This window comes from Sarcophilus harrisii, chromosome 2, assembly GCF_902635505.1.
Source record: "Sarcophilus harrisii chromosome 2, mSarHar1.11, whole genome shotgun sequence".
NCBI lineage: Eukaryota > Metazoa > Chordata > Mammalia > Dasyuromorphia > Dasyuridae > Sarcophilus > Sarcophilus harrisii.
In genome coordinates, this window is record NC_045427.1 from 107,638,608 (window position 1) to 107,782,786 (window position 144,179).

The 144,179-nt window shown below is 35.5% G+C and overlaps 1 protein-coding gene across 3 annotated transcripts; it reads right to left on the reverse strand.

Annotated features, from left to right (window-relative positions):
- Window positions 1-9,130: 9,130 nt before the first annotated feature.
- Window positions 9,131-75,751, reverse strand: PELI1 (pellino E3 ubiquitin protein ligase 1). 3 transcript variants are annotated; one of them, XM_031950560.1, is made up of 7 exons: window positions 75,375-75,751; window positions 24,301-24,441; window positions 21,457-21,586; window positions 16,354-16,455; window positions 12,497-12,694; window positions 12,219-12,407; window positions 9,131-11,588 (listed from the first exon to the last, which is right to left on the reverse strand). In XM_031950560.1, exons 2-7 carry the CDS (start codon window positions 24,369-24,371, stop codon window positions 11,022-11,024), a joined length of 1,257 nt encoding a protein of 418 aa, XP_031806420.1. In that variant the 5' UTR covers window positions 24,372-24,441; window positions 75,375-75,751; the 3' UTR covers window positions 9,131-11,021. The 3 variants fall into 3 exon arrangements, with proteins under 3 accessions (XP_031806420.1, XP_031806421.1, XP_031806422.1); XM_031950561.1 differs by lacking the exon at window positions 75,375-75,751 and adding an exon at window positions 74,483-75,368; XM_031950562.1 differs by lacking the exon at window positions 75,375-75,751 and adding an exon at window positions 72,849-74,475.
- Between the last annotated feature and the right edge of the window lie 68,428 nt (window positions 75,752-144,179).

Here is a 144,179-nt window from a genome sequence, read left to right on the forward strand (position 1 = left end):
CTTGTGCAGCGAGTAGAAATATGTATACATATATTGGATTTAACATATACTTTAACATGTTTAACATGTATTGAACTACCTATCATCTAGGGAAGGGGGTGGGAGGAAGGAGGGGAAGAGTTGGAACAGAAGGTTTTGCAACATGCATATGTTTTGTAAATAAAAAGCTTTAATTTAAAAACAACAAAAAAAGAAAATTTTTTTTCTTATTTAATGCAATAAAATTTATTTTTTTCTTCTATAATAGTTTTTTTTTTTTTATTTAATAGCCTTTTATTTACAGGATATATGCATGGGTAACTTTACAGCATTAACAATTGCCAAACCTCTTGTTCCAATCAAAAAAAGAAAATTGAATATGATTATATATATCTTAAGTTGAGTTAAGTATACCTGGCTAATCGGGATACAAACCTTATACCAGGAATCTTTTATTTTTTAAAATTTTAAATTATTTGAGAATATTTTTAATTTTATTTTTAATTATTTGAAGATATTTCAATTTATGATAGATACACAGGTATGAATCAAATAGAGTCAGAGCTCAGGTTCAAAACTTGTTTTGGATGCATATCAAGTCATTTAGCCTGTCAGAGCTCTAGGCAAGGTAAATTAAATAGAGATAAATAACCTCTCTGCATTAATGGAGGGAGCTGTTGTTTGTCCTTTGTCCTTGTTTTTGCCTAGGACCAAAGCCACATCCTGGAGTAATATCCTGACTTGCTGTGAATTGGATTTTAAGTGAGGCAGAGCTACACAAAGTCTTCATCTTCATTCTCTCCTCCAAGGCCCTCAAAGTCTAGTGACAAATTTCTACATAGGGAGTTTCCTGTAGCAAAGAAATCACAACTCTGGAACCATTTAATGAGAAAACAAAACTGTCACTCTTTGCAGATTATATGATGGCAAATTTAGAGAATCCTAGAGAATTAACTAAAAAACTACTAGAAACAATGAACATTTTAGTAAAGTTGTAGGATATAAAATAAACCCATATAAATCATCAGCATTTCTATATGTTACCAACAAAGCCCAGAAGCAAGAGATAGAAAGAGAAATCCCATTTAAAATAATTGTAGATAATATAAAATATTTGGGATTCTACCTGCCAAAACAAAGTCAGGAATTATATGAACATAATTTCAAAACACTTTTCACACAAATTAAGTTAGATCTAAACAACTGGAAGAATATCATTGCTCATGGGTAAGCTGTGCTAATCAGCATAATCAAAATGACAATTCTATCTAATTAATTTACTTATTCAGTGACATACCAATCAAACTGCCAAGAAATCATGTTAGATGATCTCAATCACTGTTGTGAACTCTTGATAACTATTGTCTGCAGGACAATCTACTGCCAAAGATTCATACTATTTCTATTTTAGCCAACAATTCCTAGCCATGAATGGGGAAATAATTATTTCTTTCTTTTTCCAATTCGTAGAGTTTGAATATGTATTTAATTCTAGCCTCAGAGTCAGAAGATTAGGGGTTCAAACCCTTTTTCAGATACTAGGTATGTCACCTTCTTTAAGTTACTTAACCTTTCTGTATCAGTCAACTCTAACAGCCATTAAATTATTAACTAATCACTCCCCACATGTTTTCCTGCTATTACCTATCCTTTTATAAAGTATCTCTGATCTCTGGGTTTTCATGACACCATTCATTGGTTCTCTTCCTACTTTTTTATTTCTATTGAACCCAAAACTCTTTTCTGCATTGAGGGAATGGTGAACTCTGATAAATATACTGATTTACCAAAAACTGAAATGATTCCAAAATACAGAAATTCTCAAATGGAATTAGAATACAGCAATACAACTTTGTACTATAGTACTCATCACAAAAGGTTAATAAATTTATTCAAGTGATAAATACACTGCAGTAGCCTGGGAATTCACAGAATTTAAATCCCATTGAAAACCTGTAGGCTATAATCAAGGGTATATTTGAAAAAAAAAAAAAAAAAAAAAACCTAATGTTCTGTCAGAAGTATATTTAACATTCCATGTAATAAAACTATGGTTTCACAATGAAAATTAAAGAATATGTGTAAAAAAAAATCTTGCGAACATAGCGCCAAGTCATATAAAACAGCAAAAGGAAGATATTAAAGGTGTTAAAAATTTTTTTTAAGGTTTGAAACTGTGTAAGGTTTATTGTATGCCGGTAAATTTAATTATGTGATTTTATCCCAAGTAATTCACATTTCTTTATAAGTCTCTTCCTTCTGTGTCACCAACTCTTCAGGCAATTATTGTTTAACCTGTGGCCTATAGTCAGTCTTCTGCAAAGACTTGATTGACAAGTCCTTTTTAATCAACTACTCAATTAACAAGTATTTATTGAGCATCTGTGCTAAGTGCTGGAGGTACAAGTGCAAAGAATTAAAAAAAAAAAAACCCTACTCTCAAAGAGTTTATATTCATCCGCATTACATATATATATATGATCCCCCTGAGGCATTTGGGGTTAAGTGACTTTCCCAGGGTCACAGCTTGTAAGTGTTAAGTGCCTAAGGTCAGACTTGAACTCGGGTCCTTCTGACTTCAGGGCTGGTGCTCTACCCACTGCACCACCTAGCTGCCCCTGTATTATATTTTTAAAGAATAAATTAATTTCAGCTGAACTTTGCATGGTGGAATGTGAGATACCCCTTTACTATTTTACAGGTGAGGAAACAGAAGCAAATGTCCAGGATCACACAGCTATTAAGTGACTGAGACCAGATTTGAACTCAGGCCTTCTTGACTGTAGGCTCAGGATTCCCTACTGTTCCACCAGGAGCTGGCACCTAGTAAGTCCTTAATAAGAACTTATTTCATCTCTTTTAATATTATGGGGGTTGCCTGCTTCTCTACTTGACCAATGTTTACTATTCTACAAGTAGGAATTCTATGGACAAAAATGAAAGAATTCCTGTTCTCAAGGAGCTTACATTCTATTGGGGGAGTAGGAGTAGGAATTATATAAAATATAAAATAATGTTAATATAATTAATTATATATAATGCATGATTACATATAATTAATATATTACTAATAATAAAATAAATAAAAATAAAATACATTTACAAGACTAACTGTGGAAAGAAAATTATGCCTGAGTGTTGGGGTCAAGAGCTGTAGTAAAAGGACTTGTGACATAAATGGGGAGTCAAAGCACCAATAGCAATAAGTACAATAAACCATGCAACAATGACTAACATACAATTGACATTGATAATAATAATAATAGTTAGCATTAAAGTTTGTAGAATACTTTGCAAATATCTAATTTCATCTTCATAACAAACATTTGTCAGGTGATTGTTATAATTATTCCCATTTTACAAATGAGGAAACTGAGACAAAGATTAAGTAATTCATCCAAGTTACAGTTAGCAAGTGTCTGAGATGAGTTCCTGACTTTCAGACTTCAGGAACTTTCTTCATAGTTACCACCAGGAATATATTAAAAATTAAATTTTAGAAAGACAAATATGGCATTTGTTATACTCTTTATAAAAAGGTGCCAGTATATGACTCTCTCTTTTCTGATCTGTTTAATAGTGAATTAAAATCTCAATAATCCCAAGAAAAAAACAAACCTTAAAAACAGAAAAGATTTCCAAATCAAAGTGGAGAGCCTGAGACTTAATGATAACACCTTTTAAGTTTTCCAGAGGAAAACTTTTGATCCAGCATTTGATCCAGAAAAGTCACTGCCCCCCCCCCCACTTTATTTCCATACTAAAGACCCCCAGAAGTTTTCCTTTTAGTCAATAATTTAAATGAATCTTTTCCTTCCATGGCTCGGGATGATATCCTGGACACAACTCTGTAATTCATTTGTGGGTCTTTGTTTTAGCAGACTGTGTGTTTCCCTAAATCAAAACCTGCTGCTAAATTATTTCTTTCTACTTATAGTACTATACTACAGTACAAAAGAGAAAAAAACGTAGATTATAAATTTATTGTTGTTAAAAGACTGAAAAACAACCTTAGTTCCCAAAAGATTGCTGATTATGAGAGGTCAGGTCATTCAAGGAGTTAAAATATAAAAGCACTTAACACATGCAAACCAGTGCTTAGCACATTGCCTAGCATATAGTTTTTGTTCAGTTATTTTTTAGTCGGGCCCAACTGTTTCTGACCCCATTTGGGGTTTTCTTGGTAAAGATTCTAGAACGGTTTGCCATTTCCTTCTCCAGCTCATTTTACATATAAGGAAACTGAGGGAAACAGAATTAAGTGGAGTCACACAGCTAGTAAATATCTGAAACCAGATCTGAATTGAGGAAGATGAACTTTCCTGACTGCAGACCCAGTACCTAGCTGCCCATCCAACATATAGTAAGTAGGTTCTTAATAAATGTTTACTGATTGAGATTACTCATAGCAAACATTGAATTAAGGACAAAAAGGACAAGAGACTTATCTTACCTTTTTTAAAATTTAGCTTAGTGTCTGGCTTATTTACAGTGAATTACTGCCGGTAGTTACCTTCCCTTTAGGCAAAGAAATATCCAGATCCTGATACCTAAAAACTAGACTGTGGTTAAAAGTTGAGCTCCAGCCCAGATAGGGGAATTCCTTGTACTTATGAAATCCCACCCAAACATCATTTCAATGGCTATTTTGTATTAAAGGAGGAATTGAAACACTTTTGCAAATAAACATAAGCCTATTTTAAGTTCTAACAGTACTGAAACCATAAATGAACCAAAAAATAAATAAATTTGTGATGGTCAGGTCTTAAATTTTACATGGCTGATAACATGTAGCCACACTCTAAAGAATAAGGAAGGCTTTTCACTGTTCTTTCTCTTCTGCCAAGTTTACCTGGATTCTCCAGAATTCTGGCTCAGTCCTTCATTTCACTAACTTGTCAGGTAATCATGAAGCTATGGGTTCTATCCTACTCCTGCTGTGGAATCAGGCAGCCAAGGCAAAGTGATTTTGAATTAAATTAATTTAAAAAACTGATTTTAAACATAGTAATTCATTGGAATTCATAAACATACTTTTTAGATCCATGGATACTCTCCACAAATGATGGTAACTTAACCTATTCCTTTGGGTCCTGGACCATGTCCTTCTGTAACTCTTCCAAAGAGAATCCACCCAATGCCTTGGGAACCTTCCTTTTTTGTCTTTCAGTATTTTTTGGAGAATAGTACAAACAACACTAGATATTCCCAATGGGCAGTTTTAGGTGATGTACTAGATAGAATGCCTGGCCTAGAGTCAGGACTGCCTGACTTCAAATTCTGCTTCTGATACTTATTAGCCATGTGACACTGGGCCGGTTGCCTCAGTTTCCTTATCTGTAAGGTGAGCTGAAGGAAATGGCAAAACACTTCATTATCTTTGCCAGAAATACTCCAAATAGGGTCATGAAGAATTGGACATAACTGAAACTGAGCAAAAACAATAACAAAAGATCTTTCCATCTCTAATTCTTTACTTTTGCTATATAATCCACCCACCTCCTTTCTCATCATACATGTTCTTGGAAACATTTTTTTAATGTTGCTTCTTGCATGCAAGTCAAAATTTGTTCACAAAATGCTTTTGCCTTCGAACCCTGTTGTAGTTTACCTATTATCCCCTAGGTCAATTGTAATTTTGATAATTATGAGTTTGTGGTATTTGGCGATTCCCAGTCATATAACACTGGATTGGGGTTGAAATGCTGTTGAGGTAATCTCCTAAATGCAAGCCAGACTTCTCTCCCCTTCTTTTTTTAATTTTAGGCCCAACTTTTTGCCCATTAGTAATACCTGTTTATATCCATATATTGACAAACTGATTCAATTATGCCAACTACATGTCATAATCAGAGCACTATGAATTCTTTATGTAGCACCAGGTTGTTCCTACGTTGCTTTGTGAATGCTTGTGGGTCTCCTTGAAGAGGCCCTTTATTGCTCCATGCAACAGTATAAAACAATTGTCATACCAAATCCTGAAGAACCTCAGGTAAAACACCTTTTGGAAAGACACTATCTTTCATGATGGGTCTATCAGTATTAACCTTTTTTTGTTTGAACTATCCAGGCCTTTGGATATTTTCCCTTTTTTTGTATTTTATGTTCATCAAAACTTCTCTCCACCTTCTCTTACAAGTAAACAAGTGGCTTGCACTGGGTACATAAATATCTCAACAAACATCAAATTAACCTGTAGTCAATTTTGCAAGTTATCAACACCTTAAAAGATCTGATAGTGGAAGAGTTTCAAATCATGACTTTAAAAGAGACTAAGGGATCTGTGAATATGATAAATCATACTGTCATCAGTTACTAGAGACTGAATTTGCTAATGTTTCTGTCAGTATGAGATTTCTGATATTACTCAATATAACTTCATGTTGCTAGAAAGCACTTTCTTACTCTGCTTTACCAGTTGTAGAAAGACCATATATACTGAAGGACAAGAATGATTGAATAGTCCCACTCTTAATTTTTGCCTTAACTTGCTTCATAACCTTGAAATCAAATGAGGGCAAAAAATTAATTTCCCTTATTGGGCAAGTCAGAAGAATCAGATCCCTCACAAAAAAGATCTAACCTAAAAATATTAACAAGTTTCCTCCTTGAGGCTGCTGATGAAATCTTTAAATATAAACATTAGAGAACATATCCTTCATTCAGACGAGTTAGGCCCTGGTGGAAAAAAGAGACGATTTTCAAAATTCTCTCAAACTAAAAGGCAGAAATTTTTCTTTCCTCAAGGCAATTGGAATTGAGTGACTTGCCCAGAATCGGTAGTGTTCAGTATCTGAGGCTGAATTTGAACTCAGGCCCTCCAGAGTCCACTGCACCATCTAGCTGCCTCCAAAGGCAGAATTTAATTCCTTAGGTCATTGTAAGGAACAGCATACATGTGTATGTGTGTTTTTTTTTAAATTACAGGTTTCCAAATGTCACAGAACAATGTAATGATTGGCCTAAGTAGTTTTATAATGGGATTTTGTGAGATTTTGGTTAAATTTAGATATAATTCATCAATAACTTTTCCTGAGGCAACCTTATGCTAATGTGACACTATTTGAAACATCTGAATCTCAAAGTTTTAAGTTATGCAATGAACACAATTCATCTACTCTATAAATTTTACCGTGTAGGCAAAATGTACTCAATTTTATTCTGTAAAATCCCTTGAGAGGGTAGACATGTTGGGAAGTTCCCCAATTCTTTTAGGCCACTTTGATGCCATTTAAGCAGTACTACAATTACTAAAAGCTTTTGTTCAGGTACATGTTACAACCCGCGAGTCCCTTCTGATTCACATTTCCTAAAAGGACCAATTCCACACCAGGAGAATGTCCATCTCAGAACCAGGGGAAATCTGTTTCAATAATTTAAGTTAGCATGGTGACAGGACTTGGATTGAGAACACAAGTTGGAATCTCAGTTTTGCCACTTTCTACTTACCTGTCTGATCTTGGGCAAGCAATTTATAGCCACTCTGAGACTTTGATTTCTTCACTTGTAAGATGGGGGTGCAGGACAGTTGGGTGAGTGCAGGGCTTTAGAAGCAAGAAGCTTCTTCACGAGTTTAAATATGGCCTCATGTGTGACCCTAAGCAAGTCACTATTTGCCTATAAAATGAGTTGGAGAAGAAACTGATCAACCACTCCAGCATCTTTGCTAAGAAAATCTCAAATGGGATCATGAAGGGGCAGACCAGATGGAAACTGGACAATAAAAAATGGGGGTCAAACTAGATGACCTCTAAAGTTCCTTTTGTCAGTTTCCATTCTTTTTAACTTCTCCACAGCCTTTGGCAACATAGTTCACTCTTTTCCTTGATATTTCCTCTCAAGATTTTCAGTATACTAGTCTCCTGGTTTTCCTACTTCTCTGCCCTTCCTTCTGTCTCTTCCTTCAGATCACACCTTCTGCTGGTGTCCATTAAGGTTCTGCCCTGGCTCCTCTTTTCTTGGTGATCTTCATCAGCTCATAATGGATTTAATTACAATCTTTAGGCTAATGATGTTCACATCTACCTCTCCTACCCCAATCTTGCATCTTCAAGCGCTTTTCAGACATATGGAATTGAATGTCCAATAGACATCTTAAATTCAGTATGTTCAAAACAACTCATTGTCCTTCCCTCTCAGGTGTCCCTTCCTTCTCCTTTCTCCATGGCAACAGAGGGCACTAGCATCCTTGGTCCCTCAGACTTGCATCCTAGGCCTTTCACTCTCCATATCTAAGCTACTGCCAAGGCCTGTCTACTTCATCTCTTGAAATTGCCTCTTTCTCTCCTCTGACACTGTTGCCACTCTAGGGCAGGCTCTGACTACCTCACACACTTGGATTATGGCAGCAGTTTGCTGGTGGATCTGCCTGTCAAATATCTCCCCACTGCAATCCATCTTCCAAGGTGATTTTTTTAAGAGGACATGTCCAATCACGTTACAACTCCCCCCAACCCTTCCTCCCCTTTCCCTTCCTAATACTTCCAGGACCAAATGCAAAAGGTATATAGTTTGTCCAAGCCCTTCACAACTTGGCCCCTCCTACTTTTCCAGTTTTTTACACTTCTCTCCCTGGCATGTACTCTTCCATCTGATTGCTCCATCTCATTTCTGGGTATTTTCTCTGGCTATCGTCTATGGCAGCGATGCTTTCCTTTTCTGCTCCAACTATTGACATCCCTGGCTTCCTTTGAATCCTAACTAGACACCTTTTACAGGAAGCCCTTCTCAATATAGTGTCTTTCCTCTTTAAATTTATTTCCTATTTATTTAATCTATAGCTTATTATATATATGTACATATATATATATATATATATTTTTTTTTTTTTTGCATGTTGTCTTCCCTATTAGATTGTAACCTCCTATAAGACAGGGATTTGTCTTTTGCATCTTTTTGTATTCCCAGATCTTAGTTTAGTGCCCAGTACTTAGTAGATGCTTAATATTTATTGACTGATTGATTCTAAGTAAAAGGAAGGACTGATACATTAAACATAAACCTTCCACATACTAGAAATGAATCCTTCCAGCTTGTGAAATAGTTTGTCTCCTCCAATATCCCTACCATTAATTTCCCATTCCTGTTTTCTTTTTTTTCCCCATATACAAAACCAAAAAACTTAAATCAAAAAAAGAAAGCTTCACATGTCTATTTTGAAAAGTGTTTACTTACAGTTTGAATAAATTAAATTGCAAAAAAAAAAAAAAAAATAGCTACAGTATAGCCCAAACAGAAATGATTAAAACAAATACAATATAAGGGTTGATTTCTGTGCTGCATCGGTAATAATGCATGAATCTAGAAAATTTCAAAAACAATTATATTTCTATGAAAAGGGTGTAACAGCAGTTACTTATACTTATAATACAGGTTTCCTGACATGCATTTCCTGAGTGAATCCAAACAACTGTTTTTTTTAGGAAAAAAAAACAAAAAACAAGGAAAATCTGACAGCTGAAGTAAAACAGTTCATGGCTTCTAAGCAAAAGAATCTTTTTTGTTCTTTTTACTGAGAAAATCAAAGCTATGCTACAAAGTACAGGAATTTGCTATTGTCAATTTTTATTATATACCTTTTTTTTTTTCTTAAACCAAGGGAAAAACATCATAAATGGAAAAACCTCAGCCTAATCCCAGGGTATACTGATGTACAAATATGTCACAAAACCTTTTTTTCATGTAGCACATCTATCTATAACTTTCATGTGTATCAGTGCATGAAAAAAGGAGGGAATTTTTCATGCTTCTGAAAGCAAAGTTTTAAAGGCCACTTTGTTCATGAGCAAGTACAATTTCTTTCATTTCTGCCATCACTGTTGTTTACTATCACCTGCTCAAGTATGTGTTTGCTGAAATGACCAGTGCTTTGTAGGAATACTGGGACTTGAATAAGATTTCAATTCAAAGTTCCAATGTAAACCAACTATTTTGAGGACCTAAGCCCATAGGTTACGGGTTGGTCTTCTGGGTTCAAAGACACAAGTTTGTGCCGTTCAGCCCACTTTATCTATGTCTATATCTATATCTCCAAAATCTGCAGATTAGGTCAAATGTAAAACACCCAATTTAAGCATTTTTTTTCCCTAAAAGTCAAGTCCGTGATAATTTATGCAGTTTCTAATTATGAAAGATTTTTCCAGTGAACAGATGAACCACAGTTTGTGTCTTAAAAAAAAAAAAAAATAATAATAATAAATAAATAAACCTGCCGAATGTAGCTAATACTAAAAACAGATTAGTTATCATGGGAGAAAAATATATAATCTAGATTAAATTGCATATTCAGAGGAGCATATAAAATGTTTCTTAGTGATAAGTTCTTATTATAGTACTACACACTAGAGAAACATTTTAAGAAAATCCTTCCTGATTATCCTTAATGTGGTTAAAAACAAACAAATCTTATACAATGTAATTTGCATGAATTTTGTTTTACAAAGCATTCTACTAAATCTACCAAATTTAATATTATTTTTGGTTAAAAAAAAGAAAAGATTTGTTTCATAATGTTTTTCCTAACCTTGCAAATCCCTGCCCTCTGCTAGTGACTCAAAGCATCCACGCAAGGGATGTTACACTACTGTGCTACTCTAGCAAATACACTCTCAGATATTTTCTATAACAAAGATAAATAGAAAAAGAAAGTTAATGTACATGTTGCTGTATTTTACAATGTTTGCATCCAAACTGTAAACTAACATAGTTTGAACCAACGGTACCTCAGTAATACAAAACATCTCTTAGACACCGAGGATGAGTGATTCAAAAAACACAGAAATGAAGGCATTGAATTAATTCTTTCTTCAAAATATATAATCAGACACAGAATACGGAAGTCTGGAATGGCACCAGATTCCTTTGTTTGACTCTTCCAGATTTTGCTCAGGAATTTTTTGTTACAAATACAAAAAAATTTATTTTTTCCCAAAAAAGTCTTCATCTTAATGTAAATGATCAAAGCAGAGAAATTTGTAGACAACTGGTGGAAAAAACCTGCATCACTTAGCTTATAAATTTCGTGCCACCCTAGTGCACGTTCATTAGTCTAGAGGTCCTTGGAATATGAGTCTGATGTAGCCTTGCTCGCCGGCCAGCTGATGTGCACAAAAGGGGCAGGCCGCATGGAAAGTGTGAGTGCCATGAGGAAGCGGGATCTGGGACCAGTAGGCAGTTGTTTTCTCTGAACACACGTGCCCACAAGGGCTGAAAGCATGAGTCGGAGGGCCTGCGTCCACATAAAATCCAGCTTCACAGCCAAGCCAGAGTGGGACATAAGGGCCAACAGATCTACACATGGGGCATTCCCGGTCCTTCCCATCTCTCTCTTCTTTGTTACCCCAGTTGTGATACCCATGAACATGGCCACAGTTCAGATACACCCAAGGCTGCTTTTCATCGACAACATCTTTCCTTTTCATACTAGGAAAAGCAAGTGTGTTGAACCCCACAGGGCACTGGGGCCGTGCAGCGTTGATCTCCTGCCTCAGAGCTTCCAGATGCTTGACTGTGGGAGTGTGGGAAAGGCCTTCTGCCGTCCGCCACAACAAGGTGGCGCCACAGAGATCGATCAAGGAGCCATCCTGTAACTGGTTCGTTTCAATTTCCACCTGGGTGGGGAAGGAAAAGAAGAAGCAGGGTTAATTTGGCTTTATATATGACTGTTTCAGTTTTGGATGTGCTTAGAAAGAATACTAATTACTCCCTGACTGCTCTTTAGGAGCTCATTAAAATCTTGGGGCAGCGTCATAACAAAAAAGATGCTTAGAAATAAAGATGCTGTGACTTGAGATAATAACAAATGCTTTTTTTTTTTTTTTTTTTTTTAACTGCAAGGTAATGGTAGATAATTGAAATGTTAACAATACTTTTAACCAGATAAAAAACTATAGGCAAACGATATGAAAATCTCAGAATAAATGTAGCTAGGGAACATAGAACAAAACAGCATCTAGATCCTTTGTAGCTTTCAGTTTAGAAAATTTTAGATTTCAGAATGACTAAATAGGACAAATGTGAAAGAAATCAACGAATGTAAAATGGTGAGTTATCATCTAGTACCATATTTAGTATTTTTATATTTGACATAATTTATATATAAATCTCATGCAATCTTGTGTTAGCAGGTATGAAACAGTTCTGTTTGCAAGCATAAGAATCCATTTATTTCAAAGTACTATTGATTGCTGGTGGTTTCTTGACTATAAAAAACTGAATTAAAAAGTTCTTTCTGAACTTACCATTTTCCCCCTTTGCTGAGCTGATCTGGTTTCACGTAGGCTGAATACATTTCCACATACTGAGATTTCTCTCCATACCCCTGGTTTAGAGTCTTCAGTAAAACCATTGCGTGGATGCATAACAAGAACTCCATTTGTGGTCAAACCATCCATTTGTCCATCTGCAGTCTTCCACTTGGCAGCCTTTTCCTAGAAGAAGAGCAACAATGAAAAAAACATCCATTTATCTGTAATTATAAATTATAAGTTGATATAAATATAAAATAACATTTTTTTACCCCAAGAAAGATGTTCTTTGATGAGTCAAATCCTGCAGCATATATCCTGGCTGTGAAGGGGGGATTCCGTTCACATATGATTCTACATGCAAATCTTGAGATAGTACTTTGCACTGACTGTGTATCAGAATTGCTTTGACTTCCAGGAACTGTATCAGTTACCACAAAATCAATGGGGCTTTCAGTAGATCGTCCAATCTGGGGAAGAAATAAAAGATTATAAAATCAAAGAAAACTCATTTAACATAACAGAGAACAAAAGAATCAGAGCAGTAAACCTCTCAAGTTTCTAAGGCTCAGAGTTACCACTCTCAGATATAGGATCATTATGTCCTTAGAAACCAACAACTTTGGAAAAATATTTCTGATACAATAATTGATTAGGAGCATGACTTTAAGTATAGATTTGTGACTTTGAATTACTATATGAATTATCGGGAATACTTCTAGAATACTAAAGATTAGAACTTTTAAACATCAAAGTTTATTTTAAATGTTGAACATAAATTTAATATGCATTCTAAACAATCTCCTACCTTCTTAAAACATACTGACTACAACTGAACATTTATTATCATTGCTGAATGTAGCCATTATGAACAGCAGTATCTGTACTATTGTGTCCTCAGTCTACTGAGACGTCTTTAGGAATGAGTCCTTACAATCCATGGTCGTCAAAAACCATGCTTTTTGCACTAGTGTATTTTCTGTTTCTAATATATGCTATGGGTAGAGAAATCAAAGAGCTTGTAAGAACTATGTAGAAATTTAATTTGGAAGGGAGCCTACAGAAGATTCCTACATCATGGCAATGTAATTTACAACTTAATTTCAATTTAAGGGCTATCCCATTAAATGGCAGCTTGAAACATTTTTCCAATTGAGTTAATATCCACATATTTGTGTTAGACTAGTTCATTAGTTCATACCAGATAGTGTTTTTAAAGTTGCAAAGTGTAGATATTAGACAAAAAAAAGATTTTCCAACTAAATCAAGGATTTGGAAAAGGTATTTTTTGCCTCATTTAACCTCATTAATAGTTTTTGTTTTTTTTTTTAAAGCACAAATATACTTTAAACAAAATTGTGCCCTTTGGGTGGTGGTTATCTTCATGAAAGGTATACAGGTTTTCATTGTATCTTTTTGGAATATGAAGAACTTCAATTTTCTGGTTTATAGGTATTGTTACATAGGATATCTCTCTTTATTATTTCTATCTAGTGTACTTGAAGAAACAGTACAAGGCTTTTACAAAGTACACGGGATGGTTCCCAAGTTTAATAGTTCCTTTGTGCCAAAAATCTGTTATGTTCCTTCCAGGCAGTGAAGTTAGTGACAAGGATACAAAGGGAGAAATGAATAATTTCTCCTCATGGAGTTTATATTTGATCAGTGATTGTATATATACAAAGAAGATATTTTTTACTTACACACACAAAATAAATACAAAGTGATTTTTTTATATGGGGGTGGATGGGAAGGCTGAGAAAAGACTTCATGCAGAAGTAAGCACTTGAGCCGAGTTTTGAATTCTAGAAGGTTAAAGTGGGGAGGGAGTACACTTTAGGTACAAAGGACAGAAAGCCTATGTAAAGTTCAGAGATGAACATATGAGGGATACAAAAAAACTAGTATGGCTAGACCACAAAGTACAGAAAAAAGAAGCAATTATTTAAAGCTGGATAGAGAGAATGGGGCTAATGTGGGAAGGGCTTTAAAAGTCAAACAGGGAAGGAAATCTGTATTTCAGCACCGAGGTAATAGGAAGCCAATGGAAATTACTGAAAGGAAGACAGGAATAAAAAGAAAGGGACAGATATGTTGCAGAGATAGAAATGTTAAGGTTTGACAAATCACTGCATATGTGAGATGAGAGAGAATAAAATGCCAAAGATAACTTCAAGGTTGCAAACCTAAGAACAGTGCTAGTATCTTTGGGGGAAGGGGAAAAAGTGGAGAGAGGTGTGGATTAAACAGAATTAAGTTTCATTTTAGCTATAATGAGTTTGAGATAGCAATGGGAAATCCAGTTTGAAATGTTCAATTGTTAGTGATGGGCAACTGGAACTGGATATAGATTTGGAAGTCATTTGCACAGAGATAACAGAGTTTGCAGGAATGCCGAGAGAAGATAAGATGATCCAAGACTGAGTTTTAGGAAACACCTAGAGCTGGAGGGCGAACAGTATCAATGATGCTCTAATAAGGAAACCCAGAAGGATCAGAAAGTTAAGAGGAGAACCAAGATAGTAATTTCACAAAAACCTAGAGATTAAGAAGGATGGAGACCAAGAAAAAGTCACTGGATCTGGCAACTTTGGAGAAAGCAGATCCAGTTAAGAATGACGAGGTTTGGAAACTATCTTGAGAAGGGCTGAGAAAAGAATGGGAGAAGAGAAGTCCAGATAAGTGTAAACAGTTTTTTTCTTGAAGTTTACATGTAAAAAGTATTAAAGATACAGGAGAAAACTCAGAGAGAATGGTAGGACTAGTAAAGGATAATAGGGAAAAGCTTGGTATTTTGTAATCAGAAAAAAAATATCCTAGTAAATAAGGAGAAACTGAAAAGGAGGGAGGAAGGGGGAGGGAAAGGGGAAGGGAGAGAAAGAGAGCGAGTGCGAGAGAGAGAGAGAGAGAGAGAGAGAGAGAGAGAGAGAGAATGAATGAGTAAGTGAGACAGGCACAGTGGGAGAAAAAAGGCAGAAAAAGGGAGGCTGGCAGCAAAGAGAATGATTGTGGTGGCAATTTTCTATAGAAGATATGAGAGGATGGGATAAGGGGTGACTATAGAGGCATTCATCTTGGCAAGAAAAGCCACCCCTTATCACAGACTGGAATTGAAAATATCAAAAAAGAAAATGTGTTTGTAAAACACCATCAAATTCTAAAAGTGTATGTTACAGGGAATACTAGTTTTAAACTATACCTGGAATATGTTCCTGCTGACTGTGACAGGAAATAATAGAAGATACATGGCCTAATTGATTGAAAATAATATATATACTTCTTTTGCCAACTATGGCAATTACAATTGGAAGCTATATTTAACGGATTAGAAAAGTTACTGGGCCAAAAAGACGGCCAACTCCCAGAAATATTAAGAGAAATTCAATTCTTCAAGGCACAGACTAATACATCAGAGACATTTATACTCTGAAAAAAATAGATTGTAATTAAAAAAAAAATAACTACTTTGATGTAGAAATGTCTGGTTTTTCTACCAGCAAAGTCACAACAAAGTGTTTATGTTAGGAAAATCTTTCTTGACCTCTGAAAAACTGAATTTAAAAATTATACTGAATGGCATTTTAACTGGTTGCCAGTGAAAAACTCCAACGTTAAAAGTCAGCACAATTGTACTGATGACAGTGCAACATCACTGTAGGATCTAATAAGATCATTAATCCAAATCTTCATTGAGGCTGCTTATTTTTTGATGAAAACAAGAAGGCACATTAAAAAGGTACAACAGATTCAATCATTTATCTGCACATTTTAAGAAAGGGCCCAAGAGGCACCTAGGTGGCACAGTGCAGAGAGCACCAGCACTGAATTCAGGAGGACCTGAGTTCAAATCTAGTCTCAGACACTTAACACTTCCTAACTGTGTGAGCCTGGGCAAGTCACTCAATCCCAATTGCCTCAGGAAAAAAAAAAAAAAAAGCCTGTAATTCATTAGAGTGCATTCTGAAAAACTTCAAAAATAATTTTTGGTATATAATAAAGGTTTATTTTTTATTTCAAGAATTGTTTCATTGTTTAAGGGGGGAAAAAAGACATTCCAAATCAAAGTTAAGGATGAAGATCTGATGAAATTTATTTTCTTAAGGAAAAAAAAATGCAGTCTTAGAAATACCTGGAACATATCAGTGTTGCTGTCATGAGTATATTCAACCACCACCGTCTGAGCTCGAGACAAAGTATATGATATGCTATGTTGGTCCTTATTGCTTATTGCCTAGAAAAGAAAAAATAAGACAGACATAATTGTTGTATAAAATAAATTTGGTTTAGTTTTTGTTTTTCTTCTGAAGTTTAGTTCTAATAGGGGCTAATAATAGGATTATATCAATTGTGTGACTTAATTCAATTCCCTTGGTTTGATGAGGAAAAACATAAAAAAATTATCTGGACTAATCTGTGGGATAAGATTAACTCTTTAAATACAAAACCAGCACCACAAATACCACAGCATCCTGTAGACACACACAAACACACAATACCCTAGCATCTTTCTACATATCCCTTAGGTCCTTATAATCACATAATATGGATTTTGAACATCAAATGAGATAGCATATATTGCATTGCTAACATCTAAGCTAAGTCACTGCAATAGCAGATTTTAAAAAGAATGGATCAAAGCAGTAAATGTTTGATTTCTAATTCTAAGATTTAAAAACATACCACAAATTTCTGGTGTATAATATCATACAATATTATAAATTAAGTAATTTAAACCAAAAGACTACATAGAGATTGAAAAAAAATTTTTTTAATTGTTTTTAAAAGGAAGATACTCAAAAGTCATTGAACATGTATGGACTAAATAAAAATATTTTTGAAACTAAAGAATAAAGTTAAATAAAGGACAAATAAAGAAATTAAAATGAAAGAATAAAGTTGTAGAAAAGCAGATTTAACAGGTTCTTTTAAACATGCTTTTAGCCTCACAGATGTTGCTATGAGAGACACACTTAGTGATGCCAAATGTTAGCCATATGCTAGCTAGACATAAAAAGGTACATAGAATGATTAAGCATCACAAAAGGAAATGAACATGATGCTGATGTGACCACAATCCTAACTTTTCCACAGCAAAGAAGCTCATGAACAAATGTTTTCTGATTAAAGCTTCAATATTACACATTTATACTTGGTCTCAATGTGATGGCTCATCTGTAAAGGATAAAACATTAAGAGAACAAAATTTTATAATGTCATATATAAATTTTATAATGTTATATACAAATTTTAAAGTCAAAGCTTGATGACAAAATAACTTATTAACACAAAGAAAAATTCGCATTATTTTTCAGCTAAATCTACTTTTAGGGATAGTGATGAAAATTTGGTCAAATTAGATTTCAGTCAGGTTTTATTGAGCTGAAAGCTAAGTTTTTAAATGCCAGTCCCAAATCCCTACTGTCTGAGTAATAAGCCCTTTTCTTTGTTCGGCAAGCATTTGTACTATAAAAAGCTTTCATGTGCTAGAAATAGGGGAAGAGGGACAAAAATGTGAATGCAGATTAAATAAAAAATACAGAGTAAATACAACACAATGAGGAGTTGGGGGCGAGGGAGAACCTTATCATCTAGGGGGAGAAGGATAATTCTTATGTAGGGATAGACATTTCCAGAGTCTTGAAGAAGTCTAGGGATTTCAAAAAGCATAAGTGAAAAAGAAGAGCATTTCAGGTATGAGGAACCATATGGGTGTCAGTGGCATGAAAAAAAAAGGTCTCTTGAACAAAGACCGGCAGAAGCTAGTTTAGATATGCATGGGGGGAATTATGACTATACAATAAGCCTGGAAAACCAGAGTGGAGTTCAATTATGAAGGGCTTTTAATGCCAAATAGAGGAGACTGTGTATTCTAGGCAACAGAGAGCCAATAAAGTTTCCTGAACAGAAGAATAACACAGTCTTATGCTTTAGGAATATTAATATGGCAGCTGTGTAGAAAATGGACTGGAGATCTCAATTAGGAGGTTATAATTGTCCACATAAGGGTATTGGTTATGTAAGTGGAGAGAAAAGGACAAATATAATAAATATGATGGAGGTGGAATCAATAAGTTGTGACAACTGATTGGTTGTCTGGGATAAAGGGAAGAGAAGTTACAGATTGAAACTGCAAAATTCGGTGATTAAAAGGGTAGTAGTGATCTCAATAGACACAGGAAGGTTAAAAAGAAAGGATAGTTTAAGAAAGATTTAGGGAAGGATACATCTATTTTAGACAACTGTGTTTGAGAAACTGTTGGCCCTTCCAATTGGAAATGTTCAACTGACCAAAGAGAAGAGATTAGGGACAATTTCAAAAGGTTTGGTGACATAGAGAAGAGGGAAAGAGAAAGCACCTGGTAGACGGTCTCTATTTTCTCTTTCTTTTTTTTTGCTGAGGCAATTAGGATTAAGTGACTTGCCCAGGGTCACACAGCTAGAAGTGTTAAGTGTCTAAAGCCATATTTGAACTCAGGTTCTTCTGACTTCAGGGCCAGTGCTCTATCCACTGTGCCACCTAGCTACCCCTCTATTTTTTCAATAAAGTATGAGAAAAGGTCCTGCAACAAGAAGGAAAGGGGTGATGTGAGAGTTGAAAAGAGAAGAAGGTTTGGAATAGAGGCTATGGTTGAATTTGCTAAACAGTAAATTTTGTAGTTGTTTTTCGGTTGTGTCTGATTTTTCATTACTCCATCTGGAGTGTTCTTGGCAAAGATACTGGAGTGATTTGTCATTTCCTTTTCTAGCTCATTTTACAAATGCCTCATTCCTAACTAAGCCAAACAGGGGTGAAGTGACTTGCCCAGGGTCACACCGCTCATAATTTTCTGAGCCTGGTTTTGATTTCAGGCCTGGCATTCCTTCCAGCACCTAGCTGCCCAAATAGTGAATTAAGGAAAAGTAAATTGATTAACTTATAGGAATAAGTAGGTAACAGACATCTGTATAAAGGCCAATGAGCAGAGACATATGATTTTCTCAATGAAAAAAAAAAAAAAGATTCATGATTCAGCAAAATGTGAATAAGTGAAAAGGTGATAATTTAGGGTTGGTATTTTACAAAAAACAAAAAACAAAAGCATGTTTGGTAACAGGACAAGAAGAAAACAAATTTAAGCATAAAGGGCAGTGGATATCTAAACTGCTTAATTATAAGATCAAGACTGGGAAATAAAAAAATGAAAGCAGAGTAAGAGTGGAAGTGTGGAAGAGTGGAAAAACTTTTGAGTAAAGAAGGGCCTGAAATTCATGGAGATGAATAGCTATAAAAGAGTAAAATAAAGGGATAAATGGAAGGATACTTTATGGTTAGACAAAGGAATTTCACAATTATTCCTCATCGAAAATGAGTAGCTCAATCGTAAGGCTACTTTAGCTAAAGTGGAACATAGTAAGTCATGGAAGCTGGGGAAGTTCCTTAACTGAGAATATGTTTGAGAGGACAAAAGCCAAGTCTAAAGAAAGATATTCTCAAGCATGTATATAAACACACTTGTGAATTTATCTTCCTCAAAAATCTAGAAGCAGTCCAAATTTACTCACTAAACTTTCTCACTAATATAGTGATTCTATCATATACTTTGATCATTCTTTCCCTACTGGCCAGGATAAGACTGATGACAGCTAAAAAGTGTTTGTGTTTTAGGACTGCTAGTTTAAATCTCTGGTTTTTATGACTATATGATGATCAATTCTGATGGACATGGCTCTCTTTAACAATGAGATGATTCAAACCAGTTCCACTTGTTCAGTGATGAAGAAAGCCATCTACACCCAGAGAGAGAGGACCGTGGGAGCTGAGTGTGGACAACAACATTTTATTCTCACTCTCTCTGTTGTTATTTGCTTGCATTTTGTTTTCTTTCTTAGTTTTTTTTTTTTCTTCCTTCTTGATCTGATTTTTCTTGTGCAGCAAGATAATTATTCCATGAAGAGGAATTAGAATGGGATAATCAACTCAAATATATATTGGATTTAATATGTATTTTAACATATTTAACAGGTGTTGGACTAGTTAGGGGGGTTGAGGGAAGAAGGGGAAATTTGGAACAAAAGGTTTTGCAAGAGTCAATGTTGAAAAAATTACCCATGCATGTTTTGTAAATACAAAGCTTTCCCCCCCAAAGTTAAAATATTTATTTCTTAAAGAGTAAAGATTGTACAACAATTGTAGCCCAAGAGCTGGGGTACTTTCTAGAGTAATGGGTTAATTACCAAAATAAGAAAAGTTAGAGTTGCCTATCCTTTAATCAAAATGTATTTTTTCAGAGTCATTGTATTATTGATGGTAAGAAGGTCATAGGAGAAGAGAAAACCTAAACAACTCTTTCTTAATTTTTCCTTCCCCTAAAAAGCCTTGTAGGAGGCTTCTAGTTTTTAAAAAAATTTGCTATCAGTGCTAAAAATCCAATATGCCTACCTAAATACAGTGAGAAATGAAAGGCAAGAGACTACTACTATGACAGAATGTATACAGTGTCAGAAACTGTCACTGATTGGGATGTTTTGTTTTATTTTCAAGGAAGGGCTCAATCTGGGGGCTGAATATTTTTTTTAAAAACCAATGTAATAACTACAGTTTGATTTTTGGTATGAAGTAGATGGATTTATGTTAATAATGAACTTAGTGTTCATTGTTGCTTGTTGAACACAGAAATCTTATCTAAGCTCTTCCTTTATACTGGTTCACACCAATAATCCTTTAACTTTTCCTATATTAAGATACAAGTAACTAAGCTCTGAGAAAAGAAGTATGAAGTAGAAATGTGAAAATATTAAAGAGAAATACACTCAACTCATACTTCAAAGGATCTGTGATTTAGTCTGTCAGACAATAACATTTCCATGCCTTAGCAGTCTAGACTTCCTGAGTTGCTAAATGGACATATATGTGCGCGCGCGCGCACACACACATAACACATACACACACACACACACACACACACACACACACCCCTCTTCCTTACTTTCTCCACTCCCCTATCTGTCTGCTTTCAAACTTAGACTGGTCTTCTGATATAGCATCTGCAAAAAAGACCACAGGCTAGGTCTTTCAAGTCTTACCAGACCCTCCTGCTATCATATAGTCTTTGAGAGCCCTGGAGTATTTCCTGATAGTGAACCTAAAGTTCCCTGTGCCATGAAGAGGAATTAGAATGGGATAATCAACTCAAATATACTTCATTTCCCCACCCAGAGTTCACTTTTCCCTTTCATACAGAAATCTAATTACCTTTGCAGCTTGAGGGGTGCAGGCAATATGCACAGTGCTGGGCTTCACCCCATTTGCCTTAGGTCTTTTAAACAAAGCAAACCTACTTTTTCTCCTTCCTCTATCACCATTTGGGAGTGACCCATTATACCTGATGGAGAAAAAAAAAGTTAAGTAACCACTTGTGATTATAACCTTACTATTTTTTTTCCCTAGCAAAGTAAATTCTCAATTACCTCCCAAGTTGTTATCTACAGTCAGAATCTTCTCCCATCTATAGATGATTCCCATACCAGATGCTGACACGAGGGAAGTGAGGGAGGTGAGAGAGAAGGGGGGGAAGAATCTGTTAACTAGGCTTGTCTTATTTCACATTTACAGAGAAATGACTTTTGGATTATCTATTGTTCTTAATTAATGGCACCTCTCCCCCTTTACCATCAAAGATAATCAAGGGTTGATTAATGGCAGAGCAGCTATCTACTTATGACTCACTTTTAAAAATATGGTGACTGTTTGCATGTGCTAATACAACCTTTAAAAGTACAGTACGTATTGTTCAAAATAGACTCTGCTTTAGTTGTGGAGCAAAAGCTTTAAATAGCTGAACTTTTAAAATAAGGAATTTTTAGATGTGTTAGGTGAAGAAAATTAACTCTCCAATGCATACACAGAGTGTGCTGGAAGAAATATGTAAAACAGACTACCTATTTAACTAAGATGCATGCCAACTAGAAGAACTCTCTATGGACATTTTTTTTTTCCTATTGATACATATCCTGTCTCCAGAATCAGTGGTTTTTAGAGATCAGGCTAATATTAACAAAGTACCAAACAAGCAAGACCTTCAAAATGATTTCCTTCCTCCCCTGTTTTGACCTATGTTCCATCCTGAGCTGCATTGGCCCAATACTTGGCCACTCCTCTCATCTGTTTCTAAAAGCTTAATATGGGCTTGTAGCGGAGGCCAAAGACTACAAAACCAGAAATGTTGTTATCTTAAGCTAAAGAACTGACTGTTGCTCCTTGAATACTTGTCTAATTCAAGTATAAAGAGGAAAAGATGACTGTTTAGCATGGAAAATGTATTTTTGAATTTCAGAGATTGTAATGATAATTCAAAAAATGTAAATAATACATCACATATATGTAAGAATTATTCCAGAAAATCTCTGCATCTTTCACACTGGGGAATTTAATCCATTAATACACAATCAGTTGTGGCTGGCACCAGTGTGGTGCCATTAATCCCAATGCAATTCCTCTATCCCCTTACTAACCTCTCTTTAGTTCTGATTCATTCCTCCCCCTTAAGAATCTGTGTTTTGTCTGTCCTAAAATTGTACATCTGAAGCTCAAAGTATTTTCCCAAACAGCAACGGCATAAAATTAACAAGCCTTTCCAGTTTTATTTTGTTACTTTTAGATTGTAGGGGGAAGCATCACTTTCATTTTAAAGAAAGGAGCATCATATACAGAAGTGACTGCTGTGGTGGGAGAACAAGAGAAATAAGAAGGAAAAGATAACAAAATGTTAGTTGGAAATGAATGTGATATGGAAAAACATATGGGTTGAATTTCAAACTTTTTCAAATGGCTCTCAACTCTTCTGCTAAGGGAGTTAAGATTTCACACAGTTTCTCAGAAATGAGCTATGTCATCCCATCACTAATAAGATTTAAAGTTGAAACAGTATACTAATTATTATAATAAATTCAAATGACAGTCTAAAAGCTATGTTTGTGATAATGCTCAGAATAGTTTTAGATGTTAAAAGAAGCCTAAAAAACATCTTATCTAATTCCTGCTTTTACAGAAAACTAAAACTTACAGCAGGGATTCTTATTTTAACCTCTCAGACAGTCTGTCTGGTAGAGCCTCCGTACCCCTTCTTAGAATGGTTTTAAATGCATAAAATAAAACATACAATTGTCAAGGAAAGTAATTATATTGAAATACAATTGTCAAAATATTTTTAAAACTTCATGAACCCCAGGTTCAGAATCCTTGACCTATAGGAAAAATGACCTACTCAAAGTAATACAAGTGACAGAAGTAGGATTAAAATACATCTTTTGACTTCCAGCATTAGGTCATCTTTCCACCATACTACATTGCTTTCTCAATTACTAATACTCTCTGTGGCATTGTACATTTTTATACACGGAACACCTGTACCATACTGACTGTTACTGTAGATATTTGGAATCTCTGAAGTGATTTTCCTGTGGAGGTTGACATTAGGTAGAAGGACTGACCTGGTATAGTTTATTTGGTCAACTAATTACAAAAAGAAATAAATAAGTGAATTCCCTCCAGTTCCTAAATCCAAGGAGTATGTCAATGAGATATATAGATGAAATGCCACTGACATATTTTGCAGACTTAACAAAAAGAAAGAAAAATGGGTTTTAAGTATAAAAAGCTACTTTTTATTCATAACAGAGTTATGAAGCTAATTCCAACTTGAACACAGGCGGTAACCCCTTTAAGGGACAACAAAGCAGTAAGAACCTTGCTTTTGTGAAAGATATTTACAATATGGGAAAGAGTATGGATCTTTTGCAAAATTCAGTGTGGTAAATCTTTTATCTTGTGATGGGTAAAAGAAGGTATGTCAAGGAAAAGCTTCTAATGAATTGTTATGTGGCCTTGGTTAAGTGTCTTAAGTTTCCCCATTTGTCAAATATGCCATATTTATTGACAATATGAAGTTAGTGTCTATATGGATTTTGAAAACCTTAGAATAGAATGATAACAGTGTTTTCATTTTTATAGAGGTCTGACCCAATAAGACTGTTTCTAGCTTTAGCGATTCTACAGTTTCAGTTTTTGCTGGATACTCTTGTGTTTATGAAGCCTTACCCTAAGACAATGAGTTCACCATATTTAACTGGTGACTTAGATGGATGATTTTCTTGATCAGGAGAAAACATGAGCTTAGTTTTTTTGTCTCAAATCCTTGTGTACTGATCAGGAGCCTGGGGACACCTTTTGCATTATTTCCTAAAAGAAAAAAGAATACATTTTTCATTAATGGTATAAAAAAATGAATTTCACATGAAATGAGCAGTTTCATGTAAGTCTCCCCAGGCCTTTCTGAAATCATCCTGCTGATCATTTCTTATAGAAAAATAATATTTCACAACATTCATATACCATAACTTATTCAGCCATTCTCCAACTGATGGGCATCCACTCAGTTTCCAGTTCCTTGCCATGACAAAAAGGACTGCTACAAACATTTTTGCACATATCCCAACTTTTCTCACAATTTCCCCCCCTTCTCTCCACTAACAACTTTCATCACCTCTCATGTGGACTACTGCAATAGCCTCTAGTCCTTTCCTATTCCAATACATTCTCCACACAGAAATAAGTGATTTTCCTAAATTGAAAAGACTGATTAGGTCATTCCCTTCCATCCCTCTCACTGTGCTACCTCCCCCTCCTAGGCTCTCTCCTTCCCCCATTCCTACACTTCTCTGTATGTCATTTAAAGTTCCATATTGCCTTTTTAGTCTTGTTACACATTAATCTTTTCCATGATCCCTACAGGCCAGTGACACTAGTTCTGCTATTCTTCACAACTAAAATCCATTTCTATCCCCATGTCTTAGTACTTCTCCAGTACCTGCAATGTTCTTTCATCCTTATCACTAGCTCCTAGACTCTTGATCTCCTTCAAGATTCAGCTTGAGAGATACTTTATGTATAAAGCCTTTCCTAGTTAGGTTGTTTTTTATATCTTTATGTGTATATATTGTCTTCCCAGTAAAATGTAAATTCTTGGGAAGGGAACGTTTTATTTTTGTCTCTATTTTTAGCACCTAGTTTCAATGACTGGCACATAGTAGACACTTAACTATGTCCTTGCTAATTGACATCTAGATCGAGCCCTTTGATCTAATGAAAAAATGATGTAAATGATATAACCAAAAATAATCTGATTGCTCAGGATTCCTTTTGCGTCACTGATTGCCACATAACTGACAAAAATGTTTCAATGTTTTAAACAGTAAAACATAAAATAAGGGAGAAAAGAAAAATAAATGAATGATTACCAATTCATATAATCCCACTAAAATATATATGCTCAGATTGTCCATTTCAACTGGGACTGAACTAAGACCTGAAGTTCTATACATCTATCCTTTCTCTAGTCTCTACTGTCACTTCAATTTCATATCTTAACTCTTTTTTTTTTAAAGTTTTTTATTTTCAAAACATATGCATGTTAATTTTCAACATTTACCCTTGCAAAATCTTGTGTTCCAGAATTTTTTCCTTCCCTTCTCTCCTCCCCCTCCCCTACACAGCAAGTAATCCAATAAATGTTAAACACTTGCAGTTTTTCTACACCTATTTCTAGAATTATCAGATCAAAATAAATAAATCAGATCAAAAAGAAAAAGGAAACAAAATGCAAGCAAACAACTAAAAGAGTGAAATTACTATGTAACACAATGCAAGCAAACAACATCACAAACAGTGATCCATACTCAGTTCCCTAGTCCTCTCTCTTTGGGTACAGATGGCTCTCTCCATCACAAAACCATTGCCTGAGGAATGCATGAGGAAAATGCTTCATAAAATGTAGCATTGTTTTTAATCTACCAAGGAGTAAGATGGGATTTCATAAGAGAACATTAGAAAAATTACCTACTTATCTGAAGAATGAAAAATTTAATTTTAATAGTACAGAAAACCTTAGCAATTTATCATGTTACATCAGAAAATTGTAAAAGCAGAAACATTTCACGTTTTTCTTGGACCTGACATATACGCAGATTACCAATTTAGAGAGTTATTTTAGATACATACATATATCAGTGGTTAACATCGTCAAGAAATACTATTTGCTAATGCAATCAAAAACTATACTGGCTAGATTGAGGTTTTCCTTTAAGGAAAATAATTGGATAACCAAAGAAAATATATAAAGAAGTTCTTTGGTGAGATGCTGAAACAAATTTAAATACTTCACCAAAGTATTTCCTTTCTCCAAGAAGTTTTGTTGGATATCAAGGCCTCAAAAAGAATACTATCTCTCTTCAAACAATATATTAGACAAAAGATTCACTTTGTTCACACTGGTTAAGTGGTAACAAGAAATTTTAACATGTTGTAACAGGACTGGTGTTCACCCCCTCCCCATTAACTACACAAACAAAAAGACAGGAGGGGGAGGAGGGATGTGTGAGTAAGACTCAGACAGTGCCTCCTTTGCTACCAGCTTCTTGGTCACATGGGAGCTGGGCCCTTATGACATGGTAGATTTCTGAAGATCACAGAAGTCACCCAAACCTGTTCTTATGAACAGATGTATTTCCACATGGAAACAAGGTGGGTTTTTATCTATAAAAGCTATGTCAGGGCAAGGTAAACACTAATTGCTCAATGAGTTATGAAATCTCATTTTTATCCCAAAATTGAACCTGAACAGGGTAACCACTGGATTTGGGCCTAATCCCAACATGAATCTTAAACTACACTGTAGCAAAATTATTATTCAAATCACAGGTGAACTGTACTGATCAATTTCTCAATTTAGAATAGTAATTGATGCTATGAATTTAAGCCTCTAGCTTCAAAGCTATTACAATAGAATTCTTTAATCTTTTTTTTAGTTAACTTTAAGTATGGAGTATATTCCTGAGCTTTGGGTCAGATGCCCAATTTTTAAAAATTTCTATGTTAGATTCCAAAAAATAATGACTTTTTAAAAAACTTATCATTGATACTTGGTGGATTTTCAGATTGTAGGAATGCTGTATACCTTCTATGCAAGTATAATCCTTATGCAACTATAGAGTCTTGTTGAGATGGTTTTCATATTTTACCAAGTCATTTTTATAGATTTTTAGAAATTACTTCACTTAAAAAAATACAATTCACAAGCATTTATTAAGTGCTAATTACATGCTAGGTAACTGTGCTAAATGTAGGGAATACAAAGAAAAGCAAAAAACAGTTCTTGTGCTCAAGGAACTTGAATTTCAATGGGGGAAGCAACACTTCTAGTTAATATCTCAAAACAGCATTAACTGTATGAACATTAAATTAACTGAAAAAGGATAAATGTAATGTATTTAAAGTTTAAAAATGGACTTCCCATCAGTTGGAGAATGGCTGAATAAATTGTGGTATATGAAAATTATGGAATATTACTGTTCAGTAAGAAATGACCAACAGGATGATTTCAGAAAGGGCTGGAGAGACTTACACGAACTGATGCTGAGTGAAATGAGCAGGACCAGGAGATCATTATATACTTCAACAACAATACTAGATGATGACCAGTTCTGATGGATCAGGCCATCCTCAGCAACGAGATCAACCAAATCATTTCTAATGGAGCAGTAATGAACTGAACTAGCTATACCCAGAAAAAGAACTCTGGGAGATGACTAAAAACCATTACATTGAATTCCCAATCCCTATATTTATGCACACCTGCATTTTTGATTTCCTTCACAAGCTAATTGTACAATAATTCAGAGTCTGATTCTCTTTGTACAGCAAAATAATGTTTTGGTCATGTATACTTATTGTGTATCTAAGTTATATTTTAATATATTTAACATCTACTGGTCATCCTGCCATTTAGGGGGGGGGGTGGGGGGGTAAGAGGTGAAAAATTGGAACAAGAGGTTTGGCAATTGTTAATGCTGTAAAGTTACCCATGTATATATCCTGTAAATAAAAGGCTATTAAATAAAAAAAAAAAAAAAAAAAAATGGACTTCCCAAGTAACTGATGAAGAGGAATGTCTGAGGAGCTGTTTATCTGAAAAAGATAAAGGGATTTGGGTGCATTAAAATCTCAAGTTAATAAACAAACCAAAAATGCTATTATGTTCTTAGATTATATTAAAAGAGGCATGGTGGATAAGGACTAAGAAGGTGCTAGCTATACCACAATATTCCCAAGTCAAGCCACATCAGAAACATTGATAGTATATTGTTCAATTGTAGTTACCATATTTTAGGAAGGATATTAGTAATAAACTGGAAAGGATAATAAGGCAAAAAAGACTCAGGATGCCATAAGAGTACTGGCTAAATGAACTACAGTATATTTATTCTGAAGTAAAAACTAATGGGGGTAGGGTGAAGGAGGAATGGTGCATGATAGTGGTTTTCCATTTTTGTTTTTTCAATTAAAACACATTATTTTCTCTCTCCCCTCCATACTCCCCCTTCCCAGGGGGAAAACCCAGAATAAAACAAAACAAAACAAAACAAAAAGAAAAATACAATAAATATGTATGGTTCAGCAAAACAAATCCCTACATTAGTCATGTCTAAATATATGTCTTATCATTTCCATTAGGAAGTAGATAATATGTTTCATTATCAGTGCCAAGAATTGTGATGAGTTATTGCATTATCAGTATTCTCAAGTTTTTGAAGACTGTCTTTTTTAAAAAAAAATTTATTAAAGCTTTTTATTTATAAAACATAGGCATGGATAATTTTTCAACACTGACTCTTGTAAAACCTTGTGTTTCTGATTTTCCCCTCTGTCCCCCCACCCCCTACCCATGTGGCAGGTAATTCGATACATGTTAAATATGTTAAAATATATATTAAATCAATATACGTATAACATATTTATAGTTATCTTGCTGCACAAGAAAAATCGGATCAAAAAGGGGAAAAAACTGAGAAAAAACAAAATGCAAGCAAACAACATCACAGAGAAAATACTATGTTGTGATCCACACTCAGTTCCCACAGTCCTCTCTCTGGGTTTAGATGCTCTCTTTATCACAAGGTTATTGAAACTGGTATGAATCATCTCACTGTTGGAAAGAGCCATGTCCATTTCCTGATTCTGCTCATTTCATGTAGCATCAATTCATTTAAGTCTCACCAGGCCTCTCTAAAATCATCCTGTTGATTGTTTCTTATGGAACAATAATATTCCATAACATTCACATACCATAATTTATTCAGCCATTCTCCAATTGATGGGTATCCATTCAAGTTTCCATTTTCTTGCCACTACAAAAAGGGCTGCCAAACATTTTTGCACAAGTGAGTCCCTTTCCCTCTTTTAATATCTCTTTGGGATCTAAACCTAGTAGAAACACTGCTGGATCAAAGGGTATGCACAATTTGATAACTTTTTGAGCATAGTTCCAAATTGCTCTCCAGAATGGATGAATCTATTCACAATTCCACCAACAAAGTATTGTGAACCAGTTTTTCCACATCCCCAACATTTGTCATTATCTTTTCCTGTCATCTTAGGCTGTTTCTGCTCACTTCACTTTGCATCAGTTCTTACAAGTCTTCTATTGTCCCTTTATCATTACAATATTAAATTACATTTGTCTATTATAATTTGGTCCAATTATTTCCCAACTGAAATATATCCTGTAGTTAAAAAATGAGCCGCTATTGATATTTTTATACATAGCAGTCCTTTCAATCTTTCTTTTTGGACATGATGGTGAATTTCAAGTATTCTAAAGGTTGTCTTATAGGAGGAATGATTAAACAATCTTCTTAGAATTAAGAACAATGTGCAGAAGTTGCAAAGATAAAATTGTAGGTATAATGGAAAAGAGAAAATAAAACAAAATAAAGTTCCATTAATCCCAGCTATTTACAAGTTGAATTCCTAAGCTACCTTAAAAATTAGTAGTCTCATATTTCACTGGAGTTTTGAAAAGAGATCCGTACGACCACTTGATTATGTGAAAGAGATTCTTATACAATTATGGATTGAGGCTAGAGAATCTCAGAGATAACTTCCAATTTAGATTCTGTGAATTGATAATGGTACTAAGGACAGGAATGCGATGGTAATAATGGTTTGGAAGGTAATTTGGGAAAGAAGGAAACTTTGGACAATTCTTAGCTAGAGAAGCTACTGCATTTTTCCTTCCTCTTCATTAGAATGCCTGAATAAGACAAGACTATAGTCTTAGAGCCAGGAACTTTGACAGTGATGGTAGTTGAGAAAGTCATGTGATAAAAAAGGCTTGATTTCCCATCCCAGGCAGGACATAACTGCCAATCCCAATGAAGGATTAATGTTGGAGAAATGATGTCACAATACTTTTCCATTTATTCGCTCAATAAGCATCTATTAAATATTTATGATGTGCTAGGCGCACTGTGCTAGAGATGTTCAGACAAAAATGGAAGTCTCTACCCTAAGCCATTCTCCAATTGAAAAATGGTCAAAGGATATGAACAGACAATTCTCAGATGAAGAAATTGAAACTATTTCTAGTCATATGAAAAGATGCTCCAAGTCATTATTAATCAGAGAAAAGCAAATTAAGACAACTCTAAGATACCACTACACACCTATCAGATTGGCTAAGATGAAAGGAAAAAGTAATGATGATTGTTGGAGGGGATGCGGGAAAACTGGGACATTGATGCATTGTTGGTGGAGTTGTGAACAAATCCAACCATTCTGGAGAGTAGTTTGGAACTATGCTCAAAAAGTTATCAAATTGTGCATACCCTTTGATCCAGCAGTGTTACTACTGGGCTTATATCCAAAAGAGATCTCAAAGATGGGAAAGGGACCTGTATGTGCACGAATGTTTGTGGCAGCCCTCTTTGTAGTGGTTAGAAACTGGAAACTGAATGGATGCCCATCAGTTGGAGAATGGCTGAATAAATTGTGGTATATGAATATTATGGAATATTATTGTTCTGTAAGAAATGACCAACAGGAGGATTTCAGAAAGGCCTGGAGAGACTTACACGAACTGATGCTGAGTGAAACCAGCAGGACCAGGAGATCATTATATACTTCAACAACAATACTATATGATGACCAGTTCTGATGGACCTGGCCATCCTCAGCAAGGAGATCAACCAAATCATTTCCAATGGAGCAGTAATGAACTGAACCAGCTACGCCCAGAGAAAGAACTCTGGGTGATGACTAAAAACCATTACATTGAACTCCCAATCCCTATATTTATGCCCACCTGCATTTTTTATTTCCTTCACAAGCTAATTGTACAATATTTCGGAGTCTGATTCTTTTTGTACAGCAAAATCACGGTTTAGTCATGTATATTTATTGTGTATCTAATTTATATTTTAATATATTTAATATCTACTGGTCATCCTGCCATCTGGGGGAGGGGGTGGGGGGGTAAGAGGTGAAAAATTGGAACAAGAGGTTTGGCAATTGTTAATGCTGTAAAGTTACCCATGCATATAACCTGTAAATAAAAGGCTATTAAATTAAAAAAAAAAAAAAAAAAAAAAAAAAAAGGAAGTCTCTACCCTAAAGAAGTTTACCTTTTTTCTCCTTATCCTGGCCAGGCCCTTAGCTGTTCACTGACATTATTTCATTTTCATTACTTCTGACTTCCAAATAGATGGAAATCACTTACGTTAATAAGTATTTATGAAATGTTTACTAAGTACAAACTCCAAGTTATTTACTAGCTGTGTGATCCTGAGCAAATAATAACCTGTGTTATGGGCCAGAACTCTGTACTTAAACAAGGATTCTTACAAAGTGCTAACTCAGTGGAATTGATAATACAATGGTTATCTAGTTTAGCATAGGGTGATGAATAGTTCTCTAGTTCAGTATATGTACTTAGAACTTATAGTTCCACAAGACTGACACCTACTCTACAGATTCACACCCATGATAATGTAATTAGAATAGAGCATATAAGCTGGGACAAACTCAGCCAGGGTCAGAGCCAGAAAAGACAAGGTGACAGAGACAGATTCATTTCATTGTCCACCTTTGTGGTGGCTGGAGGCTAAAGCACAAGCTGGAGGACTCAGAGCCAGATTCATTCATCCCATCTCACAGCACCATGGTGGATGGCTCTCCTCCTTAGCCTCTCCACTGAAACCAAGACTCCAGAAGGCCTCTAAAAAAGCTAGCCCAGGCCCCAGGCAAGGAAACTAGAGTGTGAAGGAGATAATAAAGGATTTGGACTTTAACACTTGGCTATTCTTGTGGTGATTACTTGGCTGAAAGGAAGGCTGCTCTAAGACCTCCAGAAAACCAAGGAGAACACTATAAAACTGTTTGCCAGTTTCCTCAACTTTAAAATGGGAATAGTACAAGCGCCTACCTTTCAGGGTCAAATGAGAGAATGACTGTAAAATGTTTAGCACAGTACCTAGCATCTAGTGTGCAATATGTAAATGCATATTCTCTTCCCCATCTTCCACACTGTGCTAGGTGCTAGAGATACATATAGAAAAATTATGACAATTTAAAGAGCTCTTATTCAAAAAGGGAGAGAACAATACATATAGAAAAATTTAGCTCCAAGATTAAATGGAAAGAACCCATAGTGATGTTACAATGGCAATATGATAAATATATTTTCTTTAAAAACAAAAAATCCCCAAACCTCATTATTTCTGATGCTGAACCATTCGAAGGCTATAAGAACTTTGGTGGCAACAACTTAATTTTTCTCATCTTCAGTATCAATGGCTCCTGAGGAATCAGGGATCATAGCACCTGCAGAGGAAGGCACTTGGCCACAACTCCACAAGAATTGTTTTCCTGGACTGTGGTGACAGAGGCCAGGTAAAAGGAGGATCAGTGATTGAGGAAGTAGAGAAGAGGAATTGTTGCTATTCCCAATGTTCGAGAGCAGTTAATGGCAATTGGTCAGTGGTTCATTTTAGTTTCAATAGGGATATTGTATATTCCTTTTCTACAAAGATTGCTTCCCTCCATTTTGGCTACAAGGGTGAAGATGGAGGCAGAACTGATAGTCTGTGGGGTGAAGGGGTAAATGGGGATGTAGATGGACTGCCATTCCTAGGTTTGGGGGCTTTAAATACTGAGCTATCCCCATGATATTAAAGGAGGTGGTTGTCAAGGTGGGTACTTGTTTCCCTCAGGGAGCCTTGCCACATTCAATTTAGGGGCTTTGCCTGCCTCATCAGTGGCAATTGGCAAACTGGTATTGGTGGTGCTGGAAATGAAGAACAGTTTCTCCATAAAGGTTGCTCCTCTCCCTAACATGGTGCTAATGCGAGGAACAGTGCTATTCCTAGGGGTTGTAGGCTCCTTGTCCACCAGAGGCAAAGGTGGTAGCAAGGATAGGAAGCCCCTTCTCCACAAAGGTCACTCAATGATGGCTATAGAATCATCTAGTTCAATAGCTCCTCACTTTATATGGAGGAAACTGAATGCCAGAAGAGTTTTTGTTTATAAAGATCTTTCCTTTAAACTTGAAACTAAACCTCTCTATTTGTGTAGTCCCTCCCCTTTTGAATATGAGCTTTTTAAAGGTTGGTTGTCTTATATTTATCTCCAGCACTTAGCACAATTAGGAAGGGGTGGGGTAGGGAAGGTAACAATAATTTCCTGGTTTGTTATTCAGCAGTTATTCATTCACGTCTGAATCTTTTTGATCTCATTTGGGGTTTCCTTGGCAAAGATACCAGAGTGGTTTGTTCGTTCTGTAGATCATTTTACAGTAAAAGGAAACTGAGACAAACAGATTTAGTAACTTGGCCAGTGTCACACAGCCAGTTCATGTCTGAGGTCAGATTTGAACTCAGGAAGAGGAGTCTTCTTCACACTAGGCCTAGCACTCTATCTACGGTGCCACCTACCTGCCACACCAATAATACTTAAAGTTTTAAGTTTTTTGTACTATGCTTGACATATTACAATCACTCTATCAAAGAATCAATAATTCTAACTAATTTCAAAGCTAAATTCAGTTGTTTTCTTTTAAGATTTTTACTTTTTCATTAGTAACAGCTGGAATTATAGATTAAGAATTTAGAACTACAATGGATCTTAGAGGTCATCTTTTTTAATCTTCTCATTTTACAAATGAGGGACTGAGTCCCAAAGAGATTAAATGACAATCCCACACAAGTACTAAGTGGCAGAGCTGAGATTCAAAACCAGATCTTATGACTTCAAATACTACTTCATTTTCGAATGTACCACTCCCAAAATGAGTCTAGTTTATCATTGAGTTTATATATAACAGAAATTACTGACTGAGAAACAGTGAGTGGGATGTTTCACTATTATGTGAATGACATCTGTTTTCCTGCAATTTTATTAAAAGTAACGCCACTCAGCCCTCTTTGTAGTGGCTAGAAACTGGAAAATGAGTGAATGCCCATCAGTTGGAGAATGGCTGAATAAATTGTGGTATATGAATATTATGGAATATTATTGTTCTGTAAGAAATGACCAACAGGAGGATTTCAGAAAGGCCTGGAGAGACTTACACGAACTGATGCTGAGTGAAACCAGCAGGACCAGGAGATCATTATATACTTCAACAACAATACTATATGATGACCAGTTCTGATGGACCTGGCCATCCTCAGCAAGGAGATCAACCAAATCATTTCCAATGGAGCAGTAATGAACTGAATCAGCTACGCCCAGAGAAAGAACTCTGGGTGATGACTAAAAACCATTACATTGAACTCCCAATCCCTGTATTTATGCCCACCTGTATTTTTTATTTCCTTCACAAGCTAATTGTACAATATTTCAGAGTCTGATTCTTTTTGTACAGCAAAATAACAGTATACTTATTGTGTATCTAATTTATATTTTAATATATTTAACATCTACTGGTCATCCTGCCATCTGGGGGAGGGGGTGGGGGATGAGAGGTGAAATATTGGAACAAGAGGTTTGGCAATTGTTAATGCTGTAAAGTTACCCATGCATATAACCTGTAAATAAAAGGCTATTAAATTAAAAAAAAAAAAGTAACGCCACTGCTTTCTATAATTGAAAGAATCCTACCTTAAAACCAGATCACCCCTTAAACTGGGCATTTTTCAAATTGCAAGGAATATTTCAAAGACCAGATATAAAGATATATAACTAAATAAAATCTGAATTTTTTCAGATAAGTGTTATACCCTTGATTTGGGGAGATATAAGATGGAGGTAAATATAGACTTAACTGAGTTCTAGATATAAATATACATAACTAGGCCTTGAAGGAAAACTTCAGAGTTTCCAATAGTTGAAAGAAAAAAAAATCAGATAAAAAAAAATCTAGTAACAGAGAAGAAATATTTTAAAACATAGAGTTAACACCATGCTACATTATTAATAGAATAAAATTCAATTTATGAGCATTTTTATTTTAAAAAAAATTTAGGGGGGCAGCTAGGTGGCGCAGTGGATAGAGCACCAATCCTGAAGTCAGGAGGGCCCGAGTTCAAATTTGACCTCAGATACTTGACACTTCCTAGCTATGTGCCTCTGGGCAAGTCCCTTAATACCAATTGCCTCAGCAAGCCAAAAAAAAAAAAAAGAAAGAAAGAAAGAAAAGAAAAGAAATCAGGATGGTGGGAAAGTAGAAAAAACAGTTGTCTCTTCCCGGATAAAATTAAATGATTTATTCTTTAATCCTTTGATATTATATAATATCAGGGACACTATTATCTTAAAAAAAAATGATAGGAGTTAGTGTTCTTTCCTCTAAATACACAAAAAGGACTTGTTTTGAGAGGAATCTCATTCAACAGATTATTATGTATCTTCTGTAAACTATTCCTGTTTCAGTTCCTAAAGAAAAAAAAAACTAAAGTTCTACATCATCTTGAATGAGATAAAGGGAAAATAAAGAGAAAAAAATGTGAGTATTGCCATTTTTCAAGCAGAAAGAACTCTAAAAAAGAATATTAATCAGAAGACCTATAATTAACTCAGCTCTCCTCCACACCCTACTCCCATCATAAGAAAAATAATTTAGGCAAGAAAGACATACATCTTACCAACTCCATATACATATTTTGCTTTCCTCATTTAAAAAAAAAAGTGCTTTAGTTTTTTTCCTTATTTGTCAAAAGATTTGCAATTCTGTTTTGATTGTGAATTCTAATATGTTGTCCTGGCAGAGATGCACAAAAGAACAGACCCTAAGCCAATATTTATGGCTAAAGATCTAGATTTGGAATAAATGGTCAATGACTCACTAAAATCTGCCAATGCTTCTAATACACCATCATTAGACAGCTACAAAAGAATAAGCTTCAGAGAGTAACACAATCCTTTCACACAATGATTCATAAAATGAAAATGGCCAATACCAAGTCCTAAATTGTATGAAAGAAACAATTTAGACTGGGGGGGGGAAATAGCTTTCAGTAATTTGCAATCAATTTATTAAGCATTACACTTTTTTGTCATAAATCACTTTTTGTTCTCCTTCAGGATACTAAGAGAATTGATATGAACAATATATGAAAATATAAAACTCTTGAAAGATATAATTTATTTCTCTCCCTAAATGAAAGGGACAATTTATATATGTCTATTTGACATATTAAAAACTCCGACATATTTTATACAAATTATGAAATGAACATTCCTTACATGGTTCCTGCATTTTCATCTGACATCAGAGACCTACCAAGGCAGCAGCAAGGTAATACTTAAAGATAAGCCATAGAACACCTACCTTTATTAGCTCTCTATCAACACATGCTAGACAAAAACAACCTAGTCTTATTAAAGTAGTTCAGGTAGGCTAAAGTAGTGCCTAACTACATTTGAGATTCAAGTCTGACTCTGTCTGCTCAGTGTTCTTTTACTTAAGCAATTCATAATGTGTGGGGGTGGGACTGTGTAATACAAACTAAGCAAACACTATATTATCCTACATTCTCTGGCCTGAAATCAGAAACCACGTCTGGCTTATTATTACTTTGTCCCCAAGGAGGTATATGGCCAAAACCTGAAGAGATGGAAGTGAAAAGAGAAAGAACTGTTTTTAACAAAAGCCTTATAGTTATTATAATAGAATATAATGTCTCAAAAGAGAACATTCTATTACTCAAAAGCATGACTGAGCTGTAACTGTACAAACTATTAGTTCTGTCACTTGGTGATGGTAACATAATTTCTTCCAAAATAATAAAATTCAGCAACTCACAATTCAATCTGATAAGAAAGATACCACATTTAAGGGATGAATATACCTTTCAATCTTTAAAAAGAAAACTATTAACCATATTATTAATATAACATTAGTAAGTCCTGGCTCTGGAGTTAAGAGGAAAAGATTCAAATATCAGCTATTATTTATTACCTGGGTGACAGAACAAATAAAAGATATTGCCAAGATTTCAAGCATGAGTGATTGAAGAGTGAAACTATAAGCAGAAAATGGGAAGATTGACTAAAGGATCTGTTTGGTAAAAAGGGTGATAAAAAGCTGACAAGATGAGTTTGAGGGCAAAGGGAAGTCTAGGTGAAGATATATACTCTAAGGATGAAAATGTGGATCTGCCACTTAGGAGACAAGTCAAGAATCGGAGAAATAAATTTTGAAGTCATCAAAGAAGTTATTTGAAGCCATGAGAGGGGAACAGATAGGAATGGGGAAAAACTAAAATCTTGGTAGGTGCCAGGAGTCAGGAAAGACAAAACAGTAAAAGTAGGAGAACCATGACTGAATGTGGTATTATAGAAAGCAATGTGGGAGATATTATCAAGATGGATGGGATATTACTGACAAGACTAGGGGATAAGGACAAGCAAAAAGTCTAGTAATTATGTCACTAGTGACTTTTGAGAGAGTATGGAAATTGTTTTGATCATCATATCAGTATGGCTAAAAAGAGAGTTGTCTAACATTCTTTTTAATACTGTGCACATGTGACTACTTAAGCTTTGGTCTGTTTTGAATATAGAGCCTGATTTCTTATATTTAACTCTGCCTAATGTTTTGGCTCAAAATGACCATATATGACTGAAGAATAATCACTGATTAGACTGCTTCAAACTATTAAATGATGGGAAACAGCAGTATCATTTTACTTAAAACATATTTTAAGTAAACTAAGCTTTATTGATTCTATGGGTAATAGATCCACTTTAGATTGCTTTGCAGCATGGTGCTAAAGTACACTACTTTTATCCAATTTGTGTAAACATCTAGCCCAAAGGAATGTGCTTCAGGCCCTGTAAAAATATTTTAAAAAATGATGCACAATTATGTTCTAGGACTTTATTATTAGTGAACCTGTGTCCTCATTTGACATCAATTATGGCTAATAGGTAAACTGCTCAAGAAACCATATGAGAGGTCTAAGACTCACAGAAAAAAAAAAAAAAAAAAAAGAATACAGCTGCTACTGACTTTTTGAACCAGTCTCCTCAATAGCCTATTACACTGGTTTTCTGAATCTGGCTTCCAATGGTTAGTGTACCAGCATTTTAGTGAAAAGTATGCACAAATTCTCTAGCCTCAGATACTTTTCAACAACTAAATAACACACTCAACACAAAGTTAGTACAAAGTAAAAATTCTATTACATATTTTAGAATTATATTTATGCTGAACTCCTTAGATGTTTTATTTTTCTTAATGAAATATAATTGGAAAATCTGAGTTAAGAAAGCTTCGTACAAACGATTAGTATTCTGTCTTTGGAGTAAAAGCTCAGATCAACATTTATAGAGAAAAATATCAGGCTGTAATTCCATTCTTTTCTTTTCCGATAAAGGTCCTGATTATTTATTTAAAAAAAAACAAAAAAAAAAAAAAAACAAATCCTTACCTTACTCACCATACTATGACTATGGCAAAATATGCTAAGCCCAGAAGTATCCTCTATAACAAATGATCTGAATCTTTGTTCTCTACTCTTTTGTATATTGTCTTGTCTAAGAGTTTTGTGATTGACAAAAGAAAACAACAAATAACCCCTTAGTTTTCTTTCTTCCATCATGTACATATAGTATGCCATCTGAGTAACTAAGGGACAATTTTTAATACTTAGGATAAGTGCTTGCATATTAGAGGAATGGGAAAAAATGTTTGTTGAATTAGTCATCATACACAGACTAACTGGTTGAAGAAATGCAAATGAAAGGAAAAGTACTATATAAATATGGAGAGAGAAAAAAGAAAAGGAAGAAGAAAAATAAAGGGTTAAGGCTATTGCGAAATATTCATATTAAGGGACAGGGAAATATACAAAGACAGAAGTAAAGGTTTGCATTAGGAAGAAAATCAGGCTAGTGTGGTGGTATTTGTTGAACCAAGAGTAGGAAGGGTGCTAATAAGTGTTCAATACTACAAAAGTCAAGACAGATAGAGACTAAAAATAAGGATAATGAATATAGCAAGTGATCAGAAAATAAGTGGTACCCTCGGGACCCAGTTTCAGTAAATGGCATGTGTAGAAGTAGAAGCAAAATTACAAGAGGTTGACAGGAAAGGAGTTAATTAAGAAGTGAAAACATAGATATAAACAACTTTTCCCAAGAAGTTTAGCAGGGAAGGCAAGAAAAGAGCTAGAATGGTAGCTAAATGGATAATGAATAAGCAAAGCCTTTTTTTTTTTTTTTTTTAAAGAAAGAACTAAAAAAGTTTGCAGAAAATAATGGTAAGAACCCACTGAAGGGGGAAGAGATTTAAGATATAGAAGAGAAAAACTGATGAATGGTAGGAGGAAGGTACGGGAAGAGGGAGAGAATGGCATAAAGGAAGCAGATAAAGAAATTAGCTTAAATTAAAAAAAAAGAATACCTGTTTCTGTGACCAAAGACAAAGAAAGAGAAAGTGGCTGATACTACCACAAAGTTTTCAGAAATGAAACTAAGGATTCCACATAAGATGGTCTTAATCTTCTCAGAGAACTGAGAGGTGAAGTCCTCAGCTAAGAGTTTGTGGTACTGAAGTTGAGTTTCAACTGAAGTTGAAGTTGAGAATGAGAAATGCGAAGAAAATGTTCATAACACTAGGTGTGGGGAAATCAACTAGAAAATTGATGAAGGTAGATTAGAAAGACTATGCAGAAGTCCAGGGTCTATCTATATATACACAGAGTATCAAACAGATTATTTTTCTACAGCAAATACGTAATACAAGATAAGATACAAATACTTAAACAATTACTCAACTCCTCTGGCAAAGTAGGTAAAAAAATTTGTTTCGATGGTTACCTAAAAATTCCATATCATACTCTTGATGTTTCTTAAGCTACTTAATAGGGTGTCATACTATAATTAAGTGGAACATACCACTTTATTATATGAGAGCTTTTTTTTTTTGTTAATTTGTCTGCTACTACTAACAGCTACAAATTCCTTGTGATACGGGAGCCACCTACCAGTGGCTGCTGGAGGTCTAACTCAAACCTGTAGAATGGATCTCTTCAAGTGAGAGGATGAAGATGATTGATGATTGATGATGATAATGATACAAGAAGACTGACAGGCAGTTGCGTTCTCTGACCTCTCTTCTTACCCTTGCCTCCAATTTATTTCATTCCCAATCACAAGGAACATCTGCGTTAATAAAGGCTGCTTTTTACCTACATTGGAAAATGCATTTTTTAAAAAACGCCATCAATTTATTAGAGGGTGATGTAATCAATGCTATGGAGCAGTTAGGTGGCTCAGTGGATAGTGATGAATGAAACTCCACAAGAGTTTCTTTTTGCATGAAACTGTGTTCCCAGAATTTCGAACTGTGCTTGCTGGCATGTAGAATGTGCTTAATAAAAGATTATTCATTTTTGTTCACATTTCATCAGCAACCCTGTTTGACCTCCAGTGAACATAGGGCCCCACTCAGAATAAGTTGATCACCTGAAATGTCATGATTATTATCACCTCAGTGTGAAGCATTAAACTTCTCCCAAAGCTTTCCTTTATAGAGAATAGGGTCTGAACTTTCCAGTCACTCTCTATTTTTCACCTGCAATTCTGTCTGGTCTGAACAAGATGCCTATGTGTTATGGGCCAGAACTTGAAACCAGGTACTAAGTCAGTGGAATTGATAGAGACAATAATTATCTAATTTAGCCTGGTGCTTAATGGTTTTCTAGTTTAGTACATGTACTTAGTACTTACTACAGTTCTACAAGATTCACACCTTTGATAAGAGACCATATAAGCGCAGACAAATTCAGTCAGAATCAGAATGAGGGAAGACCAGAGAACTGGTGGCAAGCTCTCCTCCTTTGCTTCTCCACTGAAACCAAGATCTGGAAGGCCTCCAGAAAACTAGCTGAACCCCAAGTGAAGGAGATATGACTTTGAAGGAGATAATAAAGGATTTGGACTTTAACCTCTGGCTACTTATATGGTGATTACTGACCTGAAACAAAGGCTGTTCCCAGAGAACCCCAAGAAAACCCCAACAAGAGAATATTACATTTTAGAGAGAATATTACACCTGTGTCTAGGGGAACTCCTGGTGTTTGCTGGGGTTCCAACTTTTCCCATTAGATTGAAATTTCCTTGAGAGCAAGGACAGTCTTCCTTTTTCTTATTTGTATCCTCAGCAATTAGCAGTGTCTGGCACACAGTAGATGCTTAATAAATATTTACTGAATGAATGGTTGATATATGAAGTTCTTACTAAAGATTAGAGAAGTTGGGTTCTATGAAAAATATGTAATTGGCTGGCCAAAGTATAGCGAATGATGTAGAACCCAAGGACTGTCACAGAATTAGAAAGACACCATCACTGCACTGGACTGTTGAATACTGGGCAAAAATCAAAGCCTTTAAGTGCAGAAGTGCTGAAGATCAAAAGAAAATAATTCAAAAGAGACTGGGGAAGTAAACTCTTAACTGGCATTTCATTTGGGTTTTTGGACCATAACTTAAAATAAAGGAATGATGAGTTCTTGGTAGAGAAGTAACACACCTTAAAGTGGGTAAGAATGCATTTGTCTAGAGTTTTATAAATTTTTAAAGGGAAAAGAAAGGAGAAAGTAAACTGGCTAAATATATCTATCAAGTTACATTTCATCAGAAACAGCTACAATAAGGAAAAAAGCAACAGAAATGGGCAGAAATTTTTAAGAAAATCTACAAAAGAAACTGGAAATAAAAATCTGGTTTCCTGGGTATCTACTTGTAAATCGACAACCTAGTGAAGTAGAGATCCTAACAAAGAGGCAAATTTGACTCAAGTAGTATTACAGAGATTTGGCAAAATGGGACCTATTCTATGGGCTGGGATCTGGTTCTGGAAGAGTAACTTTTATTCAAATGCTATCAATCATATAATCTAAATATAAAAAGTCACACCATAAATTAGAAAAGTAAAGGAGATACTATTCACTTGTCCAAATTTTATTTCTAATCGAGGGTTATTTATTTTAATTCATCTTCTGTTGACATTTTTCTTTATCTTTAATCTTATTTAATATTTTCTCAGTTACATTTAAAATAATTTTTAATATACTTTTTAAAACTTGAGTTCCAGATTCTCTCCAAATGTCCAAACAAATGATAAAATAGATAAACCATTGGTTAGCTTGATTAAAAAAAAAAAAAAGCCAAATTAGTAGCATCAAAAAGGAAAAGCACCATCAATGAAGATTTATTTGCCCAATTCTGTGCCAGTAAAACTAGCTTCTGCTTCAGTCTCTAATCTTTTTTGTGTTTTTCTGTTTCAAGTATGTTTCTTGTTAATACAACGATGGATTCTGCTTTCTAATCCATTCTACAATCTGTTTTTTTTTTTACATGTGAGTTCATCCCATTCACCAGCATTACTACTAACTATGCATTTTCCTATAGCCTATTTTCTTCTTCTTCTTCTTCTGTCTCTTCTTCTTCTTCTTCTTTCTCTTCTTCTTCTGTCTCTTCTTCTTCTTCTTCTTCTTCTGTCTCTTCTTCTTCTTCTTTCTCTTCTTCTTCTTCTTCTGTCTCTTCTTCTTCTGTCTCTTCTTCTTCTTCTGTCTCCTCTTCTTCTTCTTCTTTTATTTATTTAATAGCCTTTTATTTACAGGTTATATGCATGGGTAACTTTACAGCATTAACAAATTGCCAAACCTCTTGTTCCAATTTTTCACCTCTTACCCCCCACCCCCTCCCCCAGATGGCAGGATGACCAGTAGATGTTAAATATATTAAAATATAAATTAGATACACAATAAGTATACATGACCAAACCGTTATTTTGCTGTACAAAAAGAATCAGATTCTGAAATATTGTACAATTAGCTTGTGAAGGAAATCAAAAATTCAGGTGTGCATAAATATAGGGATTGGGAGTTCAATGTAATGGTTTTTAGTCATCACCCAGAGTTCTTTCTCTGGGTATAGCTGGTTCAGTTCATTACTGCTCCATTGGAAATGATTTGGTTGATCTCCTTGCTGAGGACGGCCAGGTCCATCAGAACTGGTCATCATATAGTATTGTTGTTGAAGTATATAATGATCTCCTGGTCCTGCTGGTTTCACTCAGCATCAGTTTGTGTAAGTCTCTCCAGGCCTTTCTGAAATCATCCTGTTGGTCATTTCTTACAGAACAATAATATTCCATAATATTCATATACCACAATTTATTCAGCCATTCTCCAACTGATGGAGATCCATTCAGTTTCCAGTTTCTAGCCACTACAAAAAGGGCTGCCACAAACATTCATGCACATACAGGTCCCTTTCCCTTCTTTATGATCTCTTTGGGGTATAAGCCCAGTAGTAACACTGCTGGATCAAAGGGTATGCACAGTTTGATAACTTTTTGAGCACAGTTCCAAACTACTCTCCTGAATGGTTGTATTTGTTCACAACTCCACCAACAATGCATCAATGTCCCAGTTTTCCCGCATCCCCTCCAACTTCTTCTGTCTTTTCATCCTTTCTCTACTCTTTCACTTCTGATCCTGTTACCCCCAATTTCTTTTATCCCTTTTCTCTTTGTAGTTCCTTGTTGCCTAAGAGATTGTTACCAGTAATTGTTTTTTTCCCCTCTTTGAGCCAATTTAGATATGAGAAGTCCAAGCACTGCCTCATCCACCCACGATTTTCCCATCCACTGTAAAAGTCCTTCTTTGCACAACTTAAAAAAAATATATGTATATATCTATGTATACACACACATATATATGTATAAAATTTTACCCCGATTACATGTCAAGACAATTTTTAGCACTTATTGTTACAAATTTTTTTAGTTCAAAATTTCTCCCTCTTCTCCTAAAAAGCAGGCAATTTAAAACATAGTTCCATATTAGTTATTAAAAAAACAGATCAAAAGGAATAAATTGCACACCTCTTTTACAATTTGTCCCTATTTTTCCTCTCCTCCCCCTTTCTCATAAGGCATCCCTCTTTTTCATCTTTCGCATTTTTTATATCATCCCATTTGACTCCCATGTCTATCTTTGTAGCATCTTTCTGACTTAATGATAAATTTCTTAAAAGATACATGTATCATATTCCCATATAGAAAGGGAAACAGTTCTGTCAATAAAAAATTATAATAAAAAAAAAGGAGAAATAGTTTAACTATATTAAGTCCTTTATTTCTTTTTCATGTTTTATCTTTTTAGGCTTTTCAGTCCTGTGTTTCAAAGTCAGGTTTTCTATTTAGCTCTGTTCTTTCTATTAGGAATGCTTAAAAGTCTTCTATTTCATTAATATCCATTTTTTTAATCTGAAGAATTATATTCAGTTTTGCTAGATAGATAATTTTTGTAACCCCTGTTCTTTTGCCTTCTGGAATATATTCCAAGATCTCTGCTCCTTTAATATGGTAGTTGCTACATCTTATGTAATCATATGGTTCCAATATTGTTTTATTCCTTATTGAAACATTTTCTTTTTGATCTAGGAGCTCTGGAATTTGATCAACATTCCTAGGAGTTTTCATTTTGAATTTTTTTTTTCAGATGATGATTGGTGGATTTTTTCAATGTTTATTTTACTCTCTGGTTTTAGGGTATCAGTGCAGTTTTCCTTGATAATTTCTTGAAATGTGATGTCCCAGCTCTTTCTTTGATTGTGGCTTTCAAATAATCCATAATTTATAAATTATCTTTTCTGAGAAGAATTCTATGCTAGAGCTCCGGCACCGAATCTCTTATGTTGAGCCCAGAATGGAGTCAATGTAGAACAGGAACTCTGTGGTAGGTGAGAGGGAGGCCACCAGGAATAGGGAGACTGAAGGTTAATGAGGGCAGCACTGTTGCAGTTTTGTGTTAAGTTTTCTCTGCAAGTCCAGATGACTGCATATGTTAAAAAAAGGAGACAACTACCTACATAAATTATCATTATTGCTATATGTTAGCAAGAAGAGATAGAAAGAGAAATCCTATTTAAAATAATCATAGATAAAATATTTGGCTGTCAACCTGGCAAGACAAACCCAGGGAACTATACGAATATAATTACAAAGCATTTTTCTTTCGTTCGTTTATTTATTTTTAAGGCCTTTATATTTTCAAATATATGCAGTTAATTTACAACATTCACCTTTGCAAAATCTTATGTTCCAAATTTCTCCCTTCTTTCTATTCCCTCCCCTAGACAGCAAGTAATTAATATAAATTATTATTTTAATATAAATTAAACAAGTACAATTCTTTTATACATATTTCCACACATCGTGCTGCACAAGAAAAATCAGATAAAAAAAGGGAAAAAAATTAAGGGGAAAGAAAAAAAAGTAAGCAAACAACCAAAAAATATTATACTGTGATCCACACTCAGTCCCCACAGTCCTCTCTCTGGGTGTAAATGGATCTCTATCACAAGATCATTAAAAATGGCCTGAATCACCTTGCTGTTGAAAAGAGTCTCGTCCATCTGAATTATCATATAATCCTGTTGCTGTGCACAATGGTCTCTTAGTTTTATTCACTTCATGTAAGCCTCTCCAAAATCATCTTTCTGAACTTTCTTATAAAACAACGTTCCATAACATTCATACACCATAACTTATTCAGCCATTCTCCAACTGATGGGCATCTATTCCATTTCTAGTTTCTTATCACTACAAAAAGAGCTTCTACAAAAACTTTTTTGCTCATGTGGGGTCCTTTTCGCTTTTTTTATGATCTCTCTGGGATACCCAGGAGAGACACTGCTGGATGTATGCAGTTTAATAGTCCTTTGGGCATAGGTCCAAATTGCTCTCCAGAATAGTTGACTCTGTTCACAATTTCACCAACAATGTATTAGTGTCCCAGTTTTCCCACACCCCCTCCAACATTCATCATTTTTTCCTGTCCAATGGTTACTCATAATTGTCTTAATTTACATTTCTTTGATCAACTGTGATTTAGAGCATTTTTTCAAGTGGTTTCATTTCAAAATTGTCTGTTCATATCTCTTTGCCATTTATAAATTGAAGAATGGCTTGTGTTCTTATAAATTTGAGTCAATTCTCTTTATTTAAACTGTGTGATGATCAACTATGATAAATTTAGGATAGAAAATGCCATCTGCAACCAGAGAGATTTTAGACATGGAGAAACAAAGTGTTTTAGTTTTGATATGTATAACACACTTGCTGTGAAGTACCCTCTGGAGTATGAATCTCTTAGTTTTGATATGACGGTTGAAAGCTTAGTTTTCATTGGATATTCCCAATTTTGTCTATGATTCTGCACCAAAGGACTGGTCTTTGACATATGATATAGGAACTTGCTGAAAGTTGATGCCTAAGAAAACGTAACATGTGCACATGGATTTAACCAATTCGTAAGGGGACTTGGAACTTAGGAACAGTATCCAAATAAATTTATTCAGTGAAATAACAGTAATTTTATATTAACCTTCCAAAGACATATCTGTTGGTCTAGCTAGATTTTTTTTAAGCTAATTGTGCTAGATATTCTAGCTGTGAGATAGGATTTAAAGATAGAAATCTCTTTATGTCCTTCTGAAGCAAGTTTCAGAAATGTGATTGAAGCCTTTGTCTACATTCATTACAAGGATTCCTCAAGGAAAAGATGGTTGAAAATATATAAAATGTGATCAAAGATGGAAAGCAATTTTTGCTTCCAAACCAAATGAAAGAAGCAGGAAAAGTGTTTCTCACTACCAACTGTAATATACTGATAAAATTATGATTTACCTATTTGATTTACTGCATGGTGCTAAGCCAGGAAGTTCACACTGACCATGGCAGACCTATTTTGATTTAATTCTTGTGAATGCCCAAAAACCAATATTCTTTGGGGGAGGCACATTTCTGAGGTGGGTGAACACTAAAACTAGAAAGCTAAAGAATGGAAATAAATGCTGATTCAGAAAGTTTATCTGATATGATTTGTGATCTTTTGGAGCTATGGGCATGAATATTTTTTATATTGGTATTAAACCATTACATTGAATTCCCAATCCCTATATTTATGCACACCTGCATTTTTGATTTCCTTCACAAACTAATTGTACAATATTTCAGAGTCTGATTCGTTTTGTACAGCAAAATAACGTTTTAGTCATGTATACTTATTGTGTATCTAATTTATATTTTAATATATTTAACATCTACTGGTCATCCTGCCATCTAGGGGAGGGGGTGGGGGGGGTAAGAGGTGAAAAATTGGAACAAGAGGTTTGGCAATTGTTAATGCTGTAAAGTTACCCATGCATATATCCTGTAAATAAAAGGCTATTAAATTAAAAAAAAAAAAAAAAAAAAAAAAAAAAAAAAAAAAAAAGAGATGTCCCTATGTCTCCACCAAACTCTTATGCAAATTAGGTTAGATTTCCTTAAAAGGTACGGAAACCACCCTTAACACTTGATTGGTTCTGAGGACCAAGGGCTAAGACTATTGACATCACTTCCTGGTCTCCAAAGTACAAAATAATAGCTAGCAGTTACTTAGATAAGGAAGCTCAGCTGAATCAACTTGAGATAGTCTCAATGCATATTCTTGTTCAACATCCTTCTTCTGTGACTAAGTAAACCTCCAGTGGTTAACAGATAAATAACCTGAGTGCCTTATTTTGTTCCAATACTAAAGATAAAACTACTGTGGAGCTGACCTCTATGAGGCTCAGTTTAGAACAACACTTCTCTGAATTTTACTATCTCCATTTGCTTCCAGGGCCTTTATCCATCCATCCATCCATCCATCCATTCATCATCTATTAAACAACAGCTATGTGCTAGGAACTTTGCCAAGTTCCTCCTATAAAACAAGTGTCTCCGACAAAAGAAGGCAAAAGACAGTCTCTGTCCTCAAGAAATTTACAATTAATGGGGGAGACAACATGCAAACAAATATCTACAAAGCAAGCTACATAGAAGATAAATAGGTAACAAGAAGAAAAGCACTGGAATTAAAAGGGACTGGAGATGGCTTACTACAGAAAGTGGGGTTTTAGTTAAAAGAAGCCAAAAAAGTCATCAGTCTAAGTAGATGAGAGTCAATGTTTCAGGCATGAGGGACAGCCACAGAAAATGTCTGGAGCCAAAAGAAAAATAGCCAGGGCCAATGCCACTAGATCAAAAAGTATATGTTGTGAGGGATAAGGTAGAAGGGGGCTAGGTTCTGAAGGACTTTGAATATCAAATTGACTTTGATCCTGGCTATAAGAAGCCACTGTAATTTGACACGATCAGGGACATAATCAAGCCTGAGCTTTAGGAAAATCACTTTAGAGACTGAATGGAAAATGGATTAAAGTGGGAAAAGACCTGAGGCAGGTATACCTATCAGCAGTCTAATGCAAAAAGTACAACATGAAGTAACAAGGGTCTTGACTAGAGTGATGGGAGTGTCAGAGGAGAGAAAAGGTCATAATTGAGATGCTCTAAATATAAAATCAACAGATCTTGGTCATAGCTTACATAAGGAGAGATGAAAGATACTGGGTAGGGCAGAATAACTCCTAGATTGCAAGCTAGAGAGATTGGGAGGATGGTGGTGCCTTTTAATAGTGGAAGGTAGTTAGAAAGAAAAGCTTCAAAAGGAAAGATAATGACTTCTGTTTTGGACATACTCAGTTTAAGATGTCTATAGTAATCATCCTTTCTCTAATAGTTTATACACATACATATTGTAAAACACATTACAAAAGTGCTATACACACACGAGTTATCTCCTTTCCTGACTCTCTCCCATTGTCTATAAATCTTCCCCAATCCCAAGACAGATCTTTTTGTTCCAGCCAATGCACCATCTCTTTTCTTTCTTTGCCAAACTTTCTGAAAAATAATCTGAAGATACTTGATGAAAAGTAAACTATGTATTACTTTATTCTTTTTTTAATCTCTTATAATGGTAACTGGTGAAGACCTGAATTCAAATTCCACCTCAGATATTTTGTGATCTTAGGCAAATCACAAACTTCTGTTTGCCTCAGTTTCCTCAGCTGTATCACAGCATTTACCAACCAGGGTTGTTGAGAGACTCAAAAGAAAGTTTTGAAATTTAGTAGAGAAAGTTAATAAATGCTTGTTTCCTTGACTCATTCTTCATCACTGTACTCAAACTCCTCTTACTCTTAAGTTTTCAAAGATCTGATCATCAAATCGTCATCATCCTGTACTGAAGGGTGGTCCCTAATGGCTCTCTTCCATCTTCAGAATACTTTTTCCTTTCTAGACTTTTCCCTTTGTTTCTCCCCAGACTTTTCTAAAAGCTCCTTTTCAGTCATGGGACCTTAAAAGTTAATGATTTTCCAAGGCTGTTCTCAGCTGGGCTTTCACACCAAGCTTCATTTATACAAGGAACTGTTAATCTGGGATTCATGAACTCAATTAAAAAAAAAAAATTTAAACTATTTTAACATAACTGGTTCCTTTTGTAATTTTATGAAATTTACTTTATGCATTTAAAAACATTTTGGAGAAAGGTTCTAAAGGCTTCACCAGACTATCCAAAATTAAACTTTTTCTCTTCATTCCCCACCTGTTCTTTCTTCTGACCTTACTATTTCTGCTAATAGTCTCATGTTTGAAACATGTTACTTCTGGATCTTCTCTCTTCACTTCTCACATCTGATCACTGGGTAAGTTCATATATTAGCAATCTCTTTTAGATCCATCTCATATGATCTATTCCCACTGACACCAACCTGTTTCAGGTATTTACTGTTTCCTAATTGAACTACTGTAAAAAAAATTCTTAACCAGTCCTCTAACACACACAAACTTTCACCATTTCAGTGCTTCCTCCTTTTTTTACTGTTAGATTAGCTTTCCTTTTTCAAAGATTTGATCTTGTCACTCCTTTGCTAAAGTTTCTAATTATTCTGTGGTCCATCAAATAAACTTGAATTCTCTTAGCCTGCTATTCAAGCCCTAAACATTATTCTTGGACTTTCTGTTATCTTTGCAATGCTTTTCCCATCTCTATGCCTTTGCTCACATATTGATGTATTACAGTAGTTTATATCACTTCTCCTATTGGACTAAAGATCAATGTGAATAAGAACTCTTATAAAGTACTTTATATAGTCATTTATTAAACGAATAACTATATTTGAATTTGCTTAAGCATATTTAATATTTATATATTTCCTAGTTACCTCCTCAGTCACTGAATTCATTTATCATAAGAAAATTGAAGCAAAGAATCTTTAATATATAATTGAACTACAAATATTCTAATTAACAAGTTGCTCTTTTTATCAAGTCTGTTGACAAGAATATAGTCAAAGACTTTACAATTAATAAGGATGTTCACATTAATGGGTTTGTACAAAAAAATCCTGTTTTGAGGGACACAGTGAAACTCTTACAAGATAGATTTACTTTGTTTTGAAATCACTCAAGTTCTAGAATTCACTATTGTTCTTTGCCATGCTCTCTCTTGTCTTTATCTATTTGTGGGTAAGTAGGAAAAAGCAATTCATTTAGTACAAAATGTTAAGCAGAGGGAAAGTTTTAGAAAGCAAAACTTGTGGTGTTCACTTATATTTGTTCTGTAGAAACAATTTTCACTAAAGGAACATAAACTGAAGTGTTTTCATCTATTCCTCATATTCAGTGAATACATGCACACCTGGGTTGGGTTAACAAAGTGTATAGTACGAACTGATGCTGAGTGAAACGAGCAGGACCAGGAGATCATTATATACTTCAACATCAATACTATATGATGACCAGTTCTGATGGACCTGGCCATCCTCAGCAAGGAGATCAACCAAATCATTTCCAATGGAGCAGTAATGAACTGAACCAGCTACGCCCAGAGAAAGAACTCTGGGAGATGACTAAAAACCATTACATTGAATTCCCAATCCCTATATTTATGCCCACCTGCATTTTTGATTTCCTTCACAAGCTAATTGTACAATATTCAGAGTCTGATTCTTTTTGTACAGCAAAATAACGGTTTGGTCATGTATACTTATTGTGTATCTAATTTATATTTTAATATATTTAACATCTACTGGTCATCCTGCCATCTGGGGGAGGGGGTGAGGGGGTAAGAGGTGAAAAATTGGAACAAGAGGTTTGGCAATTGATAATGCTGTAAAGTTACCCATGCATATAACCTGTAAATAAAAGGCTATTAAATAAAAAAACAAAACAAAAAAACCCAAAGCGTGTAGTAGGGTACTAGTATGTGGTTATAGTTATTTGTTTGGTTAAGTGTAAGCAGTTGTTCCGATCTGTATCTATGCTTGTGCAAGGAGAATATGTTCAGGTTACTCATATTAGCATTATATCTTCTAAATAGTTATAGAATTGTCCAATATAGGGTTAGGGATTTTGATTAATTGTTGGTATTAAATATTAGGTAAGTTTGAGCTTTAACGCTTTCTTAATTGATGGCTGCTCTTAGGCCTACGTTTTGTGTGTATTTCATTATCCTCTAGGGAAGTTTCTCTACATATCAAAAGAGTTGTCCCTCTTTTGAGTAGCATTTAAATTTAAATAGTGTTTGTTAGTACTTGAATTAAATTTAAAGTTGAACTTAAATTCGTTTTTTGGACAACCAGCTGTCATTAAGTTCGATAGGCTTTTCACTCCTATTGTAAAATCATCTCATTGTTTTGCTACACAGATGAGTTCGTTCTGACAACTGTTCTACAATAGCTCACTTAATTTGGGGAAGACGGGCTTTAATTCGTTTTGTCCGATTTGACTGGCTAAATCATTATGCAAAAGGTAGAAGGTGCAATCTTTGCTTTTTGTCCCTTACAGGAAGGAATCTTTCAACGTTCCCTCACAGTACTTGCTCTATTGTGCCTAGGGGTTTGTCTGTTCTATCACCTATACTAGGGCTTAATAAATGTTTTGTAGGTGTTATAAATAGTTTAATCGGGTATTTCTAGGACTAGATCTAGCTCAAAATGGTCAGGATTAGCTGAAATCTTTTAGGTGTAAGCTAAATGCTTTAACTAAGCTACATTTTGATTGTCCAAGTGTACTGGAAAAGTGCACTTGGACAATCAAAATGTAGCTTAATTAAAGCATTTCGCTTTAATAAAGTATTATTCTCAGAATACAATAAATTCAGCATTATAACTTATTAATAGCTCTTTTGCCATAAGAACCATAAACAAAAATTTTATCTAATCCATTTTTCTCAGCACATTCAGCATGCTATGGTTATGATGAAAGGTATCACTTCCTTAATATTTAGACCTTTTGTAAAAATTATCCAAGGAGACACATTTGAAAGTACATTATATCAGGAGCTTGTTTTCAGCTGATCATCTGGCATGATTAAGTCATTTTTTCTGTCCATTTCCAGCTAAAATTAAAATTTTTAAAGTAGTTTTGATTTATATTGATGTTTAATTTACAAAGTTGTCAATATGAGTGATTCTAATCACACACACACACATTTTTCCAAGGCTAGTTTTGTAATACTGTATTTTGGGGCAGTCGACACACAATTTGACATGTGGTATAATATGTATTATAATGGAGTTTTATTATGAAATCCATGCCATAAAAAAGTAATTAATGAAAGGTCCAAAGTACAGCAATCTAATTTAACAAGTTCTACTAATTTGGTGAAAATTTATATGATGTAAGCACTTGTCTTAAGTCAGATTCAAATCTCAGCTAACATGTGTGAAACAGTGCAATTCACACTCCAGTTTTCTTTAAAACTGAGATTATTTCTGTACTACCTACTTCATAAAATTATTTTGAGAAGAGGACTTTGTAAATTTTAAAGTGCTATATTGTAGCTAGGTGGCCCAATGGATAGAGCACTGGGACTGGACTCAGGAAGATTTGAGTTCAAATCTGAATTCAGATACATACTGTTGTGTGTTCTTAGGCAAATCACTTAACCTTAGCCTCAGTTTCCTCATCTGTAAAATGAGTTACAGAAGATAATGGCAACTTACCCCAATATTTTTGCCAAGAAAATCCCAGATGGGGACACAAATGAATAAACAACAAGGAATAGCAAATTAATTTTACTGAAGATCAAAATCTCTTTATAGCTATTATTACTACCTAATTCTGATGAATTTATGCTTATACTTCATCAATGTGAACAGGGTCAAGAATCTTCTTCAAGCAACAAATCAAATTGCTTTATTTTCATAATTTGTTAATATAATGTGTAATTTAATTCTCATATGCAGTGAAAACCAGTGCTACACTATGCCACAAACCAACAAATCTTTTTCCTTAATAGGATATTTCTGTATGAAGGGTCTGTGGTAAATAACTACATGCTAACATATCTTACTGCTAAAGGCTTAAAACATCAAGGACTGTCACTTTGTTATATGGTCCTTTCCTATTAAAATAAACATCAAATAAACAATCATAAAATAGGAAATAGCAGAAATGTAATTAAACATGTAGTATGACGCGTTAAGAAGTTAAGAAAAGAAACATTTGTTCCATGTTAGAGGACAATTTAAACTACCATGGCTTTTTCTGGAAGAAATAAAAAGCTGAAATGACATGAGGTGACAATTTTATCAAGGATAACTTTATCCATCTCTTTGGTTCCAAGCTTCTGATTCTTAAATATTGACCAAAAGGAAACCATTATGCCAAGATAAGTTCTTTTTTAAAGAGTTGAGGCAATTTTGGGGGGATGTGGTGGGAAGGAAGGTTTGATATAACTATCTGGACAACTAGCATTTTTCATCCACTCAATTTTTCCCATGAAAACTGTTTAATGGATTGCTTTTAAGTAAACATTTAAGATATCCCTGAGGCTGTTCATTGGTGAATTCTGGCTTGGAATCACCATACCCTAAGGAATCCTAACTACCCATTTCACCATTAGCTTCCTTTTCTGCCTGCAACACTTCCACACCAGCTGCCATGTCCCCCTCCAGGCATCCCTCTCTTTAACTACCCGTTATGTTTTGTTCTCCACTGTGTGAGAATGTAAACTAAAAGGGACTGTCTTGTTCCCTTATTTTTGTATCCCCATCACTTAGTATTCAGTGCTTGGCACATAGAAAGTGATTAATAAATGCTTTTATCTATCTCATTTAGATCTGCTATGGAGAGCTTTAGGTTCTGCAAGTTTTAGAGGCTGGTTTCGAGTCCTGCCTTTGATGTTTATCTGTAATCTTGAATAAGTTACTTAGCCTCCTACATCTCAGTTTTCTCATCTATAAAATAAGGCACAAAAGCTGACTCTGAGGTCCCATATGCTTTTAGGTCTACGATGACATATTTTCACTAAATAAGACAGTGTACTGTTTTGAGTCTTGAGGTACTACATTATTTCTGAATGGGAGGTTCCGAGGGACTTTACTTTCAACAGGGCTAACCTATTCCATTTGGATCTTGAGGAAAACATCTTTCATGATAATGCCAAATGGCTTTGTTAACAAACTCTCCAACTAACACAGTTATGAATCTGATCCAATGGACAGTGTTTGCAGTAAATAATACAACACTGTGCAAATGAGATCAAATTTGAATCCACTGGAGTTAAAATAACATGAGTGCAAACTTTCATCTTCACTATCAATTGATCTAAGTTCATGAAACAGAGTTGTGCTGCTACCTAGACTGCATCTGAATTTGAAACATGGAAATTCAAAGTTAAACAATTTTCTTTTGGAAGTTTAAAGTATCATGATGTCTATTACATTTCTCAATGTCATTCATTTGTTGTAATACAACATATAATTCAACTTTTAAAAATAGAAATAAGTAAAATGGTTATAGATCATATTTATAATTTTTAACAATGAAATTTTAAATTGTCTTAATTTCTTACTGTTTCTAATTTTCTAAATAAAATGACATCCCTTTAAAACTTATTTGAAGAGAAAATCTACTATAATTACTGAAACTAGTATAAGCAGAAACAATTCAAACTATTGAAATATTGGAAGTACAGGGACACAAACAGAAAGCCAAATCCACAAAACATAATCTACTATGCTTATCACTGGAATTTCTAAGTACTGTGGCTGATGGAGAAAAAATGGTAGTTATGTTGCCTTTAATATAGGATCAGAGATTTAAATAAGGAAGGGTCCTTAGAGATCACCCAGTTTAATATTTTCATTAAAAAAAATAATTCCATAAATAAAATTTCTCAATAGCATAGGAAGACAATTTTAGCATATATTTTAACAAAATTTTGAATTACAAATTTTTCTCCCTTTTGAAAAAAATTTGACGTTTATACATGTACTATCTTATAAAACATAGTTCTACATTAATCAAAGTTGTGAAAAAAATAGCTCAAAAAGGAAAAAAATCCCACAAAAAGGAATCAAGTAAAAAAATGACATGCAGTGACAAATGACAATTTTATCAAGGATAACTTTATCCATCTCTTTGGTTCCAAGCTTTTGATTCTTAAATATTAACCAATTAATCAATTCTTTATCTGAATGTAGATAACATTTTCCTTGCTAAGTCCTTTCTACTTGTCTTGGATCATTGTTTTGCTGAGAAGAGCCAAGTTATGCTTTTATAGTTAATTATTACACAATGTTGCTGATACTGTACTATATTTTCCTGGTTCTACTCATTTCACTTTGTAGCAGTTTATACAAGTCTTTCCAGGTTTTCTGAAGTCTGCCTATTCATTATTCTTCAGTGTTCCAATTACAATCATATGCCACAACTTGTTCAGCCATTCCCCAACTGATGGGCATCCCTTCAGTCTTCTATTTTGCCACCATGAAAAGGATGCCACAAATATTTTTGTGCACATAAATCCTTCTACCTCTTTGGGATAAGGACTAAGTAATGGTATTGCTGGATCAAAGGGTATGCAGATTTGCTCTTTGGGCAGTTCCATATTGCTTTTCAGAATTGATCAGATCAGCTCACAATTCCACCAACAGTACATTAGTGTCCTAATTTCCCCATATCTTCTCCTACATTTATCTTTGTGTGTGTGTGTATGTGTGATATTAGCCAATCTGATAGATGTAAACTGATACTTCAGAATTGTTTTGACTTGTATTTCTCTAATCAAAAGAAACACTTCATATGCCTACAGATAGCTTTGATTTCTTCATATAAAAAAGCTTATTAATATTTGATCATTTATCAATTGGGGAAATGGATTGTATTCTTATAAAGTTGATTCAATACTCTATATATATTTGAGAAATGAGATCTTTATCAGTTGCTTGCTGTAAAAATTGTTTCCCATTTGGAACACAAGATTTTACAAGAGTGAATGTTGAAAAGTTGTTTCTCAGCTTGCTGCTTTCCTTCTAATATAGCTTGCATTGATTTTGTTTGTGCAAAAACTTTTTAATAGAATCAAAATGATCAAATTTACACTTCATATAGCTTTCTCATTGGTTTTGTTTGTGCAAAAACTTTAATAGAATCAAAATATCAATTTTACACTTGATATAGTGTAAAATTATCTTACTTAGTCACAATTTTTCACTATTGGCAAGTTCAATTTCTTTTTCTAAGGTAGAGTTAAGCATTTAATTTTCCTTTCTGTTAATCTATTTATGTGAATTTGTTTATATAAATATTAATTGATTTTGCTCAGGCTGTTAACTTGTCATAATTGGGCAAAACATTTCTTAATGATTACTTAAATTTCTCATTAATTGGTAGTGATTTCATCCTTCCCATGTTTCATACTGGATATTTGGTTTTCTTTTGTTAATCAAATTAACCAATGGTCTATCTATCTTAGCCTGTTTAAGTTCTCTATCTTTCCTCCCCTCCCCCCCCCAATAAAACCAGCTCCTAGATTTATTTATTAACTCAATAGTTTTTTGGTTGGTTTTTATTTTTAGTCTTATTAAATCTCACTTCTGATTTTCAGGATTTCCAATTTGGTGCTACAGTGGAATTTTTAATTTGTTCTTTAGTTTTTTTAAGTTAGTATTGTATTAAGTAAGCATTGAGCATACTCAATGCATTGCATCTGTTCTTTTTCCATTTTACTGATGTAAAAATTTTGAAAAATAAAATTTCCCTTAAGTACTGCTTTTGGCTGCAATCCATAAATTTTGGTATGTTGTCTCACTGTTGTCATTCTCTTTAAAGAAATGGTTTCTAACTTGTTCTTTGACTTACTTTTTAGGATTAGATTATTTAGCTTCCAATTAATTTTTAATCTCTTTCTACTGTCCTTTGTTGAATGTAACTTTTATTGCATGATTCAAAAAGAATACATTTAATATTTCTGCCTTTCTAATTTGATTTTGAGGTTTTAAAGTTTTTAATACATAGTTACTTTTTGTGTAGGTGTCATATGCTGGGAAAAAGGTATATCCCTTTCTGTTCTCATTCAGTTTTCTTCAAAGGAATATTTAAAATTTTAATACTTTATTTACCTTTTTAGTTCTCCTGTTTATTTTTTGATTGGATTTATCAAGTTCTGAGAAGGAACAGTTGAGGTCCCTCATTAGTATAGTATTGCTGTCCATTTCTCCAGCTTCTTACCTTTACTGCTTCAAGTATGTTTCTTGTAAACAATATATTGTAGGATTCTGTTTTTTGATTCACTCTGAAATTCACTTCTTTTATGGGAAAGTTACTACCTGTTTCTCTCTGTTCTATACTTCCTCTGATTGTCCTCTTTCTCCTTTCACCCTCTCTTCCCCAGGGTTTTGCTTCTGTCTACCATCTCCTCTGGTCTGCTCCCCTTTCTATAGTCCCTTCCTCTTCCCCTTTAATTAATCTCTTATTTCCATCAGATAAGACATTTTTATATTCAAGTGACAGTGTATATTATTTCTTCTTTGAGCCAATATTAACGAGTCTACTCAATAAGTTTTTCATGCCTCTTTATGTGAAATCACACCTTTCTACTTATTCCTCCCTTCCTTCTTCACCTAGTATAATCTTCTTTCTCATTCCTTAATATGTCTGTCATTCCTTCAAATGCACCTTAAACCCATACCCTCTATGTATATTTCTTCTAGCTATACTATTAGTGATACAATTTTTAAGAATTACATGTATCTGAATTGATGCTAAGTGAAATGAGCAGAACCAAGAGATCATTATACATCAACAACGATACTGTATGAGGATGTATTCTGATGGAAGTGGATTTCTTTGACAAACAGACCTAACTCAGTTTCAATTGATCAATGATGGACAAGAAGCAGCTACACCCAAAGAAAGAACACTGGGAAATGAATGTAAACTGTTTGCATTTTTGTTTTTCTTCCTGGGTTATTTCTATCTTCTGAATCCAATTCTCCCTGTGCAACAAGAGAACTGTTCGGTTCTGCACACATATATTGTATCCAGGATATACTATGACATATTTAACATGTATAGGACTGCTTGCCATCTAGGGGAGAGGGTGGTGGGAGAGAGGGGAAAAATCAGAAGAGAAGTGAGTGCAAGGGATAAATTTGTTTAAAAAAATTACCCTGGCATGGGTTCTGTCAATAAAAAGTTATTATAAAAAAAAAAAAAAAAGAATTACATGTATCATCTTCCCATGTGCAGATGTATAAGCAGTTTAGCTCTACTGAATCTCTTTTCCCTTCTGAATCTGATAATGCTTTTCTTGAGTCTTAAGTTGTAGGTCAAATTTTCTGTTTAGTTCTGGTCTTCCCTTATGAAAGTTTGAAATCCTTTATTTTGTTGAATGACTATTCCCCCTTGTATTATGCTTAATTATGCTGGATAAATGACTCTTTATCGTAGTCCTAGCTCCTTTGCCTTACAGAATATCATGTTCCTATAACTTCTGATCCTTTGCTGTTCAGTTTTAATAATTTCTTTCTTGCCACTTGTAATATTGTTTTTCTTCAACATCAGTTCATACTTCGGAAATTTGGATATACTGTTTCTTGAAGTTTTTATTTTGGGATCACTTTCCTGCATTTATTAGTGGATTTTTTCAATGCTTATTTTGTCCTCTATTCCAGGACAACAGAGTTTTTCTTGATAATTTCTGAAAAGATGCTGTCCAGGTTCTCCTTTTGATTATGGTTTTCAGGTAATTCAATGATTCTGATATTGTCTTTCTTTAATCTAATTTCTAGGTCAGTTGTTTTTACCCATTAAAGTATTTCACATTTTCTTTCACTTTTTCATTCTTTTCAATGTTTAATTGACTCTTGATATCTCATATAGTCATCAGCTTCCACTTGTTCAATTCTAACTTTTTAGGTGTATGTTATTCCTCAATTAGCTTCTGTACTTTTTTCCTTCTGGTCAACTATACTCTTTAAGGAGTTGTTTCTTCAGTAGATTTTTATATTTCCTTTTCCCTTTGGCTAATTCTATTTTTTTAAAAGCAGTTTTCCAAACTCTTGACTCTTTTCTTCATAATTCTCTTGTATTACTCATTTCCTTTCCCAATTTTTCTTCTGATTCTTATATGATCTTTAAGCTTTTTGGGCACTTCCATGAGTTCTTTGGGCTTGAGACAACTTCCCATTTTAATTTGATGTTTTGACATTATTGTCCTCTTCTGAGTTTGTATCTTTGTCTTCCCTGTCACCACAATTAACTTTCTTTGGTCAGATTCCTTTTTCCTTGTGTTTTGCTTGTTGTTTTTTTGGGGGGGAGGGGGGAGAAAGGGCTTTCCCCTTTCTTTGAAATTTGAGCTTTGGTTCTAGGGCGGAAGGAGTATCATCTCAGGCTTCATGTGTTTGGAGCTGCAGGCCCTGGCTGTTTACCTGGTGCTTTATTAATGTTGTTCTGAGGCCCACGGAAGAACCCTCCAGTCCAGTGCTGTGTGAGGGGAAAGAAAGTGGCTGGTGCTGCTGTAGACTGCAGGGGTCTGACAGCTTACCTGGTGCTGAGTTGGGAACCTAGTGCTGGTATCTGGCATGTGGTAAGGCTAGTGGGATGTGTCTGTGTTTCGCCAGGGCTACACTGAAACACAGGGGCAGAAGTCTGGAGCTGTTTGCTTAGATACCTGTAGAGTTGATATCCCTGTTTCCCCAGGGCATCCCTGAAGCATTTCATAGTCTAGTGATTTTCCTAGAGCTGTGGTGAAGGATACATGGGAGGACTGGTGTTGGCATTTGCCTGCTCTATCACACTGGAACTCGGGCTCTCCTGAGGGTTTACTGAAGTGGGGCTTGCTGGGATGCTTCTTGTCCTGGACTGCAATCCCCTTTTACACAAAGGAGGTAGACCTTACCAATCTTCCAAATTTCTCAGGGTTTTGTTTTTTTTGCTGGTTCTGTTGTTCTAGGACTTATTTGGGGGCACTATTTTATGGTTGTCTGGAGTGAATATGGGAGAATTATGGCAATTTACTGCTTATTATGCTATCTTGGCTCCCAGAAATCTCAACCCTTTCATTTCATTTTATAGATGAGGGGACTGAGGCCCAAAAAAGCTAAGTAGTTGGCCCAAAGACATGAGTGGCAGAGCTGGGATTTGAATTCAAGTCTGATGACCCCAAAGCCAGGGCTCTTTTTACTGTAATATATTTTTGCTTTAGCTGGAGCTGGCATGAAACATGGTTAATATTAAAAAAAAAAAATGATTAAATGAGAAAAACTTCAGCTAAAGATAGCATTAAAAAAATTTGTTTATAGAATCATTCAGTGTTCAAGATATTCTGTACTGATATATCAATTCTGTGGGTTGACTCGTCAGAATACTGCATATTATATATTAGACATTATCCACTTGATTTTTCCTGTGAAGAATAGTCCAGATTTTTGAGTAACTAACCTTAATTAGAAGGCTCTGCACTGTTCTAGAAGTTAATGCAATGTAACACAGTATCATCAACAAAGTGGATGACTATGTATAGGGAATGGCACTGGCACTCCCAATTTAAACCTGACACTGGATCCTCCATGAGAAGCAAACATACACCTTTGGCAATATAACTGTTACAAAATTGAATCTATTGAATCAAATGCCTATTTTGAATAACAAAACAGTTAAGTACTGTAGAGTCTTGCTTTAAAGTAATTATATAACTGAAAATATCCAGAATATCATCTGCAAAAGTATTCTTTCCCTTAATGCTTAATAGACACATGGATTATTCAACAATATTCTGTAGAAGTGGGCTGGTAGGCATTTAGAACAATAGTTGTTGATATTCTCAATAGTCATTCCCCAAATCCACCCAATAAGATACCAAGTCTTTGATATCCCCTTCTAACATATTTCATGAGATTTGCTTTGTCAATACCCTCAAAATTTGGCTGGCTCTCTACATGCTTGGCCTAGACTAACTGCTCTTTGCTTAAGTTTTCCTCAGTGCTATTTCTATTTCCTCATGAAGCATATTAGTAACTCTACAGTGGGCTGTCCAACTTGCATTCCCTTCCTGGCTGAGTTTCTAATTTTCTAGACTTTGACACTCTTTCTTGAGCCCAGAATCTCTATCCCCTATAAATTGCACTCTACTTCTAATTCTCTTTTGTACATTGTCTTTCCCCCATGAAACTGTAAACTCCTAAAGTAGAGTACAGGGATTTTCTTTTTTTTTGGTCCGTTTGTATCCCTCAGAGGTTGGCTCATTGCCCAGCACATACAAGTCCTCAATAAATGCTTGTTGTCTTCCCACCCATAAAGTAAGAGCTCACATGGAATAGTTCTAGGTATCACAGATGGAGAAATAAAAATTATGAGATATTTTTTCCATTTTTAAAATCTGTTCATTGTCCTTTGAGTATTATCCTTCAATGCCTTCCAAAAGATCTAACTTAGTTGTGTCTCTCACCTATGTAAAAGACTGTATGACTCAGTCATGAATCTCTAAAAACCTGACGCTGAAAGGGTCAATGGAAAAAGCATACCTATATACAATGAATACTTTTCTTCAATAGAAGCTTTTGATTTCTTGTCTTACTCATGAACCATGCTTTCCAACTATTTTTTCACTTTCCTTCTCCTTGCCTACCTTGCAGAGAAGTCACCCAATGTTAAAGTAACTGCTGATGTAATTTGGAAGATTTTATTAAGTTTTTTCCATACTTCTTTATCCTATGTGACAGATTGTTAGTACATTAGCTGCAATTACGTTTAAAGTAGTATTTTTGCAAATGCTTGTCACAAACACTGCATATAAGATGCCCAAATGTACCATGAAAGAATGTTTCTTGCTGACTTTTGACAAACGAAAGTCACTTCTCCCAGTTTAATTCATTTACTTCTCCGTGAAGAACCTGAAAAACATCCTTCCATTCACTAGCAATTTCTTTTTGTCTTGTTTGCATTTACATTTCTTGACATAATGTCAAGAAAGATGATTCTGTTCTTATGATTATGTCTACCCATTAATTGATTTCACATTTAGAATACCAGCAGCTAAATTAATGTTTACAAACAGCTTGGTATGAGATTTATTTGTTCTTTTTCTACATCTCCAACATCATAAATACAAATGTGAAATGGGAATGCCTAGGATCTAACATCATTTTGTATTTTTTCTTTGCTTCAGAGATTATCACAGTTAAAGAATTTATCACTAAGTGCCCCTCGGTTTATTGGGGATAAACTTTTATGTATTTGGCCAGGCATCTTGATCCTAGACGTTGTCTGTCCCTGGCTGAGGTGCTATGGAAACAGAAACTATGATAACTTACACTCCATTGACATTCAGTTCCCATCACTCTGCTAGTTGTGTTTCCTTGAACAAGTCATGTAACCTCTCTGAGACTCAACTTCCTCATCTCTAATATGAAAGGTCTCTTCCAATTCTAAATCTACAGTCTTATGATATAGGCCTTGAGAAACCAGGACCAAATATATCCACATAGGATGAATTGGAAGTTGGACTGTGTGAACTTCATACTAAATGCTTTTCCTTTCATCCCACACAACAGAAATGAGCTTATATAATTATCAATAAAAATTTACCCTCTACTAAGATCTTGAAGTAGTTTCTGTTCTCTAAGAAAAAAAGCTTTTGGCTCATCTTTGTGTAACTTTACCTAGAATACAAAGACAGATCTAAATACTACTCATACTTTCAAACTAAGTGACTGTGGATAAATGGTTACACCTTTGAGTCCTGGTATCATCATTTTTACAATGGGTTGCTTGGGATAGTACTGATAATAATTGTTCAATGGGGTTGTTGAGAACATCAAATAAGATAAGGTGAGAATCAAATAAGATATGTAAAATACTATATAGATGCCACTTGGGAGTCCACATCTGAAAATTTCACAATTATCTAAATTGTAATTCAAATAGAAGAAGCCTGAATGGATAACACATCTCATTTTCATATATTACTTTTTAAAAAAAAACAACATTATAGAAAAAAAAATAATCCTTTTTTCACAGAAACAACCTTAAGATAGGCAAAATGAATTGCTCTTGAATGTTTAATCAGTGACACTCCAACAGTTTTAGCTAAAATTTAAGTACTATAGCATCTAATAATTATTTCAAATAATCTTAGTTCTTTTTTGTCAAATGTTTCATTTATTATTGGAGAATGAGACTCCTCAATTTATAACTGGATAATATGGAGCTTTGTACTATGTTCTCTACCCTTGGAAAAAATATTTTTAAGTTCTGCCTTGTTTTATTGGACATAATTTAAAAATTGCACAATCATGAACTGTGGTTAGGATAGTCATATTTCTCTGTGCCTTAGTGTCTTCATCTAAAAAGTGGAGTGCAATATGTATGACTAGATTATCTGAAAGGTCTATGATGGGGAATCAAGAAATACTCAACTATCAAGTAATATTTTAAATACATATTTGAGATTATTATGTGCAAAGCACTATGCTTGCCTTTGTAAGAAGTCAAAATAACGAAGGTAATAATGATAAGTGTTACTAATATACTTTGCAGCTTAATTACAATGTTTTCTGTTTAGTATATATCTTAGAATATGTTATGTGAGAAAATACTACAGATATCATTCTGCTACTATGCTTCCAAGAACTTTTCCTTCCCCTATCTAAAGAAGTCATCCTTGCTATAGAAGGCATATTATACCAAGGATCTAGTGTACTTCATTATTTAATTTGTCAAAAAACCCAAAACAAACAAACAAAAAACCCACCACCTCACAACCTCCTCAAATAAAACCACCTCCCATAAAGACTTCGCAATCATGAAACTCACCATTTTTGCTGCATTTTACAATTTTATCTAGATTAACATGACTGCTTACTATTCTATCAACTCTAAAATAAGATACTGCAGTTAATTGCCATCAAAAAGAATTTTTCATAATTAAAACTATATAACCATGCTACTATATAGTTTAATAAACAAGAAACAGGACCATATGAACTGTGGTGTTATGGACTTTATAACTTTTTCTACTTTGTCCATGTCCACTGTTTGGTAACACTAATCTGAGATACATCCTCTTTGGTCATTAACTTTCCCTCTTTATAAAGGAAACGAAGCCTAGACAAAAAACAAAAACAAACCAAAAAAAACTTATCCTGAGTTCGCTGTGGATACTGATTAACTACAGACCAAATGTAGTTGCTAGTATGGGAAACAAAATAGTACCTGGGGACTTTTAGTAACAGATTTATTTAACCCTTTATTTTGTGTTTCACTAACCTGAGATTTCATTTGGGGCTTTAAAGGGCTTATACTAAAATTTAAAAGGATTAAAGTGGGAGGGGAAGAGAGAAGGGGGCGCAATAATTATTAGACACTATTTCTCATATATATGATTTGCAACATATTTCCTTTACAGCAACTGGACAAATTATTAAGTGAATGAAAAAGTTTATGAAGAGTAAAGCACTGTATTAAATGTTAGGGATACTCTGCTCTCAAGAAATACATTTTATAATAAAGAAGGCAATATATATAAGCAATTTCAGCTTCAAGTCATATGGAAAGGTTCCCTGATAAGGTACAGCCTCAAAACAGATGGTGATGCCTCTTCTTTAAATTCATTTCCACTAATAAAATTTGACGTTTCTAATGCTGAATCATTTCATATGCCAAGGACTTTAGTGGTAAAGACTTTATTTTCCAAGCCTTCAGTAGTCATGACTCCTGAAGAGAGTGCAATATCTACAGAAGTTTCTGCCAGGTTGCATTTCCACAGGACCTAACGGTTAAAAGAGGGGAGGAGCCAGCAGAGGGCTGATCAGCACCAGTGTGAGTGGAGGAAGAGGACCCCCCCCCCCTTTTCTCAAGTGTTGTTCCTCAGTGATGGTTCTAGAGCCTGAGGAGAGGTGGTAGTTGGCATGGCCATGATGGTATGATCTGTTTGGTATATGCTGCCCATCATCTCTCCTCTTTCTCCCTCTCCTTCTCTCTCTTTATCTCTTCTCCCCCTTTCTCTCCCTCCCCCTCTCACTCTCTCTCAGGCTTTGCTGTTTTAGCTAGCCCGACTGCTCTATAGGTAACATTTGGTTACTTATCTCCACTGTACAAATAAGGAAACAGGCTAGAAAATTTCAAAGATTCCACTAAAATTACACAACCCAAAGGACACAGATATGAATCTCAGTCTTTTTTTCACCTACAAGATCTGAACAATACCTTTCTATAATCAAATATTTATTCTGTGGATCATCACACTCTGTTTCTAATATCACAGATTCATTATTTTGCATCGCCAAAGCCTATTCCAATAAGCAAGTTTGTATTCTGTTTTCACTTAATAAAAAAAGCTATTATACCCTTTCACATAAGAATTTTATTTCATTTTTTTGGTAATGGCATAGAAAGAACATCAGAATGAGATATCATCTCATCTAAGTTCAAATCCATCCTGCTAGATACCTACTTTGCACCTATCCAGGACAAATCATTAAACTTCTAAGAGCTTCTAAGAGTTTTGTCATTTGTTAAAACAGGATGGGAGATATAGTAATAACTACCTCAAATTGAAATAATAACTGCTTTTGAAGTATCTACTTACTTCAAAAAGTTATGACGAGGATCAAATGAAATGCATTTAAAGCACTCTAAAAACCTTATAATGTTAACTTATTGATATTGATGCTTTGCTGGGGGGAAAAATTGTCCCCAAATAAGTGCATATTTATCTAGGATTAGACCTAGGATTATTTATCATTATATTTTCAGCTACCTTGTTCCCATCAACAAAGTGTCAAACCACTGGTGTAGATTTGCAATTATGAATTGAGGATTCACATGAACGTCTTCTATTTATCTGTGATATTGTCACATGTAATATAAATCTTAGTTATCCCAACATGTTATTCCAAGATAACAACAGATTAATTCCAAGGCTACTATGTGGCATAGTAAATAGATAATAGAACTTGGAGTCAAGAAGACCTGAATTCAAATTCTATCTCAGGTACTGGGGCAAATCATTTAATCTCTGCTTCAGTTTTCCTCAACTGTAAAATGGAGATAATAACATGTATCAGACTGCTACAAGGATCAAATGACCTAATATCTAAAAAGCATTTAACAGTGCCTGGCATAGAGAAGGTACATAATAAATGCTTGTTTCTTTTCTTGAATGGGACTTTCAAAACCGTAGGCTCAATAATAAGAGAAATTGAGTATGCCAAAGGAGAGGAAGAACTTTCTACAGGTAATTGTATCTGATGAACTTATTCAATGAAGAACTATAATATAAATTTCACTTAAAGATAGAAATTATGAAAAATGAGCTAATAGAAAACGCAGTATTTACAAGCCTTATGGTAAAAACATACCTGTAAGAATTTTCAGATACTAGTGAGTCCATAACCTCTAATTTTTATCACTATGATCAATCATCTATGATTCAGCTTATTTTCTGCAAATTTCACTTCAATTTGAGTTCTTCCATTTGACAATCCTTTACAAGTTCTGCCAAGATATGGAGGCTGACTCAGGGCTACTAGATGTTAAGAAGGAGGTGATTTCAGTTTAAGAAGTGGGTGGGAAATCAGAGGGGGCTAACTGAATCACTACCAGCCTACTCACTTCAGAACATAGCAAATTCTTTTTGTGCAAATAATTCTCTAGTGACAAATTCTTGGTAAATGCTTTAAAAATCAGCATTAAAAAAACTGAAATAGATACAATTCAGATATACTATTTCTAAAAACAGATAAAACTAAATAAGTATTTTCATTAAACCTGTAATTTCACACAATGCTGAAAAAAATCAGTTATAAACTAAGATTTTTGAGATCAATAAGGTCAGATTGGTTGTTAATCAATTGGATAAGTTGACTTCAAAATTCATCAAAGCTGCTTCTAGTCAGATGATAAAGGAGAAAAGTATGCTTGGGAATATATGCATCCTCTTTCTAACTCAGAGCTAAGGTATTACATTACAAACACCACAAATGCAACAGGTTTTTCTCCTCCAAAGCTCTGGTGAGCTAGTTCTGTTAACACAGAGGCCAGTCTTCTTTTGATAATAAATTAACAGGATCAGTAGGAAGGAAGAAGTCGAAGAAAAATCGATATTGTTAGCAGTAGTCTAAAATTAAAGTCTGCTTTTGGTGTTTCCAGTACATGCAGTACATTTAATCTGGCATAAACCCAGTGGAACACAAAGTACTTAGGAATATTGTCTGCCAAAAGCCAGAAATCTAGCACTTGGTTTTGAAGAACAAACAAAGCACCTCCAATTGTTTCTTTTCATCCAATGTAGTGTTAATGAACATAATCAAGGTGATCTTTTTGAGACACAATTAAATTTTAATCAATTGGCATATAAGAGGCACTAGACTGAGCACCCACTGCCTGGCAAAGAATCAATGCTAATCATTTCATAATTCATTCCCATAGTAGGCAAGGTTAGGAACATCTGTTAAACTACACTACAATATTTTTATCCTTTCACCCTTAAACATCAAACAGATAGATACTTAACAATTCAAACACATGTAGCTTAATCCATGGTCAGATTACCATTTAAAATGATAGTAACTGTCTATCATTGTGTTAGGAAAGGTGACAAACAGAGCAAAAAAAAAAAAAAAAAAAAATGACAGCCCGTTCTGAAATTCAGCTAGGTAGCTAATTCAAATGTACTTCTGTCTTAAGATAGTTTATTTAGGAATAAGTTCCACTGAGAAGATTAAAGCACCATCAGCTACTAGCTAGCTAGCTATCTAAAATAAAAAATGGATTATTTATCCCAGTGCAGTTACCTAGTTGATGACAGGCAAAATTCTTACAAAAATCTCTGATCAAAAAAGAGCAAAAAAAAAAAAAAAAAAAAAAAATAGCCAGCATTGAATTTAATGGACAGATTATAGAGAATCACCCAGAATATGACTTTAAATCCAGAGAGCTCTAATAATTAAGCTAGACATCTAATCAGCTAAAAACTGAGGGTGACCAAATTAATTTTATGATGATTAACATACTCAAAAAGTATATAGTATCTTTATTATTATTTTTGCAAAGCACCTCCTTTCCCCGCACATGAAATAAATATAGTATTTGGTCACACAACTTCAGAAAATCCAAATTATTAACAAGAAGCTCTGTCAGGAAGCCCGCTATTTTATGGGACACTTGAATCTTTTCAAAAAAGGAGTTACCATATAGAATGGTTACCATCACTTGCATGAAGGACTTTAAATACTGCTGGTGAACAAGAAATACCTTAATTTTTTTTTTTTTTTTAAGTAGATGAATAAAGCATACAAGTTATCTGGCTTGTTTAGATTTTCATAAGTAACAGGAAAGCCAAAAACTGAACAAAAGTCTTGTGTTCCATGCTAATTGGACTAGTACTCAAAGGATATTGAGTAATTCAGTCTATAGCTCATAAATTAAATAATTAGCTAACATTTACATAGTGCTTAAGGTTTGCAAAGCTTTTTCCGTATATTATCTTGTTCAATCCTCACAACAATCCTTTAAGATAAATACCATTAAACTTCATTTTACAAATGAGGAAACTGAGGGAGATTAACCGACTTGCCCAGGGCTCCACAACCAGTAGGTGAGATTGAGGCAACATGTAAATTATCCAGGGGTCCTCAAACTTTTTAAATAGGGGGCCAGTTCACTGTCCCTCAGACTGTTGGAGGGCCGGACTATAGTAAAAACAAAAACTTTGTTTTGTGGGCCTTTAAATAAAGAAACTTCATAGTCCTGGTGAGGGGATAATCGTCCTGAGCTGCTGCATCTGGCCCGAGGGCTTTAGTTTGAGGACCCCTGCATTAGATCCAACAATTCTAAGCAAAATCTTACTACTAGTGAAAAAGATTAAGGTAGAAGTTATATTAAATGCTGATCTAAATTGAAAAAGGTTTTTCTAATTTCTCATAATCAGGTTTTTTATCCCATTCTGTTTAAGTTTTATTAGAAAACCTACTTTATCTTTACTTGTTATCAACAAACAAAATAAAATAAAATTATTACAGGGTGATCAGTTAGGTAACCCACTTCTCCAAAGTCAACTGAACTGGTTCTCCAACAACAAACATAATCTACCATCATTATTAGCTGGGTACCTAAAAGGTTTTTAGGAGGTAGAATCTACAAACACTTCCATTCCCCATTTTTGTCCTTTAAAATCCAGGGTCATTTCCCTACCAAACTGAAGTAGTGCTGTTGTGGGATTTTTACAAAGTATTTTAAATCTCATTAACTTCTGTTAAAATTAGGTACGTTATTTGATAAATTACTTTTTTATTTATATACATATATTATATAAAGGATTATATAAAGTTTTCTTGAATAATAGCAAAATAACATGGTACAACTGATTTAAGTTCAATTTTTTAGGGCAGAAAGATAATTTTTAAAAACATATTAGAAAGGGCAGCTAGGTGGCGTAGTAGGTAGAGCACCAGCCCTTAAGTCAGGAGGATGTGTGTTCAAATATGACCTCAGACAATAACTTCCTAGTTGTGTATGTGACCCTGGGCAAGTCACTTACCTAACCCCAAATGCCTCAGCAAAAAACCAAAACAAAACAAAAAAACAACATATTGGAAGTTGAGTAGTAAAAGTTGGAAAATCTGAGCAAGAGTTTCTTTGCAAACTTAAAAAGTTGCAAAGCATATATATGCTGGCATATTGCCTACAAACTTCTGGAATAGGTCCAATTGAGCTAATATTAATAAACTTTTTTGGGGGGGGGAGGGAATCAAGAAATAACTATTTTCTCAAATTAACTAAACACATTTGGAAATGAGATATAGGTATAGTATAAGGACCTAAAACCAACCTTCCTCTTTATCACAATGTTATCTAAGTCATAGAACCTTAAGTTTTCCCATCTGTAAAATGGAAATATCCACTTCAACAAAGAATTTTGGAATGAATAATACTGTAAAATATTTACTTAAGAAGACAAGTGTAATATAATTGTGAGAAGCCCTTTTTTTCCCCCCAGGTCTAAAGTCATACTTTAGTTTTGCATACTTGTATTCTGCTAATAATGTAATTTTAAAGAGCTGTATCATTGTCATATCCAAAAGAATGTTGTCATCTTTTTAATACTGTCTCCCCTTGAAATAGTTTGGGAATTTCTCTTCTGGAAAAGCCTTTTAAGTTTGTGTAAGTCTTTATTCTTTTTGAAACTAAGGGTTTTTGATGAAATGAGTGATTTTGCTACTGTTACCAACTTTAGTTAAAAACATTAAGGAGCAATGTGACCTTATTCCACCGTCCTCCCCTCCCCTCCCCTCCCCCCCTGTAGTTTCCAAGGTGACCCTGAAAGTAAATTTAAAAAAAGAATCCCTAAACATTTTTAGGAACAGAAATATTTTTGGGAGCAGCTTATAGTCTCTTGAGGCCAATGTTCATTTGTACATTTTGTTTGTTCTAAAAATATATATATATATACATACACACACACACACACACACACACATATATATGTGAATATATATATATGTATATAAATAGAGAGAGTGAGTGTATTCCTTCTGTTAACAAAAACTTGGCTTCTTTAATCATTGAAATTTAACTGTGATCTAACCAAAGCATTGCATTACACTAACGATATGTACTGTCAGTAATAGCTAAGCATTTAATAGCCTACATAAGCAAGTAAACAACAAAAAGTTGTAATGGAAAATGAAAAACTGGCAGTTTTAGAATGAATAACTTCTCTTAGGAGATGGATTACAAAACAAAAATTGGCTACAAATTCATTGAAAAAGGAAGTCATTTATCTTTCATTGAGGCTGCATGGATTGAATTTTAGATTTTTTTTAAATCACATTTCAAATGTTTAGCTTATCTAGCTGATGCTGATGAATGCGGTTTCTCCCAATTACAGTAATCAACATAGTTTTCCTTCTAAAAATGATTTATTGTGAAGTAGGATTATTAAAGCAATTAATACTAGGTAGACATGGCTTTTATTAATCTTGTCCCAGTACTGATGACAGCAGGCAATTATGGCATTTGGAAAAATAATCAGATTCTTCCAATTCTTAGAGTTTAAAATTCATTTCTATTCATGTTTCCTTTATTATTAAGTCTTCTTAGCTTATTTCTGTGGATAAATATCAGGTAACTATGTTAAATGAAAAGCTTCAGTCAAATGTTCAAAAGTTAAGAGATTACTTGTTATTAATAATCAATAATTTCATTGTAGAGAAACCTTGTAAATACTCAAAAAACTAACAATTGACATTTATATGGTGCTTGAAAATTTTCAAAGTACTTCACATGCATTATCTCAGTTGAACCTCAAAAACCTGTGAGGGAGGGAGGGAGTTAGATAGGTATAAAGATATCATTATTCTGTTTTTACAGATAAACAAATAGTTTAGAGATTTAAAACCGGGTTTAAAATGAATAATTTAATTATTACTGAAAATTTAAAAACCATGATTTTCTATTACAATCAATATTGTTTTCCCTTTTTTCCTTTTGTCAGGTTGGCCTCATTTTTTTTTTTTGTGCTATTGCTTTCCTCAATAAAAAAAAAAAAAAATTTAACTGGGAATAATTTCTCAAAAGACACACTCAACAGAATCCTATTATTTTCTTTCATATTTCAAAATGATTTCTTGAAAATTTTATAATAAAAGAAAATAATTCTTAATGATAGCTCACATTTAGAACTTCTTTAAAGTTTACAAGTTGGCTTTCCTCCCAACAAACTTTCTGAGGTGTTCCCATCTTACAGGTAATAAAATGATTTTTGATGAAATTAAATGACATCTAGTTTCACATAGTTTATTAAAAAAAAAAAAAAGTCAGGCAAGACCTGAATTCAAATCTTCTGATTCTAAGCCTTGAATTTAGAACTTTCTTTCTTAAAACACACTCACACTCTCTCTCTCTCTCTCTCTCTCTTTGCCTGTGTAAACAGGCTAAGAACCTAAACTTCAGCTTTTATATTTTACCAGCTACCAGAACTTAATGTCTGTTTTAAAACAATGATTGTTTATAAAATACAACTGCTCATCACAAACTATCCCACAATCACAATCTAAAATAATCTTTAAAATGACAGTATACATCTAAGCACACACATTTCTGACAAGCTGAACGGAAGCTGACAGATACTCACAAAACAACGTTGGTAGAATTAGTGTCTGACCCAATTCTTCCACATGTATTTTTGTCTCATTCCTTTAGATCCTTTTGTCAGTGTAGATATGAATTCAAGGGTTAAAGGATAGAAGCTGGGGAATGTGCAAATATAGGCTCCCCAGTCAAAGCTGCCTCCTGACTTTGGATTCCAGTGACTGAGTAAAGGGAACATTCAAGTAGCTTCTTTAAAGTACAAAGGGTCCATGATAAATCTCATTTGCTAATCTGCCACAGAGCTAAGTAAATGCCAACCAACAGTATGACCACTTAACTGATGATGTTTAAGAAGGGGAGGGACCCAAAATAAATGTCTCTATTGGCACAATCCATTTCTATTTCATTTTTCAAGTCAAAATAAATGTTAGCATCAAGCCAAAATGTCATTTTACCTAATTCCATTGCTCTAAAGTATATGAGTGGGTAAATTTTTAAGAAGGCACATTATACTTACTTCAGCACAAGATTTCACAAATGCTACTTTCTTCCCACACCCAAAGTCCTGTTTTGTTTGTTTTTAATCCAAGATCTAACTAGAGCAGGGAAAGGGATGCAGTTATTTTGATAATCCTCTCTTTGTGTCTAAAAGTAAAAGTGAGTCTTTGGGAGCTATACAATCAGCCAAATGTAAAGTTGGGGCAACAGGCTGGAAAGAAATTTACATCAGCATCCTACAATTGGAAGCATCTATGCAAATATCAAATTAAATTCTTCCTTAATTTACTATAAGGGACTTCTTCACACCTGTTATTGTGATAGTGATAATTATTCACTGAAACAGAAAACAAGCCACAGAGAGAATGCATTAAATTTAAAGACATTTCTGGTAACTTTCAACTTACTCAACTACCAAAATAAAAATGAACTCATGAACAGGCTATTAAAAACTGTCATAAGCATTCACAGACCAGCTTAAGACACCGGACAAGATCAAGCTGTGCAGATGAATACAAACTATAAACACACACACGAAAAACTGTATTTGTACAAAGGAACATAACGTTCCAGAGAGATAGACATCTAGTCATCTTAAGAAAACAATTTCTTTTATCTGAAACAAATAAAAGCATTACAAACTAGAACAGTAAGGCAGTGAAAAGTTCGAAATTTTTAGAAGTTTACCCAATGCTTCTTGGCGACTTTTTGAAACAAATGTTCAACTGCTCTGAAACTAAATGACAACACTTTGCAGAGGAGGAAAAAGTCAACAGAGTTTGAACAAAACCAAGTAGCTGACCTTTTAAGTATTCAAAAAGGAGCAGTGTCTTGCCTTGAAAATTGGTCTTTTATAATATTTGTAAACATATTGTTGAATGGCTAAAAAGTAGAGTTAAGTTTGAGGAAGTATAAAATTCGCTTAAAGATCCAACTCAAGTTTTCTACAGAAATCTTAAAACAAAACAAAACAAAAACTAAGGCTACCCACCAAAATTCAGAAGTATATGATTCACAACACTTCTCTAAGTCTTAGCCAAGAAGGACTATTAGTGGAGGAAATCCTCTCAAGTGTTAAAGAGCCAAGTCTCCAGGAGCGCTGGTACAGTTTTAACTACCCAACAATTAACAAAGACTAATCGACTCCAGTTGACCTACAAGTAAAGTCGGTCTATTTACCTTTGTCCCAGGGACCTCCAGAGAACCGAACGATTCCCCATTAAGTGTTCTGAGATTTCTCCAGACACCGCACAAGTTTCTCGGAACTCATCAACCACAGGGCTTCTCCAGAGCCTCAGTGTACCCACCTACAAAACGGGTCTATAGACTTGCCCCGCAGGGGTGCTAGGAGGCTTAATTAATTAGTATTTGTAAAGTGTTCAGAGACGGGGAGATGAAAGGAAGCCCGAGAGACACGCCGAGATAATGGCAATGATCATAACAATAATAAAAAAAAATTACTAAGTTGGGAGTTGGCGTTATGTAAGGAAAAGGGAGGGAGGAAAAAAAGAACTTCTCCAATAAAGAACAATCGGCGTCGTTCCTCCTCCCGCTCCCCTGAAGCTGCTCTCCCTTTTGTTTCCCCCGCGCTCCCCACTCGGGCCGGCTTCTCGGGCAGGAAAACACAAGGCCCAGAGCCAGGAGAGCTAAGGTGAGGGGGCGGGGAGGGGGAAGGGGGGAGACAGAAGCCCGGAGTTGGCGGATGCTCGCCCCCCCCTCCCCCCCCCCGCCTTCCCGCTGGGGTCTGCGCGGGGTCGTGGAGGAGGGAGAGAAGGGTCCGGGGCCAGGCAGCTCCAGGACAAAGGCACTTCCTCTTTCTTCCTCAGGCTCAGGATGGAGAAGGAAACTGTGCTTTATCCGGGGCTCCTTCGGCCTCGGGGGGTGTAGATGGGGGAGCGGATAAACCCAGGAAAACGCAGCCAGAGTCGGGGGGAAGTTGGAGTCCTCTCTCTCCCACCTTCTCCTTCAAATAAAGCCTTTGCCTACCTCCTCCCCAAATACACCGCGTCCGTCCGTCCGTCCGTCAGTCGTCCGTTCGCGCGCGCAGCCTCCCGACAGTCGCGATACTCACCGGGCAATCTCCGTCGGTGACTGGGATCCCTCACAGCCCTGCCACAGGCGCCGAGAGAGAGAGGAGCTCGGAGGAGGGAGAGGGAGCGCGAGACTAGACGGAAGCCCCCGAGTCCTTCAAGCGGCCGCCGCGGGCTTCTCGGGAGCCCGACGAGCGCCGACCGACGAGAAGTTAGCCCCGGAACCGGAGAGACGGAGACCGGCGGCTGAGAGAGAAACGCGAGGCAGAGAAAGAGAAACGGGGAGGCTCTGGAGCCCCCTGGCGTGGGGGCGATCCCAGCGGGGGAAGAGAACGCACACACCGCCAACCCGAGCAGCGCAGCGGCGGCGGCGCCCCCCCACGGTCCCCCCTCCGCCTCACCCCGCCTCTGGGTCAGTGACACACAGCGAAGGAGAGGGGAGGAGACACGCGGGGGAGGGAGGGAGGAGAATAGGAAGGGGGGAAGGGTTAAGGACCGGGGAGGAGGAGGAGGAGGTGGTAGAGAAGGAAGAGGAGGAGGAGAAGGAAAAGGAGGAGGAGGAGGAGAGAAGGAGCCGCGCCGCAGCCCAGAGGCCTCTTGGGAATTGTAGTTCTCAAGCGCAAAGTAGGGAGGAATCTAGGGAGAGCTTCACCTCACACAACCCGTGCCGCTCTATGCTACTGCGCATGCTTACCCGGGCTAGGGCCGTCCCCTCCCGTTTCCATGGCCACAGACTCACTAACTGAAAAGGGCTGCTCTGGAGTGTGGCTGACAGAGACAAGGCCGCCTTCGTTTTTATTTTTTTTTAGGAGGAGGGACGGTATGGACTCCATCCGTCTTTTACAACACCTCAGCTCCCCCGCCTTTCACAAGATCCCCAACCCCCGAACGATTTCTGGAAGCCACGTTGGTAGAGAACCCTCAAGGGGCTCTAGCCCACGGACTGTGCGGTCCCACGCCATGAGTCTCTCTCCCCTCGCTTTCGCACCCCCCCACTCGGGATTTCTCTGGTCCAGACCGAGAACCAGTAGCGGGCGTGAAACTTTGCCGAGCTCAGCGGGCAGCCAGGAGCCCCCGCCCCGCGTCTGTGTTCCTTCCCCCTCCTTTTGCACCCCACTGTCACAGGCACCCTGCGAGGAAACGTGAGAGCTCGCTGGGCGTCGGCTTCGCGCCGGCGCTTAATGAACGAATTCGGGTCTGACATTCTTAAGAATCTGATATGTCTTTGTACCCAATATGACGGTTTCCAAGTTCATCTGCCCCCTTGCAACTTTGAACTCCTGAGGAGAGAGACTTTGTTTTACTCGCTGTCTCCAGGTTTTTGCGCAGTGCCGGGCTCCTAGTGAGTACCCAATAATTACTTGTTGATTGAAACGTTGGGGCTGAATAAATGGCAAACCCGAAAGCTGGTTCCTGGACATCCCCTAACTAACTTTGATTTTGGCAGTAAATTAAGGGTGCGCCAAATCTTTTATATATATATCATAATATATTATATTAATATATATTATATATTACATATATTATATTTATATATTATATATTACATATATTAACATATTATATATTACATATATTAATATATTATATATTACATATATTATATTTATATATATTATATATTACATATATTATATTTATATATACTATATATTACATATATTAATATATTATATATTACATATATTATATTTATATATTACATATATTATATTTATATATTATATATTACATATATTATATTTATATATATTATATATTACATATATTATATTTATATATATTATATATTACATATATTATATATATTATATTTATATATGTTATATATATTAATATATATTTGATGCGGCTAAATAGATATATTTAAATATATATTTATATATATAAATATATATTTATATATATACAATTATATATTCATAATATATATATTTATATATTTTTTTAATTATATATATATATATTTAGCCGCATCAAATCTAATTGCAGTTTGCCTTTCCTGATCCTCTTAAAAGTGAGTGCTTCCCCTCTGTGGATTATCTTCAGTATATATTAAAGGCAAATTATGCACTTAGATTTGGTTCAGTTCTAGTTTGCTGCCTAAACAAAGTTTTTCAAAGGACATCCAGGAGCCATCAACTATGCCATTTATTCACTTTTAAAATATCAATCAGCAAAGATTTATATATATATAAAACATATATATATAAAACATATTATATATATATAAAAACATATTATATATATATAACATATATATAATATATATATATAATATATGTAATAAAATATATATATATATATATATATATAATGTGGATATTCTGTATGTATACATAATACATTTTTAATATCTATATAAATTTGGCCACACATACTAGCTGTATGATCTTGAGCAAATCACAATTCTGTTTGTTTCATTTTCCTCATCTGTTAAATGATCTGGAGAAGGCAATTGGAGGGGTAAGCCCCTCCAATATCTTTGCCTGGCTGGAGTTTTTTTGAGTTGGATTTCATTAAATAATAACTCTGTATGTGTGTGTATAAGTATATCTATATCTATATCTATATATACATATATATATATGCATGCATATATATAGATACATACGCATATATCTTGTTTTTACTTAGTTGTTTGTATATTATCTTTTTCCATTACACAGTGAGTTCCTTGATATCAGGAATTGAGGGGTTTTGCCCTTTTTTATATCCCCAAAATTGAGCATTGTGCCTGGCACATAACAGGAAGTCAAGGGAAGACGCCCTTATTAATAATTTTCTACTGTGTGCCAGGCACTGTGCTGAGTCTTTTACAAATATTTCATTTGAACCAACATAGAAGTTTAATAAAAGAATATTAATGTATTTTGACTCTTGTCAACCAAGTCTACTTTAATTTTTAGAGACTTTGGAATAAGGCTAAAAGGTAAAAGAGAAGGTAGAATGTTTCTCTTTGGTACCTCTAATCTTCTTAATATTCTAGTGTTGCTAAAGCTGCCCCTAAATCCTAGAAAAACAGCAGTGAGAAGCATCTGGAAGAGTATCAGAGGATTTGGGCTGGGGGGAAGGAGGGCGGAGAACATAGCAGTATACTGCAAACAGTAACTGACATTTCTAAAACACTTTCAGGTCCATAAAGCTTTATATACTTTATTTCACATAATCCTCACAACAACCCTATGAAAGAAGTACTACAGATTATTATGATACTCTATCCACTTTTTATCCACTTTATAGAAGAAGAAATGGAGGTATAGAGAGATGGGAGGATTTCGTTATAGTCAGTGTTCCTGTCAGAGACAGTATTTGAATCCCACCTATTTCAAGCCCCTAAATCCATCCTTGTTTCCATTATACCATAAGGCCTTGGAGTCATAAAACTTGCGTCTGGGTCCCATCTGTGCTACTTAATAGCTAAGTGACCCTGGGCAAACCATTCCAATTCTCCAAACCTCACTTTCCTCATCCTTTACACGATCTTAATAACAGCTACCCTGCCAACATAACAGGAGGGTTAGAAAGAGCAAATGAGCTGTGTATTTGAAAATGCTCTATAAATGGTAGGCCATTGTTGATATGTGAGATGATATTACATGGCCAATATCTTATCATCTTGTTGACTTATCCTGTATTATTGCATCTCTTGTCCAAACACAATTAATTCTTCCCAATGTTCTTCAAGGCCATAAATAGTCAACACGGACCATGATGTGCCTATTTTAAACTTACGAATGGTGCACAAATTAAAGACGTGGGCTTTCACTCAAAAGATTTTCAGCCTTAAATGTATATAGTCTGACATTTTAAATATCTTTATAAAATGTCAAGAACAAGTTAGTAAAACAACTTTTAACATTTTAAAAATAATGTTTGAACAATACATTTTCAGGACTATTGTTGATCTGCTATAGATGTTAAATAGTTTCTCATGGCTCTGCCACTAAGGAGCTGTATGACCAAAGGCAAGTTACTTACCCTCTTCAAGTTTCAGTCTCCTCATCCATAAAATGAGGAGAATAATGCTTGCTCTGCCTCAGAGAGTTACAGTTTTATAAATGGCAAAGCAGTATAAAAATGTGAGCTATTATTATTGCTGTTAAATCTATGTGCTTCTCTAAATCATCTCTCAAATTGTGCTGAATCCTCCAATTAAAAGAAAAGAACTATAATGTTTGCTAATGGACATTAGAATAATTGTTTTAAAGTATTTCACCACAAAAGGTCTGCTGAAGTTTTGTTAAACTAAATTCTTAGACTCTATTTCCATTTCTGTATTTTTCATGGATAAGTCACAGTAAAATCTTTGTGTCACTATTTTTCCATCTGTAAAGCTTAATTAACTAATGAACATTTTGGAGTACTTTTGTAACATAATGTTTTTTTTTTTAAATCAAGTTTTTTGTTTTCATTATATTATTGGGTGGGTAATATAAAAAATAGAAAATGATAGAGAAATTCCCTTTTGTACTAAAAAGGTTCTATTACTAAGGTAATAAAGGTAAGCTAAGGTAATCTAAAGAACACATCAAAATAGTTTTTTTCAAAGTGTGATCTGGTGATTCCTGGAGTTCCTTGAACCTCTTTCAAGGGATCCACAAAGCCAAAACTTTTTATAATAATACTAAGATATTTAATAGCTAGTATTAATCAATAAATGAACAACCAATAAATATTTATCAAGGATCTACCATATGCCAGGCACTGGAAACAGTTCCTACCCTAATGGAGCTTTTGATCTAATGGTAAATATTGATAGATATCGTCCAAATAAACAAAAGCTCTTTGGGAAGTTCTCAATAATTTTTAATAGTGTTTAGAGACCAAAAAATTTGAAGATTGCAACATTAGAGATTTCCTCATCAAATATCAATTGATAAGGGGTTTTATCAATTAAGTGACATACCTAAGGCCACATAGTAGTAAAGCTGGTACCACTAGAGAAATGACATCTTATTTTCAGCCCAGTAACTAACTTTCCTCTACTCCTTGATGTTTCTTCCTAAGAATATTTCTATGATTTATCCTGACACCCTATCAGTAAGGTATGAAATAATGGATGAGAACTAGATACCACATAGTTTTAAGGTTCAGCATGAAAGTTATTTATTTTGATGGGCATTCTCTGGAGCATATGTGCTGATGGTTAGCTATAAATCACAAGATCATAGATTCAAAGGTGGAAAGGACCATAGGGGTCCTTTCATCTTAACTTTACTCATTTGCAGAAGGGGAAACTAAGTATCTAAAAAACACAGGGATTATAAATGACAAAATCCCAAATCCTAACCAAAGCAGGTAGATTTTGAAATCTAGTTTCCTGGTTTTAAATGTCATGGTAGACTACACATCTCTCAGATTGGCTAAGATGACAGGAAAAAACAATGATGAATGTTAGAGGGGATGTGGGAATTAGTGACACACTAATACATTGTTGGGGGAATTGTGAATGGATTCAATCATTCTGGAGAGCAGTCTGGAATTATGCCCAAAGAGTTATCAAACTGTGTATACCCTTTGATCCAGCAGTATTTCTACTGGGCTTATATCCCAAAGAGATCTTAAAGGAGGGAAAGAGACTCATATGTGCAAAAAATGTTTGTGGCAGCCCTTTTTATAGAGAAAAGAAACTGGAAACTGAATGGATGCCCATCAATTGGAGAATGGCTGAATAAGTTATGGTATACAAATGTTCAATATTATTGTTCTGTAAGAAACGATAAGCAGGATGATTTTAGAGAAGCCTGGAGAGACCTACATGAACTGAGACTAGGGGAAATGAGCAGAACCAGGAGATCATTGTACATGGCAACAGCAAGATTATATGATAATCAATTCTGATGGACATGGGTCTCTTCAACAATGAGATGATTCAGACCAATTCCATTGATCTTGTGATGAAGAGAGCCATCTATACCCAGAGAGAGAACTGTGGGAATTGTGTGGTTCACAATGCACCATTTCCACTCTTTTTTGTTGTTGTTTATTTGCAATTTATTTCCTTTCTCATTTTTGTCCAGTTTGATTTGATTTTTTCTTGTACAGTAAAATAATTGTATAAATATGTATGCATAGATTGGATTTAACATCTATTTCTACCGTGTTTAGCATATATTGGACTACTTGCCATCTAAGGGAGGGGGTGGAAGAAGAGAAGGGAAATTGGAACACAAGGTTTTGCAAGGGTTAATGTCAATGCATTATCCATGCATATGTTTTGAAAAATAAAAAGCTTTAATAAATAAATAAATGTCATGATAGGAGGTGGTCAGGGAAATATACACTGAACTAGAATTTGAGAGAAAACTTTAACCAAATAAAAGGAATGTTGATTTCTACCATAGATTCTGTAGAATATGAAATTTAAAAAAGAAGTAATACTAATTCATGAAAAATATTTTCAGAAAATTTTGTTATGTTCCTTACTACCAATTGAAGATCAGTAATTTTAAGGAAATGATACATATTTCAGAAAATTTATTCAAAGTAAATCAAAACATGATTTTTCCATGAGCTCTATGTTCCATATCCACACAATTAAAATACTAGTGGCAGTGTTGTAATGATTTTGGAATATTTTACCCTACCTATTAATTGAAGAACAGCTAAGTAAGTTGCTTGAGAGTTGTAGCAGTTAAGTGACTTGCTAAGGGTCACTTAGCAAATAAGCATCTAGGCACAATTTCAATCCAGGTTTTCCTGTCTACAAGTTGTATTCTGTTTCTTATACTGTGCTGCTGCAATATCTTACTATAAATTATAGTGAAAATTAATATCCCACGTTAAGGGCAATAAAGGAGCTAAATGTTGATTGAAAAGCATGTTTGTAGTTGCTGTGTGTATTGTCTTCCTTTCAGCAATCTAATAAGTCCTTCATTGAACAAATACATTTTAAAGTTGATTAATCTTTGTTAGTGGCAAATGGTACATTTTAAGAAGATAATAAAGAAGCAAGAAATAAGCCTCTTAATAAAAGAGATGTGTTGAATTTTCCACTTTTTAAATTGCTCATAATGAGAACTATCTGTCCACCCAAAACATTTGGTTCTCAAACTGAAGATAAGCCAAAAGTAATAGATCTCTCCCCCATCTCTAGTTGATGAAGAAAGCTTCCAAATTATTCAGGTCCTATCTTATCTAGGCAGTTTACTTTTGCCTCAGCTGAGATTACTTGAGTGTTGGCGCTAAGGGAAGAAGAATGGAGAATGAAGTGTGAAGGTTTTAATATTTTAAATTTCTAGAATCAACTCTTCCTAGATTCTCTCATCTAGTTTTCAAAACCTGATTTCCATCTCCCTTTTGTATCACCACCAGAAGACCACATTCTGTCTTCTAGATTTATGATTCTTCTCAGATGCATTTACTCTTAGTCTTATTTATAGATCTGAAAAGCTATCCTTTGATCCAATTAATATTTTGTACTTCATCTGACCAGAAGATCAAAAAGGATCTTCGAGTATTTCTCAGGTTTAGATTTAGAGGGAACATATTTGGAAGAGAAAAAAAAAAAAAAAAACTTTTGGGGAAGGGCCTTTAGGGCTCAGCAGCAGAAATTATTTCTAGCTTTTATAGGACCATGTATATCTTCACATATCAGTGTCATATAAAATACATATGATCTTTGAAAATTTGTTCAAGTAACTGGAAACTGAGTGGATGCCCATCAGTTGGAGAATGGCTGAATAAATTGTGGTATATGAATATTATGGAATATTATTGTTCTGTAAGAAATGACCAACAGGATGATTTCAGAAAGGCCTGGAGAGACTTACACGAACTGATGCTGAGTGAAATGAGCAGGACCAGGAGATCATTATATACTTCAACAACAACAACAATGACCAGTTCTGATGGACCTGGCCATCCTCAGCAAGGAGATCAACCAAATCATTTCCAATGGAGCAGTAATGAACTGAACCAGAGAAAGAACTCTGGGTGATGGCTAAAAACCATTACATTGAATTCCCAATCCCTATATTTATGCACACCTGAATTTTTGATTTTCTTCACAATATAATTGTACAATATTTCAGAGTCTGATTCTTTTTGTACAGCAAAATAACGGTTTGGTCAGGTATACTTATTGTGTATCTAATTTATATTTTAATATATTTAACATCTACTGGTCATCCTGCCATCTGGGGGAGGGGGTGGGGGGTAAGAGGTGAAAAATTGGAACAAGAGGTTTGGCAATTGTCAATGCTGTAAAGTTACCCATACATATAACTTGTAAATAAAAGACTATTAAAAAAAAAAAGAAAAGAAAAGAAAATTTGTTCAAGTTCCCAATTTCGGTCAATTGGATGGGAATATATTATTATTTAATAGAAAATATATATGTGATATGAAATGTTCTTTAATATTCCAAATACCAGTGATTCCATTCATTTACTTATTTCCTATCACTATTGCAGACCTTTCTATTGATTAGTAACTGAGCTTTTAAAAGTTGTGATCATAAAATTCAATATCCTGTAGCCAATTTAGTAAAGAGCATCTGTGTTCTTTGGTTGATCCCTAGGTAACAAACTTATAAATCTGTTATCATATCATATCATATCAAATCTGTCTAAGTCTTATACTTTGTTGTAGGACCTGACCAAGTCTGGGCTCTGGTGTCAAAGCCTTTGAGAACCTAGTACCATTTTCTCACCAAAATGAGGCATTAGAATACTATTTTAGTAGTGGTCTATGTATCTATTTCCATATCTAAAATATCCTTCTTAAATATTTCACTGGATCTGTGATTTAATCAATGTGAGTACATACCTCAGGAAGGTACATACCTTAGGAAGGTACATACCTTAGGAAGATTATTTTGGCAATTGTGTAAGAGATGGATTAGAGCAAGGAATACTTAAACTGGGATCCATAAGCACTCTTCCACACCATTGGTCTATAGATAGATTTTAGGGGGTCCATGACATTGGGAAAGGAGAAAATACACCTAATTTTCACTAATTTCTCATTGAAATTTAGCTTTTTTTTCAATTATGTATGTAGGCACAAACATTTTTCTGAAAAAGGGTTCCACACGTTTAGTCTGTCCAAAAGGTCCATAACACAAAAAAAGGTTAATCCCTTGGATTAAGTGAAGGGAGAGAATGAAAATAAAATGTCATTTAGGAAGTTGAAATGAATCTCTTGTGTTCTCAGATAAAATCTTATATATAAGGCCCACTCAACATTTCAGGGCTCTTCCTCTAGACTGCTTGTATGAGTACCAGTGTACCCAACAAACTCTGTTTTCCTTTGCTCTCATATGGCATGATCAGCCTACCTTCTTTCCTAGTTTCACATTCTTTTTATTTTTCTAAGCACTTGTAATTTGTCATTGGCAATGTGCTTATATTAATGATATTTATATTTAATCATAGGATCATAGATCATAAATTCATAACTCTGGAGCTGAAAATGGATTGTGGAGACTATCTTTTTTTTATAATTGAGGAAACTAAGGCCCGAAGAGGCAGCAGGTGATAGAATTGAGATAGAACTAGCAAAAGAAACTACAGATATTAGAGGACTGATTACAAAATAAAAGGGGGGGGGGAGAATGTGAAGGGGAAAGAATAAGACCTGGTGATTTGGAGATGGAATAGGAAAAAGGGACTGATAAAGACTGAAATTGTTCTGAGGAATAAAGATTACAGCTACTTAGAGAAAAAAATCATATGTCACAACTTATTTGACTATTCCCCAATTGATGGGCATCTCAACCATTTTTATTTCTTGCTGTCACAAAAAAAAAAAAAAAAACTGCTATAAATATTTTTTATAAATATAGGTCCTTTTCCTTTTGTTGATCTCTTTTCTCCTCTTCAAATTATAGATCCAAACCAAATCTTCTTCCTGAACTCCAGCTATTCTCAACACTGAACTCATTTTCTTTCTCCCTAAAACTGTGCTTGTCCTTGGCATCTTTATTTCTTTTTATAACTATCACTCCTGTCATGAAAGTTCAAAACATTAGTCATCTTGACTTTTCTTCATGTGTAACTGGTTTAAATATCCCATAACATCTCTCATAGAAGTCCCCTTCTCTCTACTTAAAGTGCTACCCCCATTGTTCATCCCTTACCTGAACTATTGGAGTAACTTCCTAACTGACATTTTATTTTCATTCTCTCCCTTCATTTAATCCAAAGGATTAACCTTTTTTGTGTTATGGACCTTTTGGACAGACTAAACGTGTGGAACTCTTTTTCAGAATAATGTTTGTGCCTACATAAGTAATTGAAAAAAAAAGCTAAATTTCAATGAGAAATTAGTGAAAATTAGGTGTATTTTCTCCTTTCCCAATGTCATGGACCCCCTAAAATCTATCTATAGACCAATGGTGTGGAAGAGTGCTTATGGATCCCAGTTTAAGTATTCCTTGCTCTAATCCATCTCTTACACAATTGCCAAAATAATCTTCCTAAGGCAAGTTTGACTATGTAACTTCCTTGGTCAAAAGCTTTTAAGGATTCCCAATTTGTTCTAGAGTAAAATACAAAGTGTAAACTTAGTCTGACATTAAAATCTTCCATAATTTATCTTTAACTTACCTTTTCAGACTTATTTCATATTATTCTTTTCCACAGACTCTATTTCCAACCACTGGACTACTCCCCAAATTCACTATGCATCCTTTCACCTTTATGTATGATGTATGCCCATAAGACTGTCCTCTATATATGGATTACATTCCTTTTCTCTGTCTTTCAGAAATATTTTTTTTTGTCTTCAAGTCTCCGATAAGCTAACTAAAAGTGTTTTCTCTCTCTTCAAACTGTTAAAAGATTTCTATCAGTTGGGAGTAGCCAAAAAAATTCTGGTATATAGATGTAATGGAACATTATTGTGTAGTAAGAGATGATGCAAATGAATTCAGAGAAACATGGGAAGATTTGTATGAATTGATAGTGAAGTAAATAGAACCAACAGAATAACATACACAATTAGAATAGCAATGTTAAAAAAAAAAAAATAAATAAACTAAAATAAGATCTTTGAGTCCTGTACAATTAAAAAAAAAAAAAAAACCAAACTTGTTCCTAAAGAAAAAAAGAAAGTGCATCTCCCTTCTTTGTGGAAATGGCTAGGGTAACAGGAGTTCATGGATATGGAAAACTGCATAAACTGTCAGCTTTAGTTGATGTTTGCTTAGTTTTGCTGAATTATTTTTTCCTCCTTTTTATTCTTTGTTACAAGAAGTAACTTACTAAAAGGAGTGGGGGAAAAGATATATTTAGAAGTAAAGATGACAAAAATTAAAGGTAGGCATAAAAGTAGAGAAATAAGCAAAACCAAAATAGACCTCTTCACATGTCAGATATGGTCACAAAGGTCAATATCATATACATGTCAGATATGGTCACTGTATCCTATATTTTTGATTAATTTGTTTTTTCTTTGTTACAAGTGAATATTTAGTCTGTAGAACACAGAGGGTTTTATTTTCCCCTCAGAAATGATTGTAATATGAAGACTTAGCAATAAAATGGCTTTTTTTTGTCTAAATCTTTCTTCTCCATCTGCATTTCACGCTACCTTGTATTATATTTGTAAGTCAAATCATACTCAGTAAAATGTAAATTCATTAATGAGGAATCATACTAAAACAAAACAAAAAAACCAAACACTTTATGTCTCTAGAACCTAGAACAAGGCTTTCCGTATAACATCTAGAAAAAAATTTTATTTTTTGCAGACAATTAGGATTAAGTGACTAGTATTAAGTGTCTGAAGCCCGATTTGAACTCCAGTCCTCCTGACTTCAGGGCCTATGGACAGACCCTAAAAAATTATATATTGGTTTTGCTGTTGTTGACCACATTCTTCTCAAATATGGAGACTTAAATATGAGAACCAGGAATGGGTTCCCTTTTATTCCTATGCCTAATCTCTGGTTGTGTTAAAGTACCCAAAATTTCAAGTTTATTCAAGCTTCGGAATTGTGAGAAATGAGCATTTACTTGGTTTTGACAATTATGAAAATTAATTTGAAGAAAAGAAACTTAAATTAGAAAATTGAGACTTACAAGGCAAATAAATAAGAGTAGGGGTTATTTCCCCTAAAAGAAAGAATGTAAACTCCTTAGGGACAGGGACTGAGAGTTGTAATCTGGAGTAGTGGCTAGAGATTTGAAAAGAATCTTATATTCCTGGCCCCTACCTTTTCATGGTTATTTTTCCCTTCTAGAAGGGAAGCTCCTGGTGGGCAGGGACTGTATTGAGCGGGAAACACCCCTGCCCTATTAAGCATTTGGTAGCCTCAGCCTAAGACTTTCTTACCTCACATTTTTAGAAACTGCACTTTAGAAATCTTAGCCAACGACTAAAGGAGCCAGAGGGTTCGGGAAGGGAGTTCACATTAGGGAATAAAAAGCCCCTTGCTTGTGGGTGTGTCTCTCTTTCAAACCAAGTTTTGTGTGTCCAAGAGTGTGCACTCTTTCTGAGAGAAAAATAAACTCCTTTTTGCTTTTCCTAAGACAAGTCACCTATTGATTGATTGAAAGGGGGGAGAGGTCAGGCAGTGACCCTTATCACACAGAATTTATCTCAGAGAAGATAGCCAATTTTTAAATATTGGATAGGGGATGGGAGAGGATCAAACCAAAGAAATGAAAAACTTTAGTAGTTTTAATTTCTTCTCATTAGTATATGAAATTAACAAAATTTAATTTTTATTTTTAGCTAACAGGAATAACTAGAATATTAAATGAGAATTGAAGATCCAAAAAGATTTTTACAATCTGAACTAGAATTCTTTTTTTTTAATCTTTTTTTTTTCTTTTGTAAGGCAAGTGGGGCCAAGTGACTTGCCCAGGGTCATATAGCTATTAAAAATAATATTAAAAATATTTGAGTCCAGATTTGAATTCAGGGTCTCCTCAATCCGTGGCCTGTGTCGTAGTCACTGTACCATGTAGCTGCCCTATAAAACTAGAGTTCTTAACCTTGGGTCCAAGAACTGATTTTAAAAAATATTCTGATAATTGTATGTCAATGTAATTGGATTCTTTTGTAATCCTATGTATTTTATTTTATGCATTTTAAAAGCATGCTAAGAAAAAGTCTAGACTAATGAGGTGTGAGAAAAGAGGGTTGAGAGATCCCCTAACAGCAATGGGGTCCCCTGGCTGGTCACAGGCTTTGGAAAGAATTCACAAACCCAAATGAATATAGGTATGAGGTTTGTGGCAAAAATAGGTTTATTATGTAATGCCAAAAGAAACTGAGCAAGACAGAGATTAGAGACCAATTCAATAATTTATTAAATGGAGAGAAATACTGGGACCAATGGATGCCAGGGCTAGACCAGACTATTATCTCAAAGAATCTAGCCCCAGTATCGGGACAGCAAGCCTTTTATGGAATACAAGAGCAATGACAGAATGGAGGGACCTAGGTGGGGATAACCTGATAGATGGAGGTTACTGATATTCTAATGACATTAAGGAATGTCTATAATACCTTTATCTCAACCATTAAGAGGGAACGGTCATAATCTTAAGGCAGAATTACGAAATAGGACAAATGGAGGAACTGGTCACCCCATTAAAAGTGACCTTTGGCATTACAATTACAGTAAGAAAACAACTTTCTTAGTGGGCAAAATCCTGTTAGGATTTTTGCAAAGATTTGGGCACAGAGCCTTTGATTATATCGGGTTATTTTGGCCCAGAGCTGGGGACCAATCTCAGGATGAATTTGAGGGACTAATTTTCAGGAAGGTTGGAAATGGCCCCAGATGCAGTGGAAGACTTTGGCCTTTTTAAGTTAAGGTCTTTAACAGGTCTCAGTTTGACTGAGACCACAGCTGGGTAGCAATTGAGACAAAGAATATCCTCTTTTACCTAGTCCAAAAAATCTAAATAAATAAGTAAATGGATGAATGAATCTGGGAGGGGAAAATCCACAGGGTTTCTGGCCAAAGCAGAAATGACTGCTATTTGCATTTAAAATGAGTCAATCAGGACAGTGTACCAATCAAATGAACAACTAATCTGTTCTAAGAGCTCCTGCCCAAATAATCTACCACCTCAGGAATTCTGATTGTTTAGAAAAATTTCCCTGATAATCTAGCATACATTTTCCTCTCTGTGACTTTCACCCATTGTTCCTGGTCCTAAATTTAGTTTCTCACTTCTCAAATACTTACCTGAAGATCTTTCTCATATTCTTCCTCAATCTCTCTCTAGCCTCTACCTCCCAAACTATCTTTTCTTTTCTGCACTGAACAAACACACTTCCTTCAACCAATGGAATGGATCCAAGATCTTTGCTGAGAATTGCCTCCTCTGGAAGCTCTCCAGTTCATCAGTGCCCTTCTTAAACAATGGTATAGAACATCTGAAATATTCCTGATGTAGTCTGATCAGGTCAGAGTACAGAGGGAGCACTACCTCCTTAATGGTGGACGTTATGCCTTTTTTTTAATGCAACCTAAGACCACAATAGCTTTTTGGCTGCCAGATCACACTACTAACTAATTTTGAACTTGTAGCCCACTAAAACCCCAAGATATATGTCTGACAAATGGATGATCTAATCCTACTTCCCCCATCTTATGCATGTGAAGCTAATTTTCTTAAAACACAAAGGTATAATTTCATATTTATCTTTACTGAATTCCAGCTCTTATGTTCAGATCTAAGCTTGTCTAGACATTTTGGACACTATCTCTAGCATCTATTGTGCTATCTTTTCCATCCAACTTTGTGTCAGATGTAAATTCATTCCATCTTTGTCTTAATTCAAGTTATTGATAAAAATTAGAAATGGTACTGGCTCAAGTACATTTGTCTTGGTACAGTACTCCATTGGAGATATCCTGCCAAGTTATATTCAATTATTGGCGGCAACTACTTTTAGAATTTTGGGATATTATACATGGGTTCAAAATAGCAATTTCCCAAATGCAAGATGGGGAAAGTGTAATTAGATAGTAATTCATCTGATAAAATCTTCTCTCTTAAAAAAAAAAAAAAAGATTTCAAACTCAATAGTAATCAAGGGAAAAAGGAGAATAAACGTTTATATAGACCCTACTTTGTAACAAGTAATGTGGTAATTGCTTTATAATGTTGGGATACAGATGCTAATATCTCCATTTTATAGTTAAGGAAACTGAGTCAAATAGAGGTTAAGGGATTTATCCAGCAGTGTGATTTAGCCCAACCTTATATTGAATTAAGACAATTTATTGCTGTAAAGTCATACCCTACTCTTTGTGACTACATTTAGAATTTTCTTAGCAAACATAAGAAGCAAACATGAGAAGCTGGAATTGGCAGCATTTGCCATTACTTCAAGTCATTTTATAGATGAGGAAACTGAGGCAAATAAGATTAATTGCCTAGGGTCATGCAACTAAAAAGTGTCTGAAGATAGATTTGAACTGAAAGCTGCCTGACTCCAGGCCAGGTGCCATTTAGCTGACCAAGAAGGAGGTGGTGGTGAAAGTCACACTCTACTCTCTTTTATTCATGTCAAATCTCAAGTACTTTGATTAATTCTGGAAACCACATTCTTTGAAGGACATTATTTAACCAGAGTGTCTCCAGAACAGGATGACCAAGATTTTATAATCATGATAAAACAGATAGTGTTTATAAGGAGGAGTGATGTATATGATGTAGTAGATATGAAATAAAATGACCTGGGTTTGAATCCTAACTCCATCAACTCTGTGTACACTAGAGTGAGTCACTTTGACCTAGATCTAAGTAGTGATCGTGAATATCAAAGAAGAAAGGACTTTTGTTTCCTCAGTGACTGAAATACCTGAGAGAGAAGAAATGAACCCACCTTGAGACATCAGTAGTGGGGCTAGGATTCTCTGTCTTCATCTCCATCTTCTGGTTACCTTTGGCTTGCTTTGAATCTCTGCTGAAGTTCCACTTTCTACAGAAAGTCCTTCACAATTTCTCTTCATTCTAATGGCTGCCTTTGGTTAATTATTTCCTGTTTATCCTGTTTATAGGTCATTTACATGAATTCGTGTGTGATTTGGAGCTCTTTGAGAGCAGGAGATGCCTTTTGCCTTTCTTGGTATCTCCAGCATTTAGCACAGTGCCTGGCACATAGGAAGTGCTTGATCAAGTACTTACTATCTGACTTGATAAGAATTGATAAGGAAGGAGTATGATTTAACAATCTAGGCTAAAGGTGCAAGGGATAGACCACTGGCCCTGGAATCAGGAGGACTTGGATTCAAATCCCACCTCAGACACTTGACATTTCACACTTCTTAACTATGTGACCCTAGGCAAATCACTTAACCCCAAACACTCTCCCCCCCCCCCCCCCCAAAAAAAAGAATCCATGCTAAAGAAGTTGGTTTATTTGGAGGGAGCAAAAACCCTTAGAATTACAGCTAATTGCTAACTTGATTAAACTTTCAGGCAAATTAAATAACAAGACTATATGCTTGTAATTTAACTACTAATGTACAATTTCTACCCCAAGATCTCCATATACTATAGTAATATAATTTTGCATTCATATTAAGTATCATAATCAAATCTCACAATTTGTTCAGCCATTCTCCAAGTGATGGGCATTCCCTCAATTTCCACTTTTTGCCACCGCAAAAAGAGCTGCTGTAAGTATTGTTGTGCATATAAGTCCTTTTCTTTTCCCTTCATCTCTTTGGAATACAGATCAGGGAGTGATATTGCTAATTCAAAGGATGTGCAGTTTTGTTGTTGTTTGTTTTTTAGCACTTTAGGTATCATCCCAAATTGTTCTCTAGAATGATTAGATCAGTTCACAATTCTACCAGCCCCTACATCAGTGCTCCTATTTTTCTCACATACCCTCCAGCATCTATTATTTTCCTTTTCTGCTATACTAGCCACTCTGAAGGATGTGAATTAGTACCTCAGAGTTGTTTTAATTTCCATTTCCATAATAATTTCATAATTAGTGATTTAACGCATTTTTCATAAGACCTTGCATAGCTTTGATTTCTTCTTTTGAAAACTGTATGTTCATTTCCCTTCAGCATTTATCAACTGGGGAATGACTTATTATTCAGGAAGCTTTCCACATAAAGATTCTCCATAGTCCTATTTCATCACAAGCATTCATAGAAATTTTTTTTCAGGACCAGGTCCCTTACCAACAACACTAGCCAGAACTACTTCCTAGGATTATTTTTTACCATTCTCCTGGGACACATATCCATAAAACTTGTCTTTCCACACAAAGATCTCTTCTGAACTCTGGATACTTTCCATTATAAAATCTTGATTTCTGTAATTCTCATTCTGAGATATTTAACCCAACCCTAAATGAAACATTACCCACGCAAGAAGCAATATCACAGCTCAGGAATCACTATCCTAGAAAATTCCTTTATGCTAGGAAACTTGTAATGGGCTGAAGCTCGAGTTGATGCACCGAGGTCCCAAGCACGTGAGGCTAAATAGTAATTGTGCCATACTCTATTAATATATATGCTTGGAGAAAGAATGGCCCTCTCCCACTCTTTGTGCAACTCCTGATGTGCTGTATAGGAAATGACGATTTTGGTGGGTGGAGGCAGAGGGGCAGGAAGAGAGGCGGGGAGAGACCTACAGTGGTCATAAATGCCTTTTATAGCCAGGCTATGATGCAGACTTCCCAAGATCCCAACATGGGAAGATAGGGTCCTTCTGGCAAGGGACTTCCAGAGAGACTCGTCAATGCTTTCATGGTAAAGTAGGGCATCTGAAAGCTCAATGTTGGTATAGAGACAGAATGAGAAAACAAGGTGGGACAACAAGACCCAAAACCCCATGTCCAAAATGCCACAGAGGCTTCTATTGGGCCTCAGAATGTAGACAGATTCAGGGAAACAGGATGAAGGGCCCAGCCCCAAAGCCCCAGGCAAAAAACACTTGGGGCATGATGGCAGCCAGTGGTGCACCCAGAGAGTGCCTAGAAGTCCAGTACCCAGACATGACCAATCAGCCAGGAAGCCATATGATGGGAGAAAGGGATTACACAATCAATCAGCCAGGAAGCAACCTGATGGGAGAAAGAGATTACAATTGGGGAGAATAGAGTTGTATGCAGCTGAGACAACTGAGATACCCCCTGGAGAGGTGAAATCTGTTCCTCTCCAGCCTATGGATCCCTTGCCTCCAGGCACAGTAGGCTTGACCATTTCACCTCCTTTTTGTACGTACAAAACAGTGTCCATTCACATACTGATGTGGGAAACTGGGGAATGTGTAGATAATATCCCAGTCACTAATACAGGTAGACAATGTGTGACTTATCATCCAGGAGAAATAGTAGCATCAGGTTTACTCATGCGGAATCCTAATAAGCAACCTGGTGATAATCACCCAGATTCCAACTCCAGACCACAAAATCCAGGAATATACTGGACAGCAGCTGTGACAGCTGACCAACCTATGCTCACGATCTATATAAATGGCATACCATTAGAAGGATTGGTAGACACTGGTGCAGATCATACAATCATTAGAGGTGCCAATTGGCCCAGTCACTGGCCAAAGATTAAAGCAGACACCTACTTGTCTGGTGTAGGAGGGTCAATAGCAGCTGAAGTTAGTACTGCCCCTATGAGATGGACTTTTGAAGGCAAAACAGGAGTTTTTACTCCTTTTATAGCTGAAAAAATCCCCATCAATCTGTGGGAAGAGACATTTTACAGCAATTAGGGTTAAAAATGAGTAATTCGGTTTTTTAAGCAGGGCTGCTGTTGAAGGCCTGCCAACCCTTTCACCTGTTCCTATCCAATGGAAAACTGATACACCAGTGTGGATAGAACAGTGGCCCTTAGGTAGCAATAAAATTCAGGCCTTATTAGATATAGTACAGGAGCAGCTTGACCAAGGACACTTACAACCTTCTCTAAGTCCTTGGAATTCCCCAGTGTTTGTTGTAAAAAAGAAATCTGGAAAATGGAGGATGTTGACTTATTTAAGAAAGGTGAATGAACAGATGGAAACTATGGGAACTCTTCAGCCTGGACTTCCATCTCCTACTCAATTGCCTAGAGAATGGCCTCTTTGGGTCATAGATATTAAGGATTGTTTCTATTCTATCCCTCTGGATAAGGAGGATATGAAAAGATTTGCCTTTTCAGTGCCCAGCGTTAACTTAGCTGAGCCTTATAAAAGATATGAATGGACAGTTTTGCCACAGGGAATGAAAAACAGCCTATGTCATTATGTGTCAAATGTATGTTGCTGCTGCTCTTGCTCCAGTAAGAAAAGTATTTCCAAAAGTTATGCTATTACATTACATGGATGACATATTGGGATGTGCACCTGAGGAACAAATGTTAGAAGCATGTCTACAAAAGACCATAGAAACACTAAGGAACTACAAATTGCACATAGCTCCAGAAAAAATTCAAAGACATGCTCCTTTTCAATATTTAGGATATGAAGTATACCCTAAGGTGCTTACAGTACAAAAACTGTCCTTAAGAACAGGGAAGCTAAACACCTTAAATGATTTTCAGAAATTGATAGGAGACATCCAATGGATACGACTAGTGTTATGCCTGACTACTTATCAATTGCAACCATTATATGATATTTTAAGGGGAGACAGTGCTTTAAACTCACTATGCCAGCTTACAAAAGAAGCTCAAGGGGCTTTGAGAAAAGTTGAACTGGCTTTATCCAATGTGGTTGAAAGAGTCACTCAAAAACCCTTGGAAATATCAGTTTTTGCCACACAAGAGACACCCACAGCAGTCCTTCATCAAAGAGACAGTGTGATAGAGTGGGTGAACCTCCCAGCATAACCAGAACAAAGCCTTACTCCTTACCCAGTGCTTGTGGCTAGAATTTTATTAAAGGCCATTAAGCAAGCAGTAAAATTATCTGGGACAAGACCTGACAAGATATACATTTTTTATGCCAATACACAAATTAATGTGTGCTGTGAGACCATCCCAGAGTGGCAAATTTTATTAGCTATGGCTCCAAATTTTACACATGGGTCTCCATTAAAGATAACCAGACTATTACATAATTGGCGATGGATTCTTGAAGAAAAAGTTTCTAAAGTTCCTCTTAAAGGACCAACTATCTTTACAGATGCATCCAAATAAAATATTTGTGCTGTATACTCTCATGACTTAACTATAAAGAGAGTAGTCAGAACTCCTTTTCAGTCCACTCAGCAGAATGAATTGTATGCAATCATTCTAGCTCTTACTTATTATCCAGGAGACATAAATATAATATTTGATTTGGCCTTTCAGTTGGTGTGGTACAAAGAATTGCGACAGCCCAAATAAAATTTGCAGCCTCTGCTATATATCAGCTCTTTAAGAAACTTCAAGAGTAAGTGAGAAAGCATCCAGGTAAGATTTATATTTTGCATGTCCACTCTCACAGTGGACTTCCAGGTCCCATTTTTGATGGTAATTCAAAGGCAGATAGCCTTCTAACTATGTTGGTCAATACTCTTTTATTCCAAGAAGCCCAGGAATCTCATTCTAAATATCATCAGGCTGCTCAGGCTTTACATTTACAATTTGGAAAAACAAGAGAGGAAGTTAGGAGCATAGTTAAAGCCTGTACGGCTTGCCTTCCTTTCCATGCTCTTACACGGCCTCCAGGGAAGAACCCTCATGGTTTGAGACCCAATGAAATCTGGCAAATGGATGTGACCCATTATAAATCTTTTGGTCATCTGTCTTTTATCCACATTGTGGTAGACACCTTTTCAGGATTCACTTTTGCAATGCCAGCAGCAAAAGAGACAGCCCGAGTGGTCACTGAATTCCTCACACAAGCATTTGCCATTATGGGTGTGCCACAAGCAATAAAAACAGACAATGGACTTGCATATACTTCTAAACATTTTGCACACTTTTGTGCACAATATAAGATTTTACACACCACTGGCATACCTTTTAATCCTCAAGGACAGGCAATAGTAGAGAGGAGAAACAGACATTAAGACTCTCCTACAAAAAAACAAAAGAAAGGGGGAGCCACAGGTAACCCTAGAGAACTTCTAAATATAACCCTTTATACTATTAACTTCTTGATTTTTGACAAAGATTCATTGGCTCCAGCAGACAGGTTTTATAACCCACTGAAAGGGCAGTGTCCAATGCAAGCAACTCCACTATCTTTAGATAATGGCCAGGTGATGTGGAGAGACCCAGAAAGTGGTCAATGGAGGGGACCAGATAGGCTAACTGCTTGGGGGAGAGGGTTTGCTTGTATCTCTACAGGTGGAGAAGGAATCAGATGGGTGCCAAGGAGCCGTATTTGCCTTCCATCACAGAGAGATGGAGCAGACCCTTGAAACAAAGGAGAAGACCCAAGAAATATTGGGTGGTTCTTTTGCTGATTGTGCTCACCACCGAAGGAGTGTGGCAGTTATGGCGTTTAATTCATAGACATCGAAAATTGTTGGACTTGAAAACCCTCAGGAATTATTGGATTCTCTGAGACATGATAAGATTATTGTAGGACTTGAAAACCCTTAGGAATCATTGGATTCTCTGAGACATGATAAGATTGTTGTAGGACTTGAAAACCCTCAGGAATCATTGGATTCTCTGAGACATAAGACTTGAAAGCCCTCAGGAATCATTGGGTTTTCTGAGAAATGATAAGACTGTTACAGGACTTCAAAATCTTCTGGAATCATTGGATTCCCTAACACATAAAAAGATTTTTGCAGGACTTCAAAAACTTGGGGGGGATCATTGGATTCCCTGACATGTGAAGCAATGGACAATAGATTGGTTTTGGACTATCTCTTGGCTGCTGAAGAAGGCATATGTGTGACTGTTGTTTATATACCCTCCTTCTAGGACTTCTGGCAATCTTTTACAACACCATGTTGATTTATATTGTTTGTTATACTGCTACTTGTGTGTACAATTCATGTTTGTTACACCACATCGAGCCTGCACTGAGTAAGGGGAGGGTCATCACTAATAGCCTCTGTGCTATTGCTCTGTGCTTGTGTAATACCTCCCATGCTGATGGGTTTGTGCATAATAAGACCCTTCAGCCCAGAAACCCACTAGCAACCCCTACTTCCCTTTGGTGCTTTTTATCTCCCTTCCTGAGATGTTAGGAGGGCATGATCATCTCCTGTTTAATGCTCTCACCTCCTTTCCTGAGAAGTCAGGGAGGGTGTAATCACCTCCCCTTGGGGCCTCTGATTTCCCTGAGGAATCAGGGATGGCATGACCACCTGTGTTCTAAAACAAAAGAAAGCGGGAGATGTAATGGGCTGAAGCTCAAGTTGATGCACTGAGGTCCCAGCACGTGAGGCTAAATATTAATTGGACCATACTCTATTAATATATATGCTTGGAGAAAGAATGGCCCCTGCCCACTCTTTGTGCAAGTCCTGATGTGTTGTATAGGAAATGACGATTTTGGTGGGTGGAGGAAGAGGGGCAGGAAGAGGTGGGGGGAGAGATGGCTGGCTGGCTTCTTGTCGCAGCTGCACACATTGCTATAGTGATCCACCTTCACCTTCGATCCCCCTTCACCTCCACAAAGAATAAAGATTGAAGATTTTCCCTTAGCCTGAATTCATGACTCTGGCTGATTTTAAAATACTAGGTCACCACAGAAACTTCCCCTGACAAAAGGAGAGACATTCCCTTTGTTCTTTGGGTTTTGTATTTATACACACTGCTGCCTCTCCTGTCCAACTGTTGAATTTCAAAGCATCATATTGACTATCCTCAAAGAAGGCTCTAAAATATAGGAATAAAAGCAAATAAAAAGTTCATTAGTATGTGTCTTTTAAAAAAGACAATTGGCCAATTTTAGTGATAAAAATTATTATTTTGATATAGATATCTTGATATTAAACAAGAGAATGAAGAAGAAGTATACTTTATCTCTTATTAAACTTAAAACCCAAAGAAGACCTACTTTCAAGTCATACCAGCTGTCTAATGTGAGGGAACTTAGTAAAAATCCTTGTTGTGTAGGTTAAAGAAAAATGAAAGGGACAGAAAATGGTGAAAGTAGAAATAAAAAGATAAAGATAGCCTATTAGCAATTTTGAAAGAAACTGTATGGGTCAAAATCAGAGACTCTCAAGGTAAAAAAAAAAAAAAAAAAAAAAAAAAAAAAGGATTTATTACAATCCCTTGAAAAAAGGCAACTCCCAACAGACAAGGTGTCAGTAGAGGAGTACAAAATGCAAACTGCAAAAAACAAGATCCTAATCAGAAGCTCCCCTCCTCTTCCCCTCCCCTGGGCTTTTTCTCCCATTTTCTGGGGAAGTTCAGGCTTACTCTAACTATTGAAATCTGTCCCAGAGACAAAAGAACAGTAATAAATAACAAACCCTTACCCATCAAGTACTTAAATGCTAATTAAGAGATATGGAGGGGAGGGAGAGGAACAGAAGGGGAAATAGACATCCAAGACAATCAAATGTCTGCAGGCTTTTAGCTATGCAACTTGTTATTGAAGTTTCAAGTCACAGTTAGAACATAGGTCAAAGCCACATCCTTATGAGTGGTCTTCACTCAGTTTATAACATTCAATTCTTCCTCTTTATTTATTAACCTTTGAAGACCTCTCACATTCCTGACACATTTTCTCAACCATCTTGTTCTCAGTTTTCAATCTCTCTGGATCTTATTTATACCAGTCACGTCTATAAAGCTGTCAGCAGGAACCAAAGAACTTGTTTTTTATTTGTTTGTTTGTTTTTTTAATTCTTTGGTCCCACCCTCCAAAGGTAATCCAGTCAGAAATACAAGTTAAATCAGGCTCCTAAGACCTATCCTCTGTGGAAATCCCAGTCATGTCCCTGAGATAAAATTTTCCCTATAAAACCTACCTGTGGATTATCCCATGGCTACTACCTTCTTTTGGGTCTGCCCACCACAATACTCCGCTCTGTGGTGTCCTTTCCTTTCTCTTCCCCTGTCCCACAAGCTATCTCCCTAACCTCACTATGCTTCCCAACCCTGCTTCTCCTTGCTGCTAACCAACTCTTTTAAGGGTGCTAAGTCCCTTTCAGGATTTAATCTGACAGCTAAGGGCATGTCCCAACCTCATGGAGTGCTCTCTTTCTACTGGGAAATTGTGAGTTCCACTGAGGAACTTGTCTTTCATATGCTTTCCCAACTCTATTTCATACTGGCCATTTCCGGTGTCTATTGTATCCCTTCATTTTGTCTGTAACCCAAATAGCTCTATCTGTTGCCAAAGAGAATGGCCATTGTGAATTCTTCACATGACTGAACCCCAGTTTTTGGTACTTACCATCATTTGGTGACAAACCCCCCACCACATATCACATCAGTGAGGACCAACTCTGGAATGGGACATGAGGCAATTTTCTGATGTCTTTGGCAATTTCATTTACTACCTGTCCGTTATCATTAATTTTCACAGAGCAAAAATTTAATTTCCTGTATACTGCCTTCTTCAGCCAATAAGTAGTCAAATACCATCTATACTGGAATACTGTTTCTCTAGTCTGAATGGCCTGGTCTGCTAACAAATCCACTGCATTGGTCCTCTGGTTAATAATTATTTCAACCATGGCCTGGAGTCTAATGAGACTATTTAACAAACAAATTGGGGTTTTGTGCCCCCAACTTCCATCTGAGGCCATCTATCACCCCAACCATTTGTGTTCCCAGTAATTAGAGTAAGTAACTTCACAAATAAAGATGCATATCAGGAAAGTCAGCAATAGAAATGCTAAAAGAAACAGACAGATAATATGCATCTAACAGCAGATAGATGACTAGGCCAAATAATCACTTACCTACTTATTTAGGATATAATGACCACATATTTTCAGAGAAGAAATTGCAAGATCTCCTTGAATAGTGCTTATAATTTCTACTGAATAGTTGCTAGATTATAGAAACTTGCTATAAGAGGGAAAAAATTATAATAACATCAAAACTGGTCCTTCAGGCCTCAGCCTGAGAGCAAATACATGACAGGACAAAGCATCCCCAGCTAATTGCATGCAATAACAATTTCACTTTATAGCCAGATTCAGGAATAATCAGGTGGGTCCTTATTCAAAGGAACATCACTGAGAAACCAAGTCAGAAGGATCCCACCTTAAGTAGAGGCCAAGACTGTCGTCCCAACTCTTGCCCAGACACTAACCTCCACCTGTAACAATTCAGGATCATATTCCTCTGAGTATCTTGTGACATATACCTTTCAGATGGTAGATTATCATCTTGATGATCCATCAGACAATCATACCTACATCAAAACTCCAAATAATCAGCTACAGTCCCAAGAAATTTTGTCTCAAATAACAAGTCTCTTTAATCAAAATATCAGGCGAATTTAGTTCTCAAGGATCACATATCCTAAATAAGTTTTGACTATAATCTTACATTGAAAACAGTAAGAGATTCATCCTAGAAAGTTCACAACTTGTCTTCATATCTAAGATGGATTTTTAATTAAACATTACACAATTCATTTTACTTCAAGATGCTCAATAACCAATCTATATCAAAACAGGTTCAGGTATTTATCATTGTTCAAAAGATGTGGACCACTGTTCTCAGAATCTCCCTAAACAATGGGAACAGCTTTAAAATGACCCAATACAACCAATTAAAACTCACATAGAATATATTGTCCTAATTTCACCTTAAAGAATCCTATCAGAACATTAATAATCTCTTCATCCTAAAATATTTTAATTCAACTTCCTCCAATTGAGGACACTCTATAAAATTTTCTGGAAATATAAATAACAGATACAACAGCAGTATTGTCAAAATTCCTCTAAGTACAATTAATCTTCTTTCCCATTAAAATATTCCTAATTGCAAAAAAAAGTCAATTTTAGAAGTTATGAATTGTCCTTACCAATCCATTCTTGAGGTTCTTCCACAGGTTCTTTGATCCAGGTGTTCTCAGTCTCCAGACTGCAGTCTCAGGCATCTGTAACATCTGGTAAGGTCCTTCCCATTCAGCTTCTTCCAGGACTTAGTAAGTACCCATTCTTCTGGAACTGCAAATTCCAAAGGTGTTGTCTGGGCCAGCAATTCTTGCTTCCTAAGGGCTAAAAGAGATGAGGATACTGCCAATATATTTCAAAAGAGAGTCTTTCCCTCTTTTCTCCCAAATAAAATAAACCAATTTCGTATGAGGAAAGTCTCTGATTACTTCTGAGAACAGTTTTAATTTCTTAATAAAGCGATAGACAAACATTTGGTCCAAGGCAATTTAGTTTCTAACATCATTTTAGTAATCCATTTCTTAAGAATCTGAGTCATTCTTTCCACTTTCCCAGTTGAAGGCAGGTGCCCAGGTGTAGGGAATTGCTGCTCAATTCCATTAACCCCTCTTGAAGAGCAGAATTCAGGGAAAAGCTTTTACTCTCCCACTACATCTCAGTTTCCCCACTGATATCATTTCATTAAAATTTAACTTGAATATTTTAGAAGGGACACCTCAATGCTTTCTTATTTGTCTTTAGACATATTATACACCTTTCAGATACAATGTTCTGCAATTACACATATCCCTATACACCAAATTTTCTTTCTTTCACTTCTTTGTTAAAAGAAGACAGCAAGACAAACCTTAAGATTCAGAATATAGGTAATATTGAAATAATTTTGGACCAAATTTCACAAAATTTATACCACATATTCAGCTGGGTGACAATGTTAAAGTACAGTTCATATAATTTTTACAAATTGCCCAATGTGCAATTTAGCAAGCAACATAGTAGGTTAAATATATTTCATCTAATTAGGAGATAAAAACATGTGACCTCTTTAGGTAAGTTACCAGAGAACCAAAAATTTTTAAGTTAAAACTAGCAGATTTTTGTTCAGTGTCCTAGCTCAGTGTCCAACAATTGTGAAAATGGAGACCCCCTATGTGACTGCAAATGATAAGAATAAGCATTTCAGAATTAGGGTTACCAGCAGGATGATTCTGTTAAAAAACAGAATTCAAATTAGACGAGTACCCGTCCATTTATTTCAGACCAGAAATTCTATGAACTAGAAAATGGGCTGGCTATATTTCTCACCATCAAGATTCCACAACTCATAAAAATTCTCCAAAGATCCTGGTTTGACAGGGTCACACAACTAGGTTCTATCTCTGCAGCTGACAATTTGCTGCTGATGTTTAATGAGTGCTACACAGAGCTAAGGTCTTCATTTACTGACTCAGAAGACAGTTGTTTTTTAATCTGTGTTTTTCCTAGGGCATGGTGTTAATATGTGATCCTTTTGGTCTTTGATATTAATGACTGGCGATCCTAAGAGAATGGTCTTAGCAGATCAATTTGTGTTGAAACTTGACTTTAAAGATTCTTGACAGTGATCTGAGATCCTGCTTTTCTTTAAGAATGTAAAAGTGGATTGGGGAAACTAGCTAACCATGACAACTTTCATTTGTTCTGTAGGAGATTAGAAGAGTTAATTAATAAGACTTTAATTTCCAATTTCTGGGCAAGTATATGGCTTAAGTGAATGCTTAGCATTAGAATGGGAAGGGGCAATCAGTGGCTTTTTATAGCAAATGCAGCTCTTTAGAGCTTTATAGTCAGCCTTTGAAGCAGGCATAGGGAAAAACTGTCATTCAAATAGGATCTTTGATGTAAGTAAAAGTAATTTTGTCTTCAGAAGCACCAATATTTATAACTTAAAAGGTTACATAATTAAGATACTAGTTAATTCAAGTTAGTATAAAAAGCAACTCACTATTGATATTTAAAATGAATTTATTATGATTCTTTCTTGTAGATGGTGATGATTTCTGTAAAATGAATTTTTGGTCCATTTGGCCACTCAAATCAGTGACAGAGTTTTATTTATTATTAAGACCACAACTATTGGTCATAGAATTTAGAGCTGGAGAGCATCTTTGAGATCATCTAGTCCAACATTATCACTTTATAGATGAGGAAATCAAATCTAGAGAAGTCATCACTTTCCCAAAGTCATCTAGGTGATTAATATCAGAGCTGAGACTTCACTTGGGTCTTCTATGTCAGAGCTTTCTTAGGTTAGCTTAGAAAACAGCTAAATTCCAAATCAATTTCACATATAGAAGGGAAAAATCACCTGGTGTTATTCTAGATAACAAAAATAATAATAACTAGTATTTATATTCTCTTCAGGGTTTGCATAGCACTTTATCTTATTAGATCATCACAAAAATCCTATGAAGTAAAAGCTTTTAATATTCCCATTTTACAGATGTGGAAACTGTTGGATCAAACAACTTAGGATCTTGGACAGGATTCATTATCAAAGATAATAATGCATCCCTGGTTGAGGTGACTGTATTTTTTTATTTCCAGGGGAAATTGTAGTGACACAGGTATCCCAGGGAGAAAGCCCCACGTGCTCTAAGGCGCAGATCACCCCTTGAACCCTGAAAGGATGTGTTCACTCAGCACCAAATAGTGGTGTTGACTGTAACAATGGGTTCCTGGTTGATGATTAATGGGGCCACTATGTACACCAGTCATCAGGAAGTTGGAGACCAAGGTGAGCAACAAGACTCACGGAGCAGCTGGTTCAGGGCCTGCTGTAACCACTTGTAGTAATAGGGCTGCTAACTGACTTCTCTTCCTGTGTATCCTTGAAAAATAAACTTTGCTTTACCAGTCAGTAACTGTAAATCTCTTTTCCTGTAAGTTGTCATTTGAACTGAAGTACTACTGATGGGCTAGTCTTTCAGACTAACTGAGCTTTGGCAGGATCACTCTTTTGCCTTCACTATTTTCTATCCTGTATTACATTAATTTGCCTATATATCTGCTTCCCCCCTCTCAACCCACTTTGAGTAGATTAGAACCTTGCCTCAAGGCAAGAGCCTGGTGGTTTTTTTCATCACTTTGGCTCCTAGCATTGTGCTTTGCACATAGTAAATATTTTTTTAAATGAATGTTTAGTGGTGGTAGTTGTTGAAATAGAAAGTTAAAAAGGCCTCTGAGTAGCTAAAATAGAGGAGATAAACTCACGTGCTTAGTCCTTTATTCTTGGGAAAGCTCTTCTTGTTTTAGACAATTAAATAAGCTTATTTGGCTTCTCACACCACAGCAGATTAGAAGCTGCAAAAAGTGACTGCTGACAGCCTAACACTGATAGAGAGAAATAAAATTTGAAAAAACAAACAACTAAAAAAGCAGAGGAGGCTGGGCAACTGAGTATTGGGACAAACAGCCTTTTGTGTCCTAAGAAATTCCAAGGCTCTTGCTTTATTTCAGCCCCATGATAAGTTATTATTATTATTTTTAACAATGATTCCAGGTCATCAAAAAAAAAAAAAAAAAAAAAAAGAAAAGTAAAATTACATTCAACATTTTTTTGTTGTTGTTGAAGAAGTGTAATGCCGAAGAAACTGAGCAAGACAGAGATTAGAGACCAATTCAATAATTTATTAAATGGAGAGAAATACTGGGACCAATGGATCCATGTTGATCCAAGGGTTAGATGAGACTATCATCTCAAAGAGTCTAGCCCCAGTATCGGGAGAGCAAGCTTTTTATGGAATAACAAGAACAATGACATAATGGAGGGACCTAGGTGGAGATAACTTAATAGAGAGAGGTTACTGATATTCTAATGACATCTGAAATGGATACTTTATCTTGTCTAACATTAAGGAATGTCTATAAAACCTTTATCTCAAACATTTAGAGGGGATGGTTATAACCTAGGAATAGGACAATTGGAGGAACTGGTTCACCCCATTAAAAGGGAACTTTGGCATAACAGAAGAAAAAATGTTAATATGTTTTATAAAGATGGTAATTAAAATGATCTACTTAATACAACCCACCAAACTTAGATTTAAATCCTGACTCTGCTACATGCTAGCTGTGGGGAAGGTAATGCTTCCTTTCCTCATCTATAAAATGGGAGGATACCATCTCTAAATCAAAATTCACTTCCATAACTTTAGCCTTTAGCATTGTCCCTAGCAGGCTAAGCTCATCACTTCCCATTTCATGACCTTACTGCTAATTAGAGGCCTTGATTGATATTATTCTCTCTTCCTCTGTTCCCTCCATTCTGCATCTGCTTTTCTGCTTGGTTTCAAGTGTTTTCCGAATCATCCAGAAAATGTGGCATTGACTTCAATGTTATTGTAGATTTTTTACTGGATTCTGCATTCTTAAACTTATTTCTTGTCCAGTCTTTTATCACCTCACTACTGAACTATTGTAACAACCTCCTAATTTGGTCTTCCTTTCTTTCATCTATCCTCCAATATGTCAAATTGATTTTCTTTTTTCTTTCTTTTCTTTGTGTGTGTGTGTGTGTGTGTGTGTGTGTGTGTGTGTGTGAGAGAGAGAGAGAGAGAGAGAGAGAGAGGCAATTGGTTTTAAGTGTCTTGGAGTCACATAGCTAGTAAGTGTTAAATGTCTGATATCAATTTTGAACTCAGGTCTTCCTGACTCCAGGGTTTGAATTCTATCCCAACAAATTGATTTTCTTAAATCACAGGTCTAATCACATTATTTCCCTTCCCAGAAGTTTCAGTGATCCCCTGATGCCTTTAGGATAAAATACAAATGCCTCTATTCAGTATGTAAAACTATTTGAAATTTGGCTCTAATTTATAGTTGCATATTGATTTCACATGACTTCCCTTTATGCACTACATGTCCCCACCAAACTGACCTTGATGATCCTTATTCACAGCATTCTTCTGCTCTGACCTTTATACAGGCTGTCCTCTTGTCTGTAATTTAATCCCTTCTCATTTCTCTTCTTAGAACCTAGCTTGCTTCTGGCTGAGAAGTGCTACTTCCTATAAGAGAATTTTTCTGATTCTATCTGTTTTTAATGTTTTTATATTCTAATTATTTTGCATATTTCATATCCACTGTGTGTATGATTCTTCCCCTCAATAGAATGTTATCTCCTTGATGGCAAGATCTCTGTCTCTATTTCTCTCTGTCTATGTCTCTCTTTCTCTCCTCTCTTCCTCTTTCTCCCTCTTTCCTGTCTCTGTTTCTCTTTGTTTCTCTGTCTCTGATTGTCTTTCTCTCTGTCTCAAGATATAGTGGGAATTTAATAAATATTTGTTGAATTGAATTGACAATGATAATTGGAATATTAGATTAATCATATCACTAGGTTCTTGAGCTGTTCTGAATAAAAGAGAGTTTACTATGTGTAGAAATGATGCAAATTGGTCCCCCTTGACTTTTGGGGGGAAGCAAGTGAATTCTGAAACTCTCTCTGACAGAGATTCACCCTTCAGGGCAGTTAAGTGGTCTCATTCAGGAGCTGAAGATTAGTCCAGGACCACTCCCAGTAGCTCAAATTCGCTGTTATTGAGTGGTTTGAAACTCCAAGATAAGTACTTTCTTTTCAACTGGAAATCTAAGCCTGAAGGCCTTGACAACATTGAGGGATTCTCATTCAATTTCTAATGGAAGCTCTAGCTTCAGACTGCTATAAAGTATAATTCTGAACTCCAAATCTCTGCAGAAGTCCGAAGCAGGATTACACCTTGCCAAGGAACCTCTCTTCTTGGCACAGCTGCCTGCCAGAACTCTTGCCTGCTGTGAAGACGTTCTCTTCTCAGTGATAACCTTTTGTTATTTCTGACAGGACTTCGCCAGAGAGGAGTCTGTCTTCCTAGCAAAGCTGGCTTCTGAGTGCCAATAAAAATCCCTTTCCTTTGCCACATTCAGATTTCAGGTTTGTGAATTCTTTCACATTGGACCAGTGCCGACCAGAGGGGATTCTCACACCTCAATTCTCTACCACCAGACCTAGGTACTAGAACCACATCAGAAAGACATTCAAATTGTAGCACATGTAAATTGTTCCTAGGAGTTGGAGCAAATAGGTTTTTAATCTACCATTTTTTGGTAACATATAAATAAAATTTTAGATTCTATTGAGTAGATGAATTTTTAAATTAAAAATTAATTATTCTTCTGGACTATTGTATTACACTGATTACCAAGGAGAGAGCAAGAAACATAAAAATACTTTGTTGCTTTTTATACATTTAACAAAGTTCCTATGGAAATTTTGCATAATTTTTACATAAAAGATCATAGCCTAATTTAATACCACAAACCCAGTGTGAATTTTCTTTTACATGGTATTTTATGAAGACAAGAATGAAAATAAATACAAGTTTCAGGTAGTTTCAATATCTTTGGATTAAAGATCTAAGAAATTAATGTAAGTGAATTAGGTGATTAATTTGAAATGATATTCCTGGCACTGTCTTGCTACTCCTAAGACCAAAATTTAGGCAAATCAGTTTAGTTTCATCATTTGTAAAATGGGAAGGTTGGATCTGGTGACCTCTAAAGTCTTTTCCAGAGCTAAATCCACAATCCAACATTATTTGAATTAAAAAAAAAAAATCTCATTTTCTCTCTGTTGCATTTATGTAATAGAGGAGAATGCCTGGACAGCTTTAGACAGGTATGAACATGTTCTTATGCTCTGATAACTTGCATGAATCTATGACCTCACTGATTTAAGCACTCTTGGAAACCCATCCACTGTCTCATGCTATTCTGTACAATTCTTGGCTGTGTTCTCTCCTTGATCTTCCACTAATGTGGAATTTCTTCTTCTAATGTGCCATAATCTTTTTTTTTTTTTTTTAAGTTGTTTTGGAGCAACAGGAATTAAGTGGATCACCAGGGTCATAGCACTAGTAAGCATCTGAGGCTGGATTTAAACTCAGTTCCTCCTGATTCTAGGGCTGGGGTTCTTTCTGCTATGTCAGATAGCAGCTCCTCCTTTTTCTAGATTTTCTGTCATATAGGTTTTGCTGCAGCTTATGGGTGCAACCAGTTATCCCTTGATGGCTCTATGTGTCTCACCCACCGTCTTTTCCAAGTATATATTTCTTGAGTTATCTATCTTATATTACTTCTACCCATAAATCATCATTAGATGCAAAGGTCTCTGGTGACCTTTGGGGTACCCACAACTTTGTTCCTTCAGATATTCCTTTCTAAGTTTTGCAATTATATAACATTTGTGTTAATTTTTGTGTGTGTCAAAGTACAGCTTAAGATCATTAAAATTGCTGTATGATTGATTCCTTTTGTTCTCTTTTCTTATTCAAATTTGGGCTCTGTATCCATCTATAGTGTCTTACGAATATGTGTATTAATGGTCTTCCCAACCAGAGATGGTAGTCTGGGAAATCTGCATTTTCCATTTAGTTTTTTCTTTATAGCTTATTAGAAGGAAGAATAAATATTTATAAAGTATTCACTTATGTGCCAGGCACTGTGCTATGTACCCCCCCACTCTCCCCACTTTTAATCAGATCTTGTCTCATTTGTTTCTCATAGCAACCTTGCAAGGTAAGTGTTATTATCATCCCCCATTACAGTTGAAGAACTGAGGTAAACAGAGATTAAGTGATTTACCCAAGATCACACAGCTAGTCTGTGTGAGGCTGGATTTGAACTCAGGTTTCCCTGACTCCAGTCCCAGAAGGCCATGCATTCAGCCATTTAGCTCTCTCTGTTAGGTCAGTCTTTTTTGAGTAATCATAGATTTCATAAAAGAAGATTTGTAGCACTCTGGAACTTGATGCAACAAGCAAAAAAAATAATTCCACCAACAGGTACAGCTGGAAGAGCTCACCCAGTTGCAAAGAATCTCTCCCATTTGTACCCTGAGCTTAAGACACTGGTCAATGTCTCCTTATTTTATGTCTCTCCTGATCATGATCATCAGAGATTAGTTGAAGCCTGTGCTCTTATAGAAAATCCTTAGCAAAAGCCTGTCCTTTTCCTTGTTTCCTCAAGTATGCCCTGGATCATTTTCATAAAGATTATATGGGATGAGAAGATGGGATAAGGGCTTGTAGCTTTGGGTGTCTCCTTATCCAGTTTTCCTTTATTTCAAATCCTTAAGTGAAATCTCCTTAAGTGACATTAAGTACAGATGTGGTGATTTCAGTATTATTGATGACATAAATTATATAGAAAATGACAAATGGATTCCTTTTTCTTCCTTTTTGTTGCGCAACTGTTAGCTTCATCTATCAGTACTTTGGAAAGATGTGGCTTAATCAGGTCTCAAAACAATCTTCCATGACTTTTCCTTTCCTCTCCTTTCCTTTCCACTGCTTTATGCAGTGACACTGCTGGTCTTCTGCCATCTTCCTCTATCATGTTTTTATAAATGAGTTTATATTCTAATCTGATATTATCCCTGGCTGCCATCTTTCTCTGCTTAGCAAGGAGAGCTAGCTTTTGCTTGCTGAGTTGGTTTCTGGTAAATTTTGGTTTATTTTTGTGGCAACTATTTAAGATCAGTTGAACTTTTGTAGGGAATGGTAATAATTAGAGTCACTCAAATTCCCTTTTCCTAATTTTTAATGGCTTGTTTGAATGTGGAAATAACCATATCTTTTGAGCTCTTACATTTATTTCTATTACAAATTTTCTTATTGTCAGAATAAGCAGCCTGTAAAAGGTCCAATGACAGAAGTTAAAGCTAAATATTACTCATTGTATTTAAATAATAGAGTGGTGTACTTCAGATAAGTATCATTTATGATGGGTTATTTTGTATTTTAAGGAAGGGGAATGAGCATATATATATACTATTGACACATAGTAAATGCCATATACATTAGTGATGATGATGATGAACTATATGTCCTGAACAGCACTTAAAAAATAAGAATTTTTTCCTAATATTTGATTATAAAATAATTTTCTTTCCTTATGAAGAATTAATTTTAATATTGAATCATGAAAAAACCCCATAGTGATATGTTTTGACACATTGATATGACAGATTTCATCCAAGCAGCAGCTGAATAATTGCCAGAAAACAGCTCTGTGCCCACCTGGATGAGGTCAAGAGCCAATGTAATAATGCAGAAGCTCATTAAAAAAACAGAAATGTCCCATTGCCTCCTGCTTCAGAGAAAAACAACCGGTTTCATCAGCTTAATAAGAGAAAAAGTAAAAAATATATCTTGTTTCTATCTGCCTGACTATCCTGCACAATTACTTGCCTTTGGACTTCCTTTCCTTATTTTCCCTATAGTTTTCCTGATGAGTTTGTAAACCCCAGACCTTAGGGAACATTCTTATCTTCATTCTTAATATGACACAGTTTCAGATCTCCTCATTCTGATTTCATGAGTGGTAAGATAGTTGGTGCCTCTGAACCTGTAGCCCAGTTGGAGTTGCCCTGGGAAGTCTTGGGGCCATGTTAATTAAGGATGCTAAATTTCTTCCTACAATGAGACTAATGCATGAAATAGAGTGGAAATAGTATATTAAAATGAGATTCTTATTAGATCTTATACAGTTTTATAAATCTCATATGGAAAAAGGCTGCTAGCCAAATAGATCATGCTCAAATATAAAAAATGATAGCCCTTTTGGTGATTGACATTTATGTAGAACAGTTGCTACCATAAGCCCCAAATTCAATACATATCAATTGAAAAAAATTTTTCATTTACATTTTTTAGCCTTATTTTTTAAACATTACGAAAAATGCTAATTAACATACCTATGGCAGACTGCCAAATTTTCTACTAATGCTTTTAAATGTGTATGAATGTTCATAAATAAATATAGCAGAGATCTCCATCTTTATACTTCACAAATTTCTCTATCTAGAAAAAAATAGACTACACTGCCTTAATGTTATTTTTAGATGAACACAATATCTATTTGTTGAGATCATTAGAGCAAATTTAATAAATTACTTACACATGTTTCTTCTGATGATAACCTCTTTCCTTAGACTGAGTAGAAAAGATCACATTCTTTGATTTTAATTCTTCTTTTTCCCATCTAGGTAAAATGAACCAAATGAGGCCATGACTTGGATGTGATATATGATTTAAATAATTGTCTTCAATTGAATTTCATTGGAAAAGTACCATATAATACATTCTAGACAATATTTTTCTCCTTAAATTGAGTTTTTTTATATACAAATGATTTTGCTGTTTCATAAATATATTTCCAAAGCACAACTGAAAAGAAAATATAATGAATAAATTCGATTATCACATCTTTATCACTGTTGGCTATCAGGATATTGTGTATACCACTCTAGGGAAATTATCTTTATTAATTGAATGATTTTTTAAAAATGCAAATAACCTTTCTATGAGGGTTACAATTAGCTGCATCTTTCAAATCTGCAAACATTTATTAATCATTCACTATGCAAAAAAGCATGGTTTTAGGCATGAGAAAAAACACAGTACCTGTTCCCAAGTGGCTTATATCTAAAAAGAGAAAAAAGAAGCACAAAATAACTTCAGCACTTTGGTGTTATTGTCCAATCATTTAGGGTTGTGCCCAGCTCTCCATGATTTCATTTGGGGTTTTCTTGGTAAAGATACTGGAGTGGTTTGCCATTTTCTCCAGCTCATCTTATAGGTAAGAAAACTGAGGCAAATAGGATTAAGTGACATATCCAGGACTCACATGTAGTAAGTGTCTGAAACTGGATTTGAACTTAAGAAGATGAATTCTTGATTTCATGTCAGACACTCTATCCACTGTACCATGTAGCTGCCCCAATTGTAGCACAAGGGAGAATTAAAATGAATGTAAAATTCTTAGAATTAAAAAAAAAATATTAAATACAAAAGAGAAGTTTGAACAAAGTACTATAAGAAAGCTGAGATCACTTTCCCTCCACAGAAATTAGGAAGGCTTCATAGAGACAGTGGTACTTGAGTAGGATCTCAAAGGAAGAGAATGATTTCAATCAACAATTCATTTCACCTAAATTTTATTAATTAACTATATGTAAAACACTGTGCCAGATGCAGGGAATACAAAGACAAGAATGATGAAAATCTCTGCCCTCAAAGGGCTTATATTTTATTTGGGAGGACACAATATGTATACTGACAAGTAAAAACGAAGTTTATACAGTATGGCACAAAGCAATCTGAGGAAGGATAAGGACATTATCTGAGAAGATCAGGAAAGGCTTTTGTAAGGAGATTGCAACCAAACTATGCCTTCAAGGAAGCTAAAGATTCCAAGAGGCAGTCATGAGGAAGGAGCATGCCAGATATAAGGAATCATCTGTGTAAAGGGGTCAAGATAGGATATGGAATATAGTATACAGGGAACTCGAGTAGTAGTTCAGACTATCTATAACGGAGAGTTCTTGAGTCATCTGTGCAAAGGAGACTGAAAAATCAGACAGACAGGAGGAGATTTACAAGAAAGAGCAATGTCTTAGAAGCCAGGAGATGAGAGACTATCCAGGAGGAAGAGTTAGGCAATGATTTAGTGCTAAAACTGTAAGAGTTGCAGAGGTGTGGATTAAGGATAGTCTATTGAATTTTGCAATTAATAAATCAATGATAACCAGAGGGAAAGCCATTTCAGACGAGTGATGGATGTAGAAGTCAGAATGCTTGAGTAGGAGGATTAAGTACTATTAGAAGACTTAATAGAACCTATTTTAAACATAGAGGACAGCATGAACAAACACATATTAAAAATATACAAACACATATGTGTTTATATATATATTACATATATACATATTGTGTAAATATGTATATATATATGCAGGATGAGAACAGACTAATTTTTATGAAATATAGACTATATGAATAAAGTGGAGATAAGATTGTGTGAGTGGATTTGACATAGATTATAAATGGCCTTGAACAAACATTAGACTTGGAACTTGATACTTCCTTTAGTAATCAATGGAGGTTTTAGTAATCACTGGAGGTTTCTGAGCAGACAACTAATTGAGTCTTATAATGGTTACTCAAATATCTATATGAAGGATAAGCTAGAAGGATAGATAGACCAAAGACAGAATGATGAATTATATAATTTTTTTTCTGTGATGACCGCGTATTTTAAAATCAGACAGAGTCAGGAATTCAGGTTAAGGGAAAATCTTCAGTCTTTATTCTCTGTGGAGGTGAAGGGGGATCGGAGGTGAAGGGGGCTCATGATAGCAATGTGTGCAGCTGCAACAAGAAGCCAACCAGCAGTCTCTCTCTGTCTCTCTTCCTGCCCCTCTACCTCCACCCACCAAAATCATCATTTCCTATACAACACATCAGGACTTGTACAAAGAGTAGTGGGGGCCATTCTTTCTCCAAGCATATATATTAATAGAGTATGGTCCAATTACTATTTAGCCTCACATGCTTGGGACCTCAGTGTATCAACTTGAGCTTCAGCCCATTACATCTCCCACTTTCTTTTGTTTTAGAACACAGGTGGTCATGCCATCCCTGACTCCTCAGGGAAGTCAGAGGCCCCAAGGGGAGGTGATTACACCCTCCCTGACTTCTCAGGAAAGGAGGTGAAAGCACAGAAAAGGAGGTGATCACGACCCCCCTGACTTCTCAGGAAGGGAGGTGAAAGCACTAAAAAGGAGATGATCACATCCTCCCTGACATCTCAGGAAGGGAGATGAAAAGCACCAAAGGGAAGTGGAGGTTGCTAATGGGTTTCTGGGCTATAGGGTCTTATTGTGCACAAACCATCAGCATGGGAGCTTGTGTAATACACAAGCACATAGCAATAACACAGAGGCTATTAGTGATGACCCTCCCCTCAGTCAATGCAGGCTTGATATGGTGGCACAAACATGAATTGTACACGCAAGTAGTGGTATAACAAACAATATAAATCAACATGGTGTTGCAAAAGATTGCCAGAAGTCCTAGAAGGAGGGTATGTAAACAACAGTCACACATATGCCTTCTTCAGCAGCCAAGAGATAGTCCAAAACCAATCTATTGTCCATTGCTTCACATGTCAGGGAATCCAATGATCCCCCCCAAGTTTTTGAAGTCCTGCAAAAGTATTTTTATGTGTTAGGGAATCCAATGATTCCAGAAGATCTTGAAGTCCTGTAACAGTCTTATCATTTCTCAGAAAATCCAATGATTCCTGAGGGCTTTCAAGTCTTATGTCTTAGAGAATCCAATAATTCCTGAGGGTTATCAAGTCCTACAACAATCTTATGTCTTAGAGAATCCAATGATTCCTGAGGGTTTTCAAGTCCAACAATTTTCGATGTCTATGAGTCAAATGCCATAACTGCCACACTCTTTTGGTGGTGAGCACAATCAGCAACAACCACCCAATATTTCTTGGGTCTTCTTCTTTGTTTCAAGGGTCTGCTCCATCTCTCTGTGATGGAAGGCAAATACGGCTCCTTGGCACCCATCTGATTCCTTCTCCACCTGTAGAGATACAAACAAACCCTCTCCCCCAAGCAGTTAGCCTATCTGGTCCTTTCCATTCACCACTTTCTGGGTCTCTCCACATCACCTGGCGATTATCTAAAGATAGTGGAGCTGCTCGCACGGGACACTGCCCTTCCAGTGGGTTATAAAACCTGTCTGCTGGAGCCAGTGCATCTTTGTCAAAAATCAAGAAGTTAATAAGAGTTAGATTTAGAAGTTTTCTAAGGTTACCTGTGGCTCCCTCTTTCTTTTGTTTTTGTAGGAGCATCTTAATGTCTCTGTTTCTCCTCTCTACTATTGCCTGTCCTTGAGGATTAAAAGGTATGCCAGTGGTATGTAAAATCTTATACTGCGCACAAAAGTGTGCAAAATGTTTGGAAGTATATGCAGGGCCATTGTCTGTTTTTATTGCTTGTGGCACACCCATAATGGCAAATGCTTGTGTGAGGAATTCAGTGACCACTTGGGCTGTCTCTTTTGCTGCTGGTATTGCAAAAGTGAATCCTGAAAAGGTGTCTACCACAACGTGGATAAAAGACAGATGACCAAGAGATTTATAATGGGTCACATCCATTTGCCAGATTTCACTGGGTCTCAAACCATGAGGGTTCTTCCCTGGAGGCAGTGTGGAAAGGAAGGCATCCAGGTAAGATTTATATTTTCCATGTCCACTCTCACAGTGGACTTCCAGGTCCCATTTTTTTTTTTTTAATTTAATAGCCTTTTATTTACAGGATATATACATGGGTAACTTTACAGCATTAACAATTGCCAAACCTCTTGTTCCAATTCAGGTCCCATTTTTTGATGGTAATTCAAAGGCAGATAACCTTCTAACTATGTTAGTCAATACTCCTTTATTCCAAGAAGCCCAGGAATCTCATTCTAAATATCATCAGGCTGCTCAAGCTTTACATTTACAATTTGGAATAACAAAAGAGGAAGCTAAGAGCATAGTAAATCTTACCTGGATGCTTTCTCACTTGCTCTTGAAGTTTCTTAAAGAGCTGATATATATTAGAGGCTGCAAATTTTATTTGGGCTGTGGCAATTCTTTGTACCACACTAACTGAATATGCCGAATCAGATATTATATTTATGTTTCCTGGATAATAAGTAAGAGCTAGAATGATTGCATACAATCATTCTGCTGAGTGGACTGAAAAGGAGTTCTGACTACTCTCTTTATAGTTATATCAGCTTATGTTAAGATGTTATTACAGAATTTGGCTTTTGAAATCTTGACCCCTAATGACTGGAAATCTATAGCAAGGGTATGCCTAGAGCCTGGACAAAACTACTTGTGGCTTTCTGAATATAATGAGCTCTGTAGGATACAAGCCCAACAAAATAATCAAAGTGGAGTTCATAATGCAATCACCTGTGACCTAGTAACAGGTGTAGGTTCCTATGTAGACGTCGCAGTACAGATTAATTATTCCATAGCAGCATGTGAGCAAATTGCTGCTAATGTTATTGAAGCGTGGGTTTCTCTCCACAATAAAGACGACAAGGGTGAGGCCTTCACAAAAATAATACAAGGGCCAAATGAACCCTTTGCTGACTTTGTGGGAAGAAGTAGTAGCATCAGGTTTACTGATACAGACTCCTAATAAGCAATCCAGTGATAGTTGCCCAGATTCTGACTCCAAGCAACAAAATCCAGGAATATTCTGGACAGCATGCAGTGAGAGCTGACCAACCTATGCTCACTATCTATATAAATGGCCTGCCATTAGAAGGATAGGTAGACACAGGTGCAGATCGTACAGTCATTAGAAGTGCCAATTGGCCTAATCACTGGCCAAAGATTAAAGCAGACACCGACATGTCTGGTGTAGGAGGAACAATAGCAGCTGAAGTTAGTGCTACCCCTATGAGATGGACTTTTGAAGGCAAAACAGGAGTTTTTACTCCTTTTATAGCTGAAAAAATCCCCATCAATCTGTGGGAAGAGACATTTTACAGCAATTAGGGTTAAAAATGAGTACTTCGGTTTTTAAAGCAGGGCTGCTGTTGAAGGCCTGCCAACCCTTTCACCTGTTCCTATCCAATGGAAAACTGATACACCAATGTGGATAGAACAGTGGTCCTTAGGTAGCAATAAAATTCAGGCCTTATTAGATATAGTACAGGAACAACTTGACCAAGGACACTTACAACCTTCTCTAAGTCCTTGGAATTCCCCAGTGTTTGTTTTAAAAAGAAATCTGGAAAATGGAAGATGTTGACTGATTTAAGAAAGGTGAATGAACAGATGGAAACTATGGGAACTCTTCAGCCTGGATTTCCATCTCCTACTCAATTGCCTAGAGAATGGCCAAAGACTAGAGAATAGTCTTTGGGTTATAGACATTAAGGATTGTTTCTATTCTATCCCTCTGGATAAGGAGGATATGAAAAGATTTGCCTTTTCAGGGCCCAGCGTTAACTTAGCTGAGCCTTATAAAAGATATGAATGGACAGTTTTGCCACAGGGAATGAAAAACAGCCCCATGTTGGGCGCCAAATGTGATGATCACCTATTTTAAAATCAGCCGAAGTCAGGAATTCAGGTTAAGGGAAAATCTTCAATCTTTATTCTCTGTGGAGGTGAAAGGGGATTGGAGGTGAAGGGGGATCACGATAGCAATGTGAGCAGCTGCAACAAGAAGCCAATCTGCAGTCTCTCTCTGCCTCTCTTACCTCTGCCTCCACCCACCAAAATCATCATTTCCTATACAACACATCAGGACTTGCACAAACAGTAGGCGGGGGCCATTCTTTCTCCAATCATGTATATTAATAGAGTATGGTCCAATTACTATTTAGCCTCACGTGATTGGGACCTCAGTGTTTCAAGTCGAGCTTCAGCCCATTACATTTTTCTTTTTTTTTTGCTGAGGCAAATGGAGTTAAGTGACTTGCCCAGGGTCACAGCGAGGAAGTGTTAAGTATTTGAGATCAAATTTGAACTCGGGTCCTCCTGAACTCAGGTCCTGGTGCTCTATCCATTGCACCACCTAGCTGCCTGAATTAAATAATTTTTATAATAGTCTAGGTGAGAAAAGATGGTGGTTTAGGCAGAGTGATGGCAGTAGGAGTGAAGAAAGTATAAGAGATGGATAAAAGTAATCTTGCAAACATTAAAACAACCAGATTTGAATGTGTGGGGTGGAGTGGGAGGAAGCAGAGGTTTTGAACTGGAGAGTATATACTTGGGACTATTTCCAGTGTGTATAAGCTTGCACATACTACATATGGCCTTCCTCTCTGATAATGACTCCACTCTGAGGCTGATTCTTGTTTCTGTATCCCCAGCACTTATCACAGTCACAAAGAAATCATTTAATAAATGTTTTATCTTTCTACCTTTCTGGCTGTGTCTAGCCATAGTTTTTCTCCTCCCACTGGGCAGATGTCATTCCCTAGTCATCAGCCTATCCTTTGTTTTTTCTTGGATTATTGAGTTTAAGGTTAGCAGAGAATATTTAAGGCACTGCTTTGTAATTTGACTTCATTATCTGAAGAAAGGGTATTAAGCAACTTTCTAAACTTAGGTATTTTTCAGTTCTCTTCCTTTTCTTGCCCTCATTTCCTTCATTCACTTCCTCTCTACTCTCTCTCCCCCAACAATACTTGTAAAGCAAGAGTTAATGAGAAGACTCCATGGAGAATTTCACCTTCCTCTCTCTGAGTCGTTCTTATGCTCTTAGTTGGATATACCTTCTTTGACATGAAATCAATCATAAGTTTGGCTCTGGAAACACTTTTACTCTTTTTTTTTTTTTTTTAACATGGGGACAAAATTGGCAAAAAACCTCCATCATCCTCTACATTTGTCCTTAATTAAGAAGAATAAAGGGACATTGAGAGATTCTTCCCAATAGTGCAAGTCTCTGCTTGTTAACAGTGTCACGATTTTACTTCATGTAGAGCAAGTTTTTGCCAAGAGGTGTGGCTCTCTGTGGCCTAAAGTGAATCATATATGAGTAATTAACATGAATATAACACCCCATACCTGATTGGACTTCAGGGAAGCAGTAGGAGGTGGCTGAAACTATTCCCATATTACCATCAGAGAAAAAGTCAAAGGCGTCTTATAATCAGAGCTGGAAAATATGTGTAAGAGAGAGGAAGGGAATGAGCATTTAAGGGCTTACAATGTGTCCACATGAAGTAGCCTATAAAGGACAAAGCATGCATCAAGGATTAGTTTTTGTATTTTTAAAAAAATACACTTTTATTGATATCTTTTGTTTTGGAACCATCTTCATTCCCTAATGTGAACCTATCCTTTCCAGCTCCTAGTGAACCATCCCTTACAACAAAGAATTTAAAAAAAAAAAAAAAAAAAAGAGGAAGAAAACACTTTACCACAATTCACCAACATATTGTGAAAAAGTCTGACATTTTACAAAGAGTGACACATCCAGAGTCCTCGACCTTTGGAAAGAAAGGTGGCGAAACTTAGTCATGATACTTGTTAAACATGGTTTTTATTATTTTGTGTTACAGTTTTTCAGTACATAGTGTGCTGGACTTAGACTTAAGAAGACTTGAGTTTGAATCCCCCTTCTGATACTAGCTGAGTCACTTAACTTCTCTAAGTCTCAATTTCTTCATTTGTAAAATAGCATCTACTTCCCCAGGTTTGTGTGTGTATATGTATAGGGGGAATAAGATAATATTAGGAGAGTGCTTTTCAAGCCTTAAAGTGCCTTTTTTTTTTTTTATTACATGCTATCAGTTCAGGCCTATTAATTGATCATTTACCTGATTGATCAATTAATTTAGAGGGTCTCTAAAATAAAGACCAAGTAGGTCACAAAGATCACAGAATTTAGAATTGATCTAGTCTAATTCCCTCATTTTACAGATGAAGAAACTGAATCTCAGAGTGCTGAGGTGCCTTGCTTAAGGCTCCAGAGATGATAAGCAACAGTTAAGGATTTATGTCTTAAGGTTTAGGAAGTATCCTCCTTCAGGCTTTCCCACAGCTTAGGCATTCTCTGGGTTTTCACTGCACAAGATCTTCTGGGGATGAAAGTTATGGCTGTATCCTCTTCTGTAACATACAGAATCAGGCAAATGGGAACAGGTGTAAAACATTTATGAACACCAAATCCTTTTCTAAAAACTGATATTTCAATTGTATATTAAAGTTGACAGAACACTCTACACACTGTCTTATCTGATTCTTATAACAATCTTATGCTATTATCCCCATTTTACAGATGAAAAAATTGTTAGAGAGAGGTAGGGTGACTTGCCTTTGGTCACTTTGCTATTAAGTGTCAAAAGTGGTTTTTTGAACTGAGGTCTTTCTTCCTCTAATTATAGCACTTAAAAAAAATCTCATGAAATATTTTCATAGAATTATATGAGAATTTTAAAATAGGATGCTTCTTACCCCAACTAAGTTTCTTTTAGTTGGAATTTCTGACAAAGTAAAAAGAAGAGAAGACTTTCAGTTAATATAAAGGAGATAATTTGATCATGGGAGTTGTCTACTGACTCAAGTTCTGTGGCTCAGCAAAGTCTGACAGCTTCCTCTTGACATCATAGTCTACTATTCTTTTCGACAAATTCTAGCATGATTTGCCTGTTGTCTTGGGTTAAATCATTTAGCTTCTCTGTAGTTGGGTTTTTCCTATTTTCAAATAGAAACACCATTTGTAATTTCTCTAACAAATTTTGAAGGTGAATGAGATCATATTTGTAAAGTGCTTTGAGTTCTCTTGAAAGAAAGACAGTGATTGTGCCTGCGAATAATTTTGGCAACAGGATGCCAAAAGGTGATGTAGCTTGCATGCCCTTCAGGGGAGGCACCTGAGAAAGCAGGTCTTGTGGCAGTTTTCCAGGAATTTGGGGCCAACTTCAGATTCTTGGGCCCCTCTCTCAGGTTTGTACAGAGAATTTGTTTTAAGTTTCTGTTCTCCTTAGTAGCTGAATGCCTTGAAGAGGTGTTAAAGTAACTGATGATCTCAAGATATTCTTTCAGGGGTCCAATTGGTCAAAAGAAACTAAAGAAGAGGACATTTCACTATTTTTTTTTCATAGAAGGGATATTTCTAGGTGCCTTCTGAATTTGGAGAAAGAGTAGAAACAAATGGATTAAACTCACCCCTCATTTTCTATCTTATAGCTTTAATATACAGTATATACTTTACTACATTACTGAATCCACAAGGTTGTTATGAGGATCAAATAAGGTAATATTTATAAAGTACCTGGCCCATGGTAGATATTTAATAAGTGCTTGTTTCCCTCCTTCTTAATTTCAATTTGACAATATTTTCTAGGAATCTCTTACCTGTATGATGGTTTTGGGTTTTTTTTTTTTTTTTTTTAATGAAATGTTGGCTCCTTCCACCTTTTAAAAAACACATTTTAATTTTACAACATACAGAAGCATAAATTTTTTATACTTATTTTGAATATAGCTGAAGTTCAATTGATGTTTGACCATTCATTTGCTGATTGACTATATTCATGTGGTAGTGGAAAGAATACTGGATTAATTAAATGTAGGTACTACTCCATTCCCTGCTACTGATTGTAAGAATTTGTGATAGCTACTTGAATTTGAGCCTCAGTTTCTTTTTCTGTAAAATGATGAAATTAGAACAGATTATCTCAAGGTCCTTTTCAATTCTAAAATATTATTCTTTTAGAATTATCAGTAAGCCAACAAGCATTTATTAAGCACTTACTATGTGCCACACACCGTCCTCAGTTCTAGGGATACAAAAAGAAGCAAAAGATAATCCCTGTTTCAAATATTCAGTGGGGGAAACAACAAACAAACAAAATGATTTACAGCATAAATAAGAAATAATTAACAAAGAGGGAAACTCTAGATTTAAGAGAGGTTAAGAAAATCTTCTTATAGAATATAGTATAGTAGGGACTTGAAGGAAGTCAGGGAAGTCAGTAGGTAGGGATGAGAAGGAAAAGCATTTCAGATATAGAGGATAGCTGCAGGAAAATATCCAGAGCTGGGAGGGGGTAGAAATAATAAGTGAGAATTTCTAAAGAATAGGAGAAATATGGGTATGTTGTGGGCAGTAGGAAAAGAGCCAGTGGAAAGGGAGAGATTGAAGGTAGGTGAGTGAGTGAGATGACAAAAGGGTACAATCTGTTAGGGAATATAGGATAAATTATGCAAAGAAAGATACTGATTAGACTTATTCCTATAGATAGGAGAGAAGGAAGAGATATTGCAAAAGTCATTTGTGATAGATTACAAAGAAGAGGGAAGAGGAAGCTTATGGCAAATGATCTAAAATGTTTTTTGTAAAATATGAGGTATGATTCTCAGCTGAGAAGATGAGGAAGGGGCAGGTATGACAGGCTGGAAGAGGGATGAAAAAGTTTGGAAGAGTCATTGTGGAGAGTAGAATAGTGAATTGAAAAAGTAAATATAAAATGATTGTCTAGCAGCAAGAAGGACCCAGTTGAGGTTTTGTAATACAAATTTGTAGTCAAAGTGGTTGCATGATTTTCATCTCCTTTCATTTATTGGGAAGTCTTCTAAGGCTGAAGTTTTGCAGGGTATGATTAGCAATAGGATTAAGCTGCTGGGGATTCAGGAGAAAAGGACAATATAGAATTAAACTGGTTCACCAAGGGTTCCTGTGGGAGAAAAGAGAAGAGAATGGATAGTTCAGGGGGCATTACCTGGGAGAGAACAGAAAGGTCAAGGATTTGAAGATCACAATATGGATAAAGAGGACAATCTGGTAAAGTAAGGCAGAGGGAGATTTGGAAAGTTGATAGATTAGGACTTCAAAATTCTTGAACAGAGGAGTGGTGATATTGGGAATAATGGCAAGATCAAAGGTATGATCATCTTTATGTGTGGCTAAGGTGAGATGGATTGTCATGGGAAGTGAATAAGGAGGTTGAAGAAATATTCAATTAGGGTGTTTAAGAGTATGTTGAAGTTCTCCTTATATGAAGACAGGAATTGGGGAAAAGAGAAAAATTGTGAACCAGGTACTGAATTCATTGAAGAAGAAAGGAGAATAATCTGGGATCTGTAGATAACAGCTATCTTGTTTTTAATTAGAACATTGATGTGAATTGTATGAATTTCAATTGAAGGAAGAAAGGTTACTGTTGAGTGATGGAGTAAAATGGTAAATTGGAAGTGGCAGTAGGGAGGAATAAGGAAGATTCCAACTTCCCTTCTTTTCCCAGTGAACTCAGAGATGAATGGTACAGCCAAATGGATTAAGGTGTAGCCAGTACTAGAAAGGGGCCAGTACTAGACAGGAGGGGTTCTATCATAGTGACTACTAGAAGATGAAAAGAATGGGAGAAGAAAAGACTTAGGATGAAGGGAACTTTGTTGCCTATGGAACAGACATTCCAGAGGGCAAAATAGAAGGAGTAAAGTGGTTTTGTTGGATCTTTGGAGTAGAGGAAGATGGGAATAAGGATTCAGGCGATGGGAGGAGAATGAGGTTTGGATGATAACTTTTAGGGGAAAAGAATCACTGGGATATGTAGGGTATAATCAGTTGTAAGACTGTTCATAGAAAAAGCACCATTCCTTTTTCCAGAAATGGTTGGAGGAGGGGTGTAATAGGGAACTACAAATTGACACAGATGGAGCTACATTTCTGCTAATGTGTGTAAATTCTGGTGGTTTTTTTTTTTTTTCCTCCCTGAACTCTGTAAACAAGATGAGGGAAAGAAAAACAGAAATCATGTAGAAGGACTATAATAATTATGATGATAACAACTTATTATTATGTAGTACTTTAAAGTCTAAAAAAGTTTTCTCCCACATCAACCCTGCAGATTAGATAGTATAATATAATTATTCCCATTTAAAGATGAAGAAACTCAGGTTTACACAGGTTAGGTGATTTGCCCAATGTCACACTGCTAGTGTCAGAGCATATTTTAAAGAAGTGCATGTGCTAATAATGACTTTTGTTATTACTAGTTTTAGGAAAGATTATTTTGATAATATTATGATGTGGCTACATAAACCTAATCAAAATGTGTTTATTAAATTTTTACAATATGCCAGGCACTGTGCCACCCACTGGAGATACAAAGATAACAGGGAAAAAATCATTACCTACAAGGAACTTAGAGTCCATTGGGAAAACAACATGTGTACATATAAGTAATGTGAAGGACATAAAAGTTAGATACAAAATGATTTCAGGGAGAGGAGCATGCTATCACCTTAGGAGTTGGGAATCAGTAAAGTGTGGGTGGTGGCACTTGAGTTGGTTCTCATTGCTTTCATAATAGTATCTGTCATACTAATGGTTTGTCATTATGTTTGTTTTCTATCTGTGGTGTACTTTGAGTGGAGTAAAAGATTATTGCTAATGCTATATTTTTTGCAGTATACTTAATCATAATTCCTCTTTGAAGAACTGCAGATTCACCATTGTAAAAGATTAATAGAAGGAATAACAGGTGCAAAACAGTATGTTTTTGAAGAAATAGCTAGTATTTTAATTTGAAATGCAATGAAGGAAATGCTAGGGGTGTTCCCCAGGCCTTTTAAGATTTATAAAATTCTCAAGATATGATAAAAGCACAAATAATCTTAAATATGTTTGTGTATGAGGGGAAAAAAAATCTCCTATTGAAACTTTCCCATCCTTTTATAATTCATTTTGTCTGAGTAAAGAACCAACCAGCAGTATGGGGCAGTTTGGATTTACCCTCAGCTCTTATTCTTTCTTATTTATTTCTATTTCTGCTAGGTCAGTATAGAAAATAAGTTCTCAAAGAAATTGTAAATATCCACATGGAAACAAAATTTGGTAGATTGATATTTTGATTTATTCATCGCTAGCATATTCTTGTCTGTGGGGATACTGACACTGAGGAGTTTTTCCATTCCTTCCTTGTAAGTTCAGAAACATAAAAGACAGATTGAGGCTCAGTATAAGAAAGTTATTCAAAATGTACATCAATTTCAGTGGAAGATGTGTCATTCCAGAAGGAGAATTTGGCTTGAAATTGTTAAGGAACAAGAAAAAAAGCTAGACCTGATAGATTAAACAAATACATTTTTTTTTAGATTTTTAGCCAAACACCATTCATGTTTTCAAGTCAAACCCAGACTTTCTGAGTTATGTTCAGAAGAAGATGGCACATGAAAGATTCTATTGTTCTGGACAGGAAAACACTGATGCTGATACCTTTTGGAAGCAGCAACAGCTCCCTAAGGGACATAACAAAAGCACGTTTTAGTTTAGCAAAATAGACAGGACAAGTATGAGGTGTTTTGGCTTTTTAAAAAAATTGCATTCATAATAAATATTGATTCTAATTTTTCCTTTTGCTTTGTCACTTGAAGAGGTGAACATATTACCACACATGTCTTCATGCTTTTACACACACACACACACACACACACAGATGCTCCTATATTATGTAATCTAGAAAATGGACCAAGACCTGAACAGAACAACAGAGGATTAGGATGGGATTAACACGTTTCTCTGTATTGCTATGTCTTCAAATCAGTATCCTATTCTACTAGGGACTTCAAACTTAGCCAGCATGGGAGCATGTGTTCTTTTGGCCTCTTACAGTCTTTCAAGTCCCTTCATCTTGTTGAATTTAAATATGAATGAACAAATCTTTTAGAGAAATAAAAACTAAGTTAGCAATAATGCAAAAAAAAAAAAAAAAAAAAAAAAGCACTCTAGCTGAGGAAATCAGTTAACTTCCTACTACCCCAGACACAGAGAGATTTGAGACCACTAGCTCCACAATACACTTTTGAATGAATATGCATATACATACTTAAAATTTATCAGTTTTCAGGGCAGCTAGGTGGCACAGTGGATAGAGAATCAGTCCTGAAGTCAAGAAGACCTGAGTTCAAATCTATACTAAGACACTTAACACTTCTTGGCTGTGTGACCCTGGGCAAGTCACTTAACCCCAATTACTTCAGGGGGGAAAAATTAATTTTCTTCTCTAGGAAGTCAGGCAGACTTTTCATTCCATACATAGAAGGGTATTTTGCAAATTTATTTTTGAGCCTTGAAGAGTACATTCTCAGATTTCATTCATTCAACAACATGTATACTGAGCATCTATAGGAGTCAGGAAAGAGTGTTGGGAGGAAAATTACAAAGATTGAAAATCCATGGTCCCTGCCTTGATCAATATAGGCTTATAAGTAATTTGTATTCCATCTTAGTAATTATAATTTTAAATATTATAAAAAACTCACATGAAGAAATAAAATTTCACACCTTATTTTGGAATTATGTACAAAAATTACCACCCCCTTCCTGTTGTGTATCACATACTTAAACTGATAATCACTCCACAGTTGAACACAGTGATCTGTAATTAGATTATTAGTCATTGTTCAGTTGCATAAAAATATTCGATTTCTCAACTCCAGGATAAGCTTTGTAACAGTGTTGTTGTCTTACAAGTCAATATTTATATTTGACTGATGCTAGGTTGTAAAAGAAATCAAATTAATGAAGACTAAATAAAGAATAAATAACTGAAATAATAATTAAATATTTGTTTTTAAAAAATTCTTGAGAAATTTTATATTCTAATTTCAGATAGGTAAAAGCAAAACCTGCTTCATCAACAATTAAGCATTAGATCTTTTAACACACATACATATATATGTATGTTTGTGTGTGTGTGTATATGTGTATATATATATTTATAAAATTACCAATGATTTCTTAGTTTCCACATCCATTGGCCTCCTCTCACTCCAATTTAATCTCCATTCAGTCACCAAAATGATTTTCCAAACACACAAGTCTGACTCTGTAACCTGCCCTTCCCTCACTCAATAAATTCTGATGGCTCCTTATTGCCTTTGGCAACAAGTACAAAATCATCTGCTTAATGTTCAAAGTCCTTTCATAACCTTGCTCCTTCCTATTTTTCCAGTCTTCATATACCTTACTCTCTTCTTTGATCTAGTTTCCTGACTGTTCCACCAACAGGACACTCCATCTCTTGGCTCTTGGCATTTTCACTGGGTTTTTTCAGTGCCTGGAATGCTTTGTCTCCTCGTTTCTCTCTACTGATTTCCTTTAAGTCCCACCTCAAACCTCATCTTCTATAGGAAATCTTTCCCAATCCCTCTTAACTTTAGTGTCTTCCCTCTATCATTTTTAAAAATTTATTCTATAAACTGTTGGTACATATTTATTTATTGTCTCCCCCATTATATTTGGCCTTCCTTGAGAGCAAGAACTGTATTTTGCCTCTTTTATATCCCCAGTACTTAGCACAGCACCTGGCACATAGTAGATGCTCAATGAATATTTATTGATAGATCGGTTAAAATGCTTTTCGATATAGTAGAAAAATTTTAAAATCTTCATTTGGATCAAGATAAAGGAGGAAACCATGTGCACAGAATAGGATTGGAAGCACTGCACTTTTCTGTACACTTTTCTTCAGGTTTTCCCATTTATTTCCTAGTACTATTACTGTTGTCTTAGTCTTTACCTCCTTTGAAACCTCTTAATTCCCTTTCACTTAAAAAAAAAATCTCTTATCTTCTCATATCTTCCCACCTCCTCTAATTCCTTACTCTCCTCACTCCCACTTCCTTTGCCTTCTCTTTACTGTGTATTCTCCCCATTCCCTTCTATAGACCCACCCTCCTGCCTCCACACCATATGGCAACTACTACCAACTTTCTCAATGTATGTGTCATCAGGGTACGAGTTGATGGACTGGTGAAAGTGGGTGGTGCAGGGTAAAACACTGCTTTAGTCAGTTTCTTCCCATGAAGTGTGAGAACACTTCTGGCAGAGGTTGTCATCTTCCCCAGTACATGTACTTGTTAATGGGTAACTATTTATGGGCTGGCATTCCTTTTATCCCCAACCAAAATGGTGGGCAGATTATAATTTGTAGAGAAATGAAACTAGTCCTTAAAAAGACTCTAGGTGAACGTTGGTGTGCGAGGGTGCTTTTAAAAGTACATTCTAAGACAGCAGACAGATGCAGTACTTAGTAAAAGAGATGTAGGGAAGTGGAGGGAAGTAACCAGTTCAAAATTAGAAAGAAGTAACTTTGCTACTTGGAACTTGAAGAACTTGTTCAAAATGAACTCTCTGACCCTCTCAGGAACGCTGCTTTATGTCCTTTGCTGGAACACCAAGAAACAAAGTGACTCCAGCTAATAGCTTTCTCTGAGGAGCAAGTCAAAGGCTAATTTCTTTTAGGCTTACTGAAACTCAAGCTGTCCCCCAAAGCAGTAGCATTTTCTGGTATTATGTGATCCTTGATTCTCACCTCAAAATTATCAGAGACAAGAGATAGACATTGGAGCCTTCTTTTTCTTTTGCTTTCACCCTTGCTTTCCATATCTATCTCCAGATAATGCTTGGCACATGAAGCATCATATACACTTAAGGAATTGCCTTCAGAGATAATATCTGAATCTTCAGAAAAGTTGGATGGGGCCATATATTTTCTCCTTTCTGGTTCAAAATTCATTTGTAATATATTTAGTGTATGAAAAGTCCAAGGCTCAAAAAGAATTGTAAGATTAGTTCAAAATAAATAAGTATATGTATATACTTCTCTGTGTATATTATATAATATATTTATATTATATATATTTAATATGTATTATGTTTGTATTTATATGAATATTATTTACCATAATTCTTCAGGCACTACAAAGTTTAGCCCTGTTGTGCCTTAGTAGTCTGTCTGTCTGTTTCTCTGTCTATGTCTTTGTCTCTGTCTCTGTCTCTCTGTCTCTGTCTCTCTCTGTGTCTATCTCTCTCTGTCTCTGTCTGTCTGTCTGCCTGCCTGTCTGTCTGTCTGTCTCTCTTTTTCTGGAAGTAATAAGGATTAAGTGACTAGCCCAGATCATTTAACTAGCAAGTATCTAAGTCCAGGTTTGAACTCATGATTCCAGGGTCAGTGCTCTGAGCCATCAAGCCATCTAGTTGCCCCAGGAGATGATCTTAATAAGTTGCTAAGGGAAATTCATCATTTAATGAATAATCTTCTAGTAAAATGAGCTTCTCTGAATTTAGCTAGGCTGAGGCTCTGGTGATATGTCATCTGTTGCTCAGTCTGTATACAAATCTTTCCCAGCTTGTTAGGACCTTTTCAGACATTCAGACTTCCAAGCTACCCTTTGAGAATCCAGGACTATCTCCACATCATTGAAATATGAAATGTCAATTCTTACCTCAAGAAACTTTAGTGGCTCCATATTGTCTCTAGTATGAAATAAAATCTTCTCCGTTTGTCACTTAAGGCCCTTCATAATTTGATATCTTTCTGCCTTTTCAGGCTGATGGCATATTATACCCCATCATCTTCTATATTCCAGCCCAATTGGTCTATTTAATACACTCTATATGCAGAAATCTCTCTTCTACTTTCATCCCTTCTCATAGGCTCTTCTTCCTGCTTGGTATACTCTTAAAGGAAGAAAATATTAACTTTTCACTTGGAGGGATCAGAAAAGACTTCAAGAAGAAGCTAGCAAAAAAAAATATCCACCCTCAACAAACTAGCATTTGAGCTGGATCTTGAAAGATGGGGAGAATTTCAATAATTATAGGCTAAAGTGAGGGAACATTTTAGTCACTGGAAATGGTACAAACATTAGCACAGGCAGTGAGGTAAGAAGAAAGGTAGGGCATATCTGATAGTGAATATTTTTGCTTGTTTGGGTCAGAGAAACCTTATGTAAGACAGATAAGCGTAGACTGAATCAAGATTGTGGAGGACTTGGCATGCTAGAATAAGGAATTTAGATTTAATTTTGGGGGACCATCAAAAGATTCAGAGCAGTGTAGTTACGTTAGACCTAAATATAAGAAAGATTACTACAACAAGGAAGAATGAATGGGAAGGGAAAGGAATTTCCAAATTAGGAGGTTCCTATAATTGTTTTATAGTAAGTGCTGAGTAAGATAAAAGAAATGAAAATGGCAAGTAGGAAAAAGATGTAAGAGCTATTGCAGAAGTAGGATTGATAACTAATTGGCTGTGAGAAATAAGGGAAAGGGAGAAGGCAAAGATAATATCTAAGTTTTGGGCCTAGGTGACCATATAAATAGTGATTTATTGAACAGAAAAGGGAAAATCAGGAGAAAAAGCAATTTTTTTTTTTTTTTTTTTTGTGGGCAGACACTAAATTTAGTTTTGAACATACTGAATTTGAATTTCCAACAAGAAAGCTGGATAGACATGTCCATTAGAAATTGGACCTACAGTTCTAGAATTCAGGACAAAGAATCAAGGCTGGAGATATACATCTGAACATTATCTTCTTAGAGACAATAATAAGTGTATGAAATTACTATGGGGGAAGAATACAAAGAGAAGAGAAAAGGACTGAGGATAGAGCCTTGGCAAATGCCCAGATTAAGGAAGTGAAAAAAGCAAGACAAATCAGCAAGGGAGCCTGAGCAGGAGCAGTTTAAAGTGGACTAACAGGGGAGTTGCACACATAAAATGTATTTATAATAATAAAATGTTTATAACTGAATATATAAATATTGAAGATACCTAAAAGTTCAAATAAAAGACTTATCAAACACATGAATATTATTCATTGGGGGATTAAATGAATTTAACACATCATTAGATATTGAAAATGTGTGTAATCAGCATTTACACCACTTAGCAAATTAATTAAATCTATTTTGCATACACAATGGGTATTTTTAGAGTATATTATGTTCTTTTTTTATTGTTATCTTTGGCATAACATGGAAAGACTTAGACAATGTAATTGGTTCACTTTCCTCAAAAATTTGTTTTCTAAATTATAAAGATTCTTTTAAAAAAATTTATAATAAAAAACAAGCAAAATAACAAAAATAGAAAAGTAATACAACAAAAGAAAAGAAAATATTATCATATGTGCAGCAGAACATAAGAGAGGATTCAAAATATATACCAACAAATTACCAGATCAAGAAAGTATATATACTAATAGAAGAAATCATATTCATGAATGTCCATTTTTTCTTCTTTGTAAACTGTTCTTTTGTTCTCTGCTGAGAATTTTATTATTTACTTTATTCTTTTTTCTCCCCTTTCATTCCACCTACCCTCAAGCAAGCTATAGTTATGAATATATATATATATATATTTATATATATGTGCATATATAGATACACACATATTTTTCCTATTCTGTTGACTTTGCTTTATTTCTGCTTTTTAACTTGTCTTGCTATTTACTTAACCTCCCCCATCCCATGAATCCTTCCCTTGTCTTCTTCTCCTTCCACCCTTTACTTCCTCACTCACCCATCTCCACCCCCCCCCCTTATTTCTTTATAGATTTTGGAAGGTACTATACCCTTCATGTAGTACTGCTTATTAAACCCATTTCTGATGTGAGTAGATTTTCAGAACTACAAGCCCTCCTGCTCCCTCTCATGCCTCTGTGTCTATTCTTCCTCTGTACCTCATTTGTATAATTACTACTTTTACCTTAACTCTGCCAATTTTTCTTTTGAGCTACCCTATTGTTGATATGAATCTTACACATAATGTACGTTTCCCATGTAAAAAAACATAAACCATTTGTTCATGTTGAGTTCCTGATCTTTGATATTGGCTCTTATATGTTAAATTTTCTATTAAGTTTTTATTAAGTTCAGATTCCAAGTCTATTGGAAATGTCTTGAATCACCTGAAAAAGGCCAAGTACATCACAGTTGATAATCACATAATCTGGCTGTTGCTGTGTACAGTGTTCTCTTGGTTCTACTTACTCCACTCAGCATCAGTTCATGTAAGTCTTTAGGCTTTTCTGAAATCAACCTGCATATCATTTCTTATAGAACAATAATGTTCCATTACATTCATACACCATAACTTATTCAGCCATTCCTCAACTGATGGACATTCATTCAATTTCCAGTTCTTTGCCACTATGAAAAGGGCTGCTACAAACATTTTTGCACATTTCCTGGTTCTGCTCATTTCACTTAGCATCAGTTCATGTAAGTCTCTCCAAGCCTATCTATATTCATCCTGCTGGTCATTTCTTACAGAACAATAATATTCCATAACATTCATATATGTTGATATAATTTTTATCAAGTCATTCTTAAAAATAATTTGGAAAATAATCCAAAAGTCACTAAACAGTACATACTTTTTGGTCCCAAAGATACTCCCAAACAGACAAATTAATAAAGAAAGGACTAACTTGTATAAATGGCAGTCCTTTTTTGATGTCTTTGGGATACAAATCTAGTAAAATCACTGCTGGGTCAAAGGGTATCCACAGTTTTATAAGCCTTTGGGCATAGTTCCAAATAGTTCACTGTAATGGTTCAACCATTTCACTATTCCACCAACAATATCACTTGCCTATATTTAGAAGGAAGAAAAAGAAAAATAAACAAGAGGTTGGCAGTTTGCATAGCATTAGAGCTTTCAAATACCAAAAGTATGACAGCTGATAATAGCACATCCAGGGAATTTTGAATCTCATTCTGGTTTATGTTTTGTTAGGCAGAGCAACCTTTAAGAAGTTGCTTTTTTTTCTCTTTTGAAGGAAAAGAGAGAATACAATAATTCCTTGTTATAGCTTATAGCTAATATTCCTATAACACTTTTAGGTTAAACTACTTTGTAAATATTGTTTTATTTAATCTTTTCAACAAGATGGAAACTATCATCTTTGGTCACCAAAGACTCTTTGGCATTATGTTCAACATCAGAAATAGATATGATTTTTATCTATGGAAATGACCATCTCCTTTGCTGCTATACACTAAGGATTGTAGGGTCTTTACATATGATTTGAAGCTGAAAATTTCTGTGTATTTAGTCTGTCTTTTAGAATGTGAACTAAATGGGAACAGAGACATTTGCTTGTCTAGTTATATTCCCAGTGCTTAGCACATTAAATAACAGACACTTAATAAGTACTTGTTCATTTAAGTCAATCCTCTGTTCAATAAGCTCTACGGGCTCCTTATTATCTTTAGAATCACATTCAAATTCCTCTGGAGTTTAAAGTCCTTCATAATCTGGTTCCAATCTACCTTTCCAAGTCTATTACACATCACTTTCCTTCTTGCACTTTACAATCCAGTTAAACTGCTTTTCTTGCATCATCTCTCACCCATATTTGTTCAAGCTTTCCTCTATATCTGGTACATTCACCTCCTTACCTCTGTCTCTTAGAATTCCTAGCTTTCTTCAAAACTTAGTTCAAGTACCACCTTCTCTCTGAGGTTTTCCCTGCTCCCCCAGCCAATAATGACTCCCTTAAGAAATCATCTTGTTTTTATTTTGCATATACTATATACATTGTCATATAGTTTATTGAAATTTAATTTTTTATAATTCTGAATTTGACTAAAACCAACAAACATGAATTTTCCATTTACAAAGAACAGAAAAGGAGGATTGTATTTGAAACTGCAAATCTATTATCTACAACTTGGCTTTTTCTTTTTTTTTTAAGTATTACGTGCAATTTTGCATTCCGGTTCCAAAGTTGAGTATCCTTATATCTTTTGTCTGTTTTTACATGCTTCATTGATGGTGCTTATTTCTTCCCCCTTTTTTTGACATCATTATTACTAACTCTTCTTTCTTCCCTCACTGACTCTCCTTTTCCTCTCATAATATACCTCTTTTGTAACAAGTTACCATAGTCATGCAGTGCAAATCCACCCTATAATATCTAAAATGCATGCCTCATTCTGTGTCTCTCTTTCAAGAGTTAAGAAACTTGTTTCACTATGGTTCCTCCGAAGTCAGTCATGGCATGGATCAGATTGCATGAGTCATTCAAAGTTATTATTATTTTTTTTATTATAGCTTTTTATTTACAAGATATATGCATGGGAAATTTTTCAGCGTTGACAGTTGCAAAACCTTTTGTTCCAATTTTTCCCCTCCTTCCCCTCACCCCCTCTCCCAGATGGCAGGTAGACCAATACATGTTAAATATGTTAAAGTATATGTTAAATACAATATATGTATACATGTCCATATAGTTATCTTGCTGCACAAAAAGAATCGGACTTTGAAATAGTGTATAACTAACCTGTGAAGGCAAAGTTATATTTCTTTACAAATGTGCTCATACTATACATAATTTTGGTTCTGTTCACTTTACTCTGTCAGTTCACATAAGTATTCCCAGATTTTTTGGAATTTCTCCCTTTTGCTATTTCTGATTTTGCAATTACATTCCTGTAACATAATTTGTTCTGCCATTCTCCCCTGATAGGCACTCCCTTTAGTTTCTAGATCTTTGCTACTACAAAAAAAATAATCTTCCACAAACATTTTTATACAAGTTATTCCTTTCTTTATTAATTTGTCTGTTTGGGAGTATCTTTGGGACCAAAAAGTATGTACTGTTTAGTGACTTTTGGATCATTTTCCAAATTATTTTTAAGAATGACTTGATAAAAATTATATCAACATATATGAATGTTATGGAATATTATTGTTCTGTAAGAAATGACCAGCAGGATGAATATAGATAGGCTTGGAGAGACTTACATGAACTGATGCTAAGTTAAATGAGCAGAACCAGGAGATCATTATACACTTCAACAACGATACTGTATGAGGATCAATTCTGATGGAAGTGGCTATCTTCAACAATAAGAGGATCCAAATCAGTTCCAATTGATCAGTATTGAATAGAACCAGTACACTCAGTGAAAGAACATTGGGGAATGAGTGTGGACCACAACATAGCATTTACACTCTTTCTGTTATTGTTTGCTTACATTTTTGTTTTTCTTCCCAGGTTATTTTAATCTTCTTTCTAAATCCAATTTTTCTTGTGTAGCAAGACAACTGTATAAATATGTATACATATATTGTATTTAACATATACTTTAACATATTTAACATATATGGGACTACCTGCCATATAGGGGAGGAAGTGGAGGGAAGGAGGGGAAAAGTTGGAACAGAAGTTTTTGCAACGGTCAATGTTGAAAAATTACCCATGTACATGTTTTGTCAATAAAAAGGTATAATAAAAAAATTATACCAACAGTGTATTAGTGTGCCCATCTTCCCTCACAATTGTCATTTTCTTTTTTGGATATCTCTGCCAATCTTGAATATGACGTAGAACATCAGAGTTATTTGAATTTGTGTTTCACTTAATATTAATTAGTTGTATTTTTTCCCATGTGGTTGTTGATAACTTACTTTTCTTCTTTTGGGAAAAATCTGCTTATTCATATTGCTTAACTATTTATTTATTGGGAAATGGCTCTTAATCTGCTTCTGTTTCAGAGCACCTCCTCTTTTTGCCATATTCAGAGTCACTTGCTCATTTACTTTTTTTCCTTCTTTTAGTCACCCTGATTTATAATCCATCCTCTAGACTTCAAGTTAGTTTCACTTATGCCTGTTTCTTCCCTGGCTGCATTCCTTTTTAAATCTTTGTTCCCCTTTTCCCTCTTTCTCCCTTTCTCTGTTGACTTGGAATTGGAAAGTCCCAAGATCAGATCCTGCTTGAGACAATTACTAGCTATGTGAATCTGTGTAATTTGATCTCTTCAAGCCCCAGTTTCCTCATCTGAAAAAATGAGGATAATAATAGCATTTACTTCACAGAGTTATTGAAAGGACAAACCAAGTGATATAAGCAGAGATTTGGATACCTTATCTCAAAAATTTTACTACTACTAAACTTACACTTCTAAAACTTAAATTCAACACAGTCAATACAATAGATGGCCAAAATCCAGGTAGACACTGGAGAAATATTTGTACCATGTCAGTGAAATGATGAATGACATTTTAAGCTGCACTAAGACTTTTGGTACATGCTATATAAATGCTATTATTATAATAATTAGTAGCTGTATGATCCTGGGCAGAGTCATTTAACAACTCTTGGCTTTAGTTTTGCATCTATAAAATGATAGAATAGACTGGATGACTAAAAGGTTCCTCCTAGTTCTAAATCCTTGATCTTATGATCCTCGAAGGCATTAGTAAAAGGAACACTTATTTTCATCCTCATTAGAATGTAACCACTTACATGTAAAATATTTAACTCTTTCCAGTTTACCAAAATATTTACCTTTATAGGTTTTTGTACTCCTGTGTTTGCATTTCTAAGTTTTTACTGACTTCTGGTCTTTTCATCAAAGATAACTTGAATAACTCCTCTATTTCATTCCGGATCTAACTTTCCCCCCATGTTACTAGACAATATCTTGCAGAGTAAATTATTCCTGGTTGTAATCCTTTACCTTTTGGAAAATTGTATTCTGTTCTTTTCTTTTCTTTACTACAGTTGTTGCTGAGTCTTGTGTGATCCTGACTGTGGTTCCTTGGTACTCAAATTCTTTCTTTCTGACTCCTATGGTATAATTTCATCCATGGATCCTTCCTTGATTCCCTCTACCCCTTTTTAGATCTTCCTGCCACTCCATTCAGAACTATTCTATTTACTTTTTTTTTAACTGGACTTTTGATTTCTTTAGTGGAGGGAGTTCCTGGTGAGGAATCCTTTCTATCAACACAGAATACTTGTTATGCAACTCGTTGACTTAGAGAGTTCATTGGGAGATACCATGAGATCAAATGATTTGCTTAGGTCACCCAGCCAGGTAGTGTAAGAGGTGGGTCTTGAACCCAGTTCTTCTTGACTTGACTTGACTATCTAGCCAATAGACCATGGCCCTCTATGTTATTTCCCTGTACCACTATGCCACATTACTTTTTGACAGTGAAAAAGTGCCTCTACTGCTGTGGTCCTTAGGCCAATTAAAAAAATTTTTAAAAAAAGTTTTAATTATTGCTTTTTGTCAAAAGAACCCCAAATGGGGTCATTAAGAGGTAGATACTGCAGAAACAACTGATCAACAACTCTTGTCCAGACTGGCCTAGCTCTGCTCTCTAATTCTCTAGTTCTCTTTTCTCTAGAACTCTCAGAATTCTCTAGTTGTCCTTTACTGTGTGTCTCAGAACAGAAATTGTTGTTCTTATTCTCTTTTTTGCCTTTTGCCTCAGTTCACACAAATTTTCCTAGTTCTCTCTGAATTCATTCCTTTTTTTTTTAATTTTTTTTTTATTTAATAGCCTTTTATTTACAGGATATATGCATGGGTAACTTTACAGCATTAACAATTGCCAAACCTCTTGTTCCAATTTTTCACCTTTTACCCCCCCACCCCGTCCCCTAGATGGCAGGATGACCAGTAGATGTTAAATACATTAAAATATAAATTAGATACACAATAAGTATACATGACCAAAACGTTATTTTGCTGTACAAAAAGAATCAGACTCTGAAATATTGTACAATTAGCTTGTGAAGGAAATCAAAAATGCAGGTGTGCATAAATATAGGGATTGGGAAGTCAATGTAATGGTTTTTAGTCATCTCCCAGAGTTCTTTCTCTGGGCGTAGCTGGTTCAGTTCATTACTGCTCCATTGGAAATGATTCGGTTGATCTCGTTGCTGAGGATGGCCTGGTCCATCAGAACTGGTCATCATATAGTATTGTTGTTGAAGTATATAATGATCTCCTGGTCCTGCTCATTTCACTCAGCATCAGTTCGTGTAAGTCTCTCCAGGCCTTTCTGAAATCATCCTGTTGGTCATTTCTTACAGAACAGTAATTGAATTCATTCCTTTATGATTTTTTAGATCAAGTCAATAGGCATTTAGAAAGTGACTGCTCAGTGCCGGTATACAGAGCAGCACACGCAGCAGCCACATCCCAGTAAATCTGTCTCAGCACATGGGATAACCCAGATTGAGAGTAACCAACAGGCCTCAAATGTGTCAATGAGTCAGGGGAATGTCTGCCCTAAGCACATTGTAAGACATCCCAATGGAATGGCACATAAAAATAATTTGTCCAATAGCCAAGAAGGTGGATGAAGCAGGTGCTGTGGAACATTTAGAGCTTGGACAGATATGGAAGACTCCAAGGTCAATCACTGTATCCCAGGCCATTGGTTGCCTTTTTGTGCTTCCTATTTAGTTCAAATCTTCCTCAGATACTTATTAGCTCTGTGATCTTAGACAAGTCTCTTAACTTCTCTGCCTCATTTTTTTCATCTATTAAATGAGCTTGATTTTCTGGCTTTACTGTCCCTTCATTCTCTAAGTACATGATTTTGTAAAATAAGGAAATGTTCTGTATTCACCATCTGATATGACATATGGCAAAATGAGTGGAGCTAGAAAATGACAAAACTACCAAACTGGAAATTTATCTGAAAGTCTTCTTGTGCCTGAAGTTTGCCCAAGAGAGATAAAGCAGAAAGCACCACTAAATCAGAAATCCCCACATCTTTCTGAACAAGTACTAAATACCAGATTGAGTCTCAAACAAATGTTTAGCTTCTAGATTGCATATTTTTGTTTTTATTTGAGCAGCTTTGGTATTTCCATACTCCCTAAGTTATATCAACCATCCTTAAACAAATGCCAGAAAATAATAAAGTACTTGGAAGCTAATTTGATGATCATAGAGAGATACCACCATAAATCCTGGAAATATTAGCTTGAAAACTGTGTATGGTCTTTGTTCTTCTAGGACAGTGCCTCATACACACAATGTTTAGTAAAATGTTGAACTTGAATTTTTTGAATTTCAGATGATCTGTCCATGTCCAAAATAAAGAATGTATCTTTACGTTCATTCTCATGAAAGAATTATTGGACAGGAGCAAGGAGGGAGGGAGGAAGAGAGGAGGAGAGAAGGAGAGAGAGAGAGAGAGAGAGAGAGAAGGAGAGGGAGAGTTGCATCTGAAGAACAGGGTATGATTTTGCTTAAAGTATCATTTTTGGTTTCAATCTGGTATGATTTTTCAAAGTCTTGTCATGAAGATGTCTTCATTGAATCTTCTGAGACTGACCAGCTGGTATTGGGGTACTTTCCCAGATATAACCCACTGAAGAAAATTAGTTGAATGTTTTTTCCTTTATTTTCACCCTACTTAAGGAAATGTCAGAAAACTTGGTTGTCACATTGGACCTTTCTCAGCGATAATATGTAATAATAGCTCCAACATAACTGGTAAGCAGCAAATGGCAAAATATAAGCCTGCTTCTGTATGTCACATTCTTCGCTGCCCTTTGCTGTTTGATTCATACTTGGGTAGAGAGAGGACAGATACAAGAATGTATGTGCCCAGCAACTGCTGAATTAAACAAATGCTTCCCCATATGCCCTTGCACAGGTGTTGGAGGAAAGGGGAGGATGCTTGCCACCCAATAATCTCATTCTCTTGTACTCTTTAGGCTGGCAAAGGTAGAGTTAATGTATTCAGAATATCAGGTCAGATTATGCATGAATACTGCAGGAGTATTTGTCTTCTATTTTATTAGGGGGAAGGGATAATTTGCCCTTTTCTAGTTGCCCACTTACAGGACAAGTCTATCAGGCTGAAATAACAAGGCATCCCAAGAGAAAAACATGAGGCAACATGTCCCATACATGTCAAATCACTGTCCCTGCTTCCACCACCACCTCCCTTCGGACCTCCAGCAGAGACAGATCGCGTTCCTGTGCTTGAGAACTCTGGGTATAAATTAGCAGGGCCCCACAGACCCTGCTCCAGCCTGCTCAGCAGCCACCAGGGAGGAGAGGAACCACGGCAAAGAAGGGCCCTGGCTTTCTCCTTACCACTACCACCAACTGCTGGCCATGGAAGGCCATGAACATAAGGAATGGCAGCAGCCCTTCTCTTCCCCATTCAGCTCTCAGTCCAGCCCCTACAATCATCATCCCAAAGAGCAATAGTCACGGAAAATTCTTATAGTTCATTTTCCTTATTTTAGAATAGAAGTGCAAGTCTTAGACAAGTGAGTCTTTTAAATGAGACTTAAAGCTGCCCATGGTCATAGAGTGAGTATGTATCAAGCAGCTGGTTCTGTGGTTACCGTTGCCACAGCTTCTGAAAATTCAGAATGTTCTCGCCACAAAGTCCTTGGCATTGTCATATGATTCAACATCAGAAACAAATATGATTTCTACCAATCTTATTTCACCTGTTAGAATGTGAGCTCCTTGAGAGCAGGCTATTTTGATTTTCTGTATTTTCCCCAAGCTTAGCACATAATAAGTACTTAGATACTTTTTCATTCACCCATTCATTCATAACTGGAAGGCAAAGAAGGAGTGGAAATAATCTGCCGCTCAGTTGGTGTCAAGTCTGTTAAACAATTATTAAGCACCTACTATGCATAGAGCACTGGGTTTGAAGCATCACAATATGAGAAAGGGGAAGATGAAGTATGATGTATTGATGAAGTATGAGCACCAAGGCTGATTGAGTCTTGAAAAATGATAAGATTTAATCAAAGATGAGATTCCTGGGTCAGGAAGAAATGATGGAGGACTCCAAAGAAGTCCAAAAGAGTATTGTCAGGTGCAATGATCTTACTATTCTTTAGAATGCATTCTAAATGTTGATTTGCAATTATTCAATTATTCCACTCCCTTTACTTCTAGACTGATGTATTTGGTCATAAGTTTACTAAGGCAGTCATCTATAGAAACAAAGCAAAAGATCTGATTGATCAGGTGCAACAAAATAAGTAAGGTTTTTTCAAAGGACTAGAAAAAAACTAGACAACGAATATTTAAATAAGTGATTCTACCACTATATTCTGATCTAGTCTGACCATATCTGGAGCAGTATGTTCATTTTTAGGCACTACATTTGAAAATATCTAGAACAGAACTGCCAGGATAAAAAAAGGTCTTAAGTTCATGCCATTTGAAAACCTGATAAAGGAACAAGGACTGTTTAGTATGAAGAAGATTTAAGAAAGACATCATAATTCTTCAAGTATTTGAAGGGTTGTCATGTAGAAATAAAGCATGAAATGAATATATAAATATAAACGAAGCAGCTAGGTGGCACAGTTGATAGAGTGCCAGACCTGGAGTCAGGAAAACATGAATTTAGATCTGATTTCAGATACTAGCTGTTTGATTCTGGGCAATTGTTTGCCTCAGTTTCTTTGTAAAATGAGCTGGAAAAAGAAATGGCAAGACATTTCAGTAGCTTTGCCAAGAAAACTCCAAATGAGGTCATGAAGAGTTAGATATGATTAAAAAGACTGAATAACAACATGTATCAAAAGGATAAAAAATTTAAAAGGAAAAAAGTTTCTTTTTCAGGAATTAGATATATTTGGTTATATGCAGAACAAAAGTAAATGGAAGTTGTAGAGAGGCAAGTTAAGACTTGACATAACATAGGGAAAAAATTCTTAACAATTCAAGCTACCCACAAGGGGAATAGACTGTTTCCAGAGATAGTAAGTTCCTCACTCAAAGTTTTTAAAGATATGGTTGAGTGATCACCTTTCAGATACATTGGAAACAGAAAGCTTTTTTAGTTATAATTTGGCTTTCTTCCTTAGAGTTCTCTTGACATGCGAATGTGCAGGACCTTGAGGATCATATGTCAGATAAGCTATATTGAATTAGTGAGTATGGGGAGAAGTTAATGGTAAATTGATTATTGACCGAGAGAGAACAGAATATTTGGTAATTTAAAAAATATTTATTTTATCATTGAAATGTTAAAAATCCCTCTTTATGAAAAATGTGATTTTATTTTCACAGACTGCAAACAATCTTGTACATTGTTTTGACTTTACCAGGATAGACAGATCATTGGAAACAATGCCATTGTTCTCCTCCTCTTCTTCCTTCTCTTCCTCCTCCTCCTCTTCTTCTTCCTCTTTTTTCTCCTCCTCCTCTTCTTCCTCCTCTTCTTCTTTCTCCTTTTTTCCTCCTTCTCCTTCTCTGTTTTTCCTTCTCTTCCTTCTCTTTCTTTTTTCCTCCTCCTTCTCCTCTTCCTCTTCCTCTTCTTCTTTTTCTTCCTCCTTCTTTTTTTCCTCTCCTCCTGCCCCTCTTTCTCTTCCTTCTCTCATATCTTCAGTTTTATCTGTGTTAAGCATTTCCTTCAACAATATAAATTGCAGTATTTGTCGATGCCTCAGTAGGTTGTCTTATCACCTGGTGGCCAAACTTCTGGCAATGAGCTTTATTACCAAGGAATTATTCATCTAATTTTATATCTAATCCAGGAATAGCCCTGAGGCTGGATTGTTACAAATAAGATATGAATAATAACAAACACATTTTATAGATTTTGAGCCACAAAGTTTTAGTAGAGAAAAATGCTTGCAGTAACTTTAATACTGAAATCTCACTAGAACATGATCTGCTATGGAAATGAGCTCAAAATAAACCAGAGCTATCTTATTCACTCTCATCTAAACAAGTTTAATAATTAGAAGGACCTTCTTATAGCTTGTCTTTTCTATAACTATTCTTTGATTAAATGGTCCCTGCTTTGGAATGGACTCTGATCAGTATTAGATAATTGTGGCTTTTGTATGATTATTTTCAAGTTAGGGCTTTACAAGTTTCTGTTTTTATTTGTCCAAAGAGTATTATAAGATAGAAAGAATTAGAAAGCACTGTTATCTAATTACTTTGGGTTTGTTGTTGTTTTTTTTTGTTAAAATGTTTTTATAAAACTTGTCAGTATAGCATTTTTATATTTAGTATATGGAAAAGTGGAAACTATAAAGAAAACAATTGCCTATGAAAAAGTTTTTTTCTTTTTTGTATACAAAACTAAACAATTTGGTTTAATAATTGAAGAGGTGATCTTAAAGCCAAATCTTTTGAGTATAGTCCTAACCATCTGACTTATATGATCTTCAAAATGTCATTTGATCTTCCTAAGTGTGGTCTCCAGAACATCACTTTATCTTGAGTGTGAGAATATTGTTTAGACATTTAGAACATCTAAATAGCACAAAATGAAGGTGAGATCAATAATTATCTAGTCTATTTGCTCAATATAGAAAGCCAGTTAAGACAATTCAAGTCAAAAGAGTCAGTATTTGTACTGGAAGAGCACAGAATTTATTGCTAGATGATCAGGGGGTTTAGTACCCTCTACTTAGTCCTGTGATTGGTCAGATCTGTTAACTGACCTTAAGCGTCTATCTTCCTTTCCAAAATGGGGATGATGACATTGTCCTACTTGCCTTATGAGGTTGATACAAACACGAATGAGATAATGGAGCTTAATCCACACTGTAATTTGTAAAGTATACATGCCCAAAGAGTTATTACTTGAGGCATCTGAAGTATATTTGCCTACATAGTTTAAATTAAATAAATAATTACAAGTCTTGCCCTTCACTTTCTGCTATGCAGAGTTGGTCATAGAGTTGACCTCTGAAAATAAGTACTAGCTCAACTTTATCCTTTAGAGAAATCAAGGCAAACCTACTAAAAATCAGGGAGTAGCTATAGCTTTTCTTCCCCCCCCCATTTGATTTTCATGGAAATATGCATTTGTAAGGGGAACAGATTAAAAGTAGTTTAATATTATAGAAGAAAATAGAAATGGGTAGCAATGGACTTGAATAAGAGGTAGGAAACTGATTAATGTGAACCATCCCATCCATTCCAGAAATTAATACAACAAGTGTCATAGTCAGTGATCTTAGTAGAATGTAAGCTTCTTAAAGTCAAGTAAAGTGTCATGTTTATCTTTGGATTCTCATCACAGTCCCTTGCACATTGTAGGTGCTTAAAATTATTCTTGTTAAATTGAATTGAATACTTTGCCCTTTTGAAAAACAGAAAAGAAAAAAATTCTTTTCACCTGAGAGACATAATTACCATGAGAAATATTCAGATAAGTACTTCATCTGGAATCTAGAACTCAATTGTGGGATTGGGCAGTCATTCCAAAAATGGCAGCTGGTGGATTACTGGGAGGCCAACTATGCTTCTGGCAGAGTGAGAAAGGCAAATCCCCAGAGAAACCATCAGACTTTAAGTAGCTTGCAATGTGTGACTACACAGTAATGATTTTGTGTTATGATAGGCAGTGGAAGAGATATTTTTGGACACAGGACTTTTCCTGGGACTTTAGATCTAATCATACAGGGGAATGTCTGTAGGTAAAGTTGACCTCAACTTATGTATTATTATAGGGTATCTTGCTTCTGTTTTCTCAAGGCCAGTATTCAGGATATTGCTTCATAATTAACCATGCAAATTATACCCAAGTAAAAGGCTAATATCTAAATTATGTAAAATCTCTCAGTAAAAGAATCTACAAAATACTTCAGTCTTGAATAGAACATAAAATTGTTCTAAAATTTTGGATGTGAATAAGGATGAATCCAGATGATGGCGGAAGTGGGAAAACGTGGAGATTTTCCCTTAGGCTTCTAAGAATCCTTACAACTTTATACTCCCATCCTGGCAGTTGGAGAAAGGAGAGGTTTGTATGCAAAGGTCTAAAGTTTTTCCTTTTGTTTCCAAGTTTCCATTTTCTTCTACATGGAGATAGAAGGCCAAGATTCAGTAGTCCTAGGACTTTTAGTGACAGGAGGAGTAAAGATGGGGAAGGACATGGAGAAAGATGTGTTATTATCAAAGAGGGTGTGATGTATTCAGAGTTCTATTTCTGGTTAACTGGGCAAGGACTTACTGCTAATGGACCATTTTTGTGAATTTGGTCTCTAGCATTAGTATTTTGCCTTTCCTTGGTTCAGGAGGATATAACGTATCCTTGGCTAACCATTTTATAGTATATATCCCTCCTATTTGTTAGCAGGTTCAAAAAAAGAGACTCATTAAAGAAGAGGAGGGTTTGCTGGTAGTGGTGGGAGGGAGTTACTTGGCAATTGGAGAGATAAAAGGATGTTCATCAGCTGGCAGGAGGAAT

Bases quoted from the DNA above. Each gene is read 5' to 3' on its own strand.
- PELI1 (XM_031950560.1), bottom strand. From the start codon at position 24,371: ATGTTTTCTCCTGATCAAGAAAATCATCCATCTAAGTCACCAGTTAAA. The intron at 21,587-24,300 runs GTAAGGCTTCAT...TTTCTCCATCAG, and splicing joins GGTGAACTCATTGTCTTAGG to GTATAATGGGTCACTCCCAA. The intron at 11,589-12,218 runs GTAAGTTCAGAA...TTCCCCACCCAG, and splicing joins CTCAGCAAAGGGGGAAAATG to GTGGAAATTGAAACGAACCA.